The sequence below is a fragment of the Schistocerca gregaria genome, chromosome 1, assembly GCF_023897955.1.
Source record: "Schistocerca gregaria isolate iqSchGreg1 chromosome 1, iqSchGreg1.2, whole genome shotgun sequence".
In the NCBI taxonomy this organism is placed as follows: Eukaryota; Metazoa; Arthropoda; class Insecta; order Orthoptera; family Acrididae; genus Schistocerca; species Schistocerca gregaria.
Genome location: NC_064920.1, coordinates 714,783,821 through 714,927,999, shown reverse-complemented (window position 1 = coordinate 714,927,999; position 144,179 = coordinate 714,783,821). Strand labels below are relative to the sequence as shown.

Below are 144,179 nucleotides of genomic sequence, written 5' to 3'. Positions count from 1 at the left end.
CCAGATTGTATACCGATTAGGTTCCTTTCAGATTACGCTGATACTATAGCTCCCTACTTAGCACTCATATACAACCGCTCGCTCACCGATAGATCTGTACTGGGGAAGACCTAGAACGACGAGGACACCTGCAATGGACGAGGCAATTTTTCGTGCAGTTGACGATAACCCTAATGTCAGCGTCAGAGAAGTTGCTGCTGTACAAGGTAACGTTGACCACGTCACTGTATGGAGAGTGCTACGGGAGAACCAGTTGTTTCCGTATCATGTACAGCATGTGCAGGGACTATCAGCAGCTGATTGGCCTCCACGAGTACACTTCTACGAATGGTTCATACAACAATGTGTCAATCCTCATTTCAGTGCAAATGTTCTCTTTACGGATGATGCTTCATTCCAACGTGATAAAATTGTAAATTTTCACAATCAACATGTGTGGGCTGACGAGAATCCGCACGCAATTGTGCAATCACGTCATCAACACAGATTACCTGTGAACGTTTGGGCAGGCATTGTTGGTGATGTCTTGATTGGGCCCCATGTTATCCACCTACGCTCAATGGAGCACGTTATTATGATTTCATACGGGATACTCTACCTGTGCTGCTAGAACATGTACCTTCACAAGTACGACACAACATGTGGTTCATGCTCGATGGAGCTCCTGCACATTTCAGTCGAAGTGTTCGTACGCTTCTCAACAACAGATCCGGTGACCCATGGATTGGTAGAGGCGGACCAATTCCATGGCCTCCATGCTCTCCTGACCACAACCCACTTGACTTTCATTTATGGGGGCATTTGAAAGCTCTTGTTTACGCAACCCCTGTACCAAATGTAGAGACTCTTCGTGCTCGTATTGTGGACGGCTGTGATACAATACGCCATTCTCCAGAGCTGCATCAGCGCATCAGGGATTCCATGCGACAGAGGGTGGATGCCTCCATCCTCGCTAACGGAGGACATTTTGAACACTTCCTCGTAACAAAGTGTTTGAAGCCACGCTGGTACGTTCTGCTGCTGTGTGTTACCATTCCATGATGAATGTGATTTGAAGAGAAGTAATAAAATGAGCTCTAACATGGAAAGTAAGCGTTTCCGGCCACATGTCCACATAACATCTTTTCTTTCTTTGTGTGTGAGGAATGTTTCCTGAAAGTTTGGCCGTACCTTTTTGTAACACTCTGTATAACTTGGACCGCTGCAAATATGTTGTACGTTCTTTTTATTTGTTCCTGTTGTTCTGCATTTGCTGCAAAGGATCTACACCAAGGTGACAGAAGTAACGCGGTACCTCCTAATATCATGTCGGACCTCCTTTTGCGCGTCTTACTGCAGCAACTCGACGTGGTATGGACTCAACATTCTTTGGAAGCCCCTGCAGAAATAATCAGCCGTGTTGTCTCTATGTTGTTGTGGTCTTCAGTCCTGAGACTGGTTTGATGCAGCTCTCCATGCTACCCTATCCTGTGCAAGCTGCTTCATCTCCCAGTACCTATTGCAACCTACATCCTTCTGAATCTGCTTAGTGTATTCATCTCTTGGTCTCCCTCTACGATTTTTAACCTCCATTTGATTTGCTTTACCCACATTATATGTATGATCGTTCCATCTTACGTTATTCGTAATGAAACGTCCTCTTAAAAAAATTAATGAAATGGCTGGGCTGATAAACCTCTTACATTATTTGATTTTGAAACAGCTGAGCAAAACGGAACGAACTCAGACATTTCTCTCTTTACTTATTCTGACCAACACTAAACTGACTCACAATATCTTTAGCGCAACGCAATCTCACTTTCAAAGATCCCTGCAAAAGAAAGGCTCTGACTAACAATAACCTATACCTTTCATGAATCACTTACCCCACAAAAATCTTCGTTACTCGAACTACTGCAATACAGTGAGAGCCACTACTGCCAGCTAAACAAAAGATTCTAACTACTGCACAGTTAGCAAATGAAACATTTTGATAAAGAACCAACAATGTATTTACCTTAACGGTGTTCAAAAGTCATTATATATATATATATATATATATATATATATATATATATATATATCGAGAAAGAAAACTGGCGTTCTACGGATCGGAGCGTGGAATGTCAGATCCCTTAATCGGGCAGGTAGGTTAGAAAATTTAAAAAGGGAAATGGATAGGTTAAAGTTAGATATAGTGGGAATTAGTGAAGTTCGGTGGCAGGAGGAACAAGACTTCTGGTCAGGTGACTACAGGGTTATAAACACAAAATCAAATAGGGGTAATGCAGGAGTATGTTTAATGAATAGGAAAATAGGAATGCAGGTAAGCTACTACAAACAGCATAGTGAACGCTTTATTGTGGCCAAGATAGATACGAAGCCCACACCTTCTAAAGTAGTACAAGTTTATATGCCAACTAGCTCTGCAGATGACGAAGAAATTGAAGAAATGTATGATGAAATAAAAGAAATTATTCAGATAGTGAAGGGAGACGAAAATTTAATAGTAATGGGTGACTGGAATTCGAGTGTAGGAAAAGGGAGAGAAGGAAACATAGTAGGTGAATATGGATTGGGGCTAAGAAATGAAAGAGGAAGCCGCCTAGTAGAATTTTGTACAGAGCACAACTTAATCATAGGTAACACTTGGTTTAAGAATCATGAAAGAAGGTTGTATACGTGGAAGAACCCTGGAGATACTAAAAGGTATCAGATAGATTATATAATGGTAAGACAGAGATTTAGGAACCAGGTTTTAAGTTGTAAGACATTTCCAGGGGCAGATGTGGACTCTGACCACAATCTATTGGTTATGACCTGTAGATTAAAACTGAAGAAACTGCAAAAATGTGGGAAATTAAGGAGATGGGACCTGGATAAACTGAAAGAACCAGAGGTTGTACAGAGTTTCAGGGAGAGCATAAGGGAACAATTGACAGGAATAGGGGAAAGAAATACAGTAGAAGAAGAATGGGTAGCTCTGAGGGATGAAGTAGTGAAGGCAGCAGAGGATAAAGTAGGTAAAATGACGAAGGCTGCTAGAAATCCTTGGGTAACAGAAGAAATATTGAATTTAATTGATGAAAGGAGAAAATATAAAAATGCAGTATATGAAGCAGGCAAAAAGGAATACAAACGTCTCAAAAATGAGCTCGACAGGAAGTGCAAAATGGCTAAACAGGGATGGCTAGAGGACAAATGTAAGGATGTAGAAGCTTATCTCACTAGGGGTAAGACAGATACAGGAAAATACAGGAAAATTAAAGAGACCTTTGGAGAGAAGAGAACCACGTGTATGAATATCAAGAGCTCAGATGGCAGCCCAGTTCTAAGCAAAGAAGGGAAGGCAGAAAGGTGGAAGGAGTATATAGAACGTTTATACAAGGGTGATGTACTTGAGGACAATATTATGGAAATGGAAGAGGATGTAGATGAAGACGAAATGGGAGATACGATACTGCGTGAAGAGTTTGACAGAGCACTGAAAGACCTAAATCGAAACCAGGACCCGGGAGTAGACAACATTCCATTAGAACAGCCTTGGAAGAGCCAGTCCTGACAAAACTCTACCACTTGGTGCGCAAGATGTATGAGACAGGCGAAATTCCCTCGAATTTCAAGAAGAGTATAATAATTTCAATTCCAAAGAAAGCAGGTGTTGACAGACGTGAAAATTACTGAAGTATCAGTTTAATAAATCACGGCTGCAAAATACTAACGCGAATTCTTTACAGACGAATGGAAAAACTGGTAGAAGCCGACCTCAGGGAAGATCAGTTTGGATTCCGTAGAAATGTTGGAACACGTGAGGCAATACTAACCCTACGACTTACCTTAGAAGAAAGATTAAGGAAAGGAAAACCTACGTTTCTAGCATTTGTAGACTTAGAGAAAGCTTTTGACAATGTTGACTGGAATACTCTTTTTCAAATTCTAAAGGTGGCAAGGGTAAAATACAGGGAGCGAAAGGCTATTTACAATTTGTACAGAAACCAGATGGCAGTCATAAGAGTCGAGGGGCATGAAAGGGAATCAGTGGTTGGGAAAGGAGTGAGACAGGGTTGTAGCCTCTCCCCGGTGTTATTCAATCTGTATATTGAGCAAGCAGTAAAGGAAACAAAAGAAAAATTTGGAGTAGGTATTAAAATTCATGGAGACAAAGTAAAAACTTTGAGGTTCGCCGATGACATTGTAATTCTGTCAGAGACGGCAAAGGACTTGGAAGAGCAGTTGAACGGAATGGACAGTGTCTTGAAAAGAGGATATAAGATGAACATCAACAAAAGCAAAACGAGGATAATGGAATGTAGTCAAATTAAATCGGGTGATGCTGAGGGAATTAGATTAGGAAATGAGACACTTAAAGTAGTAAAGTAGTTTTGCTATTTAGGAAGTAAAATAACTGATGATGGTCGAAGTAGAGAGGATATAAAATGTAGACTGGCAATGGCAAGGAAAGCGTTTCTGAAGAAGAGAAATTTGTTAACATCGAATATAGATTTAAGTGTCAGGAAGTCATTTCTGAAAATATTTGTTTGGAGTGTAGCCATGTATGGAAGTGAAACATGGACGATAACTAGTTTGGACAAGAAGAGAATAGAAGCTTTCGAAATGTGGTGCTACAGAAGAATACTGAAGATAAGGTGGATAGATCACGTAACTAATGAGGAGGTATTGAATAGGATTGGGGAGAAGACAAGTTTGTGGCACAACTTGACTAGAAGAAGGGATCGGTTGGTAGGACATGTTTTGAGGCATCAAGGGATCACAAATTTAGCATTGGAGGGCAGTGTGGAGGGTAAAAATCGTAGAGGGAGACCGAGAGATGAGTACACTAAGCAGATTCGGAAGGATGTGGGTTGCAGTAGGTACTGGGAGATGAAGAAGCTTGCACAGGATAGGGTAGCGTGGAGAGCTGCATCAAACCAGTCTCAGGACTGAAGACAACAACAACAACAATATATATATCAGTTCATGACATCCAGTCTTACAAATTTACTGTCTCTGATGGACACACATCCAAATCATCAGCTCTCAAAACTCCACCATCATTCCAGACTGAAGTGCCTAGAACCGCACAGCCACACCGGCCGGCCTATTTGAATACAGTATATGCTCCAAAACCCTACTCCAAACGGACGTCAATGATATAGGTCTGCAGTTTGATGGATTACTCCTACTACCCTTCTTAAACACTGGTGCGACCTGCGCAATTTTCCAATCTGTATGTACAGATCTATCGGTGAGCGAGTGGTTGTATATGATTGTTAAGTACGGAGCTATTGTATCAGTGTAATCAGTGTAATTATGCTCATAATGTCCATCATACGAAACCCAGTGAGGATGAAAAGCTTTGGTTTGTTTACCATTACAAACAAAATTAATTTTAAAACAAAATTTTAAATTCCCATCCCATAGAGCTGTCTCAAATTGGCCTAGTGCATTATTCGGTTTACCGATATGTATGAACAGTAAAACACGGAGAATAATGAGCTCTACAGCAGTAGCAGCTGGTGCGGGCCAGTGCGGTGCTGACGTTGGGGGAGTACTGATCTTTTTTTTGTGTTTTGCTGTCACTGCTAACACGCATCGATGTAAGGAACGCACTGTACTAATTTCGTCCTGCCTTTCGATGCAGTTAAAGTGTCCCGAGCAGGATATGATTTGTCCCGCACAAAGTATTTTAGACTTTTCTTCAATTTTTTCCGTGCATGTATTCAGATAATCAATCGATCGCCTTATGTTACTCCTCTCAGCTTTTCGATTGGTGGTTCAGTTGTATTTGTAGAACAAGGCAACAACTTCATTTTTTGCGCTAAATTCTGAAAACAACATTCATCAGGATAAAGTTACAGCTTATGACTTGATCAATGTATATCACTATGTTCTACACAACGTGCCTTTTCGTTATTATAATTATCACTAAAAGTTGGTGTCTATATTTTCAGATTCAGAAATTGCTAGGAACATTTCTATGGGAAGAGCAAAAGCAACATCAGTTGTTATTAGTGTGCTTGCACCTTCTCAGTAAGTCCACACAATAAAAGATCTTGTTGATAAAAATATGTTTTACTCAGTATCAAGTGATACCTCTAATAGTGGCCATACTAAGGTGTTTCCAGTTAGCTGCATGGAGTGGCCGCGTGGTTTGAGGCGCCATGTCATTGACTGCGCGGCCCCTCCTGCCGGAGTTTCGAGTCCTCCTCTGGCATGAGAGTGTGTGTTGTTCTTAGCAAGTTAGAGTAATCTGGCTTCAGCAATTTGTAAGTCTAGGGACCGTTGACCTCAACAGTTTGGTCCCTTGGGAACTCACACACATTTGAACATTTTGATTACAGTTATTACTAGATATTTCAGTTTTCTTGAAAATGAAGTACCTGTGCTGTTAGGCTAATATAGTTTCAGTCACAAGTCTGCAAACGCTAGTTTTGATCAAATTAAAGGCAGATTAACAATGCACAGTTTAAACCTGAATACCATTTCTTCACACAATGCCGACAGTGCATATGTCAATTTTGGGAATAAACATTCAGTATTTACTAACAAATGAAAATAATTTTTTAATCCTAGCAAGTTGCTCAGCGCATAAAATTCATAATGCAACTACACTCCTGGAAATTGAAATAAAAACACCGTGAATTCATTGTCCCAGGAAGGGGAAACTTTATTGACACATTCCTGGGGTCAGATACATCACATGATCACACTGACAGAACCACAGGCACATAGACACAGGCAACAGAGCATGCACAATGTCGGCACTAGTACAGTGTATATCCACCTTTCGCAGCAATGCAGGCTGCTATTCTCCCATGGAGACGATCGTAGAGATGCTGGATGTAGTCCTGTGGAACGGCTTGCCATGCCATTTCCACCTGGCGCCTCAGTTGGACCAGCGTTCGTGCTGGACGTGCAGACCGCGTGAGACGACGCTTCATCCAGTCCCAAACATGCTCAATGGGGGACAGATCCGGAGATCTTGCTGGCCAGGGTAGTTGACTTACACCTTCTAGAGCACGTTGGGTGGCACGGGATACATGCGGACGTGCATTGTCCTGTTGGAACAGCAAGTTCCCTTGCCGGTCTAGGAATGGTAGGACGATGGGTTCGATGACGGTTTGGATGTACCGTGTACTATTCAGTGTCCCCTCGACGATCACCAGAGGTGTACAGCCAGTGTAGGAGGTCGCTCCCCACACAATGATGCCGGGTGTTGGCCCTGTGTGCCTCGGTCGTATGCAGTCCTGATTGTGGCGCTCACCTGCACGGCGCCAAACATGCATACGAACATCATTGGCACCAAGGCAGAAGCGACTCTCATCGCTGAAGACGACACGTCTCCATTCGTCCCTCCATTCACGCCTGTCGCGACACCACTGGAGGCGGGCTGCACGATGTTGGGGCGTGAGCGGAAGACGGCCTAACGGTGTGCGGGACCGTAGCCCAGCTTCATGGAGACGGTTGCGAATGGTCCTCGCCGATACCCCAGGAGCAACAGTGACCCTAATTTGCTGGGAAGTGGCGGTGCGGTCCCCTACGGCACTGCGTAGGATCCTACGGTCTTGGCATGCATCCGTGCGTCGCTGCGGTCCGGTCCCAGGTCGACGGGCACGTGCACCTTCCGCCGACCGCTGGCGACAACATCGATGTACTGTGGAGACCTCACGCCCCACGTGTTGAGCAATTCGGCGGTGCGTCCACCCGGCCTCCCGCATGCCCACTATACGCCCTCGCTCAAAGTCCGTCAACTGCACATACGGTTCACGTCCACGCTGTCGCGGCATGCTACCAGTGTTAAAGACTGCGATGGAGCTCCGTATGCCACGGCAAACTGGCTGAGACTGACGGCGGCTGTGCACAAATGCTGCGCAGCTAGCGCCATTCGACGGCCAACACCGCGGTTCCTGGTGTGTCCGCTGTGCCGTGCATGTGATCATTGCTTGTACAGCCCTCTCGCAGTGTCCGGAGCAAGTATGGTGGGTCTGACACACTGGTGTCAATGTGTTCTTTTTTCCATTTCCAGGAGTGTATGTTTGCAACTGATAAATTACAAGTTTCTGATTTAGAAAATTTTGTTTCAAAAAGTATTACATTTTCTCCTGCTACTCAAAAAAAAGCATAGGGTTTGATGGAGGTATTTTTTTAAATTTTGTGGTACTGATTACATGGAAATTTTAAGACATTTCTGCCCAAGATGGCTGAGCATTTATTCAACTGTTGATAGACTACTATAATGCTTTATAGTCATAAGATGTTATTTTCTATCACAGGGGAGAGAACTGTCCAGTAGCCATACAAAATTTTTTCCCGAATGTCCAGAATGGTAATGAGGATGTATGTAGAACATTTTGCTATTTGTTGTTTTTGCTTAAGTGTCTAAAAATGTCATGTGACTGTGGAATCTTTAGAAAGGGATAATTTATTGACTGTTGAAGTGTTTCGTTTAATGAAATCTCTTAAATAACAATCAAAACAACGAATATCAGACAGTGCATTGATTGACTCTCCTGTCATTTCTTGGTAGAATATTTTATATGTTATGAACAATGGTGTAATATTCTACAATATTTATTATTTTTTCACAAACTAGGTTTTGGCTGTTATGCCATCATCAGCTACAAAGGAAAATGTGTGGAGCAGTGAAATTTTGTGGATTAAGGATTTTAAATTAGTGCACTTACAGAGTATCTCCATTTCCAGACTAGAAAATGTTAATGTCAGAATTTGGAATAAAATAAGTGGGATTATTTTAGTGTAAATATGATGTAAGATTATTTAACTAAGATTAAATATGTGACACTTTACCTAATGAACTACAGAAAAATTAAAACAATTGTACACAGAAGAACATAACTGAACAATAAACTTTCATGCCATATTCCAAGGATGTGGATGGACAAAATAATCTTGTCTTTAAAAGATCCTAAACAGCAAATACGTATAATAGTGATATTAAGCAGGTGAGTGAAGCAGCTGTGGTTATACAAAGTAAAAATATTTAACATAACAAAAGAAATTATATTAACTGAAATAAAAGAAACTGGGCATGTGAGTAAGAGGGGTGATTTACAACACGGCCTGGATGGGATTGTGAGTAGTATCCGCAGTTAGAAGCGGTGAGTGAATTGGAAATATCTAACTTCATGTCTAGTGCCCCACTAGCTAAGTAACAACCAATTTCAAGAACAGAATGATTGACAATAATGTTATAGCAATCTATTCAGAAAAAGGAAATGCTATTGTCTTTATGAATAATTGTGACTGTATTAATAAAGTGGAAGATTTTCTAAATGTTACCAGTTTCCAATAGATACAGCAAGACCCCATACAATCCTAGAATGACATAATTACAAGTGTTATCAAATCATGTAAAAGTATAATAAAGAGTTAGATGATGTGATCAAGATCAAAACGAAGTTCGAACCTAGTCATGGGATCCTTAATTCAGTGGACTCAGTGCTAACACAAAACTGTTTCCATCTCACTGATAGGATGTACAAACAGTTGTATGGTCTAGCTATGGAGGTCCCCCTGCTAGTGTAGCCCTTGCTGAACTTTTCATGGAAAATTTTGAAATACAGTTTTTAGAAAATAATCCACTCTCTTCGAAGGTTGGATACTGGTTTTGGTCTGTTGATGATGTATTGTGACTATGGACAGATACTACTAGATAACTTCAAAATCGCCTCAAGCAGAAAAATTCTAAATGCAGTAGTGTAAAATTCTCAATGGAGATTCAGGGTAACTGCATAGATTACTTAGATCCAACTACAGACATCAGTGACTGTGTTCATACTTTCAAGATTAATAGGAAACCTACCACGGGCCAATTCTCTACATCCAGTGATCCATAACCATGATACCTTTCATTCTGTGATACATCGACTAATATCCATTCCTATGAGTGAAGACAACTTCCAAATGTAATTAAATCCCATCAAAAAAATAGCGTCAAACAATGACTGTCCTCCTACTTTCGTGGGTTCCATAAAGCTCAGAAAGCAGAAACAATAGGTGTACTCTCTTCTTTGCCCTGTCCTTGACCCACTGCCTCAAGAATTCAATAAATAATGCACAATTCCATACTTAGGAAAAGTCTAACTGGATGGCCAGGAGTCTTAAATCAAGGAATGTGAAAACCTCATTTTATGTGCACAGTACTGTTGGATACTTTTTGCCCAAAGGCAGAGTCAGCACTCAAGATTTGGGAAAGAGTGGAATATATAAAGTTCATTGCAACTGTAGTAAATTCTATGTAGGTCACTCTGGTAGGGCAATATGTACCCACTTGAAGGAACACTGCAGAAGCTGGAAACTTAGAAAAGGAGACTCTACTTTTGCAGAACTCCTGCTTAAAGAAAGTCATTACAAGGTATTACATGTCATCCACAAAAAAGGAAGATGAACTATCTTGAAATAACGGAAATTAATAATGGCAATCAATTAAATATGCCGAGCTAGTATGCCGTGGTCGAATGGATTTCACGTTAAAACCCAGTGTTTGGCCCCAACTGTGGATGACCGACACACACCCTCACTACTGTCTACAGCAAAATTCCGCTTTTGCGAGCTTCCGCGCAGTAGCGTGGAGCCACATGTTTTGCATACGCGAACGCAATTGGCCGTTGTCGACTGCCGTCGTCCGCTTTTGTATCATCCCATGGTAGAAAACTGGTACACATCTTGTTCAACACTGTAATCCAAATTTCATTCAATTTCTCGCCCTCCTCCTATTGAAATTCCTGGGGCGTTTCACAATCTGTATTGCCTCTCTATATAGCCTTTCGTGGCATCCGCTTGTGGCTGCCAGTACTTGAGTCCCGTCAAAAAGAATGTGGTTCTGCCGCAGCTCATCTGTCAGTCTCTCCTCTTCTGCAACTGCCCTTGCGCTCTTCGAGTCGTTTTTTTTTTACACTTTTTTTGTAGTATCCACGTACACCTTCTGCGCCAAGCGGCTCTGGTTCATAGAATTTTTCTTGCTCTATCTGCCTACGATCTTATGATTCAACGCTTTTTTTGTGGGTGGTGGTTCGAATCTCGGTGTAGGCAAAGGTCTATGTGCATGAGTTTTCAGTAAACCACGTGGCCCAAGCTACCATCTTCTTTCTTGAAACCAAACAGGTCAAGAAAGTTTAATCTTCTATCTGTTCCTCCTCCTTGGTAAACTAAATCTTGAGATTGATCCCAGTTTCTCCCTGCGATGCCGCCACCACAAAACAAATGTATCATCCACGCACCAAATATTCAGTTTCTTGTTCGTAGTTTCCAATGCCTCCTCCTCCAATTTTTCCGTAAAGGAGTTCAGTATAACCGGACTTAAGGGGCTCCCCATAGCAACACCATCCGTCTGTTCACAGAACTCTTCGTTCCACTTTACATACGTGGTTGTGGGGTATATTTAAACAGTTCTGCAACAATGGGAGGAAAAATCCAAAACTCAAAATTAATAAACACATGTCCATAAACCCAAACTTAATACTGAATGACCAAACACTGTTACCTTACTCGCCACTTATAACTACAGATACTGTAAGTAGGCTGTTTAGGTTTTTATATTGGTAACGCCATGTAGTGCTCTGTTTGAAAATCACTGGCTGTGCTGTGTGCAGTCTGTCGCTGGTTTGCATTGTTATTGGCTATTGTAGTGTTGGGCAGAGGGATGTTAACAGCGCATAGCGTTGTGCAGTTGGAGGTGAGCCGCCAGCAGTGGTGGACCTGAGGAGAGAGATAGCGGAGTTTTAAAATTTGTAAGACTGGATGTCATGAACTGCTATATACGTTATGACTTTTGAACACTATTGAGGTAAATACATTGTTTGTTCTCTATCAAAATCTTTCATTTGCTAACTGTGCTTATCAGTAGTTATTGCCTTCAGTAGTTTGAATCATTTATTTAGCTGGCAGTAGTGTCGCTCACTGTAGTGCAGTAGTTCGAGTAACTAAGATTTTTGTGAGGTAAGTGATTTGTGAAACATATAAGTTAATGTTACTCAGGGCCATTCTTTTGTAGGGATTTTTGAAAGTCAAATTGAGTTGTGCTAAAAATATTGTGTGTCAGTTTAAAGCCCAGTCCTGTATAATAGTTCAAAGGGGACGTTTCATATGGCGACCCTGCCAGGATACCTCACTGGAAAATTCTGATTTTTTCCTTGTAGTTTGTGTAATTAGTGTAGATTTTGTTTATTGCTAGTGCGTAATTGTAGAGAGAATCTCCATTGTAGTCGTAGTCTTTCATTGTTGTACAGTAAAACAGGTGTGACACGCATGTAAATTTGCACCAAGTATTTCGCAGCTGTGCTTGCAATTAAGTAGATATTATTTTCAATGCTATGTTAATGTGTTCTCTTATTTTTGATCTTCAAATTGTGTTTTTCTGTGTTGTCGTGTGAAATATTGTGACAATAATGGCATGTGAAAAACGTAATACTAGGCTCCAAAGTAAACTGAGAAATGACAGTGAAGACGAAAGCAGTGTGTTAGCACCACCATTTAATGAATTAACTAATGTTCAAAGTAGTAATTTGGTAATTGTTTATAGGGAAATGGAGTGGGCTGCAAATAATGGTGTACACAGTGAAACAATTAGTGAACAGGGAAGCATTATCGATCGATCGGTCGGCAACAGCTCGTCTCAGGATTCCGAAATGACAGGACACAATCTTGTAAATACTGCAGAATCAGGTTTTGCATGCTCACCGTTTTCTCGAATAAATCAAGACACATTTTCTTCTTTTCAAAATGCGAATATTGCCGATTCTAATGCACTGCCGAATAGCACTTAGGAACATGTTTCAGACACCAGTCCACTGTTATTACAGTTAATGCAACAAATGGGAGAAAGGCTACAAAAGTTAGACACAACGCTTGAACAAAATCAGAAACAAATGGGACAAAATCTTCAAAAGTTAGACACAATGGAACAAAATCTTCGGAAGTTAGACACCACGCTCTATCAAACACGTGAAGATTTAACTAGTGAGTTACATAACATTGAATCGAAATGTCAAAAAGTCTGTACTGACGTAAAAACACAAATTTGTGAGCATTTCCAACCTATTTTTTCGCGTCATGAAAATGCGTTACAGAATCACGAAGAAGGCATAAAAGAACTGCAAACTATTGTTCATGAAAATCACGACACCTTGCAAGCTAAAATTGACTCAGTTGCATCTACCAATTTTGTTATGCAACTTGCAAAAACTCAGGAAAAGTTAAAGGACACAGTAGATACGATTTCAATACAAATGGACACTCTGAAACTTGGTTCAGAAAAACACGCAGAGGAAATAATTTCAATATCGGATAAAGTAGCCGAACTTTCAGATCAGTTCACTAACTTATCTACAAAGGTAGACGATGATCTGAATGACACAAGACCTGAAGCCTTCACGGACACTGAAGAGTATGAACAAATTAGAAAATTCAAACAAAATAAAAATCAAATCAATACACAGTACAAAAGAGAAATCCGGGAAGTACAAGATCAGTTGGCACAAGTAATACAAGAATTACGTATTTCAGAGGACACTCGCGCTCCAACTCGGGAAGAGGGACATAGAAATACGGAACAACCGCATAATAATCACACAGGACACTTCGGAAATTATGAAAGAAATTGATAAGGTGCACCGAATTTTGAGATGGAACCGCCTACATGACGTAACAATGACCGATATGCTACTCGCCGACGCGTTGATTTTGACTGTAAGCTGTTCATTACTACACGTAAATTCAAAACATTTAAGAATTCTGACAACGACATTCATCCACAAGCATGGCTTCATCAATTCTCTCATTGTTTTCCTCCCAACTGGTCATTGGAGCACAGGTTAGAATTTATGTGTGGCTACTTAGAGAATGAACCAGCTGTAAGAATGCGATCGGTCATTCACGATTGCCACAGTGAAGGAGAATTTTACCATGCCCTCCTCTCAGCATATTGGTCTCAAGCCACACAAGACCGAGTAAAACATGGCATCATAATGATGAAACATTTCGAACAATCTGAATTTTCCAGTCTTGTGAAATATTTTGAAGACATGTTGCACAAGAATCAGTACCTGTCAAACCCATACAGCCCCTCAGAACTCATCCGCATTTGCTTAATCAAATTACCTGTACATTTACGGCATATTATTTTGGCAGGACGTTCCAAAGACGACATTGAAGCTTTTCAGGGACTCTTACAAGAATTAGAAATTGACACTGACAATCTCTGGACGCGAAAACAGGAGCACAACAATTACAGCTCACATCCTTCACAATTCCGCGAAGAAAGAAATAATAACTGGACACGACAAGGCTGTTCTTTCAACGCAAATCGTGAACAAAAACGACACCACCCAGATGACAACCACTGGAAGAGTAATAGTTACAGAGAAAGATCGCATTTCCGTAGTAATCATAGAAACAGACAATATGGCAACCAGAAGTATTATTATCACGGGAGACTACAACTTCAGACGCAACGGTCCACCGTGCAGTGATAATTCAGGGAGAAATTCTCCACCACTTAACCGACAAGAAAGAAACTATAAGAACTACCGACATGACGACAGACGATATAATCGTAACGTCAGACCTGAATTTCATCAGAACTGGCGGGATTCAAACAGAGCAGGGCCTTCTCGACAAGGTGAATTCGTAAAGTTAGACCTTCAAATCCCAATAACGACGCGCGCCAACAAAGAGACAGACAATGACTGGCACCGCAGGCAGCCGCGTGCGCCGGCTGGCTCAGAGAAAAATAACATAGACGCTAACCTTGAGAAAAAATTTTGCATTCCTTACCGACGTATGCAACATGATAATTGCTTTGAAGTTGAAATTCTGCGTACTTGGAAGGGTAAAGGATTGCACCGCATTTCACATGTGAAACCGTTTATTGAGAGAATATCCGTTTTTTAACTTAGTCTTTGCTATAAAAATTTTCACTTCACGTTACTAGTACTCTTTGTTACAGTTAGAAATTGTTAACATGCAACTATGTTTTGAAGTTAACTATCCAGTCTAGAACCTAGGGAATATATTTAGACAGTATTTACGACTGCATTGTTATAGTGAACAGATGACATAGTGTTATTGTGCTTACATTCTTGCTTGTTAGTTGCACGATTACGTAACGACTATCAGGCTTACATTCTTAGAACATATAACAGTACTGCTACTGAGATTTTAATGCGACATTTTGGTTTACTCGAAAATACATTCTGGATTTAAAGTACTTTCTGAGAGGTACCAGATGACACAGTGGTTAGTTTATTTGACAGCTACACGATTATATCACGACGCTACTAATATGTGACACAATTTAGATTGTTGCTTTTGCGGTGTTTCTGTTTTATATCTGCACAGTTTTTCTGAATTATTCTGGAAAGTATAACATGTTTTAGTGGTAACTTTTGCGGTATAGCTACAATGAGACAGCCTTTTCCGTAGCACAACAATACGTTACAGCACAGTACTTTCTTCATCACGGCAATAAGCATAATAAGTAAGATATCTATGCGCAAAGCATTTCACTTTTGTTTATCATGAGCTAAGTACATAGACTTCTGCAGAACTTAGCTTTCGGAGGACGATAACTACAACATTTCCACAGAATTATCTTACAGCAAGACGCATATTTAGCGCTACAGGACACGCATTTGAGAGATTAATTTTGTACTTGAACCATTTATTTTTCAAGAATTTTGAATTACAAAGGTTTTCCGTGATACATTTCATTCCATTGCTGTAATATGTAACATCTGAGAGTATAATTACATTAATCCTCAAGGGGGTGCACGCCTACTTTGTGTATCATGTGTTTGGCAAGCACAAGGTCCCCTACCTAATATGGTATTTGCTTATACAACTTTACACATCGGCACCATATTTCTCTAACACATAATTACACAGCTATCTGATCATTTAACTGAGAGAGACAAACATGTTTTTTTTTTTTTTTTACTACATTAGTGATACATGTTTACACAATCACACAGTGGATAACTTCACACTTTTGAAATTGTATTTTGTCTGCACTGTGTGAACTGTTCATATTTTTTCAGAACCGTTGTGATACTATGAGAGCTTTGAATGATATATTTGGTATAGGATCATGATTTTTAAAGTACGTTTGAGGAAGATGACACTTTTGACATGAGCAGAGAATTTTTTTCATATTTTGAAATTATTGGAGGAAGCTACGACGATTTTGAGATTTGGCTGAGGTTTTATGACGTTATGATGACAATGTGTAATAGGCTGTATGTTTATGATCAATAAGCTGATTTCATATGAGGAATTTGATTATGCCATGTCTTTATTACGATGAAATATTGAAGTGCCGTCGCAAGATTGACGTGTCAACGAATATGTACATGTGTAATAAGGTAAGGGGTAATGAGTAGTGGTTAGGGATTCAGACTTGTAAAAAAGGATGTTGGAAACCAAGAATCGTGCTTTAAGAGTTATGAAATGTGTGTAAATGCGTGAATGTATCACAATGCCGGCGAAATTTTTTTGGACACTGTTATATTTATAGGATTTTGATTCTACAGATTTGTAACGCAAATATTTCGACCTGTAAAATTTTCATATGAGACTGTCACTGTAGTGCAAACTGGTGTCGTAAATATTTCGGTGAGAAAGTTAAGTGACCACCTGCACGTAATTCGTTGTGGGCACCCAGCTGCGCGACAGTCGCCTGGAAAAAAGCCACTACGGAAAATATTACGGTTTCGCGAACTTATGCAAGGATTTACAAAGTCTTGTACGTCACGCGCCAGTTCAGAGTTAGCTTTCACAAAATCTACTACAGAAATCCAGAAGTACACAACGATGTTTTATAACTCTCTAGATCTGCGGACTATAATTTTCAAAGACTTTTAGAAGCTGTTGGCACACCGCACATCCTGATGGTTCCACTGGCTATCACAGGTCCTATCTCGTTGAGTGCAGACAACAGCCTTCTGCAAACGCTGTGGCCGCAGCGCTGATATAGCCGCCAATCTGTCATTGGAACAAATCACAAAAATGCGTTTATTGTAAATACCGATACTCAAACTACACAAATACATCAGTTAATTCTCACTTCCGTACTGATTTCTAACTGAAATTACCTGGAAAATCCAGACCGGAGTGGTACCTGTAGAGAAGCCACTCTAACATGTGGTTCCTGAGGAGGGGCAGAACTATTTCAATAGTTGCAGAGGCAAGAATCTAGATGATTTGATCTGGCCTCGCAACAGAAGCCAACATAGCCTTGATATAAGTCTGCAGGCTTTCGTGGCCGTTGTCACTGAAGTTAAAATCTTCTGGGTTATTAGGCCGCGTCATGTCTCTTCTAAAATTGTCAACGTTTCGACCCCTCTGCTGGGATCTTCCTCAGGATCTTTTGGTGTTCACTACTGCTAGAACAGTGTCAGAGACGAGTGTTGCGTCCACTTATAAAGGGGAAATTTTCTGGCGTTCGTACTGGAGAAGTGATAGTATTGATTAAAATAGATGTGGCTACCATTGGTGGGCCATATTCATAGGCTAATACAGAAGAAGGGGCGTTCGTGGATCATTTCCTGTGGATACCATTGGCGGTCATCGTCATTGGATAGAAAGGCACTGTTCCACACTTATGCTGGAGAAGGGTTATTGGTTGAAATGCCTGCTACCGCTATTGGTTGGTCGTCATCAGTGGCTAGATTCGGAACGGACAGAGCAAGAGAGAGGGTATGTTTACCCAAAATATTATTGTCCGCCGAGGTAACTTGCAGCGCGTTGTTTATGCTGCTCACACACCGCGGCCGCGTATTTACTTCCTTGATGGCGGAGAGCCGCGATGCCGGAAGCCTATAGCTGTCCTCTCTATTGAAATTAGATGAATTATTAGAAATTTCAACCGCTTCTCGGACCTTTCTTCTATAAATGTTTGTTTCTTTAGCCAGTACACGTACGTTATTAAAATCGGTCTCAAACCACAGTCTCGTGATGTTCCTCGAATGCCGATTTTGCGCTCTGATTTAGCCGCATGTGCCGTTCGTGTTCCTTAATGCGTTCTTTAATAGCTCTTCCCTTTTCGCCTATATACACTTTGCCGCAGTCACATGACACTTCATAGACGCCTGCACTATGGAGGTAATGAGGTGCATCCGTTTTCTGTCGGAAAAAGTCTTTCATTTTGTTTTGACTAAAGAAAGATGTCTGAATGCCATTTTTCTTTAAAATTCTGCTTATGCGGTCAGTGACCCCAGAAACGGACGGTAACCTGACGTAGTGAGAAGGCGGTTCCTCGTCATTCTTATTAGCGGAATAAATATTCCGCCTAAAACCCCTGTCGATTGAATAACTATCATACGCATTTACCTTCAGTGTCCTCTTTAAAAAATTCAATTCCGATTCTAAGTTGTCGTCGTCGCTGATACGGAAGGCACGTGAAGACAGAGTGTTGAGTACTGCTTGGTTCTGGGCTGGGTGGTGGTGCGAAGTGGCATCTAAATACCTGTTTGTGTTAGTCGGCTTTGTGACCTAGAGTGTTATCAGGTCTTCTGTATACCAACACATCTAGGAAAAGGAGACAGACCTCACTCTCGACCTTCAAGTTGAATTTTATTTTGTGGTGAATTCCATTTAAGAAATTGTGGATTGCATGAAGCTCCTCTTTGCCGTGTGGCCATATAACAAACGCATCGTCCACGTAGCGGAGGCAACAAGAAGGCTTCAAAGGAGCACTACTTAACGCCTGTTGCCCAAAATGTTCCATGAAAACGTCAGCTGGCAATGGCGAAATGGGTGAACCCATAGCAAGACCGTCAGCCTGTTCATAGAATTCGAAATTGTACTTAAAATAGCTCGAGCGAAGACATAATTCAGTTAAGTCACAAACATCTGGAGCAACATTCTCTCTTACGATCTCCAGTGTATCTGATACTGATAGCCTTGATATGTTGGTACTGCAAAAGGCTGTAAAGAAGGGAAGACTAAGCCATTATATTTCCGTGGACATGCAACTCTTTTTTTTTTTTTGGCTTGGTGAAGATCGCATCCTCCTCTTGCATAAAACGTCAAAGTAGTCCCTCATTTGTAACTCACAGAAGGGACTGGTCAGGCTGATATTGTCATGAGGAAAAAGAAAGACACAACTTGACTGAAAGAGGTGATCGGTTGTCAGGACACTTCCTGAGAAATCATAGATTCGTCAGTTTGGTGATGGAGGTGTGTGTGTGTGTGTGTATGTGTGTGTGTGTGTGTGTGTGTGTGTGTGTGTGTGTGTGTGTGTGTGTGTGTGTGTGCGAGGTGTGCTGGCGTAAGCTGTCGCCAGTGCACTAGCTGGCAAAAAAAGGTTGCAAGAAGATCGATATGAGGCGCTGAATTAAGCGTGCCTATCAGGAGAAAGACCAAAGATAGTCTCGCAAACAACCCGCCATCAATGCCCTCTCGACCGCTAGTATTTAGAGCGCCACCGCGCACTGTAGGGCACAGTCAGTCACAGACAGTCAGCTCAGTCTCAAAATCAGTAGCAGTCACAGAGTCAGTCACTATTCTACACTCATGCTCATAAATTAAGGATAATGCTGATCCATGGTGAAACAACGCTCTGGTGGGTGGTTTGTGGGTTTAAATCACCATGCGGTGGGTGCATTTGGCCTGCGGACGTCGCACGGTGGCGCTAGCAGCGGTCCTCATACGCAGTGGTGTGTTGGTGCATGTCAGAGTACGGTGCAGCGAGTAAGTGTGCAGACGTTTTGAGATGAGCTAGATGGTGACTGTGTGTTGTAGATGCCTCAAAGAATACATATTGTTGACGTTATGAGGGATAAAATACTAGGGCGACTGGAGGCTGGTCAAACACAGCAGGTCGTAGCACGGCCCTCCGTGTGCCACAACGTGTGATCTCAAGATTATGGCAACGATTCCAGCTGACAGGAAACGTGTCCAGGCCCTACATTACAGGACGTCCAGTGTACAACACCACAAGAAGACCTATATCTCACCATCAGTGCCCACAGACGGCCACGGAGTACTGCAGGTAGCCTTGCTTGGACCTTACTACAGCCACTGGAACGGTTCTCTCCAGACACACAGTCTACAGACGGCTGAACACATTTGGTTTATTCGCCCGGAGACCTGCAAGGTGCATTCCACTGACTCCTGGTCACAGGAGAGCCCGTAAATCCTGGTCTCAAGAACACAGTACACGGTCATTGGAATAGTGGTCCCAGGTTATGTTCACGGACGAGTCCAGGTATAGTCTGAACAGTGATTTTCACCAGGTTTTAATCTGGCGTGAACCAGACACCAGATACCAACTCCTTAGTGTCGTTGAAAGGAATCTGTATGGAGGTCGTGGTTTGAAGGTGTGGGGTGGGATTATGATTGGTGCACGTATACCCCTGCATGTCTTTGACAGAGGAACTGTAACAGGTCAGGTGTTTCCGGACGTCATTTTGCACCAGTATGTCCGCCTTTTCAGGAGTGCAGTGGGTCCCACCTTCCTCCTGCTGGATGATAACGCACGAGCTGCCATCGTGGAGAAGTACCTTGAAACAAGATATCAGGCGCATGGAGTGGCCTGCCTATTCTCCAGCACTAAACCCCGTCGAGCACGTCTGGGATGCTCTCGGTCGACGTATCGCTGCACATCTTCAAACCCCCACGACACTTCACGAGCTCCGACATGCACTGGTGCAAGAATGGGAGGATATACCCCAGTAGCTGCTAGACCACTAGATCCAGAGTATGCCAACCCGTTGTACGGCCTGTGTACGTCTGCTTGGTGATAATATCCCGTACTTATGTCGGGGTACATGCGCAGGAAACAGTGGCGTTTTGTAGCACATGTATTTCGGGACGGTGTTCTCAACTTATAACCAATAACGTGGACTTACGTATCTGTGTCGTGTGTGTTCCCTATGTGCCTGTGTATTGGCGCCAGTTTTGTGTAGTGCCACGTTGTGTGGCACCACATTCCGCAATTATCCTTAATTTATGAGCATGAGCGTAGTTGGCGTCTGCCGGTTTACATTACCGGCTACGAGAGTGTAATTTTTATAGCGGGACTTGTACTTCACCAGCATTCAGGCTAAGATGGTCTATTACATTTGCTTTAAGATAATTAGCTGTCTTGTTCTTATGAATAAAAAAACCCTGTCAAATGTGCAGTTGTGTTGCAGAAAGAGGATATTGGCCACCAAACAACATCCTCTGCTTGCTTTCCATGATACAAGACTCGGCAGCGTCACCAGACGACACAAAACAGGGAGAACAAGGCTTAACTACAGTAAGCAGGTTGAAGTGGGTGTAAATTGCAACAGCTATGCAGAGTGGAAGAGGCTTGTACAGGATACAATAGCGTGGAGAGCTGTATGAAACTAGATCACAGCAACACACCTTTAGAATCTTGGATACAGTCTCTTGGCTGCATTAAAATATTGCTGTCAGTAATTATGTAAGATTTTGGATGAGAATTCCATCACAGTTTGCTTGGTTTATTTCGCTTTTTTCTGGAGCACTTAGTTTCGAATTTATTAGAGAATTATTGTGGTTACTCATTCATAACTACTTTTATTCAAATTAAATATTCAAATTTAAGTCAATTAACAAGATTATTCTGCTAAACAGCTCAATTCAAATATTTTGAGAACAGTTGACAATATTGTACCCCTGTTTTCACTCAAATGAATTGTGAAAAGTCCTCACTGAACGACATATGGTCCTTTTTGTACCTACATAAATTACAGAGATATCTGCATGAACTTTGCTTCTCAAATAGAACTCTAGTAAGCCCTGCCGCTACTATCGTAGTTCTAAAATTTAACGGCTTTCACTCTTCTAAGTACGAATACTATAGTCTGATTAAAATTACTTGATAGTTGACACTTCACGTGTTGGAGTTGGTTTCCTCCAATCAGAGCGCTCAACGCCACGACCGAACGAACCATTCGCCGTTTCCTAACTGCCATAACAATAGATCAATTCACTTCCAATTCCTTCTATGGTTTTCTTTCTCAGAGTGTTTGGATTCTAAATCCTGCATCCAGCCCTCTTACTTCGTATTTAATCACACATGATAATCATACCAAAAACTTAAACTCACACACACACACACACACACACACACACACACACACACACACACAATGATGCTAACGAAATATACTCGTCTCATACGCATCACTAACCAAACGCTAATGGATCCTTCTACATAAGGCACGAATCAGAGTCACATATGCAGTTATTTTAATCGCAGAAATCCGCTTACATAAATTAAGCTGCGCTCGACATTGCGTGAAACCGAATTTGTGAAGGCTGCAATTCATCATTGCGACCGGGTCAACAGAGTCATGAATTTAATAAATTTAAGCATTTTACTAGCGTACTGCAGTGGTTAGCTTGTAAGTCTTACGTGTAGGTGGGGGTTGATTCGAATCTTGCTACATGCAGCGAATTCTTTCTATTTCTAAATCTACTCTAAATACTCTAAATACTTCGATATTATTTTCAATCAAATAATTTTCTAATAACTTACCTCGTCTTTTCATCACGGTATTGACTTCTTTATTTTCTCTTATTTTTCTTACCATCATTCCTTTTCCTCTGTAATATGTCCGTGTCCCCTATAATCAGCAACCAAGTACCAAGGACTTCTCATGGGTCGGTAATGTGTTAACTAGCGTAGCCAGTGTCAGAATATTTTTCGGGCTAGAGTTTGTTCGTAGAGGTTACTATTAGTCGCAGTGAAGAAAGCAAGCGTGAAATAAATTCTGTCTTCGATTTCTTAGATCCATTGCGCATCACGAGACTGTGCTTAGGTTAGCTGCTGCAGTTTAGCCATTTGTCATATAAAATCAGCTGTCGACAGAGCATCGCATTTTCGACCTACCTCTCAGCGACCACTTACAACATCGTTCCTCGTTACACATTTGCAGCATTTATGAAGCGGGCTGCCATGATTGTGAGCGGTACCCGGTGGCCGATGTGCCAACGCTGTAGCGGCAAGTGACAAACTTCAACTGTAAGGTAATGTTTATAGGACTATGGTTATGCAGCTTTATCTGTTTTAGGATTAATCTGTTTGTACTTCAAACCGGTTACTGTCTTCTGTGGATGTTCATATTGTTATCACGTTGAACTGATGGCGAGCTCCATCTTGACACACCTAACAGTCAATTACAAAAGGGGAACAGTGGAGAATAGTTTAATTTAAAATTGATATTAATCACACGAATTACATGTGGTTGGAATGACACACGGACTGCGATGCAAAAGACGCGTCATTTTAAAAAAAATTGACTTATTTCTCTGAAATTAACCGTTTAAACAGTGAAGTCACCATGAAAAAAATGGATTATATCTTAATAGGCTTATATGCTCTATAATTCTCCTTGCACTTGATAAGAAAGAACTTTCTGGAAACTGTTTCTGTGAACTCTGAACTGAGACATGACTGTGCTTCATCCACTTACATCAAAACTGCTTTTGGTTCAGTTTCTAAAGAGTGAAAGCAAATGTATTTATCGGTTCGCAGATCAGAGAATTTTTTAGACATTAGGTTTCTGATAATGATAAAAAAAACAAGAAGAAAACAGCACGGCAAACTTTTGCGAATGTTTCGAATTGTTTACTGTAAAACTTTAAAGTGGGAAATTGCAAAAGAAAAAAGCTATTGGATGATCTGATTCGCTCGTACGGACATCTGCAGTGTCACTGGGAAATTCCGGTTTTTCGTTTCTTGCTTTTTTTCAGTTGCACTTCCCTGTCTTCCCGCCGAATTGTGTGATGTGAGCGATGAACTTGGTGTGAGTTTTCACCATGATGGTGAAAAGGATCGGTCCAGTAATAAAGTACTAGAGGCATCCTAAAAAGCAACGACACCCTCTTAATGTATATGATATTCATTTCTTTTCATATGTCCCTGTAATATACAAAAAACTAATATTTTATACAAAACATGAAACAAAAGCTAATAAATGAGAGATTTATTTTCAGATTCCGTGATCAAAAAACACAAAGATAGAGTATTCTGTTCACTACAACATGAAACTTTTCAGAATTTGCAGAAAAGTTTAAGAGTAGGAAAAATGCTTCACAAAAGAACTAATACCCTTTGATCACATCCTTATCACAGAAGATTTCATATTAAAATAAGTTAGGATTGAAATGATTCATATAACTGCATGGATGGACAGGACTTCGGAAACTGGAATTTCGGAAGAGTCATCCCAGCATTCTTCGTGTGAAGACACGGGCGTCAAACCTCCAGTGCTGCGCGACACCTGCATAGCTGAACACTGGAAGGATCGAATGCAGATGTTTACTGGTCTAGTATGCTCTGTTATAACATAAACACATTTTGTGCAACCGGGAAGTCGTCCGTTTTGTACTGGACAGATAACGCTAGCTGATAGCCTTGACGTTGGTCATGTTGTGAAAATGTATTGAGTGTATACGCATAAGCTGATAGCAAGACTCTCAGCTTCCGTGTGACATATCTCAACTTTTTCTCCAATTAATGCTGTTTTTCTATGATTTTTCTCTAAATTATTTGAGTCTTACCTTTCTGTCAATAATCACAGTTCAAGACTGTTTTTCTGTTGTCTACTTGTACATCTTTTACGACCTCTGTAGAGTAATTTCGAGTTGTCTGTATACCTAGGCTTAGTCACTTCTCTTTTCTGTGACAGGCCAGTCTCATTGTAAAGAACGAAATGAACACCACTTTTTTGCGGTGAAAATAACATTCTTCGTTGAACTGATGTTACTGCTTTATTTTCTCATGAAGCGCGTTTCGCGCAATAGAAGGCATCTTTAGATTTACTATTATAGTGTTGATAAGTGGGTTTCGGGTGCCACGATTAGGGTATCGGCAGATATAGACTGCTCTTGTCGTATATTGTAAAATAAAATGAAGGAAGTATGTGCTCGCGTCATATGTTAAAAGCATAACAGCCGATGACGTTGCAGGTCTGTGTAGTATAGACTAATGGATACAAGGCAGAATCAGGATAGTGAATCAAACCGGATAATGAAGAACGATGCCTACGGCTTATGTGCCATGTGACGGACTATGTACAGGTCTGATCCTGCCTTGTATCCACTGGTCTGTGCTACACAGACCTGCAAGGTTATTGGGTGTTACGCTTTTCACATATACGTGAGCAGACACTTGCTTCGATTTATTTTACTACATATGACGGGGGGGGGGGGGGGGGGGAGGCGGCTGGTTTTGGCGCTGCCCTAATCGTAGAACCCAAAACCCACCTACTAACACTGTACTGGTCAATAGGTGAAACGCGCAGCATGAATGAAGAAAGTAATAAAATCAATTCCGCAGCCAAAATTGTTGTTTCAACCACATTCTGCATGCTGTTTGCTATACCAACACGTCATGAAGTGAAAATCTTTTAGCACTTTTCTGAATTTACTTTCACAAATAGCAACAAAAATTTCGCACCAGCTGATGACGCTACTTAAACACACGATCTGTCGATGGTTTTCACCTGCGTATGAAGCATGTCACAATAACATATCTACAGGTAGGGCACAGTGAGAGCTGTAAAGGAACGTCACTCACAAACTTCTGAAGACTGGCAGAAACAAAATGAGCAAAATTTATCTCACACGGTCTGGCTTGCGGTAGTAAACACTGCGTGCTGGAAACTAAGCACGGGAACATTTTCTGCAAACGAAAGCCGTAAAAATTTGCATGTAGAATTGTTATATAGAGTATCACCATTCAAGGCGAGCACAGCACTGTTTAGCAGTGTTGGAAACGCGAACTTACCTGGAGTAGAAACTTTTAAGCGCCGCACAATCCTCGTATACTCATGTCGCCGCGCAGTTTGCTAACGCTATCTACATCGGTCTGCCAATACACACTTCATAGTCACAATGGATGAAATGTGGTGGGTACAGTTTCTAACACCAACTTCTCTGACGGAAAAATGTGCAGTAGTGTTGAGTAAATTTCCTGTTTCTTAATGACTGTTGCTACAGATTTAATTGAAATTAATTTCAAAAACTCTTTCAAAATCCTTGAAGCCGAAGTAATAATTCGTAGTCAGTGTCTCACTCTTGAGTGGCCCGTTGTGGTATGTTGTTGTTGTTGTGGTCTTCAGTCCTGAGACTGGTTTGATACAGCTCTCCATGCTACTCTATGCTGTGCAAGCTTCTTCATCTCCCAGCACCTACTGCAGCCTACATCCTTCTGAATCTGCTTAGTGTATTCATTTCTTGGTCTTCCTCTACGATTTTTACCCTCCACGCACCCCCGCCAGTACTAAATTGGTGATCTCTTGATACCTCAGAACATGTCCTACCAACCGCTCCCTTCTTCTAGTCAAGTTGTGCCACAAACTTCTCCCCAATTCTATTCAATACCTCCTCATCAGTTATGTGATTTACCCATCAAATCTTCAGGATTCTTCTGTAGCACCACTTTTCGAAAGCTTCTACTCTCTTCTCGTCTAAACTTCCATACATTGCTATACTCCGTACAAATACTTTCAGAAACGACTTCCTGACACTTAAATCAATACTCGATGTTAACAAATTTCTCTTCTTCAGAAACGCTTTCCTTACCATTGCCAGCCTACATTTTATTTCCTCTCTACTTCGACCATCAACAGTTATTTTGCTCCCCCAAATAGCAAAACTCCTTTACTACTTTAAGTGTCTCATTTCCTAATGTAATTCCCTCAGCATCACCCGACTTCATTCGACTACATTCCATTATCCTCGTTTTGCTTTTGTTTATGTTCGTCTTATACCCTCCTTTCAAGACAATGTCCATTCCGTTCAACTGCTCTTCCAAGTCCTTTGCTGTCTCTCACAGAATTACAATGTCACCGGCGAACCTCAAAGTTTTTATTTCTTCTCCATGGATTTTAGTTCCTACTCCGAACTTTTCTTTTGTTTCCTTTACTGCTTGCTCAATATACAGATTAAATAGCATCGGGGAGAGGCTACAACCCTGTCTCACTCTCTTCCCAACCACTGCTTCCCTTTCATGTCCCTCGACTCTTCTCGCATGTGGGAGGACGACGGTTCAATCCCGTCTCCGGCCATCCTGATTTAGGTTTTCCGCGGTTTCCCTAAATCGTTTCAGGCAAATGCCGGGATAGTTCCTTTGAAAGGGCACGGCCGATTTCCTTCCCAATCCTTCCCTAACCCGAGCGTGCACTCCGTCTCTACTGACCTCGTTGTCGACGGGACGTTAAACACTAACCAACATCTCCACTTCGACTTTTATAGCAGCCATCTGTTTTCTGTACAAATTGTAAATAGCCTTTCGCTCCCTGTATTTTACCCTTACCACCTTCAGAATTTGAAAGAGAGTATTCCAGTCAACTTTGTCAAAAGCTTTCTCTAAGTCTACAAATGCTAGAAATGTAGGTTTTCCTTTCCTTAATCTTTCTTCTAAGGTAAGTCGTAGGGTTAGTATTGCCTCACGTGTTCCAACATTTCTACGGAATCCAAACTGATCTTCCCTGAGGTCGGCTTCTACCAGTTTTTCCATTCGTCTGTAAAGAATTCGCGTTAGTATTTTGCAGCCGTGATTTATTAAACTGATACTTCAGTAATTTTCACGTCTGTCAACACCTGCTTTCTTTGGAATTGAAATTATTATACTCTTCTTGAAATTCGAGGGAATTTCGCCTGTCTCATACATCTTGCGCACCAAATGGTAGAGTTTTGTCAGGACTGGCTCTTCCAAGGCTGTTCTAATGGAATGTTGTCTACTCCCGGGTCCTGGTTTCGATTTAGGTCTTTCAGTGCTCTGTCAAACTGTTCACGCAGTATCATATCTCCTATTTCATCTTCAAGCACCTTCTCTTCCATTTCCATATTTTGTTGTGGTATATGCACCACCAAAACCACCTTGGACCTGTATATTACTGGAACTCAGTTTTTCCTCTATGCATTCTGTGATATCTTCTAGTTTGCAGGTAGCTCCTGGACAGATTTGTGGTATTTTATGTTCTGTTTATCTCCCTTCCTGCGAAGGAACACAATTTTACCATGTTGCTTTCTTAGCCTAATGACGCCCTCCAATTATCGCATGGTAACTGCCGTATTCTGTGACCACTTGTAGGTCTTCTGAGGACTATTCCCTCTACCTTCGTCTGTATTTGGACAGCTCTGGAGTTAGCCCCTACACTAGCCTGCAATGAGGTGTGTTCTAGATCCTGAGAGCGTTTCCGTGCGAGTCTTCATCAGTTCGAAGAATTCTCTCTACTGCTTCGGTAATACCTCCAACCTGACGAGCACTTCACCGAGCTCTCATGCATAATCCTTACACCTGGCACCACGAATCAGCTCCATTTCTTTATGCTCCATCCACTGTTGTAGCACGTCTCCGTTGTTTCCATTTTGCTCGTGGGATAGTTTTGTAATCTATTAGAAGGTTCAATGCAAGGCATCTTCATATTGACTAGCACAGTGCTGGTAAGTGCGCTTTGGATAAAACGATTAGGGCATCGGCAAATATAGATTGCTCTTGTGATATATGGTAAAATAAATTTAAGCAAGTATGTCCTAACGTCGTACACTGAAACGCCAAAAAGCTCGTATAGCCATGTGTATTCAAATACACAGGTACGTAAGCAGGCAGAATACGTTGGTGCGGTCGTCAGCGCCTACATAAGACAACATGTGTCTAGTACAGTTGTTAGATCGGCTACTGCTGATGCAATGGCAGGTTACAAAGCTTGAAGTGAGTATGGCGTTGTAGTCCCCGCACGAGCGGTGGAACGTAGCATCTCCAAGATGGCGATGAAGTGGGAAATACCTACAACCATAACCATTTCACGAGTGTACGTATCGAACCCATAATGTACAGAGCATTTTGATTTGTCAATACATATTCATATATTCATATCACTGCGAGTTAACATTTATAAATGCGTGTCTGATATCATTTCATTTGGTTTCATTGAAATCATCACTGATTCCGTTCTTGTTTTTAGTACATTTAATTCAGTTGTTGATATTTCGTTACAAACAAAGACGGAGTTTGGTTCAAAAAATGGCTCTGACACTATGGGACTTAACTTCTGAGTCATCAGTTCCCTAGAACTTAGAACTACTTAAACCTAACTAACCTGAGGACATCACACACATCCATGCCCGAAGCAGGATTCGAACCTGCGACCGTAGAGGTCTCGCGGTTCCGGACTGTAGCGCCTAGAACCGCTCGGCCACCCTGGCCGGCGACGGAGTTTGAATTTGCCTTGCCTCAAGGTACTATCACTGACCTTCTTACGGGGTAAACTATCAGTAGCTGATAAAATTTTCTGCAGTATTTGATGATTGGGATTCAATAATATTTTTGAGAATACATATATGAACGCTCGATGCACAGTCTGTCTGTGCATCCCTGTGTTACGATTGTTTTACCTGATGTTGATCGTAAGTATAAGAGAATCTCTCTTTTTTTTATAGTAAGTATGTAGCTCATTTTCCTAAAAGTGAACAGCATTATGTCCATCATCTTGAACAGGTGTTGAAAACCGGAAACTCTCCCACTGTTTCTGTGGTGTCACCGCCAGACACCACACTTGCTAGGTGGTAGCGTTTAAATCGGCCGCGGTCCGTTAGTATACGTCGGACCCGTGTGTCGCCACTATCAGTGCAGACCGAGCACTGCCACACGGCAGGTCTAGTCTAGAGAGACTCCCTAGCACTCGCCCAGTTGTACAGCCGACTTTGTTGGCTATGGTTCACTGCCTACATACGCTCTCAATCGCAGAGACGACAGTTTAGCATAGCCTTCAGCTACGTCATTTGCTACGACCTAGCGAGGCACCATATTCTTCAAGAATGTATTCTGAACCGATAATTTTGTGAATCATGTACCGTCAAGAGCGACGTGCATCATTAATGGATTAAAGTTAAGTATCAAACTAATTACGTCCGCTTTCTGAACTCTAATTCCTTGTCATGTTCCAGACCTCACGTCAGTAGAGTCATTCCCTCCTCACGCCAGGCTGCGTGAGCTAAAACGCGTGCATTTCGGCCTCAACTAGTAACACGGTGTTGGCTCTTCTGCCAACACAACAGTTTCCTATGTGATGACACAGACCTAGAACATTTCAGGTGGAAATCCCTGTGTGAAGGAAAGGAAGTGGATTCGGAAGTGAGGTAATTTCTATTTTGAATTTCCTTTCTAAAATGGGAGAAGAGAGAAGTATTGTAAGTAGGCTGTTTAGGTTTTTATGTTGGTAACGCCACGTAGCGCTCTGTATGAAAATCACTGACTACGCTATGTGAAGTCTGTGGCTGGTTGGCATTGTCGGAATATTCGGTATTTTAGTGTTGGGCAGTTGGTTGTTAACAGCGCGTAGCTTTGCGCAGCTGGAGGTGAGCCGCCAGCAGTGGTGGGTGTGGTGAGAGAGATGGCGGAGTTTTGAGAGCGGATGATCTGGACTTGTGTCCATCAGAGACAGTAAATTTTTAATATATATATATATATATATATATATATATATATATATATATATATATATATATATATATATATATATATTATGATTTTTGAAAACTATTAAGGTAAACACATTGTTTGTTCTCTATCAAAATCTTTCATTTGCTAATTATGCCTATCAGTAGTTTGTTCCTTCAGTAGTTAGAATCTTTTATTCAGCTGGCAGTATTGGCGCACGCTGTATTGCAGTAGTTTGAGTAACGAAGATTTTTGTGAGGTAAGTGATTCGTGAAAGTTATAGGTTATTGTTAGTCAGGGTCATTCTTATGTAGGGATCTTTGAAAGTCAGATTGCGTTGCGCAAAAAATATTGTGTGTCAGTTTAGTGTTGATCAGAACAGGTAAAGAGCGAAATGTCTGAGTACGTTCAGTTCTGCTCAGCCGTTTGAAAATCGAATAATGTAAGAGGTTCATCAGCACAGTCATTCATAAATTTTTCTAAGGGGAAGCTTCAGTATGAGCCACTATATACATGTATAGACATGTTACATAAGATCAGCTAATAGTAGCTCACAGGCTAGTTATTGTCTTCAGCCACGCCTAACCTTGATGTCGACGACAACCTGGGCTCAAACAGTTCTTCTACAAGGATAAAATCTTCTCGCTTTTCAAGTCAAGTCAGTTCGAATAAAATTCTCGAGCTTTCGACTGCTACCTCCGGCACGTCATCAGATGAAAATCCACTGACTGGCGGGGCTGGGACGGTTTTGCGCCTGTATAAGCACTACTGCAGCCTCTGGTAGCAGTCAGGAGGGCCGAGACGACGCATGCGCGGAAGGCGAGTTAGCCAGCTCATGGCAGCTCCCCATCTCACCTTGTGCGCAGACGTAGTGTCGGCCTTCTCTGGTTGGCACCAGAGGCTGCATGTATAAGCAGCACCTCTACTCCACCCCCCTCTTTTGTCCCAACAGGCACTTCTATCCTATCTCTGCACTAAAGTGCGCCTCATTTACGACGGAGGCCGAGTTTAGGGTCGTTCCGCGCATCTGACATCACAAAACACAGTCAGCCAATGAACAGAGAATGACGTTGCCAGAACTCTACTGCAGTGCAGAGCACGGACGAGTGTCTTCAGTGTTTGGAAAGGTTCAGTCATAAATAAAGTAACTGAACAAAAGCAATGTCTTGATAGCAGACTTTCTTTTGTAGAAAGTTTGGAAAAAGCATTCTTTATACCAATTGCTTCATATTCTATTAATTAATTAAAACAGACAAGCAATAAGCCTCCAATTCAAGCAATAGAAATGAAAGGTGTTGGTAACATTTTCACTAACCGCTTTTTCGCAATAAAGAACAGCGGTAATTGTTTATTTCCTATTGTACTTCGACGAAACGTGAGTAATTCATAGTCATACCAGCAGTGTTTGTCGGTATTTTCTGTGCTATTTTTAAGTCCTGCAGGAAATCTATAGAATGACGAGCTGCGTTATCCTAATGGTTAAAGCGTATGGCTGCTAAGCGAAAGGTTGTGAGTTCAAATTTTGTTAGATGCTTAATATTTTCCTTAACAAAAAACAATATCGAAGTGTCTTACTTCATGAATTTTATTCGTTTGAATGTAATTTTTTGATACTTCTAGTGGTAACTAAAATCGACAATATGGAAAGTATACGCAATGATTTTTACCTCTGCAAACTCTTCAAAATTTCGTGCAGTGGTTTACTACAACTAATACTGCACAATAACTGCGTTGATCATCCAAACAAAATTAAGTCATTTATGGGCGGAAGGTATCAGTCAATAAGATGTGTAAAAATCAAATTTTTGGCCAAATAGTCTTTGTGAAATCGAATGATAAAGTGTGTCAAAGCAGTCGAAACACCATGTGTCTGCACAGGCGAGCAGTGCAGTGATGACAAAATCGCGCACAGCCCGGAATGCGGGGAGCACGTCTCTGTAGCAGCGAAAGGGTTAATGCGGCCGTGGTGGCTATACTATGGCGCTGTTCTCTTGGCGCATACAACTGGCAATGCAGCAATCTCCCGCGTCTGGGTGGGCATGCGCGAACAGTCAAGATAAAAGAATTGAACTATAGTAGTCCACCTTATACCACAGTCCTATCTCTTCACCGACCAACCTTTCCCCCTTCAACAACTGACTTCCTATACCATGGCATGACCTACCAGTTTCTAGTGACAGCAAAGTATTTTCACATAGCAGTTTGCCAGCAACATGTTTAAATGTGCACTTATTTTATTTCATTGTACGTTTTATTATTACTGTTTTTAACCACCAGTGCGAAACGTCATCCATTGTATTTCTCCAATGATCCATTTCAGTTTTCGCCTTTAAGTTTTAAATTCAGTGTATATATCTCCGCTACCTGTTTCCTGGTTTTTCAACTACTTTACTTTTCTGTTTTCCATTGGCTGAAGACCCAGTTGCCTGTACCACCGACAGCCCACCACCTCGCCCATATAGGTCGCGAGGGGAGAGGGAGAAGGATAAAATAACAATAAAGAAGAAAAATCAGCCCCGGCAGTCAGTGGTTTTACTACTGACGAAGATGGCGGGGATAGCCATCGATAGCTCAAGAATTTCAGTCGAACTGATATGGCTTGGAAACCGAAAAGATTTTATTCAGTCGTGCCACCACAAAAGACTCCAAGCACACAGTTCTTATTTTACTCTCCACGTGTATTATCTATGCTGTAACTGTCATGTTGTAGTGTCAGTACATACTAACTGGAAATTTATTTGCAATGTGACCACAAGTTCGTAAGAATCCATCTTTACATCTTTTAGTTTCCTGTATCAAAGTACTCACCATTTCATCTCCGGTGGATTTATTTTTTTAATATGACATAAAATAGACAATTTCCCGAAATGAAATGCAAAAGAGAGCATCGGATCACTTCAGTGCACGAATGTATTTACAAAAATTAAACACAATCTGTCTTTTTAGCAGTGTTGGCTTCACAATATAAGCTTCGAATATGAAACACTGGTTTTAATTGCATAAGCAGTTTCGTAATATAAAAATACTCTCTTTAGAAATTAAACATTTTGTACTTGATAGTGACTGCATACAAATATTTTGTGTATATTGATGATGCTAATACAGATTCTGGCTGAGCGTAAATAACTAAAGATTTCGGAAATCTCTGTGGCTGCCACAAATATTTCTATACATTATTAAAATCGTTAGTATATGATCATTTACTACGATAGTTTCACCCTCGGTTTCTGTTTGCTTTATAGTAGCTTTAGAAAGGAAATTTTGACTGACGAATGGCTCACTAAGAATTTGCAAACAATAAATATTTATTAACGGCCATACAGTTGCAGTGTCATAAACACCAAATTCATGCGTTTCTGTAACAATAATTAATAAAAATTTTACATATTTTGTGTTATCACGAACACATCATTTGTCATACGTGCCAATATAAGCACCACAGTTAGGGCAGTAGTGTATCTTGCTTTTGCAGCTGTCCATACAGTAAGGAATCCACATGCAACACAGGCCTCTGAAACAGAAATGCACCATAATCAGTACATTAAGATATGTGAACAAAGATAATTGCAAAGTAGAGAAAGTTATTATATGAATGTACTGTATTTTTACAACAGAGAAGAGCACACAGATTTTTCAGAGGTACGAGTACAGGATCGGCATACTGAACCATTCATATTACATATGTATGTTATAAAAACTATGTTAGCGCAGAAGCAGCTTTAATGAACAATAAATCTGTAGGTTATGTCGAACGAAAGGAAATGCTCGCACAGCGACACTTACATGAAATCGCATAATGTAGTAGTGAACATGTAATCCAAAACACTTAACGACTGCTGTGGCTGTCAAGGTTCAAAGACAGCGGTAAACGTTATGCAACTTTAGTTTTTCTAGATGAAGTCTGCTGACATTTGCGTTAAGTTGAACCGCGACGTACACTGTGTGATCAAAAGTATCCGGACACCCCCAAAAACATACGTCTTTCATATTAGGTGCATTGTGCTGTCACCTACTGCCAGGCCAGGTACTCCATATCAGCGACCTCAATAGTCATTAGACATCGTGAGAGAGCAGAATGGGGCGCTACGCGAAACTCAGCGACTTCGAACGTGGTCAGGCGATTGGGTGTCACTTGTGTCATACGTCCGTACGCGAGATTTCCACACTCCTAAACATCCCTAGATCCGCTATTTCCGATGTGATAGTGAAGTGGACACGTACAGCACAAAAGCGTACAGGCCGACCTTGTCTGTTGACTGACAGAGACCACCGACAGTTGAAGAGGGCCGTAAAGTGTAACAGGCAAACGTCTACCCAGGACATCACATAGGAATTCGAGACTGCATCACGATCCAGTGCATGTACTATGACAGTTAGGCAGGAGGTGAGAAAACTTTGTCTTCATGGTCCAGCCGCTGCTCATAAGCCACACATCAAGCCGGTAAATGCCAAACGACGCCTCGCTTGGTGCAAAAAGCGTCAACATTGGACGATTGAACAGTAATAAAAACGTTGTGTGGAGTGACGAATCACGGTACACTAAGTGGCGATACGATGACAGAGTGTGCGCGCGGCAAATGCCGGGTGAACGTCATCTCCCAGAGTGTGTAGTGCCAACAGTAAAATTCGGGGACGGCGGTGTTATGATTTGGTGGTGTTTTTAGTGGAGGGGACATGCATCCCTTGTTGTTTTGGGTGACACTATCACAGCACAGGCCTACACTGATGTTTTAAGCACCTTCTTGCTTCCCACTGCTGAAGAGCATGTCGGGGATGGCGACTGCATCTTCCAATACGACCAAGCACCTGCTCATAACCCACGGCCTGTGGCGGTTACACGACAATAACATCCCTGTAGTGGACGGGATTGCACAGAGTCCTGGTCTGAATCCTATACAAGACCTTTTGGATGTTATGGAACGCTGACTTTATGCCAGGTTTCACCAAGCGACATTGATACCACTCCTCAGCGCAGCACTCCATGAAGCATGGCCTGCCATTCCCCAAGAAACCTTCCAGCACCTGACTGAACGTATGCGTCCGAGAGCGGACGCTGTCGTCAAGGCTAAGGGAGGGCCAATACCATATTGAACTCCAGAATTACCGATGGAGGGCTTCACGAACTTGTAAGTAATTTTCAGCCAGGTGTCCGGATACTTTTGATCACATAGCGTATCTCCATACGGAAATGAAAAGGGCTATTGATGTGTGGTTTTCACAAAATGGATTGGTAGTCAGGGGCTCGTATTGTTAGCCAATAAACAGAATGCAATAATATTTTGAAACTATATTTCTTGTGCAAACATACGCTTTTTTAAATGGAACAATGCCTATTGACATTAAAAAATTAAAATTAGTGGCGTTTGTTGCAACATTCTAGTGAAAGTTGTTTGTTTTGAAAAGTTTCCACACCAACACTTGTTTGTGCCGTTTAACCTGCGTAGTTGCTAGGTACGATGTTGTCTTGAGTGCCTACAGTGTTTTCGTGTGTTCCTCGGTGCACTGCAATTTGACAGTCCAAGCAGTAAATAGTGAGTGGATGATAGGATTTACCAGAGCAGAAAAAGCCGACATGCTTTGGAGAGGGAGGGGGGGGGGGGGGGTAGGAAGAAAGCAGTTGATTTTTGTATGGTGTATAAGGGAAGATATCCCAACAGACATCAACCGTCTAGGGAATTATTTATCAGCCTCTTCAACAGTTACGTGAAAGAGGTAGCGTAACACCTGCACAACGTAACAGTAAGTTGCTGCTGTTGCAGTTGATCTGCACTTTAGCTACTGTACAGTCGTACGAGGAAGTGGCGTATGTCAGCCAAGTGTACTACGCATTCTCCATTACTATCACATCTCTCTCCATCAAGAGCTGCTTGGAAACGATTATGAGAATCGTGTTAACGTCTGTACATGGGTGATAAGATAGGATACTCCAGATGTATCAAGTATCTTGTTTACTGATGAAGCCACATTTACCAATCATGGCCGGATAAACCACCGAGACTTACACTATGGGTCTGCTGACAATCTTCATTGGCAGGTGGAACGTCAGCGTCCACGGAATGTAAGCGTGTGGTGTGGGATATTGAACCATCAGTTCATAGGCCAGTTTTTCATAGACGGAAATCTCGATATTCACAAGTGTCGCAGCCTCATAACAGATTATCTTCCACGGACGCTAGAACATGTTCCCTCGTTGCCTAGGAGGAAACTACAGCACGTCATCACGAACAGTTTCCAAATCCAGAATGAGATTTTCACTCTGCAGCGGAGTGTGCGTTGATATTAAACTTCCTGGCAGGTTAAAACTGTGTGCCGGACCGAGACTCGAACTCAGGAGCTTTGCCTTTCGCGGGCAAGTGCTCTACCAGGTTCGCAGGAGAGCTTCTGTTAAGATTGGAATGAAGGAGACGAGGTACTGGCAGAAGTAAAGATGTGAGGACGGGGCGTGAGTCGTGCTTGGGTAGCTCAGTTGGTAGAGGTCTTGCCCGCGAAAGGCAAAGGCCCCTAGTTCGAGTCTCGGTCCGGCACACAGTTTTAATCTTGTTTCCAAATCGCTTGATTGGATACAGAGTACCTGGACCTTGCCCAGCTCCTTCCCCAGATTTGATGCAAGTAAATTTTTTTCTGTGGGTGAAGTTGAAAGATGCTTTCTGCATTGGGAATCCAACTACAACTGAAAATCCTATATTCACTTTTATCTGTGATTTACTGAATGCATTTTAAAAAGAGTTTCATACGCTAGACATGTTTTTTGATTTAACTGAGGCGTTTGACTGAGTCGATCACAAAATACGGTTCCAGAGGGTGGACCATTATAGAATACGGGGAGGAGTTCACAACTGGTTCACCTCTTACTTTAAGAACAGACAGCAAATGGTCATTCCTCACATTATTCAGAATGGCTATGATGTGGGGTTGGAGTAGAGTATGGTTAAATGAGGGGTGCTCCAGGGACAAATACTGGGTCCTTTTAGTGTTACAGGTGGATCTAAAATATTTCTGTTTGATCATGACACTAGCTTGGTAGTAGAGGATGTTGTATGCAACGCTGACATTGTTTCAAATAGTGCAGTTTAAGACATAAGTTCTTGGTCTGTATAAAATAAACTAACTTTAAATCACAGTAGACTCACTTTTTACAGTTTCTAACACACAATTCAGCAAAATCTGACGTTTTAGTCTCACAGAATGGCCACATGATTAGTGAGCCTGAAAAGTTCAAATTTCTAGGTGTTCAGATGTAGTAAACTGTCGTGGAAAGCCCATATTCAGGACCTTGTCCAAAGACTTAATGCTGCGATTTTTACCATTAGAACAGAATCTGAAGTAAGTAATAATTCGACACGAAAAGTAATCTACTTTGCCTATTTTCGTTCGCTTATGACGTATGGTATTATATTTTGGGGTCACTCTTCCCATTGTCAAAGAAGAAATATGGCTCAGAAACGGGCGGTACAGGCAGTAAGTGGTGTAAGTTCGCCAATCCCTTGTCGATCCCTGTTCATTACTCTGGGTATTCTGAGATTGGCCTCTTGGTATATGTATTCTTTAACGTGGTTTTTCACAACAATATCAGCTTATTCCCATGAATTAACAGCTTTCACCCAGTTAATATTAGGCAGAAATCCAATCAGAATTTGTACCGCACTTCGTTGACTCTTGTGCAGAAAGGCGTGCAGTATACTGCTGCATTAATTTTCAGCAATGTACTACAAGTATTCAAATATCTTGGCAGTAATCCACGCCCTTTCAAATTTAAACTGAAGAGTTTCCTCAGGGGCCACTCATTCTATTCTGGAGAAGGGTTCCCTGAAAAATTAAGCTGACTCTTGTGTGGTATATTGTTGATTGCGTTTATATAAACTTATAGCTTCTCTTTCTAGGATTCATAAGCATTTCATTCTATCTGTTATTATTTTTCTGTTGTAATTTCAGATACTAACGCGGTCCATGACCATGGCGATAAGCTCCTCCCTTTGGTCCTACGGAACTAGACTTCAGCTGATGACATGCAACTACATAGTACTGCAGCCTGCTCAGACATCTCTTCTGAACTGGTAGCACGTGTGCAGCAGACGTTCCAGACCAGGCTCGAGGTTTGTATAGGCGCAATAGGAGGTTATTTTGAACACAACCTTTGAGGGTCAGTTGTCTCGTTAGTAGTCAGAATCCACGTAACTAGTGTACGCACTTCAGTTGTTCTCTAGTGTGTGCTACCACGATATTTCGCAAACGACTCGCACTTGAGTCCTGCAACAGACACCACTGACATTCTAATATACTCCACTTTTAGTTTGTTAATGTCAATAAGCGTTGTCCCATTTAAAAAGTGTACTTTTGCACAAGAAATACTCTTTCTGAGTATTTTTACAATCTGGTTATTGGCTAACTACATGAACCTCTGACTACCAATCCATTCTCAATCCATTCTGTGAAAACTGTACATCAATAGTACAGATTCCCGTATGGAGGACATAGTGAAGCAGCTGAATGGGTTGAAAATAAATAAATCGCCAGGTCCTGATGGGATTCCAATTCGGTTTTACATAGAGTACTCTACTGCATTGGCTCCTTACTTAGCTTGCATGTATCGCGAATCTCTTGCCCAATGTAAAGTCCCGAGCGACTAGAGAAAAGCGCAGGTGACGCCTGTATATAAGAAGAGTAGATGGACGGATCCTCAAAATTACAGACCAATATCCTTAACATCAGTTTGTTACAGGATTCTCGAACATATTCTCAGTTCGAATATAATGAATTTCCTTGCGACAGAGAAGTTGCTGTCCATGCATCAGCACGGCTTTAGAAAGCATCGCTCCTGCGAAACGCAACTCTCCCTTTTTTCACATGATATCTTGCGAACCATGGATGAAGGATATCAGACGGATGTCTTATTCCTTGACTTCCAGAAAGCGTCTGACTCGGTGCCCCACTGCAGACTCTTAACTAAGGCACGAGCAAATGGGCTTGGTTCCCAAGTATGTGAGTGGCTCGAAGACTTCTGAAGTCATCGAACCCAGTACGTTGTCCTCGATGGTGAGTGTTTATCGGAGGTGAGGGTGTCATCTGGAGTGCCGCAGGGAAGTGTGGTAGGTCCGCTGTTGTTTTCTATCTACATAAATGATCTTTTGGATAGGGTGGATAGCAATGTGCGGCTGTTTGCTGATGATGCTGTGGTGTACGGGAAGGTGTCGTCGTTGAGTGACTGTAGGAGGATACAAGATGACTTGGACAGGATTTGTGATTGGTGTAAGGAATGGCAGCTAACTCTAAATATAGATAAATGTAAATTAATGCAGATGAATAGGAAAAAGACTCCTGTAATGTTTGAATACTGCATTAGTAGTGTAGCGCTTGACACAGTCACGTCGATTAAATATTTGGGCGTAACACTGCAGAGCGATATGAAGTGGGACAAGCATGTTGTGTCAGCTGTGGGGAAGGCGGATAGTCGTACCGATAGAAGTACCAAATTAAAAAATGCCGTAGAAATGTCCAAGCAAACACCACTTTCTGTTGCAAGCGAAACTTGAATATAAATTACATAAAGTAAAATCGCGCCTCAGTATCTTTTGAAAATAACTGTTTTTATATCTGTAAAGCAGACCAAGTTGTAAATATGTTTCATTACATACGACTGACAATATTTTGTATAAACATAAAAAATCTCGTATGGTGGCTTAAATATGTGATTTTGACAGAATAATTTTAAATACCTCCCCCCATGAACCATGGACCTTGCCGTTGGTGGGGAGGCTTGCGTGCCTCAGCGATACAGATGGCCGTACAGTAGGTGCAACCACAACGGAGGGGTATCTGTTGAGAGGCCAGACAAACGTGTGGTTCCTGAAGAGGGGCAGCAGCCTTTTCAGTAGTTGCAGGGGCAACAGTCTGGATGATTGACTGATCTGGCCTTGAAACATTAACCAAAACGGCCTTGCTGTGCTGGTACTGCGAACGGCTGAAAGCAAGGGGAAACTACAGCCGTAATTTTTCCCGAGGACATGCAGCTTTACTGTATGATTAAATGATGATGGCAACCTCTTGGGTAAAATATTCCGGAGGTAAAATAGTCCCCCATTCGGATCTCCGGGCGGGGACTACTCAGGAGGATGTCGTTATCAGGAGAAAGAAAACTGGCGTTCTACGGATCGGAGCGTGGAATGTCAGATCCCTTAATCGGGCAGGTAGGTTAGAAAATTTAAAAAGGGAAATGGATAGGTTAAAGTTAGATATAGTGGGAATTAGTGAAGTTCGGTGGCAGGAGGAACAAGACTTCTGGTCAGGTGACTACAGGGTTATAAACACAAAATCAAATAGGGGTAATGCAGGAGTAGGCTTAATAATGAATAGGAAAATAGGAATGCGGGTAAGCTACTACAAACAGCATAGTGAACGCATTATTGTGACCAAGATAGATACGAAGCCCACACCTACTACAGTAGTACAAGTTTATATGCCAACTAGCTCTGCAGATGATGAAGAAATTGAAGAAATGTACGATCAAATAAAAGAAATTATTCAGATAGTGAAGGGAGACGAAAATTTAATAGTAATGGGTGACTGGAATTCGAGTGTAGGAAAAGGGAGAGAAGGAAACATAATAGGTGAATATGGATTGGGGCTAAGAAATGAAAGAGGAAGCCGCCTAGTAGAATTTTGCACAGAGCACAACTTAATCATAGCTAACACTTGGTTTAAGAATCATGAAAGAAGGTTGTATACGTGGAAGAACCCTGGAGATACTAAAAGGTATCAGATAGATTATATAATGGTAAGACAGAGATTTAGGAACCAGGTTTTAAGTTGTAAGACATTTCCAGGGGCAGATGTGGACTCTGACCACAATCTATTGGTTATGACCTGTAGATTAAAACTGAAGAAACTGCAAAAATGTGGGAAATTAAGGAGATGGGACCTGGATAAACTGAAAGAACCAGAGGTTGTACAGAGTTTCAGGGAGAGCATAAGGGAACAATTGACAGGAATAGGGGAAAGAAATACAGTAGATGAAGAATGGGTAGCTCTGAGGGATGTAGTAGTGAAGGCAGCAGAGGATAAAGTAGGTACAAAGACGAGGGCTGCTAGAAATCCTTGGGTAACAGAAGAAATATTGAATTTAATTGATGAAAGGAGAAAATATAAAAATGCAGTAAATGAAGCAGGCAAAAAGGAATACAAACGTCTCAAAAATGAGATCGACAGGAAGTGCAAAATGGCTAAACAGGGATGGCTAGAGGACAAATGTAAGGATGTAGAAGCTTATCTCACTAGGGGTAAGATAGATACAGCCTACAGGAAAATTAAAGAGACCTTTGGAGAGAAGAGAACCATGTGTATGAATATCAAGAGCTCAGATGGCAGCCCAGTTCTAAGCAAAGAAGGGAAGGCAGAAAGGTGGAAGGAGTATATAGAAGGTTTATACAAGGGCGATGTACTTGAGGACAATATTATGGAAATAGAAGAGGATGTAGATGAAGACGAAATGGGAGATACGATACTGCGTGAAGAGTTTGACAGAGCACTGAAAGACCTGAGTCGAAACAAGGCCCCCGGAGTAGACAACATTCCATTAGAACTACTGACGGCCTTGGGACAACCAGTCCTGACAAAACTCTACCAGCTGGTGAGCAAGATGTATGAGACAGGCGAAATACCCTCAGACTTCAAGAAGAATATAATAATTCCAATCCCAAAGAAAGCAGGTGCTGACAGATGTGAAAATTACCGAACTATCAGTTTAATAAGCCACGGCTGCAAAATACTAACGCGAATTCTTTACAGACGAATGGAAAAACTGGTAGATGCAGACCTCGGGGAGGATCAGTTTGGATTCCGTCGAAATGTTGGAACACGTGAGGCAATACTGACCTTACGACTTATCTTAGAAGAAAGATTAAGAAAAGGCAAACCAGCGTTTCTAGCATTTGTAGACTTAGAGAAAGCTTTTGACAATGTTGACTGGAATGCTCTTTTTCAAATTCTAAAGGTGGCAGGGGTAAAATACAGGGAGCGAAAGGCTATTTATAATTTGTACAGAAACCAGATGGCAGTCATAAGAGTTGAGGGGCATGAAAGGGAAGCAGTGGTTGGGAAAGGAGTGAGACAGGGTTGTAGCCTCTCCCCGATGTTATTCAATCTGTATATTGAGCAAGCAGTAAAGGAAACAAAAGAAAAATTTGGAGTAGGTATTAAAATTCATGGAGACGAAGTAAAAACTTTGAGGTTCGCCGATGACATTGTAATTCTGTCACAGACGGCAAAGGACTTGGAAGAGCAGTTGAACGGAATGGACAGTGTCTTGAAAGGAGGATATAAGATGAACATTAACAAAAGCAAAACGAGGATAATGGAATGTAGTCAAATTAAATCGGGTGATGCTGAGGGAATTAGACTAGGAAATGAGACACTTAAAGTAGTAAAGGAGTTTTGCTATTTAGGAAGTAAAATAACTGATGATGGTCGAAGTAGAGAGGATATAAAATGTAGACTGGCAATGGCAAGGAAAGCGTTTCTGAAGAAGAGAAATTTGTTAACATCGAATATAGATTTATGTATCAGGAAGCGTTTCTGAAAGTATTTGTTTGGAGTGTAGCCATGTATGGAAGTGAAACATGGACGATAACTAGTTTGGACAAGAAGAGAATAGAAGCTTTCGAAATGTGGTGCTACAGAAGAATACTGAAGATAAGGTGGATAGAGCACGTAACTAATGAGGAGGTATTAAATAGGATTGGGGAGAAGAGAAGTTTGTGGCACAACTTGACTAGAAGAAGGGATCGGTTGGTAGGACATGTTTTGAGGCATCAAGGGATCACAAATTTAGCATTGGAGGGCAGCGTGGAGGGTAAAAATCGTAGAGGGAGACCGAGAAATGAGTACACTAAGCAGATTCAGAAGGATGTAGGTTGCAGTAGGTACTGGGAGATGAAGCAGCTTGCACAGGATAGAGTAGCATGGAGAGCTGCATCAAACCAGTCTCAGGACTGAAGACAACAACAACAACAACAATTTTAAATACCTTTAATACATTGTTCCATAAAAAACTTGCTTCAGTATCTCTTTTGGTAAAACAGTTAAGAGTATTAGCCATACAACAAACACGTGCCCCACCGCATGCTATCATTTGTCGAGGACATCGCTTCAGTACATTGAACCGTTGAGGAAATAAAAAGGGTGCAACTTTTAGCTAATTCACAAATTATGTCATCCTGATGCAGACAACTTGGAGTACTGGCCAGAGGTTGTTTTTGTAAGCAATACCATGATAAAGTTATATAACAGTGAAATTTCTGCTGGAGATTGACCTCTCTTGGGCGTGACGTATTCCTTCCAGCAGAACACAAATCTTTTATTTAAGAAGGAAAATTGCCAAACAGCCGTGCGATTTTAGAAGTTATTTTGTTTCATTTTCACAACCAGTTTCGGTAATTCAGTATGCCATCTTCAGTCCCCATATGCATCTCCTCTATATACATTAATACGTGTAGATATTGGCATATTGGAACCAGCATCATCTGGATGTCGTGAGTTCGTATTTCAAGTGCATCCTTCGAAGATTTGACAACAACTCTTGACGATGGCATATTGAACAGCTGAAACTGGTTAGAAAATAAAATAAAATAACTTTTCAAATCACATAGTAGTTTGCCGATTTTCCTTGCTACAATGTTTGTCCGCTGTCTCGCGTCCACAGTCGATCAGCAAGGTAAATCTTGTAGTTGACTCTTCCTTCGTCTTCGTCTAAGGCAGGCCGTTCCAACGCTGTCTCAAGGAGCACAGGCTCTCGTGCTGGTCCTCAGCACTCCTTTGGTCACGGGCAAGTAGTGTAGGCCACGTGGGGGACTTCCCGCAGTACGAACCTGGTTCACTGCCAGGCCACTTGGAGCGCTGCAAGTTAATCAATAGCTGTCTGTTTATTGTTCGTATTCTATATTATTTTTCTTCCATTTTTTGTCGCATAAAATGGATAACCATGTTAGCACTTTTAATAGAACTGGTATTTACCTTTATTACACCATGTCACGGAATGTATGTAATTCGTCTTTGAATGGTGTCGCTTCTCGCCACTGAGTACCATGTATTTAACTGTGGTTTGTAGAATATGGATGGCAACAAGTCCTCACCAATGAGAATTTTGAAGGGCACCGTTAAATGCGAGGAAATATGAAACACAAGCGCAAACAAAACTAAAGTAGTATATAAGCAAAATACATACAATGCTTTTTAATACAGCAGTTCACACACGGACACGTAAACAGTAACAAGTAAGTGAGAGTCTACAGAACACCATGCGACGAAATTAGGTTTTGCTTTGTATGAAACAAAAACAAATATGCTAACATTCACCCCACCTCACATTACGAAAGTAAGCGCAAATTGAGCAGAATAAAAATAACATCTTTACGATGCAACTTACAGAGTGCAGTACACACAAGAAGGCTGTAATTGGGAAGAAAATATAATGAAACAACCTCCTGTGATACGTCTTGTCAGATGATTTTTAAGCTTTGACATTTGCTAAAGTGCAATTATTTCCGCATAATAGTGGCCACACGGTCAAAACTGAAATATCCGTTTTTAAAAATAAATAATTTTAGAGTGGAAAGGCAGCCATGGTATCAATTGCAAAAATTTTACACGACTTTGACCCCCAACTACTAGAAGTTAATCTTAGTTTCCGATTGAGAGTTCTTGAATATCGGGTAACCAAAAAGTCAGTATAAATTTGAAAACTGAATAAATCACGGAATAATGTAGATAGAGAGGTACAAATTGACACACATGCTTGGAATGACATGGGGTTTTATTAGAACCAAAATAATACAAACTTCCAAAAAATAACCGCTTCATCTGATCAGAATAGCAATAATTAGCATAACAAAGTAAGACAAAGCAAAAACGATGTTCTTTAGAGGAAATGCTCAATATGTCCACCATCATTCCTCAACAATAGCTGTAGTCGAGAAATATTGTTGTGAACAACACTGTAAAGCATGTCCGGAGTTATGGTGAGGCATTGGCGTCGGATGTTGTCTTTCAGCATCCCTAGAGATGACGGTCGATCACGATACACTTGTGACGCAGGTAACACCAAAGCCAATAATCGCACGGACTGAGGTCTGGAGACCTGGGAGGCCAAGCATGACGAAAGTTGCGGCTCAGCACACGATCATCACCAAATGAAGTGAGCAAGAGATCTTTCACGCGCCTCGCAATACTTTGCTTTTTTTTTTTTTTTTTTGGTTCTACTAAACCCCATGTCATTCCAGGCACGTGTGTCAATTTTTACCTCTCTGTCTACATTATTCCGTGGTTTATTGAGTTTTCAAATTTATACTGACTTTTTGATCACCCCGTATATTAATTTGCAAGGTAACAGAAATGTTTCCAGTTATACAGTTAACCACCAGACTACCTGGTCCACCTACAAAGTATACATAAAAAGTACACTAATCAAAAAAAGTTCTTCTTCACCGCGGTTCCCAGAATTCCTGAAGATAGACGTTGACTGTGGATATTTTAACACAGACACAGTCCCTTTGACTATTCATAGATGTCACTATGTTGTTGTTGTTGTGGTCTTCAATCCTGACACTGGTCTGATGCAGTTCTCCATGCTACTCTATCCTGTGCAAGCTTCATCTTCCAGTACCTACTGCAACCTACATCCTTCTGAATCTGCTTGGTGTATTCATCTCTTTGTCTCCCTCTACGATTTTTACCCTCTACGCTGCCCTCCAATACTAAATTGGTGATCCCTTGATGCCTCAGAACATGTCCCACCAACCGATCCCTTCTTCTAGTCAAGTTGTGCCACAAACTTCTCTTCTCCCCAATCCTATTCAACAGCTCCAAATTAGTTATGTGATCTACCCATATAATCTTCAGCATTCTTCTGTAGCACCACATCTAGAAAGCTTCTATTCTCTTCTTGTCTAAACTATTTATCGTCCATGTTTCACTTCCATAAATGGCTACACTCCATACAAATACTTTCAGAAACGACTTCCTGACACTTAAATCTATACTCTGTGTAAACAAATTTCTCATCTCCAGAAACGCTTTCCTTACCACTGCCAGTCTACATTTTATATCCTCTCTACTTCGACCATCATCAGCTATTTTGCTCCCCAAATAGCAAAACTCATTTAGTACTTTAAGTGTCTCATTTCCTAATCTAATACCCTTAGCATCACCCGACTTAATTCGACTACACTCCATTATCCTCGTTATGCTTTTGTTGATGTTCATCTTATTTCCTCCTTTCAAGACACTATCCATTCCGTTCAACTGCTCTTCCAAGTCCTTTGCTGTCTCTGACTGAATTACAATGTCATCGGCGATCCTCAAAGTTTTTATTTCTTCTCCTTTGATTTTAATACCTACTCCGAATTTTTCTTTTCTTTCCTTCGCTGCTTGCTCAATATACAGATTGAATAACATTGGGAAGAGGCTACAACCCTGTCTCACTCCCTTCCCAACCACTGTTTCCCTTTCATGCCTCTCAACTCTTATAACTGCCATCTGGTTTCTATATAAATTGTAAATAGCCTTTTGCTCCCTGTATTTTACCCCTGTCACCTTTAGAATTCGAAAGAGAGTGTTCCAGTCAACATTGTCAAAAGCTTTCTCTAAGTCTACTAATGCTAGAAACGTAGGTTTGCCTTTCCTTAATATTTCTTCTAAGATAAGTCGTAAGGTCAGTATTGCCTCACGTGTCCCAGTATTTCTACGGAATCCAAGCTGATCTTCCCCGAGGTCGGCTTCTACTAGTTTTTTCCATTCGCCTGTAAAGAATTCGTGTTAGTATTTTGCAGCCGTGACTTATTAAACTGATAGTTCGGTAATTTTCACATCTGTCAACACCTGATTTCTTTGGGATTGGAATTATTATATTCTTCTTGAAGTCTGAGGGAACTTCGCCTGTCTCATACATCTTGCTCACCAGCTGGTAGAGTTTTGTCAGGACTGGCTCTCCCAAGGCCGTCAGTAGTTCCAATGGAATGTTGTCTACTCCCAGGGCCTTGTTTCGACTCAGGCCTTTCAGTGCTTTGTCAAACTTCACGCAGTATTGTATCTCCCATTTCATCTTCATCTACATCCTCTTCCATTTCCATAATACTGTCCCCAAGTACATCGCCCTTGTATAGACCTTCTATATACTCCTTCCACCTTTCTGCTTTCCCTTCTTTGCTTAGAACTGGGTTTCCATCTGAGCTCTTAATATTCATACAAGTGGTTCTCTTTTCTCCAAAGGTCTCTATAATTTTCCTGTAGGTAGTATCTATCTTACCCCTTGTGAGACAAGCCTCCACATCCTTACATTTATCCTCTTGCCATCCCTGCTTTGCCATTTTGCACGTCCTGTCGATCTCATTTTTGAGACGTTTGTATTGCTTGTTGCCTGCTTCATTTACTGCATTTTTATATTTTCTCCTTTCATCAATTAAATTCAATATTTCTTTTGTTACCCAAGGATTTCTACTAGCCCTCGTCTTTTTACCTACTTGATCCTCTGCTGCCTTCACTACTTCATCCCTTAAAGCTACCCATTCTTCTTCTACATATTTCTTTCCCCCATTCATGCCATTTGTTCCCTTACGCACTCCCTGAAACTCTGTACAACCTCTGGTTTAGTCAGTTTATCCATGACTAATCTCCTTAAATTTCCACCTTTTTGCAGTTTCTTCAGTTTTAATCTGCAGTTCATAACCAATAGATTGTGGTCAGAGTCCACATCTGCCCCTGGAAATGCCTTACACTTTAAAACCAGGTTCCTAAATCTCTGTCTTACCATTATACCTGCAGTTCATAACCAATAGATTGTGGTCAGAGTCCACATCTGCCCCTGGAAATGTCTTACAACTTAAAACCTGGTTCCTAAATCTCTGTCTTACCATTATATAATCTATCTGAAATCTGTCAGTATCTCCAGGCTTATTCCATGTGTAAAACTTTTTTTAATGATTCTTGAACCAATTGTTAGCTATGATTAAGTTGTGTTCTGTGCAAAATTCTACCAGGCGGCTTCCTCTTTCATTTCTTAGCCCCAATCCATATTCACCTACTACGTTTTCTTCTCTCCCTTTTCCTACTGATGAATTCCAGTCACCCATGACTATTAAATTTTCGTCTCCCTTCACCATCTGAATAATTGCTTTTATTTCGTAATACATTTCTTCAATTTCTTCGTCATCTGCTGAGCTAGTTGGCATATAAAATTGAACTACTGTAGTAGGCGTGGTCTTCGTGTCTATCTTGGCCACAATAAGGCGTTCACTATGATGTTTGTAGTAGCTTACCGGCATTCCTATTTTTTTATTCATTATAAAACCTACTCCTGCATTACCCCTATTTGACTTTGTATTTATAACCCTGTATTCGCCTGCCACCGAACTTCACTAATTCCCACTATATCTAACTTTAATCTATCCATTTCCCTTTTTAAATTTTCTAACCTACCTGCCCGATTGAGGGATCTGACATTCCACGCTCCGATCCGTAGAACACCAGTTTTCTTTCTCCTGATAACGACTTCCTCCTGAGTAGTCCCCGCCTGGAGATCCGAATGGGGGACTACTTTACCTCCGAAATATTTTACCCAAGAGGACGCCATCATCATTTAATCACACAGTAAAGCTGCATGCCCTGAGGAAAAATTACAGCTGTAGTTTCCCTTGCTTTCAACAGTTTGCAGTACCAGCACAGCGAGGCTGTTTCGGTTAGTGTTACAAGGCCAGATCAGTCAATCATCCAGACTGTTGCCCGTGCAACTACTGAAAAGGCTGCTGCCCCTCTTCAGGAACCACGCATTTGTCTGGCCTCTCAACAGATACCCCTCCGTTGTGGTTGCACCTACTGTACGGCTATCTGTATCGCTGAGGCACGCAAGCCTCCCCCCACCGGCAAGGTCCATGGTTCATTGTGAGGGGGGGGGGGGGGGGGGGGGAGATGTCACTAAACTCGCGCAAAGATGTAAACAACCATGCACGAGCAGCACCTATTAGACGGAGGGGGTCCAACAGCCGATCAATTCCAGTAATTCTACAAGGAAGGAGGTACAGGGTACGTGTTGTCTGTCGTTCAACCATGCCTAGACGTTCAATACCGCGGTTCGATAGCGTCCGCATTGTTACTTTGTGCCAGGAAAGGCCCTCAATAAAGAAAGTGTCCAGGCGTCTCGGAGTGAACCAAAGCTATGTTGTTCGGTTATGGAAGAGGTACAGAGACAGGAACTGTCGATGACATGCCTCGCTCAGGCCCCCCAAGGGCTACTACTGCAGTGCATGACCGCTACCTACGGACTGTGGCTCGGAGGAACCCTGACGGCAATGCCACATGTTGAATAATGCTCTTTGTGCAGCCACAGGACGTCGTGTTACAACCTAAACTGCCCGCAATAGGCTGCATGATGCGCAATCTCACTCCCGACGTCCATGGCGAGATCCATGTTTGTAACCACGACACCATGCAGCGCGTACAGATGGGTCCAACAACATGCCGAATGGACCCCTCAGGATTGGCATCACGTTATCTTCACCGAGGAGCGTCGCATTTGCCTTCAACCAGACTATCGTCGGAGACGTGTTTGGAGCCAATCCGGTCAGACTGAATGCCTTAAACACACATTCGAGCGAGTGCAGCAAGGTGGAAGTTCCCTGCTGTTTTGGAGTGTCATTATGTGAGGCCGACGTACGCCGCTGGTGGTCATGGAAGGAGCCGTATTGGATGTACGATACGTGAATGCCATCCTCCAACCGATAGTGCAACCATATCGGCAGCGTATTGGCGAGGCACTCGTCTTCATGGACGACAATTCGCGCCCCCATCGGGCACATCTTGTACTGACTTGCTTCTGGATAACAACATCGGTCCACTAGAGTGGCTGGCATGTTCTCTAGACATGAACCCTATCGAACATGCCTCGAATAGACTGAAAAGGGCTGTTTTTGGACGACGTGACCCACCAACCACTCTGAGGGATCGCCGCCGTATCGCCGTTGAGGAGTGGGACGATCTGGACCAACAGTGCCTTGATCAAATTGAGAATAGTGCGCCACGACGAATACAGCATGCATCAATGCGAGAGGATGTACTACTGGGCATTAGAGACGTGGCTTTCATGAGCAATAAAAAGGGCGGATATGATGATTACGTTGATCTCTAATCCAATTTTCTGTACCGGTTCCAGAACTCTAGGGACCGAGGTCATGCAAAACTTTTTTTATGTGTGTATATGACGTAGTTTTCGTAGTGGAAGAGTTTTTCCGAACTGCTTTGTAATTCACCATCCTGTACTATATTCTCAAATTCATAACGTAAGCAATTTCCTAGAGAATCCTCCGTTGACCATCCTAATTTGGTATATACAACAATTACCACTATATAGGCCTAATTCAATTGTTTTGTGTTAAAAAACTACTTGAAAAATTGCATCAGAGGTTTGCTTTTCTGTAGCCTACACAACGGCGAAGTGGAATCATAAACAGTGCACACTAACGCCTTGTGGCTGATTCATGAAGCTCTGTAAGCATCATAAAAATGGGGAATATTGTCAAATGGTCAATACTTGAGCTCACACGTTCAGTATGTATTGATCTACATCTACATCTACATCCATACTCCGCAAGCCACCTGACGGTGTGTGGCGGAGGATACCTTGAATACCTCTTTCGGTTCTCCCTTCTCTTCCAGTCTTGTATTGTTCGTGGAAAGAAGGATTGTCGGTATGCTTCTGTGTGGGCTCTAATCTCTCTGATTTTATGCTCCTGGTCTCTTCGCGAGACATACGTAGGAGGGAGCAATATACTGCTTGACTCTTCGGTGAAGGTATGTTCTCGAAACTTTAACAAAACCCCGTACCGAGCTTCTGGGCGTTTCTACTGCAATCTTCCACTGGAGTTTATCTATCATCTCCGTAACGCTTTCGCGATTACTAAATTATCCTGTAACGAAGCACGCTGCTCTCCGTTGGATCTTCTCTATCTCTTCTATCTACCCTATCTGGTACGGATGCCAAACTGCTGAGCAGTATTCAAGCAGTGGGCGAACAAGCGTACTGTAACCTACTTCCTCTATTTTCTGATTGCATTTCCTTAGGATTCTTCCACTGAACCTTAGTCTGGCATCTGCTTTACCAACGATCAACTTTATATGATCATTCCATTTTAAATCACTCCTAATGCGTACTCCGAGATAATTTATGGAATTAACTGCTTCCAGTTGCTGACCTGCTATTTTGTAGCTAAATGATAAGGGGTCTTTCTTTCTATGTATTCGCAGCACGTAACACATGTCTACGTTGAGATTCAATTGCCATTCCCTGCACCATGCGTTAATTCGCTGCAGATCCTCCTGCATTTCAGTACAATTTTCCATTGTTACAACATCTCGATACACCACAGCATCATCTGCAAAAAGCCTCAGTTAACTTCCGATGTCATACACAGGGTCATTTATGTATTTTGTGAATAGCAACGGTCCTATGACACTCCCCTGCGGCACACCTGAAATCACTCTTACTTCGGAAGACTTCTTTACATTGAGAATGACACGCTGCGTTCTGTTATCTAGGAACTCTTCAATCCAATCACACAATTGGTATGATAGTCCATATGCTCTTACTTTGTTCATTAAACGACTGTGGGGAACTGCATCGGACGCCTTGCGGAAGTCAAGAAACACGGCATCTACCTGTGAACCCGTGTCTCGTGGACGAATAGCGCGAGCTGGATTTCACACGATCGTCTTTTTCGAAACCCATGCTGATTCCTTCAGAGTAGATTTCTAGTCTCCAGAAAAGTCATTATACTAGAACATAATACGTGTTCCAAAATTCTACAACTGATCGACGTTAGAGATATAGGTCTATAGTTCTGCAATGCTGAGAACACATTGAAGACCATCAATATTTCTAATACCGACAATAGGTCAATACGCGCTCACAGACGGTTAATACAGGGTGGTACAAAAATGTAGGGTCAAACTTTCAGGAAACATTCCTCACGCACAAAGAAAGAAAATATGTTATGTGGACATGAGTCCGGAAACGCTTACTTTCCATGTTAGAGCTCATTTTATTACTTCTCTTCAACTCACGTTAATAATGGAATGGAATGGAATTTCTTCTTTTCAAATCACATTAATCATGGAATTGAGTCACACAGCAACAGAACGTACCAGCGTTACTTCAAACATTTTGTAACAGGAAATGTTCAAAATGTCCTCCGTTAGCGAGGATACATGCATCCACCCTCCGTCACATGGAATCCCTAATGCGCTGATGCAACCCTGGAGAATGGCGTATTGTATCACAGCCGTCCACAATACGAGCACGAAGATCCTCTACATTCGGTATCGGGGTTGCGTAGACAAGAGCTTTGAAATGCTCCCATAAATAGAAGTCAAGAGGGTTGAGGTCAGGAGAGTGTGGAGGCCATGGAATTGGTCCGCCTCTACCAACCCATCGGTCACCGAATCTGTGTTGAGAAGCGTACGAACACTTCGACTGAAATGTGCAGGAGCTCCATCCTGCATGAACCACATGTGGTGTCGTACTTGTAAAGGCACATGTTCTAGCAGCACAGGTAGAGTATCCCGTATGAAATCATGATAACGTGTACCATTGAGCATAGGTGGAAGAACATGGAGCCCAATCAAGACATCACCAACAATGCCTGCGCAAACGTTCACAGAAAATCTGTGTTGATGACGTGATTGCACAATTGCGTGCGGATTCTCGTCAGCCCACACATGTTGATTGTGAAATTTTACAGTTTAATCACGTTGGAATGAAGCCTCATCCGTAAAGAGAACATTTGCACTGAAACGAGGATTGACACATTGTTGGATGAGCCATTCGCAGAAGTGTACTCGTGGAGGTCAATCAGTTGCTGATAGTGCCTGCACACGCTGTACATGGTACGGAAACAACTGGTTCTCCCGTAGCACTCTCCATACAGTGACGTGGTCAACGTTACCTTGTACAGCAGCAACTTCTCTGACGCTGACATTAGAGTTATCGTCAACTGCACGAAGAATTGCCTCGTCTATTGTAGTGTCCTCGTCGTTCTAGGTCTTCCCCTGTCACGAGTCATAGGCTGGAGTGTTCCGTGCTCCCTAAGACGCCGATCAGTTGCTTCGAACGTCTTCCTGTCTGGACACCTTCGTTCTGGAAATCTGTCTCGATACAAACGTACCGCGCCACGGCTATTGCCCCGTGCTAATCCATACATAATATGGGCATCTGCCAACTCCGCATTTGTAAACATTGCACTGACTGCAAAACCTCGTTCGTGATGAATACTAACCTGTTGATGCTACGTACTGATGTGCTTGATGCGAGTACTGTACAGCAATGAGTCGCATGTCAACACAAGCACCGAACTCAACATTACCTTCCTTCAATTGGGCTAACTGGCGGTGAATCGAGGAAGTACAGTAAATACTGTCGAAACTAAAATGAGCTCTAACATTGAAATTAAGCGTTTCCGGACACATGTCCACATAACATCTTTTCTTTATTTGTGCGTGAGGAATGTTTCCTGAAAGGTTGGCCGTACCTTTTTGTAACACCCTGTATATTGATGGTCTGACAGTATTACTGAGCGTGTGAAGGCCTGTTAATATGTTACTTCCGAAGTTTAAACGTCGTTTGCGTTTAGAAAACAGCACTATCAGAAAAAAGCAGATCGATAACTGCGAAATGCTAGAGTAAGGAAAGCAAGATAAAGCAGCGAGCGGCAACAGATGTAAGAGCGCCTTACCCCACCAGACACAAGACGCAGGCGATGCAGTGTGTCCTGCTGTTGCTGACGGCGTCCACCCGGGTCTTCACGGAAGCGTGGCAGAAGGGGCACACCAGGGAGCACGACTCAGGCCCGATCAGCACCTCAGTCGCCACCACTGCACAAGACACCAAACACACGACCTCACCAACTGCAAGCGATCAGAAGCTTTTGAAATGGCAGACCATAAGATTCTGCTGTCGACGCTTGTGAAGTCTGCGGTCTACCCAACGGCTGGATCAGTTCCTTAATGAGTAATCTTTTGGGAGAATTGAGCATCAAGCACACTAATATAAATGTTGAAATTACACTCCTGGAAATGGAAAAAAGAACACATTGACACCGGTGTGTCAGACCCACCATTCTTGCTCCGGACACTGCGAGAGGGCTGTACAAGCAATGATCACACGCACGGCACAGTGGACACACCAGGAACCGCGGTGTTGGCCGTCGAATGGCGCTAGGTGCGCAGCATTTGTGCACCGCCGCCGTCAGTGTCAGCCAGTTTGCCGTGGCATACGGAGCTCCATCGCAGTCTTCAACACTGGTAGCATGCCGCGAAGCGTGGACGTGAACCGTATGTGCAGTTGACGGACTTTGAGCGAGGGCGTATAGTGGGCATGCGGGAGGCCTGGTGGACGTACTGCCGAATTGCTCAACACGTGGGGCGTGAGGTCTCCACAGTACATCGATGTTGTCGCCAGTGGTCGGCGGAAGGTGTACGTGCCCGTCGACCTGGGACCGGACCACAGCGACGCACGGATGCACGCCAAGACCGTAGGATCCTACGCAGTGCCGTACGGGACCGCACCGCCACTTCCCAGCAAATTAGGGACACTGTTGCTCCTGCGGTATCGGCGAGGAACATTCGCAACCGTCTCCATGAAGCTGGGCTACGGTCCCGCACACCGTTAGGCCGTCTTCCGCTCACGCCCCAACATCGTGCAGCCCGCTTCCAGTGGTGTCGCGAAGGCGTGAATGGAGGGACGAATGGAGACGTGTCGTCTTCAGCGATGAGAGTCGCTTCTGCCTTGGTGCCAATGATGGTCGTATGCGTGTTTGGCGCCGTGCAGATGAGCGCCACAATCAGGACTGCATACGACCGAGGCACACAGGGCCAACACCCGGCATCATGGTGTGGGGAGCAATCTCCTACACTGGCCGTACACCTCTGGTGATCGTCGAGGGGACACTGAATAGCGCACGGTACATCCAAACCGTCATCGAACCCATCGTTCTACCATTCCTAGACCGGCAAGGGAACTTGTTGTTCCAACAGGACAATGCACGTCCGCATGTATCCCGTGCCACCCAACGTGCTCTAGAAGGTGTAAGTCAACTACCCTGGCCAGCAAGATCTCCGGATCTGTCCCCCATTGAGCATGTTTGGGACTGGATGAAGCGTCGTCTCACGCGGTCTGCACGTCCAGCACGAACGCTGGTCCAACTGAGGCGCCAGGTGGAAATGGCATGGCAAGCCGTTCCACAGGACTACATCCAGCATCTCTATGATCGTCTCCATGGGAGAATAGCAGCCTGCATTGCTGCGAAAGGTGGATATACACTGTACTGGTGCCGACATTGTGCATGCTCTGTTGCCTGTGTCTATGTGCCTGTGATTCTGTCAGTCTGATCATGTGATGTATCTGACCCCAGGGATGTGTCAATAAAGTTTCCCCTTCCTGGGACAATGAATTCACGGTGTTCTTATTTCAATTTCCAGGAGTGTATTTCTGAACACATATCAGAGTAAACTCTAATTAAATTTGGTGTAGCTGTGGTTGGGCAGGGAGTGAGACAGGGTTGGAGCCCCTCCCCGATGTTATTAAATCTATATATTGAGCAAGCAGTGAAGGAAACAAAAGAAAAATTCGGATTAGGTATTAAAATCCATGGAGAAGAAATAAAAACTTTGAGGTTTGCCGATGACATTGTAATCCTGTCAGCGACAGCAAAGGACTTGGAAGAGCAGTGGAACGGAATGGATAGTGTCTTGAAAGGAGGACATAAGATGAACATCAACAAAAGCAAAACGAGGATAATGGAATGTAGTCGAATTAAATCGGGTGATGCTGAGGGAATAGGATTAGGAAATGAGACACTTAAAGTAGTAAAGGAGTTTTGCTATTTGGGGAGCAAAATAACTGATGATGGTCGAAGTAGAGAGGATATAAAAGGTAGACTGTCAATGGCAAGGAAAGCTTTTCTGAAGAAGAGAAATTTGTTAACATCGAGTATAGATTGTCAGGAAGTCATTTCTGAAAGTGTTTGTAAGGAGTGTAGCCATGTATGGAAGTGAAACATGGACGATAAATAGTTCGGACAAGAAGAGAATAGAAGCTTTCGAAATGTGGTACTACAGAAGAATGATGAAGATTAGATGGGTAGATCACATAACTAATGAGGAGGTATTGAATAGGTTTGGGGAGAAGAGGAGTTTGTGGCACAACTTGACTAGAAGAAAGGATCAGCTGGTAGGACATGTTCTGAGGCATCGAGGGATCACCAATTTAGTATTGGAGGGCAACGTGGAGGGTAAAAATCGTAGAGGGAGACCAAGAGATGAATACACTAAGCAGATTCAAAAGGATGTAGGTTGCAGTAGGTACCGAGAGATGAAGAAGCTTGCACAGGTTAGAGTAGCATGGGGAGCTGCTTCAAACCAGGGCTGAAGACCATAACAACAACAACAACAACCTGAAAGCTCGGAAACGTACCACTTCTGTTCCTTTACGCATCAATAATCTGAGCTTAAATGTGGACGCCCATAAAGCTGTCACATTAGCAGAAAACACACATAGTTCTATTAAAATGGGGAAACAAGAAAGAGTTACAGGTACTAGTAAACACTGTCACAAAGCAACTTAACTACTGGGCGCAGAATAACCACCTTAAAGCAAACAAAGAAATCTCGCGATGCTTCGGACAAGCATACGTACATGCTTCGGACAAGGAAATCCTGAAATTGAGAAAAGCAGAAAACAGTAAAGGGTGCATATCACACCTACTTTAATTCTCGCCTTAAATTATGGGTCACATTTTGGGAAACTATGAAGCAGCTATCTGCAAGTTCAGGCTGCAACAAATTGTCGTTAGGATAGTGTTCGGATATAAACATAGAGATTCATCTAGAGCAATGTTTAAGAACTTACGTACTACTCCTTTACCGTGTATCTACGTAAAGGAAACCTTTTGTTTATTTCTTTACCGAGCGAGGTAGAGAATTGGTTAGCATACTGGGATCGCATTCGGGAAGACAACGTTTCATATCCGCGTTGGCCATCTGGACTTAGGTTTTACGTGATTTCCCTAAATCGCTCCTTTCTTTAAAAGGGCACGACCGATTTCTGCACCATCCTTGAAACAATCTGAGCTCCTACACCGTCTCTAATGACCTCGATGTCGACGGGACGTTGAATCCTAATCTTCCTTTCTTCTCTATTGCTTCCTTTAAAATAAATGTAACAGGTGAGGACAGCAGACAGCAAAAACAGTGTTGTATTCATGATCACTATGCCAAACAAAACGGGAACTTAAATTTGAGCGAAGTCAGCGCACCCACGTAGCAAAAAGATATTGTCCACATGGGAGTTTAATTTTATTACAGACTTACCAAGCACATACAAACGAGTACTGATGTCAAAAACTATGCAAAATTTTTAAAGTCATATTTAACGCATGAATGATGTTGCTCCATTGGAGAATGTTTAAATATATGAAGTGTATTATATAAATATTTAAATGTGTGAACTATCTGCAATTTTAAATATGTATAGTAATCACTTTCATCTGTATGCTTATGAATTAAGTTGTGCAATTTTGTAGGCATATGCTGTTTTTGTGTACAATATGTCCAACAAAACTACAGAATATTTAAATGCAGCGCAGTACTCTCAGCCAGCGAGGAACGCGGGAGAACGGCACTATTGTTAGAGAAACACGTGTTGTGTGACATGGTGGCGACAAATGCTCTAAGGTGTTTCTCTGAAACTTGTTTTCAGGGTACCGAGGAAGGTGACCTGTGGATTTCTATTCGGAAGGACGGCGGTTGAAACATCTGTAGGGCCACCCAGATTCAGTTTTATCCTGATTTCCTCCCACCGCTTTAGATGAATACGAAGCTGCTTACTGTGTAATGGAATGGCCGATGTCGATCCCTCTCCTTGTTCAGCCCGGCTTTGTATCCCGTCTCTAATGACCTCGTCGTCGACTAGAACCGAAATAGGCACTTCTCAGAGTCAACTGCGAAGACTGTAAATCTAAAGCTCGAGGTAATGACAAGAACCAAAGAAGTCATGTTGTCGACACACTGTCAAACACATAAATGGGTCGTTCAAGAAACTCACAAAGGCGGCGAAGCAAAAACGCAAGAAATACAGGGAATGCGACTACTGTGGAAGCACCAGACCCCAAACACGGCAGTGCCAAATTCACTCTACCAGACGTAATAGTGACCTCTGTCGATAAAATCACAAATAATGGCACTGAAATACGAAAACTAGAAAGTGGAGAACTTCACAGTTACAGCTGCGTACAAACTTCCAGGAAAAGAAATCACTTTCTTACCGCTAAAAACTTTAACAACCAAAATGCCAAATCCGCAGTAGGAGATTTCAACTGCCACAACATGAACTGGGGCTACAACGGAACAAATGAGAACGGTCACCTGCTGGAGGTGTGAGCGTGACCCAAAACTTCTCTACTCCTTTACATGTAAAATATGGTTCAAATGGCTCTGAGCACTATGGGACTTAACATCTGAGGTCATCATTCCCCTAGAACTTACAACTAGTTAAACCTAACTAACCTAAGGACATCACACACATCCATGCCCGAGTCAAGATTCGAACCTGCGACCGTAGTGGTCGCACGGTTCCAGACTGAAGCCCCTAGAACCGCTCGGTCACAGCGGCCGGCTGTGTAAAATACGGTAGCGTGGCTACAACGCTGCTATATTAAAATGGTATAGCAGCCCATTCCTCGAACCCAGCACATATCAATTGGGATACAGGTGTATGCCACAGTTAAGGCCACTGCAGTGCCCTTCTGCAGAAGATTTAAGTTAAGGAAGACCAAATGAATATTACTAGGCATTTGTAAAAATATTGCAAACAATCTCAAGACAACATATACCACGCGGTTGCATACAGCAGTTCACTCCAGGACTCTCACATGGATCTAAGAAGCTCCTTGCTAAGTATGATAAATTATATCAGAAGAAGCCTTTCCATGAAGAAACAGTAATATGCAGTACAGCACTGCTGGAAATCCTAAGTGAAGCGAGGCTCAGTAGATGAATTGAGACTCCGCAAAAGATGGACATGACAAACAGGAGCAAAATAGCCTGGAATGTTATTAAAAAGCTCAGCGGTGATCCAGAAAGGCTCCAGACTGCTTTTGGCCCTCCAACTGCCCTCGAATGAAAAGTTCAATGCAAAACGGCAAAAACTAAAAATCAACTGGATCATGTAAATGGAAAACCCACACTTTCTCTGTGCCTTTCACTACGAAAGAACTCAACCAGGGCTTCAGTACTATGAAAAACGGTAAAGCGGCTGGGGTGGATCATATGTGCACGGAGCAGATAAAACACTTTTTGACCTGGGCGCCAAAATGTGTATCCTGCAGCTCTTCAACCATTGTCACAAAACTAACAATATCCACAAGACGTGGGGAAAGGCAAGGATAGAGGCGTTGCTGAAGCATCGAAAGAAAGCATGGTCTTGTCTCATTTCTTTGTCACCTGCACAAATTGCGTGAGAGGCTCATTTTCAACAGCATGGCAGACTCTATCGAACTTAAATGTATCCCTCAAGAAGCTGCTTTTAGGCCCGGCAAACTATGCACTATCCGATTTCTGTACCTGACAGAACACACAGAAGAAATGTGCGAAAGTAAACAGATTTTTGGGCTAGCATTGATCGACCTTACCTCTGCATACAGTGTAGTGAGCCGTCGGTTGCTCTTCCATACAATCAACAAAGAACTGAAAGATTGCCATTTTGTCGAGATCATTGAGACTCCATTCTAAATTCTCGATGGAAAGAAGACCTGATAGGAAAACCAAGGAGATGGGCTGTCCCAGGGAAGCGTTCTGGTGCCCTTCATTTTTAACCTTTACACTAATGGCGAGCAGCAGGCCGAGGTGGCCGAGCGGTTCTAGGCGCTACAGTCGGGAACCGCGCGACCGCTACGGCCGCAGGTTCGAATCCTGCCTCGGGCATGGATGTGTGTGATGTCCTTAGGTTAGTTAGGTTTAAGTAGTTCTAAGTTCTAGGGGACTGATGACCTCAGAAGTTAAGTACCATAGTGCTCAGAGCCATTTGAACCATTTTGAACCAATTGTCAACCGGTACCAAATCATACTAAGAATTTTCTATATGCGGATGACTTGTCAATCACAGCTCAGGGGAAGACTTCCGAGGAGGTAGCGCAGAAAATGGAGAAAGCACAGAGTCTTATCAGAATACTATCAAAGTAACTCCCTTAAACCGAATCAAATGGTTCAAATAGCTCTTAGCACTATGGGACTTCCCTCCGCTGATCGACTCGCTGCGGCTCGCACCGTTGACCGTTAACGCCACTAGCCCATCGCCATGCCGAGAAGTAGGAATGGAGGAAGAGGCAAGATTGCTGCTGCTGTTGAGCTCCTGCTAAACACAATCGGGAGCAACGGTTGCGGCAACAAGAAGAAAAAGCGGAAGCCTGTGGCACAATTACAGTGCTATAAGTGTCAAAAGCTTGGACACATAGCCAAAGAATGCGGCGGCGTGGTTGCGTGTATCAAGTGCGGGAAACCGCACGACACGCGCAACTGCACAAAACCAAGAGGTACTGCAGCGCTGTGCGTAAACTGCGGTGGCTCGCACGCCGCAAACGCGCGCAGCTGCAGTTACCTGAAGACGTGGAAGCAGCGGAAGTCGGCCACCACGCACGAAGAGGTGGCCCAAGAAGAAGAAATGGTGGTCACCCCGCCCCCCTGCCTTAGTAAGGGAAGTGGGCCGCGCCACCAAGACGACGTTGACGCCTTCCGCCAAGCAATGCGGGAAGCCAACGAGGACGCAATCACCGCGCTCAAATCCGCCATGGCGGAGGAGAGAGCGGCCATCAGAGCGCAACTCGAAGAGATTCGCGAGGAGCTATCTCATCTAAGGTGCACCGTGTACCCCGCGGCCTGCATGAAGACGGGCATTTCGGGGGTAGACGCGGCAACACAAACGACCGCCTCCCTGGCCGACGCGGCAACGCAGGTTGCTAGGGAGGTGGTCACACAGTCGGCGAAGACCACCGACAACAAGAAGACGGCCCTCTCGGGAGCAGTCGTCACTCCTGTCTCTGCGGAAACGCAGACGACACGGGAAGTGCCGATGGAGACCGAGGGAGAAGAAGAAGACGAGCCGTTCGAGTGCCTCCCCCTCCCCAACGAGAACTGTGTGAGGGAGGTGCTCACCAAGATCGCCGATTCCCTGCGAGACGGTAGCTACCACCATCATGATCATCCGAACCCTTTCACGGTAGATAACATCCCTCCCCTTCCCCACAAACCTTATGATTTCCAGTGGGGATGCGAACACTTAAACCAGAGGCTGCACGGGAGGGAAATCGTCAGGCGTGGAGATCTGGAGCTCATAAACAAGCACCCAATCTTCACGGACGAGGACTGCTGTAAATACATGACTGAAGAAGCAGTCAAGTACATCCGGACGCAGACGCCGCCAGTGGACTTCTCTCGCCTGAAGAGAATAGAATTCGAGCAGCCAGGAAGCAGTAAGAAGAAGAAGAAGAAGAAGCCGCCGGAATCAGCCGGCAGGTAAGCTGTTACATCCACAGAAACCTGAGGACAGACCAACAGCTTAAACTCCGCTACCTCGGGCCAAGACAGGTCCGTCATTATAGTGAGTGAGTGAGTGAGTGAGAGAGTGGGACTTAACTTCTGAGATCATCAGTCCTCTAGAACTTAGAACTACTTAAACCTAACTAACCTATGGACATCACACACATCCATGCCCGAGGCAGGATTCGAACCTGTGGGCGTACCGGTCGCGCGGTTCCAGAGTGAAGCGCCTAGAACCGCTCGGCCACTCCAGATGGCTAATCCGAATCCTTCGAAGTCTCAAGTAAGCGCTTTCCACCTTCGATCTCGGCAAACAAAGCGGAAGCACAATGCTTTCTTGAATAATACCATACTGGAACATACAGACAACCTAATTTATCTGGGTGTGGCGTTATAAAGTTCCCTGACACGTAGATGATACCACTGTGAAAATAAACATTAGAATATGGCTTCCAGTAACAATAATTTGCGGAAACTCGTAAACAGCAAATGGGGAGCAAAACCTACTATCGAGAAACCACTTCCCAAGCGCTATCCTTCCCTACCGCTGGATATGCCTGCCCTGCATGGACTGGATCTACCCATGCGAAGAAAGTCGACATAAACCTTACTAAAGCATGTCTAATCACAACAGGATGTATGAAAAGCGGACCCGCACCAAAGCTTTGCTAAGCTTCTGGTCTTGCGAGTCTCAGCTGCTGAAGAACACCTCAAGAAATCACAGAGAGGCTCAGACGAACCATCGATGATCTACATCCTGCTCTTTGGCACTGAGAGCGAGCCTGTACGACTAAGCTCTCGTAAAACCGTATAGTGCCTGGCGTCTCCCACACCAACTGGGAAACTTGGAGGACGCTGAACCGCATAAGAAAAGGCGTGGCTCCGGTGAAAACAAAAGTGATCAAATGGTGTCATGGTAACGTGGATGACGACAAGTGTGATTATGACGCTGTGCAAGACATGGAAGAACACCTCCCCCCCCCCCCCCTCCCCTCCCTGACCTGTCCCTAAAGGTGCAATTGTAACGGATTGGACAAGAAGCCCTGAACATGGCCTAACACTGGGTTGAAAAACTATTATTGGGTTCCGGGTGGAAAAAGGAAAGTAAACATTAAGCAGTATCTTTCTTTTACCGCAGGATACTTGCAACGTATACGTACACACTGGCTGTTGAACGTTGGCAATACTGGGCGGAGGTGCAGGCTGAGGCTGTGGCTCGGCGTATGGCGGCGGCTGGTCGGAAGGAGTCTTCTTCTGCTCTTCTTCTCCGTCGTCCCGCCTGAAACAGACGGCAGTTGACGTAACTGCATTTCGCTCTATCTACGTCCTGTACAGTTTTCGGTTCTCAAATGCGACCTCTTCTATCGCAAGTTGTCGGCAGTCGTCCACTGGCAGAACAGTCAAACTTTTTCTGTTCGTTGTTTCGTGTTGGAGACCGACAGTCTGATCAACAGGGACAGTGGCTTCGCTCTCAGTGATACATGGGACAAAGAGCTCAGCCACCTGGCTGGACACCCCAGTGGAATAATAACTGTTGTTTCGCTGGAAGAGCTTAAGATCTCAACAAAGATTACGATTCACATACCGGTATTAAACCTACACATAGTTTCAGTCCGGTATACACCTTCATCAATCTCTACATGGTGATCCATTGATAGGGACTGGGCCAAATGTTACACGAAATGAGCATCAAACGAGAAAACTACAAAGAACGAAACCTGTCTAGCTTCAAGGGGGAAACCAGATGGCGCTATGGTTGGCCCGCTAGATGGCGCTGCCATAGGTCAAAATGATATCAACTGCGTTTTTTAAAAAAATAGAAACCCCCATTTTTATAATATATTCGTGTAGTACGTAAATAAATATGAATGTTTTAGTTGGACCACTTTTCTCGCTTTGTGATAGATGCCCCTGTAATAGTCACAAACGTATAAGTACATGTTATCACGTAACATTCCGACAGTGCGGACGGTATTGCTTCGTGATACATTACCCGTGTTAAAATGGACCGTTTACCAATTCCGGAAAAGGTCGATATCGTATTGTTGTAAGGCTATTGTGATCAAAATGCCCGACGGGCGTGTGCTATGTATGCTGCTCGGTATCCTGGACGACATCATCCAAATTCTCGGACCGTTCGCCGGATAGTTACGTTATTTAAGGAAACAGAAGTGTTCAGCCACATGTGAAATGTCAACCACGACGTGCAACAAATGATGATGCCCAAGTAGGTGTTTTAGCTGCTGTCGCGGCTAATCCTCACATCAGTAGCAGACAAATTGCTCGATAATCAGGAATCTCAAAAACATCGGTGTTGAGAATGTTGCATCAACATCGATTGCACCCGCACCATATTTCTATGCACCAGGAATTGCATAGCGACGACTTTGAATGTCGTTTACCGTTCTGCCACTGGGCACAAGATAAGTTAGGAGACGATAACAGATTTTTTGCACGCCTTCTATTTATCAGCGAAGCGTCATTCACGAACAGCGGTAACGTAAACCGGCATAATATGCACTGCTGGGCAACGGAAAATCCTCGATGGCTGCGACAAGTGGAACATCAGCGACCTTGACGGGTTAATGTATGTTGCGACATTATGGGAGAAAGGACAATTGGCCCCCATTTTATCGATGGCAATCTAAATGGTGCCTTGCATGCTGATTTCCTACGTAATGGTCTACCGATGGTACTACAAGATGTTTCACTGCATGACAGAATGACGATGTACTTCCAACATGATGGATGTGCGGCACATAGCTCGCGTTCGGTTGAAGCGGTATTGAACAGCATATTTCATGACAGGTGGATTGGTCGTCGATTTCTTTCTGTGAAGAAAGTTGAAGGATATTTGCTATCGTGATCCACCGACAACGCCTGACAACATGCGTCAGCGCATTGTCAATGCATATGCTAACATTACGGAAGGCGAACTACTCGTTGTTGAGAGGAATGTCGTTACACGTATTGCCAAATGCATTGAGGTTGACAGAAATGATTTTGAGCATGTATTGCATTAATGTGGTATTTACAGGTAATCACGTTGTAACAGGATGCGTCCTCAGAAATGATAAGCTCACAAAGATACTTTATCACATGGGAACAACCGAAATAAAATGTTCGAACGTACCTACTTTCTGTATTTTAATTTAAAAATCCTACGTTAGCAACTGTTTGTTTAAAATTGTGAGCCATATGTTTGTGACTATTACAGCGCCATCTATTGCAAAGCGAAAAAAGTGGTCCAACTAAAACATTCATATTTCTTTACGTACTACACGAATATGTAATAAAAAACGGGGGTTCTTATTTTTTAAAAAATGCAGTTGATATCCGTTTGAGCTATGACAGCGCCATCTAGCGGTCCTACCAAAACGCCCTCTGGTTTCCCCCTTCAAGCTAGACAAGTTTCGTTCTGTGTAGTGTTTCCGTTTGACGCTTATTTCGTGAGATATTTGGCCCGGTCGCGATCAATGGACCACCCTGTATATTCCTCAAGTCGCTTTTTCTCTGGGAAAGAAGGTACTTCGTGTAGCATTATCATCTTACGTTCACGGGCATTTCGGGAGATATATATAGGACGAAGCAATATATTGGCTGACTCTTCCAGAAAACTTGCTCTCGGAATTTTAACAGAAAATTACACCGCGATGCACAACGCCTCTCCTGGAGCGTCTGCCACTAGAGTTGGGCGAGCACTTCCTTCCTGCTTAACACGAATCTGTGAGGAAACGCACTGCTCTTCTTTCGATCTTCTCTATTTCCTCTATCAGTTCTCTCTGGTACAGATCCCAGACTGATGAGCAATACTCAAGTTTCGCGGAAACAAGGGATTTTGTGAGCTACCTCTTTCGATCTTGGACTACACTATATGTGTACTGTCATCCGCCTTTCCTACGATTAGTTTTAGGTGGCCGAAGCACTTCAGATCGCACCGGACGCGTACTTCTTGATATTTAATGTATGTGACTGCTACGAGTGATTGTTAGAAATTGTGTAATCAAACAATAACCAGTCTTCCTACGTATTTATGCGCAAGACGTTCAAATGGTCCAAATGGCTCTGAGCTCTATGGGACTTAACATCTGAGGTCATCAGTCCCCTATAACTTACAACTAGTTAAACCTAACTAACCTAAGGACATCACACACATCCATGCCCGAGACAGGATCCGAACCTGCGACCGTAGCAGTCGCGCGGTTCCGGACTGAGCGCCTAGAACCGCTAGACCACCGCGGCCGGCACGCGCAATACGTTACATTTGTTATAGTAATGAAGATTAAATGCCTATTCCTGTTGCAAGAATTCCACTGATAGTGTTCCTGCGTTTCGCTACAGCTTTTTATCTTAGCGAAAACATCATACGGGAACAGTCTCAAGAAGCTTCCGTCTTCATCCGCTAGTCGATTTGTAAATTATATATTATGAACAGTGACGACCCTTTAACGCTCTTTTGGGATACGCCTCAGGTAACTTGTTAAGTCAGAAGACTTTCCTCCGTTACAGAATGAAATGCTGCATCCTATTTGCTACGAGTTGTTCAGTCAAAAACGCGTTTAGCTATTCCTCATGCTAGCAGTTTGTTCACATGGCGTCAATGCTGAACTGCATCAAGCACCTTCCGGAAGTCAAGGAACACACCATCGAACTGAACGCCAGTATTTACTGCCTTGTCTGTCTCGTGAACGAATAGAGCGAGGCGGGTTTCAAACAGTCATTGTTTACATAATCTATCTTGATTCCACAGACGAAAGTTTTGTCTTCCTGATACACTCCTGGAAATTGAAATAAGAACACCGTGAAATCATTGTCCCAGGAAGGGGAACCTTTATTGACACATTCCTGGGGTCAGATACATCACATGATCACACTGACAGAACCACAGGCACATAGACACAGGCAACAGAGCATGCACAATGTCGGCACCAGTACAGTGTATATCCACCTTTCGCAGCAATGCAGGCTGCTATTCTCCCATGGAGAAGATCGTAGAGATGCTCGATGTAGTCCTGTGGAACGGCTTGCCATGCCATTTCCACCTGGCGCCTCAGTTGGACCAGCGTTCGTGCTGGACGTGCAGACCGCGTGAGACGACGCTTCATCCAGTCCCAAACATGCTCAATGGGGGACAGATCCGGAGATCTTGCTGGCCAGGGTAGTTGACTTACACCTTCTAGAGCACGTTGGGTGGCACGGGATACATGCGGACGTGAATTGTCCTGCTGGAACAGCAAGTTCCCTTGCCGGTCTAGGAATGGTAGAACGATGGGTTCGATGACGGTTTGGATGTACCGTGCACTATTCAGTGTCCCCTCGACGATCACCAGAGGTGTACGGCCAGTGTAGGAGATCGCTCCCCACACCATGATGCCGGGTGTTGGCCCTGTGTGCCTCGGTCGTATGCAGTCCTGATTGTGGCGCTCATCTGCACGGCGCCAAACACGCATACGACCATCATTGGCACCAAGGAAGAAGCGACTCTCATCGCTGAAGACGACACGTCTCCATTCGTCCCTCCATTCACCCCTGTCGCGACACCACTGGAGGCGGGCTGCACGATGTTGGGGCGTGAGCGGAAGACGGCCTAACGGTGTGCGGGACCGTAGCCCAGCTTCATGGAGACGGTTGCGAATGGTCCTCGCCGATACCCCAGGAGCAACAGTGTCCCTAATTTGCTGGGAAGTGGCGGTGCGGTCCCCTACAGCACTGCGTAGGATCCTACGGTCTTGGCGTGCATCTGTGCGTCTCTGCGGTCCGGTCCCAGGTCGACGGGCACGTGCACCTTCCGCCGACCACTGGCGACAACATCGATGTACTGTGGAGACCTCGCGCCCCACGTGTTGAGCAATTCGGCGGTACGTCCACCCGGCCTCCCGCATGCCCACTATACGCCCTCGCTCAAAGTCCGTCAACTGCACATACGGTTCACGTCCACGCTTCGCGGCATGCTACCAGTGTTGAAGACTGCGATGGAGCTCCGTATGCCACGGCAAACTGGCTGACACTGACGGCGGCGGTGCACAAATGCTGCGCACCTAGCGCCATTCGACGGCCAACACCGCGGTTCCTGGTGTGTCCGCTGTGCCGTGCGTGTGATCATTGCTTGTACAGCCCTCTCGCAGTGTCCGGAGCAAGAATGGTGGGTCTGACACACCGGTGTCAATGTGTTCTTTTTTCCATTTCCAGGAGTGTATGTCACACCATGCGAGCACAACAATTCTACAACAGACCTCTCTCAGAGCTATAGGCTTGAAATCGTGTGCGTCTTTATGACGATCCTCCCTGGAAACGGGAATGACCTAGGGGTGCTTCGTTCCTCCAGAGAACTATCGTATCGATGCGAGCAGAGGAGTGCGTTCCTTCGCCTACTCTATTTAGAATCAATAGGTATCCCATAAAGTGTAATGGCGTTAACTGTAGCGAGCGATTTTAACTGATTATCTAAACAAGGCCCCGGGAGTAGACAACATTCCATTAGAACAGCCTTGGAAGAGCCAGTCCTGACAAAACTCTACCATCTGGTGAGCAATATGTATGAGACAGGCGAAATACTCTCAGACTTCAAGAACAATATAATAATTCCGATCCCAAAGAAAGCAGGTGTTGACAGACGTGAAAATTACCGAACTATCACTTTAATAAGCCACAGCTGCAAAATACTAATGCGAATTCTTTACAGACGAATGGTAAAACTGGTAGAAGCCGACCTCGGGGAAGATCAGTTTGGATTCCGTAGAAATATTGGAACACGTGAGGCAATACAGACCTTACGACTTATCTGAGAAGAAAGATTAAACTACATTTCTAGCATTTGTAGACTTAGAGAAAGCTTTTGACAATGTTGCCTGGAATACTCTCTTTCAAATTCTAAAGGTGGCAGGGGTAAAATACAGGGAGCGAAAGGCTATCTACACTTTGTACAGAAACCACATGGCAGTTATAAGAGTCGAGGGGCATGAAAGGGAAGCAGTGGTTGGGAAGGGAGTGAGACAGGGTTGTAGCCTCTCCCTGATGTTATTCAATCTGTATGTTGAGCAACCAGTAAAGGAAACAAAAAAATCGGAGTAGGTATTAAAATCCATGGAGATGAAATAAAAACTTTGAGGTTCGCCAATGACTTTGTAATTCTATCAGAGACAGCAAAGGGCTTGGAAGAGCAGTTGAACGGAATGGACAGTGTCTTGAAAGGAGGATATAAGATGAACATCAACAAAAGCAAAACGAGGATAATGAAATGTAGTCGAATTAAGTTGGGTGATGCTGAGGGAATTAGATTAGGAAATGAGGCACTTAAAGTAGTAAATGAGTTTTGCTAGTTGGGGAGCAAAATAACTGATGATGGTCTAAGTAGAGAAGATATAATATGCAGACTGGCAATGGCAAGGAAAGCGTTACCGAAGAAGAGAAATTTGTTAACATCGAGTATAGATTTAAGTTTAAGGAAGTCTTTTCTGGACGTATTTGTATGGAAGTGAAAAATGGACGATAAATAGTTTGAACAAGAAGAGACTAGAAGCTTTCGAAATGTGGTGCTACAGAAGAATGCTGAAGATTAGATGGGTAGATCACGTAACTAATGAGGAAGTATTGAATAGAATTGGGGAGAACAGGAGTATGTGGAACAACTTGACAAAAAGAAAGGACCTGTTAGTAGGACATGTTCTGAGGCATCATGGGATCAAAAATTAAGTGTTGGAGGGCAGCGTGGAGGGGAAAAAATCGTAAAGGGAGACCAAGGGATGAATACACTAAGCAAATTCAGAAGGATGTGGGTTGCAGTAAGTACTGGGAGATGAAGAAGGTTGCACAGGTAAGGGTAGCATGAAGAACTGCATCAAACCAGTCTCAGGACTGAAGACCACAACAACAAGACCACAACAACAACAACATTTACCGCGTTGTCGCTTATCTCAAGAAATGTCATTTTGGCGTTCATGAGACGACTGAAAGATGGAATAGCCGACCAGGGTGGCCGAGTGGTTCTAGGCGCTACGATCTGGAACCGCGCGACAGCTACGGTCGCAGTTTCGAATCCTGCCTCGGGCATGGATGTGTGTGGTGTCCTTAGGTTAGTTAGGTTTAAGCAGTTCTAAGTTCTAAGTTCTAAGGGACTGATGACCTTAGATGTGCAGTCCCATAGTGCTCAGAGCCATTTGAGCCAAGCCAACTAACAAGACGTAAACAGATTCTTCAGTTGGTATTATTCGGCCAGACACAGACACATCTTGGAATCGATTTTTTTCTGTAGCAGATAATTCTATGTAGAAGTTGTAAATAGCAAAAATACATTTCACATATGTAGAGATGCGCAAAACTCTAACTTGAACTGAAAAACACATTAGGTTCACATGGTGTGGAAGTAGAACAAGTTTTGATGGCAACAAACTTGGTCATTTATCTTATTTGTAAAAATAACTGACTCCCCATAATTTCACGTCCAGTAGGCCTTGGACTTGAATCCTGCAGGAACAGTTTTACACATTTTCCTCTTTACATCATTTTTCGGCATTTTCCGTTGTTTCTGCGGTTAGAGATCACTGCATAAGCATCTGGTATTCGAGTTTGGCGTCCGGGTACGTTCATCAGCCAGAAAAGGCGATTTTGGACGTTTTCTGACGCATTAGTCGTTTATAGACTTTTTAATAATGGAAGTGCTTTGTTATTTCTGCTTTCAGAAACTGCGCCCAAGGTCCGCAAGTTGAAGCTCATTTATAAGACCTCTCAATTTTAGTCATTTTCTTATCTTCACTTTAATTATTTATTGAAGCTGACGCAATATACGTGACTGTCATTTTTTTTCTCTAGAGGACCAGCAACTAGAAAGAGGTTACTTTAATTGACATATCTGCACACGATACGCCACGTCTTTTACGCACAGATAGAGAACCGCAAGCAGAATCTAGATCTCGTGAACAAACTCATTTATTCTGCTACGCACAGGCAACCTTCCATCATAACAACTATTCACATTCTCAAACCATGAGAATCATGTACCTAGTCATACACTGAAGGGCCAAATAAAGTGGTATAAGGATGCGTATTCAAATGCACAGATATGTAAACAGACAGAATACGACGCTGCGGTCAGCAACGCCTGTATGAGACAAGTGTCTGGCGCAGTTGTTAGATCGGTTACTGCTGCTAAAATGGCAGGATCTTTTTCCGGCCGCAGTGCTGTCGGAGATTTGATGTTTTACCTGATTCCTGATATTCAAGGTACACTCCTGAAATGATCGTAAGGGAAAATCCATAATTCATCGCTACTTCGGAGATACTGTGTCCCATCGCTCGTGTGCCGACTATAACACCACGCTCAAACTCATCAAGATTTAAGTGAGTTTGAACGTGGTGTTATAGTCGGCGCACGAGCGATGGGACACAGTATCTCCGAAGTAGCGATGAAGTATGAATTTTCCCTTACGATCATTTCAGGAGTGTACCTTGAATATCAGGAATCAGGTAAAACATCAAACCTCCGACATCACTACGGCCGGAAAAAGATCCTGCAAGAACGCAACCAACGACGATTGAAGAGAATCTTTCAACGTGATAGAAGTGGAACCCTTACGCAAATTGCTGCAGATTTCAATGCTGGGCCATCAGCAAGTGTCAGCGTGCGAACCATTCACCGAAACATAATCGATGTGGGCTTTCGGAGCCGAAGGTCCACTCGTGTACCACTGAAGACTGCATGACACAAAGCTTTACGCCTAGCCTGGGCTCGCCAACGCCGACACTGGACTGTTGATGAGTAGAACTAATGTTGCCTCGTCGGACGAGTATCGTTTCTAATTGTGGCGAGTGAATGGACGTGCACGGGTATGGAGACCTCATGAAACCATGACCCTGCATGTCAAAAAAGAAAAAAAAAGGTTAAAATGTCTCTGAGCACTATGGGAGCTCATCAGTCCCCTAGAACTTAGAAGTACTTAAACCTAACCAACCTAAGGACATCACACACATGCATGCCCGAGGCAGGATGCGAACCTGCTACCGTAGCAGTCGCGTGGTTCCGGACTGAAGCGCCTGCATGTCAGCAGCAGAAGCTGGTAGAGGTTTTTGTGATGATGTGGGGCATGTGCATTTGGAGTGATATGGGACCCCTGTTACGTCTAGATGCGACTCTGACAAGTGACACGCACATAAGCATCCTGCCTGATGAACTGCAGCCACTCAGGTCCATTGTGCATTCCGGCGAATTTGGGAAATTACAGCAGGACAATGCGACACCCCACACGTCCAGAATTGCTACAGAGTGGCTCCATGAATACTGTCCTGAGTTTAAACACTTCCGCTGGCCACCAGACTCCCCAAACATGAACATTATTGAGCATATCTGGGATGCCTTGCAACGTACTGTTCAGAAGAACGTCCCCCTCCCCCCCCCCCCCCCCCCCCCCCCCCCCCGAGCAGACCCACATTCTCAGCTTTCTCGACGCAACACGAAAGGAGTGCTGCCTGCCCATTAATCACAATGTTGAGGGCAAGGCCTATTCCCTCATGTGTTCGAGCGTATGTGTGCATTCGCGCAGAAATGAACCTTGGCTTTGAACATCAGTGCTTTCTATTACCTATATGTGTATTGTGTTGCCCTAAGCCACCGAGAACATATGAATGAGTGCGGCTGCGCAGACTTATCCTAAGCACGTCCCCGTCATACACTCGTAATTTCGGCGATCACAAGCCAACCATCATTTCCCACACGACCTCGTGCGCGAATAGTCCTTGCTATGAGCACTGAGGTCTGTGGGTAAGCAACATTACTTTCGTAGTGTGTGGAGTAAGCTGAGATTGTGGGTCTGCTGCGGGGCGGGCTTAGGGTAAGTCCGAGCAGCCGTACTAATTCCTGTGTACGCATGGCTTAGGGGTCAGAGCGCGTGCCTGGTAAGCAGACATCCCGGTCGGGCACACATTTTCAACTCCACCTGTTGATTTGCATCAACGTCCCATACACAGCTGATGTTTGTAATTCATTGAAATTTCATTCTTCACGGCTGTCACAATCCACCATGGTGTTTGTTCCTTCGGTCATACCCGAAAGAACATACCCATATGGTGAATAGAATGCACTGATGCTTAAACCGTTATATGCACTGAAAGCTGGCTAAACCCGCAGGTGAAATTTTTGCGAAGAACCTAACATTGTTTCAGAAGGATAGTCTAAACACAGTTGGCGGTGGCGTGTTTGTTGCTGCTAGAAGTAGTTTATGGTTCAAATGGCCTTGAGCACTATGGGACTTAACATCTATGCTCGTCAGTCCCCTAGAAATTAGAACTACTTAAACCTAACTAACCTAAGGACATCGCACAACACCCAGTCATCACGAGGCAGAGAAAATAGTTTATCTTGCACCGAAATGGAAGTATATAGTTCCTGTGAGTTAGTATGGGCAGAGATCATTTTTCGAAATAAAATAATAACTGTTTCCTCTTATCGAGCTTCCAACTCAAAGCTTCAAAGATAACTTGAGTTTAATTTCAAACATGTACCCAACTCATGCAGTTATATTTCGTGGTGAGTTTGATTTACGCTCGATATATTCGCGAAAATACGTGTTTAAATCAGACGGTACGCATCAACATCAGCCGAAAATGTAATAGACGCATTCTCTGAAAATTATTTCGAGCTGTTAGTTCATGATCCCACGCGAACAGTAAACAGTTGTGAAAACACACTTAACCTCTTAGCAACAAATAATCTTCAGCTAATAACGAACATCAAGAAGGAAACAGGGATTAGTGAACACAGGGTCAGTGTAGCGAGACTGAATGTTTTAACTCCTAAATCCTCCAAAAAATAAACGAAAAGTACGCCTGTGCAAAAAAGCAGATAAACTGTCTTCCTGTGAGACAATCTCCACTCCTTCCAAATTAACAACGTCAGTGTGGAACAGATGAGGGTTGAATTCAAAGAAATAGTATCGACAGCAATTGAGATATTTATACCAAGTAAATTAACAAACGATGGAGCTAATCCCTCTTGGTACACGAAACGGTTCAGGGCACTGTTGCAGAAACAACGAAAAAAATGCCAAATTTAAAAAATGCAAAATCTCCAAGAGTGGCGTTCTTTTACAGAGGCCCGAAATTTAGCGCGGACTTCGAGATGCATATAATAGTTTCCACAATGAAACTTTTTCTCGAAACCTGACGGAAAATGCAAAGAGATTATAGTCGTGTGTAAAGTATGCTAGCGGCAAGACACAATCAATGCCTTCTCTGCGCGATAGCAATGGAAATACTATAGACGACAATACTGCGAAAGCAGTATGGATTGTGTCTTGAAAGGATATAAGATGAACAGCAACAACAGCAAAACGAGGATAATGCCATATAGTCGAAATAAAACAGATGATGCTGAGGGAATTAGCTTAAGAAATGAGACACTTAAAGTAGGTGAGTTTTAATATTTCGGCGGGAAATTAACTGATGATGATCAAAATAGAGAGGATATAAAATGTAGACTGGCTATAGTAAGGAAAGCGTTTCTGAAGGAGGGAAATTTGTTAATATCGAGTATAGATTTAAGAGTCAGGGAGTCCTTTTTGAAAGTATTTGTATGGAGTGTAGCCATGTATAGAAGTGCAACGTGGACTATAAATAGTAATAGACCTTAAAAGAGAATAGAAGCTTTCGAAATGTGGTCCTACAAAACAATGCTGAAGATTAGATGGGTAAATCACACAACTAATGAGGAGGTATTGAACAGAACTGGAGAGAAGAGGAATTTGTGGCTCAGCTCGACTAGAAGAAACGATCGGTTGGTAGGACACGTTCTGAGGCATCAATAGAATACCGATTTAGTATTGGAGGGAAGCGTAGAACACCGATTTAGTATTGGAGGGAAGCGTGGAGGGTAAAAATCGTAGAGGGAGACCAAGAGATGAATACACTAAGCAGATCCAGAAGGATGTAGGTTGCAGAAGTTACTCGAAGGTGAAGAGGTTTGCACAGGATAGAGTAACATTGAGAGCTACTTTAAATCAGTCTTTGGACTGAATAACACAACAACAAAATTTTGTTTGAACATTATGAATTACCTCGAAGAGAACAGTCATTGACACCCAGTCAACACGGATTTAAAAAACATCATTCTTGTGAAACTCAACTAGCTCTTTACACACACGAAGTCTTGAGTGCTGCTAAAATTAAAATATTACAAAGTGCATAATCAGATGCCGTTTTAAATGTTATTTTTAATGAAGATACTCTAGTTTCGTTGTCATTTCCGGATTATTGTGCCGACTTCAATGTTAACGTATACGTATACATCTTGAGCGCTGTTGTACCACACAAGAGGCCTGAAATTAGGTGCTGATAGGAATATCGTCTCATTTATGTAGCTGGATTCGTGATTTCCCGTCAGAGAGGGCACGGTTCGTAGTAACTGACGTTAAGTCACTGGAAAAAATAGAAGTGATTTCTGGCGTTTCCCAACGTAGTGTTATAGGCCCTCTGCTATTCCTTATCTATATAAACGATCCAGGAGATAATGTGAGCAGCCGTCTTAGTTGTTTGGAAATGGTGCTGTCATTTATCGTCTAGTATAGTCATCACAAGATCAAAACAAATTGCAAAACGATTTAGAAAAGCTATCTGTATGATGCGAAAGTTGGCTGCACCTCTCATCTCGAAGTCTGAATTAAGCGCTCCGCCTCTCTACAGCGGACGGTAGAAAAGCCTCGATCTGTTCGATAGGCTTTATGTAGGACTGTTTCGGTTCTTGTTATTGGACGAGAAAAGCAGTATGAAAATAACAAGCATGTTTTCCTTTCAGTTTTATCATATAAAACTGCTAATCAGCAGAAAAGTCTTATCAGTGACATTTAAGTCGGCCTAAAGTGGTCCGTGATGTGATAATCCCTAATATTATCACTTACGGCTTCAAAAACGTGTTTTTCTATAATCCAGAGTGTATCTGGTGATGATAAGAGTAGCGGAAGCTAATGGGAAAAATTAAACAAACCGAATGCAATGATCAGATAACGGAATTCTTACAAAAAACAGCTTTCAGAGCTTTTTTTTGTATGAACTGTGCAATACTAAACAGCGATCACTCCAAGAATTGCAGAAATAATGGTTACTTTTAATAAATAGTACAAAAATATGAGAAAAGCAGAAATACAAAGAAATTGTTAGTTACCTCAGAAAGTTTACAGCTAAGAAGTAACAGTAACATTCATCTTAACATAGAAAACATTATAAAAAATGAGGAAGAGGAGACTGATATTCTTTGTAGATATTTACACAGTGTATGAAACAGCTTAACCAAAAGAATTTTCAAATATATTTTGTAAAATGAGTCAAGATTCACTTGGATTTAGAAAGAAACGTCAAATAGAAGATTAATACAAAGAGGAATACTTAGGAGGAATGTCTGAAAAAATTGAAACTTTACGGGAGGAGGAAAGAAAAAAGAAAAGATACTAAATGGTCTGAAGATAAGTAAAAGAAACACAAAATACCAATGAAGAAATACAGGAACAAAAGGAAGGAACAATGAAAGGTTAAGAATTGAAATTTCTACATGTTCTCTAGAAGACGATAACTCAGAAAGAAAGAAGAAATAATTAGCCATCCATATTGTAATTGAAATTATTGTTTGTTAACTCATGTATACTGAAACGTTTTCTCAGCTTCAGGATTTTACATACATTGTTGAACAAATACATTGTACAGCAAGCAATTACAGTTAGGTTTATCTGTAACTGCGTGGTCTCTTCGGTATCAATGACTGTTAATGACTTTTCGCTATTGTAACAGTCATGAACGTCGGTACTAGAGAAACTGCATTATATTGAGTGGACCTAACTGTAGGGTGCAGTAAATGTATAGGTGTACGTTAACACCGAGGGCGGCACAATAATCCGGAAACGACAACGAAACTAGAGTATCTTCATTAAAAATAACATTTAAAACAAGATCGGATTATGCACTTTGTCATATTTAGCATATTCAACCATATTTTAGTTTTAAATTTGATATGCAATATAGTAGAACTTAGGTATATCTATAAATAAGACAAAGATAATGGCTTTCAGTGGAAGGAATCCCGTCAGGGCGGAAATAATAAATGAGAAAATTTTGGAATGTGATATTAGTTTTAACTACGACTAAGACATTGAAAAGAAGGTTGATGAACATCAAGCTAGCGACGGAACAATTGGAAAAAATTTGGGAAAAAAAAGAAAAGAACACAAATGAAAGTCTATAACTTATGGGTGTACCTAGTCTTGTATACGGTTTAGAATCATAGAGAGTAACAAAAAAAAATCACATGTACAAGTTGCAGAAATAAAGTTCATGTGAGTCTGCAATAAAATGGATAAAATAAGGAATGAAACAATAAAGTCATATTTTCAAATATTTTCAGTTAATGACAAGACAGATGAGAATAGTATGAAATGAGAGGATCATGTTGACAGAATGACAAAAAAAATAGATCGCCAAAAAGATAGTGAATTATTGAACGACTGGAAAAGAGAACCATATAGACCTTGTAAGGGATGGATGGACGGATGGATGAATGAATGATAGGGACTGGACCAGATGATTACAACACCTAATCCTTGGGAGGACATGATGATGATGATGATAACTGGTATACCACCAACACGGTTGCACACGGTTTAGCGTCAATATTTTTCACTGCGATGTTAACCATTCTGTCGTACTCTCGTATTCACGTGTAACCACCATTGATGGTAACTCATTTTGGACGCTGCCGGTGACACATTTTAGTTAATACGGTGAATCTACCTGTAATTCCTTTCATTTATTTCTTTTACTAAATTTTCTTCTTTTTCCGTTATTTCACGCGTAGATCTAAATATGATATAATTCTGACGAAGCCAGTAACATAATAAAATGTGTGATGCAGACTGTCTTGTTCAGGAAATATGTAATAACGCTTATAGTACATCCTCGATTATAAAGAAGCAAAGTCGAGATGAGGTTCACTCAGACCTAGCTGGGTTTTGGTGAGGAGAACCTATTATTGTTCAACAAGTGGTGTTAGACATGGTGCTGAGCTGTTCCATTCTGTTTCACTGGTCTTAGCGCATTTCCTCTTTACGATAACTACATGGACTTAGGAAGAACATTCTACAATTAACTGAGGTAGATTGACAATTTTCGATACCTGTCAGTTCCCCTGAAGGATTCAACAAATATTTTAAAATTACAATGATGATTAAATAAATACCTTATCATTGTTCAGAATAGGCAGAAGGTAGTAGGTAGCCCGCAGTCCAGGTTAGTATTGCGCTTAATTATTTCTGGAATCGTATGATGGAGCCTCACACTATAAAATGCACTGAGGTGGAAAAAGTCATGAGCTATCTCCTAATACCGTGGCGGACCACCTTTTGTCCGGCATTGTGCAGCAACTCGACGTGGCAAGGAGTCCACAAGTCGTCCACCCCGACAGCTGAATGGTCAGCGTGACGGACTGCCGTCCTAAGGAGCCCGGTTTCGATTCCCGGCTGGATCTGGGATGTTCTCCGCTCAGGGACTGAGTGTTTTGTCGTCTCCATCATCATTTCATCCCCATCCGGCGCACAGGTCGCCCAATGTGGCGTCGAATGTAATAAGACCTGCACCAAGGATGCCAGATCAGCCCCTTAAGGGGCCTCCCAACCAATGACGCCAAAAGCTCATTTCCATTGGAAGTCGCCTCTCTAGCCGTCCATAATTGCAAAAGTTTTTCCGCTGCAGGATTTTGTCCACGAACTGACCTCTCGATTATATCCCATAAATTTTTGATGGGATTATTGTCTGGCGACCTTGTTGGTCTCATCATGCTCTCGGATTGTCCAGGACGTTCTTCAAACAATTCGTGGAACAATTGTGCCCCGGCGACATGGCACACTGTCGTCACAAATATTCAATCATTGTTTCAGATCATGAAGTTCAGGAATGGCTGAACTTCGTCTCATTTGGTTCAACTGGACCAGAGGGCTCAATCCATTCCAAATAAACGAACCCCACAGCATTATGGAGCCACCATCAACTTGCAGAGTGCCTTATCGACAATTTGAGTCCATGACATCGTGACGTCTGCACCACATTCGATCTGTGCCGTCGCCTCTTAGCAACTGATATGGGAACTCATGTGAAGAGGCCACGGTTTTCCAGTCTTTTATTGTCCAACCGATATGGTGACGAGCCCAGGAGAGGTAATGCAGGCGATGTCCTGCTTTTGGCAGAGATAATTGCGTTGGTCGTCTGCTGCCATACACCATTAACGTCACATTTTGCCATACTGTCCTAACGGATACGTTCGTCTGATATTCCACATTGATTTTTTCGATTATCTCATGTGGTTTTTGTTTGTCTGTTAGCACTGACAATCCTACTCAAACGCCTCTGCTAACGGTTGTTAAGTGAGGACAGTAAGCCACTGCGTCGCTCATGGTGAGAGGTAAAACCCAAAATTTGGTATTCTCGACACACTTTTGACTCTGTGGATCTCAAAATATCCAATTTCTCGAAGATTTCCGAAACTCGTCTAGCTGCAACTACCATTGCGCTTTCAAAGTCTGTTAGTTCTCGTTGTGCGGTCATATTCACGACGGAAACGTTTTCAAATCACCTAAATACAAATAACAGCTTCGCCAGTGCACTACCCTTGCATACTTTGTGAACGCAATACTACCATCATCTGTACATGTGCATATCGCTATCCCATGACCTCTGTCGCCTCAGTGTACATGATTATGGAATAATGTATTGCAGATTTAATAGCAACTATCTCATTACATTCTTCATATTACGAAGAGCTCTAGGTAGGGGGAGGGAAGGGGCTCATGTTAAAAGAGAGAGCATCGTCGGATCTACCTCAAGCAAGTATAAAGTGATCATTATTATCAATAGTAAACTTTGACCAAAACCATGGCCATGTCCAAATGTCCTCGTTGAAAGGGGCAGAGTTATGGGTAGAGGTTTACGACACGCTCTTGCCCTTGAAGAGCATTGATATCCCTAAAATCTGAAGACGCAGCAGTGATCAACGGCATACGTATGCAGAAGGCAACGGGAAGCGCTGTACTATAAAAACAAAATGGTTCAAATGGCTCTGAGGACTATGGGACTTAACATCTGAGGTCATCAGTCCCCTAGAAATTAGAACTACTTAAACGTAACTAACCTAAGGACATCGCACACATCCATGCCCGAGGCAGGATTCGAACCTGAGACCGAAGCGGCCGCACGGTTCCAGACTGAAGCGCCTAGAACCGCTCGGCCACATCGGCCGGCACTGTATCATATACACAAAAATTGTATTGTCGACGAGCGCAGTGTTCTAAAAAATATTCTTAGTTACTTGAAAGAAGATGAACTTCTCATCCAATATCGCTTGTAAACAACCTTTATTGTTGAGTAATGTTTCGGTAAGTACGGTTACTATCTTCAGACTTAGATAAATGATTATGCTTACCGAAACAGGTAGTCGACGATTAAAGTTGTTTACAAACGATTTCGGGTAATAAGTTCAACTTTATTCAAGTTTTTAAACCAGATCGCCCCTTAACGCTCAAGATGAGTAAACTAATGAATATTGTTATGATTACGACCTCTTCGAAAATAATTTTGAAAGTTGGCTAGTCATCGATTCTGATTTCTTTGACGAGATGGTCAAAGTGTGAAGCAGGAAGCTGTAACTAGCACTCAAAAATTAAGCTAATGTTTTATGAAGTGCAATATCGAAAGCTATAAATGTGAACGTTGCACTGCAAACTGGAAAGAGAGATGAGTGTAATTAGGTATTGTTGCAACGAAACGCAAATACGACTATTTATGTCCAGATGATTGTAGCAATGGTATGAATGGCGAAACTTATACTTGAGATGAGTATGAGTAGCAAGAACGAAGGTGAATTAATGTGAAAAACTCAGAGACAGAGTTGTTCTTCTCAGAACTGATTAAGAACTGACGTCAACAATTGTTTTCACGTTCATGTGCACACATCGGGATCTAATATCACCAAATTTGAGTGAATGATGCAACTGAGCAATTCACAAAATAAATAAGACTATTTGAAGGTAACTTGATGGTGCTACGTCACTGAAATATTGTGATGCAACTGTGCAATTCACAAAATAAATAGGAAGGTATGAATATAAATTGTTGGTACTAGTTCACTGAAATACTCTAGTAAGGGAGACAATGGAAGGAATTATTGGAGGTCTGAGGGGAAAAAGAGACAGTTTTGCAATAAATTTGGCCTTGTTGTGGCTAACACTATCTCCCAAAATCGTAATAACGGTTCATCTGCAAAAACTGGGGATATTTAATGAAGTATCAGCAGTACTAATCTTGTTTGGACAAATATTTAGAAATCATATAGTAGAGTATAAAGGAAACTCAAGTTTAAGCAGATGATGCTCCACCACCCATGAACGATGAAATGTGCATAATTATGGCGAGACGACCGGTCATCTCTTCAGTGCAGATGCATACCAGGCTCAAACTCTTCCGGAAATCGGCTGAATGCCACGAGTAATAGGGTAAGGGCAAGGCGCACAACATAAGTAGTGAGTGGATAAGCTGCAAATTTAGATCTGATGGGAGGCGTGCTAGGGTAGTCCATGGAGTTGCTCTGACCACTGTGTCTAGCTAGCAAGCAGGAGACTCAGATTAGAACCTCGGTCCGCCACAAATTTTCAACTTTGCCAGATGATTTCTATCAATGTTCACTCGTAACCAATGTCTGTAACTCCTTTGTCTCTTAAAGAAAAAGGATTACACAATGAAATGGAATATTGAAAATTTGAGACAGAATAAAGTAAAACGTACACTACTGGCCATTAAAATTGCTACACCAAGAAGAAATGCAGATGATAAAGGGCTTTTCAATGAACAAATATATTATACTAGAACTGACATGTGTTTACATTTTCACGCAATTTGGGCGCATAGATCCTGAGACGTCAGTACCCAGAACAACCACCTCTGGCCGTAATAACGGCCTTGATACGCCTGGGCATTGAGTCTAACAGAGCTTGGATGGCGTGTACAGATACAGTTGCCCATGCAGCTTCAACACGATACCACAGTTCATCAAGAGTAGTGACTGGCGTATTGTGACGAGCCAGTTGCTCGGCCACCATTGACGAGACGTTTTCAATTAGTGAGAGACCTGGAGAATGTGCTCGCCAGGGCAGCAGTTGAACATTTTCTGTACCCAGAAAGGCCCGTACAGGACCTGCAACATGTTGTCGTGCATTATCCTGCTGAAATGTAGGGTTTCGCAGGGATCGAATGAAGAGTAGAGCCACGGGTCGTAGCACATCTGAAATGTAACGTCCATTGTTCAAAGTGCCGCCAATGCGAACAAGAGGTGACCGAGACGTGTAACTAGTATCACCATTACGCCGAGTGATACGCCAGTATGGCGATGTCGAATACACGCTACCAATGTGCTTTCACCGCGATGTCGCCAAACACGGATTCAACCATCATGATGCTGTAAACAGAACCTGGATTCATCCGAAAAAATGACGTTTTGTCATTCGTGCACCGAGGTTCCTTTTGAGTACACCATCGCAGGCGCTCCTGTCTGTGATGCAGCGTCAAGGGTAACCGCAGCCACGGTCTCCGAGCTGATAGTCCATGCTGCTGCAAACGTCGTCGAACTATTCGTGCAGATGGTTGTTGTCTTGCAAACATCCCCATCTGTTGACTCAGGGATCGAGACGTGGCTGCACGATCCGTTACAGCCATGGGGATAGGATGCCTGTCATCTCGACTGCTAGTGATGCGAGGCCTTTGGGATCCAGCACGGCGTTCTGAGCCCACCGATTCCATATTCTGCCAACGGTCATTGGATCTCGACCAGCGTTAGTAGCAGTTTCGCGATACGATAAACCGTAATCGCGATAGGCTACAATCCGACCTTTATCAAAGTCGGAAACGTGATGGTACGCATTTCTCCTCCTTACACGAGGCATCACAACAACGTTTCACAAGGCAACGCCGGTCAACTGCTGTTTGTTTATGAGAAATCGTTTGGAAACTTTCCTCATGTCAGCACGTTGTAGGTGACGCCACCGGTGCCAACCTTGTGTGAATGCTCTGAAAAGCTAATAATTTTCATATCACAGCATCTTTTTCCTGTCGGTTAAATTTCGCGTCTGTAGCACGTCATCTTTGTGGTGTAGCAATTTTAATGGCCAGTAGTGTAGATCAACAACAAGAGAGTGACAATGCGCTAAGTGAAAAGATGAGAGGAACGTAATGACGACGAAATAATCGTGCCGCAACAACACATCACGGTTACAGTGAAATCGGTGGCACAAAAAACAAGGAGAGTTCAGGGTGTATTCCAATTCATCGGACCTTGAAGTTGTTGTAAGTGTGCTACGAAAAGGCGCTAACAAAAAGAAACAAAGGTGAAATCTCTGATAAGTGCGTGAAAAAGGAGAAACTTACAGGAGATGGGGAAGAATATGCCGAAGACTCACACGATGGATTAGAACTGTGTCGAAGTGTAATGGATCTGAGTTGATGTGGAAGAAACAGATGATGCAATAATGAGATCTGAGGTTGACGGATTACAGAACAATCTAAGATCAGGCAATTCGGCAAGAGTTGATGTTATGACTTGGGGCCTGCTAATATCGCTAAGAGGAACGAAATTAAAATTTCATCTGACCTGGTGTCAAAAATCAATAGAATGTGTGACATACCATCAGTTTTCCGAAAGTGTTACCATCATTTTATGTCAGTACACTAGAGAATAAATATTAAATGTAACAGATTATCAGTCTATTAGGCCACATTTATAAGGTGCTGTCCAGAGATCTGTAAGCTTAATTGCAAAGAAAAGTTGAGGCGTTACTGAACGAAGATACGTTTTGCTTCCGGAAAGGAAAATGGTATTAGAGAAGCAGTTCAGATTTTGCGCTTAGTAACGTAAAGAATAAATAAAATTCAGGGTTTGCTAACATTTTCAGAGGATGTAGTCATTCCGAGAAGGTGAGGTAGACATCAAAGACCTTCCCTATGGACTGGACTGGATACTTCGCACCGAGTATTAGATAAGTGAAAGCGTTGTTGAAAACTAAAATGAATAGAACTGTGACTTGCTTAGCTTCAAAACTGAGAATGAAACAGCTGTAAGAAGATGTGAACCGGGTAGTTGTTAAAGAAAAGAAGATATCTAGTCCTTCTCAGGGGAACAGAGCGTTCTCGCTGAAAAATCTCGATTGGTATGAAATATTGATTTGGGATTCAGAAAAAGCTTCCCGAGAGTGTATGTGTGGGATATGTCACTGTATGGAAGTGAATGGTGGACCACGGGGAAGAGTACACTGAAGGCCCTATGAGGGGGAAGAATTGTCTGATGTGACAGAAGAGACAGTAGTAGATTTAGAAGAGATAGGGGATCCATTGTTAGAATCATAATTTAAAAGAGCTTTGGAAGATTTAAGACTAAATAAGGCAGAAAGTATAGATAAAATTCCATCAGAATTTCTAAAATTGTTGAGGAAAGTGGCAACAAACAAACGAATGAGGCTGCTGGCGGTATAGCAGCTGACTTTCGGAAAAATACCAGCCACACAATTCCAAAGACTGCAAGAGCTGAAAAGTGTGAGAATTATTGTACAATCAGCTTGACAGATCATGCACCCAAGTTGCTGACAAGAATAATACATAGAAGACTGGAAAATAAAATTGAAGAGGTGGTAGATGACGATAAGATTGGCTTTAGGAAAAGTAAGACACCAGAGAGGCAATTCAGACGTTGCAGTTGATAATGGAAGCAAGACTAAAGAAAAGGAAATCAATGATAGCTCTCTGCTAGGAACGCACCTCCACTGCAGAAGCCATTTTCAAGGGGAATACGGCGCCGCTGGCTATTGGAACGTTAGGAAACTATAGGGGCTGAAGCAGGAATATTCCACGATGCGCCACATAAATTCCGAATTTTTTCAACCGAAATTGGTCGAGAAAAAGTGTGTTGCATTACTTATTGAACGCCCCTCGTAAAATAGTGGAAAATGATGACAAGCTGGCCTCCAAGAGAGAAAGACTGAGTCGATTTTCAAGGTATTGTTATTCAGAAACGTTCAGGATGACAATTATTGAACTACATGAAATAAAATCTAATGATTATAAATAATCCGCCTCGATTGCAAATGGAAATCGGGTGTTGACCTAGGTTTTGACGTGGATAACCACGCCTTCTTCGGAACATACTAAGCTACAAATTTCCTAAAGAGGCGTGGCCTGATATTAATGCAAAATGGCCAAAAGGGCAAAAGACTAGCGTAAAATGTAAAATAAACGGTACATGCGTACCATGTCAACAGCTGTACTTAGCTCAAACGTGAGAAGCGTGGTTCATCACCCCAGCCAACGTTCGGTGGGCCGCTGGCTCTTAGGTACCTGGGGCTATATTAAAGACAATGTGTACAGCAATAACCCCAAAATCATTTCTGAGCTGAAACCGCCTTTCAAAAGGTCATCGAGAGTATCAATGTTTCGACACTTGAGTGGGTCATGCAGGTTTTCGCTCTTCGTCTACGCTACATCATCACCAATGATGGCAGGCAATCGAACATTTCATAACCTAAATCTGGATATTTTTATTGACGTTTACTAGTTGAATAAAAGGTGCGGACGCCGTAGTCTGTAACTAATTCAAGTTTTTTTCGTGTAGTTCAATAACTGTTACCCTGTATGTAGTCGTATCTTACTCGCTAATTAATCTTGGCACATCTTCCCCTGTAGTCCCGTTCGAGCGATGTCCATACTCCTCAGTGACGGCTAGTTGGCATGGTCTTCTTCTCCTGCACACGCCTTCTGTATGGTACGAAGACATCTGCTCTCCAGAGCAACATTCTCGCTCGTTGCCTGTAAGACGTGATCGATAGAGCACTGCGCGTAACCATCAAGTGTACTTGTCTAACACGCCTCCGTTGTCACTGGTGAGATAAAACTCTGATACGAATTAAAATCATGGCATTAAAGGAAATTCTCACCAATATTCGATCGTAATATGGAAGAGAGGCAGCGCCTTACCTGCCAAAATCATCAAGTAATACATCAGTATCCCTGATTAAGCACGAAAGCTTTGTGCATTTTCTCCTGGAATAAGGTGACATGAGCCAGTTGATTGAGCTCTGCAATCACCTTCGTCCCATTTTAGAGAAATTTTTTTGAGTTTGATTCTCTTCCTCCTATACTAACTTCACAAAATAGCGCGGCACTGCACTGTGTATACTGTATATACTGTCCTTGATGCCCAACAAGAACACTTTGCGAAGAAATCGTCCCAAAGCACAGGAAGAAAGCATACTTTTCCGTCTAGCCACTCCCTGTCAACACCATACGACTTTATTTTTTTCTGTTGGCACGAGCCTTAAATTTAGGTACGTTAATAATTAAGACTTTTGCTGAAACACTTCCCCTAACTGCTAGAGAATCATAGAACTTGTATAACGTTGAAAACTTGCCTTTGTTCGACATTTGCGTCCATTTTGCACTAAAGCTCCCGTTCTTGTACTGACCACAGTTTCCTTGTTTCCTTCCTTAAATAGGCTAGCGGCAATTGGGAGGAAAGGGCACATAATTCTGTTTCCAGTGCTGCGACAAACACCTGCTATCATCAAAGATACCAATAATGTGTCTTTTCCTTCACGTCCCCCCCCCCCCCCCACCACCACCACCACCACCCATCCGCCCCCCCCCCCCCCCAACCGCTCTGTACGTTCCAGATTCCCGTTACTATTACGACAGGTGCCCGCGTGACGTCAAAATTGCACCATCAGTTATCATTAGCGGTACTGTATCACTCATCACAAGGAATGAAGTAAGACCGAGATAAGCTGCGACAGTGTGGGCGTTAGCGAAAAAACGGAAACATGAGAAAAAGAAAACAACCTCCTCAGTACAGCACTACAAGTGAATACCTTATTCATTCAACATTTCCTGTTGTAAGCGGACTGATTTGATTAACATGTCACAGGAGACCCGCGCATCTGTTTTCACAGTTACGTTGAGACAGCTGTTAAACGTAATCACTGTTCGTTAAGGAAAGAATAGAAATCACAAAGTGCCAAGACAGAGCTGCCTATGAACTTAGAACTTTAGCTAACTTTCAGAGTTCCTAGTAGTGGTTAAAGGTGCTTTTATCCCACGTCTTGAGCGACTTGCGCTCACCTGTAGATGTACTACAAGATCTGATGACATTCTGTCAGAACATGAAAGAAATAAAAGAAAAATCAGTGATATCTGGAAAGAAACTTGTAACACATGAGGCACGGGTGCATAAATTACTACCTTTGCTAAAGAAAGAATAAGACTGATACCCGATACGCAGAAGAGGACGTGTCCACTACCTCAGAGGCCACAGTCACAATTCTGTGTATTAACTGCGGATAATCAGAAGATCGATCACAGACACCAGTTGTGGAGCTTCATAATGAACACCAAAACACATAGCATTCGATTGTTCAACACACGCACATGTTGTCTCAGTCACTTACAACCAATAATGTTAGCACAATGGCACGGGCTTCTGAAATAGTATTTACATCTACAAAAATGTTTATCTATACATCGATGTATGTTAAGTAAAAATATAAACGAGCACCGAAATAGTATGGAAAGAAAGCAAAGAATAGCACCGTCTACTACAAAGAAAACTGATGTGATGGAGACGATTTGTCTTACGTCTCCTAATGTTGATTTCAAATGGTTGACCGCGGCGGCCGATGTCAGCAAGCAACCAAGGGCTTTACTGTAAGATGAGATGACACTACACACTGTATGCCAGTAAAGTGAAGACACGACGGACAGTAGTGATCGAAACCCCCTACCTACTGCGAAACGGCTTAATGGAAGTCGCGGAGTAGAAATAGACCCTGGTTCCCTCCACAGCTTCTGCAACTCATTAAATACTGCTGACCATAAAAACAGCGAAAGCGTCAATCCAGCATATCAGTAAATTAAAGTCAGGGTTCATGGAAGTTGTCTGTAATATAAAATGAAATACTGCCTGGATTTATTTTCCTCTTCTAGTCACCTTTCTTAGGACAGAATAGTTTAACTGTGGATACGAACTCCCTCTTATTCAAAACATTAATGATACATGACATTTTTTGTATGCCTTCTGCCATTCCGTATTTTGGCACCACGCGGCTCTGTGCCATCTTGTTACGATCGATCACGCGCTAGGCAGAGAGGACTGGTCTAAATGGTTCTTCGTGCAACAAAAAGAGTAACTACAACAGTTTTTAAAAAATGCTTCCGCCTTGTCAGCTAAAATTTTGATAGTGCATTTCTTTCGTTGTGCGTAAAAAATTCAAGGTGGGTTTCGGATTGAACTATTCCCTCTTCAGTGTTCATGCTTTACATTTTTATTTGCAACTTGTAGTTTGCAGTAAGTAGCAGTGCGCTAAAGGAGTATGAAAATCCTTAAACGAACATTTCCAATACCATCGTCGTTCCTCAAAAAGGAACCGGCGTACGAAACGTTGTGAGGTAGCGTGCAACCGTCGGTCGCAGTATTATGCAAGCTGAAAATTGAAGCGAAAATACTTCCCTACTTAGAGTACTGACAGTGACTTGCTGCGCTCCATCACTACAGACTCTGTAAAGTGGAAAGTGGACTAGAATAACCTAATACAAAGCTGCCGTTTCATGTACCGAATTACACAGACAAAATCACATAGATTTTCACTACTACATCGGCATATTGCGTATGTGTACGCAGTTTTCTTTGTGGCTTTCCGTGTCTGGATACGTAAATATCTCGAGGATGTATACTGAATTACGCGCCAGTCTTAATCGCGATTAGTTTGTATTCAGTAAAACCTCTAAGACAAGTTTTACGATCATCCATTTTAATTAAATCACCGAATATGCGCATAGTTAATGATTAAGTTTAGTGACTATTTATTAGGCTTTCAGTTATATAAAATACGTAAAAGTTTTCATTTAAATATCGAACGAGTTAATGACATATAGGTTCTTTGGGCAAGTTGATAAGGAGCCTAGTGAGACCTACTGTAGATACTGGTGTTGTATTTTGGGTCGTTATGAAGCAGACAAGACGATGAGGCATAGAATGAAACCCGAGCATTCTGCTAGGCCCGTAACAGATCAACATAGCCCACACCGAAGTGTGACACAGATGCTCCAAGAACTGAAATTGGACTCTCTCAAAGAAAGAAGATAACGTTACTCGTCTTGGACAAATTTAGGGACCAGAGTTCTAGGAAAACTGTGTGCAGATCTACTACCTCCATCACGTATATCGCTTAGGATTTTATAAATCCGGTGATTATTAGATAGCAGCAACAATTCAGAATTGCCAGCGCCTGTTAATGGATGTGGAACGATTCTCCACAGAAACGGGACTGTAAGAAGATAAGATAGCTTATAATGTGTATTTAAGTATACGGACAATAAAGCTTTCCTCGGCTCATACGGGAAAACTGTTGGAAAGCAAACGTAGGTAAGACACAAAATATGAAGCCATCACCTGTAGAGTTTAACATCGCTTCCTCTGGCAGTCGGCTGAAAATCTGTTCGGTGTCTTCGTACACTGTGAACACAGGAGCAATGATTTCTGTGCCAGTTCAGTGCATAAGTTTCGAAAACCCCTTGATGTTCTTTCCAGCGCCAATAAACTAAAGTGCACCGAATTTCCTTTCATTGTCATAATTTTTTTACTGTATCCTATTAAAACATCTTATACTATAATATGATTCAGTAACGTTACGCGATGACAATGGCTCCCTCGAGCAAGGCATTGTAACTTTCCACAAGAAATTCTCACTCTCCAGCGGATTGTGAGCTGATACGCATCTCCCTGGAAAATTAAAACTACGTGCCGGACTGGCACTCGAACCTGGAACCTTTGGTTTTCGCTGGAATGTTCTCTACCAACTGACCTACCCCAACATGACTCACGACTCGCCCTCACAGCTTTTCCATGGCCAGTACCTCGCCTCCTGCCAACCGAATTTCACAGAATTTCTATTGGAAGAAAGCATATTGCGGGGACACGGCGCAGTCACGACCTGGAGGATTGTTTCCAGAATGAATTATACCTCTGAATCTGAAAGTTCCTGGAAAATAGCTTTATTACGTCGACCATATGACAGTATTATTGAAAATATCGTCAGCAGTAAAAGTGATACTGCAGCTTCTTCACTACCATGTCTTCTCATTTCAAAAATGGTGTGTACACTTCGGGTACCGTGTTGGATACACACAGGGTGAAGCAGCTGAGACAGGCAAGGACGTAGCCAAAGTGGGGGCCAGGAGGTTAGGACACCCCCCCCCCCCCCCCCAACCTCTTCCCTGCTCCTATCACCTACATGAAATTATACACAAGCTATTTGCCATGTAGTGAAACTGAAAGATTTCTTTGATTTTCAGTAATACAACGAAAAAGGGTTATAAACAGTCTATAGTCAGCAAGGCCAACGATAAATTTAAACCATCTATACATCCATAGCACTCTACCAGCTATGGCCCATACCTATTTTAACCAAGGCCAAGAGCTCAATTATTTGTTAATTAAGTCAGTTTTTACCTGAATTTAATGTAAGTGCTACCGTTTATTCTTTCTGTGCTGTGTACAGTTATGATAGTTTCTAATTATGGATAAGTTTGTAATAAGAAAGAAGAGGAAAACCGATTCTGATTCGTGTAAATTAAAAATATGTACGCACTACTATAATAGCCTAAGTATCTGTCTACAGTAGTTTAATGTTAGCACTAGATTTGTTATTTGGAGGCTACAAGAACTTTGGAGTTGCAATATGTCAGTATTTCACACGGTAAGGGAGTAGTAAATATCATTACAAAACCTAAATTAAAATCAGTGCATCAAAATACACTTGAATCTATGTGGCACCGAAACCGCGTTGTTCAACAAAAATGTCGGCCGAAAGGCGATGGTTGCCCTTTTTTTTTAATTTGTTCAATATTCTGTAGTTAATAGGCCAAATGGCAAAATATCGCCCAGTCTGGTCCCCTGGGTGGTATTCGGTTATAAAAGCCAGTACCGATAGGGAAGCCAACAGCCTTGCTGCAGTGCTCGCCTGTTCCCTTCAGATTACCGAAGTTAAGTGTTGTCGGGCGTGGCTAGCACTTCGATAGGTGAACACTCGGTCTGCTGAGCGCTGTTGACAAGCGGCGTGCTCTCAGCCCTTGTGAGGCAAACTGAGGAGCTCCTTGACTAGGGAGGAACGGCACCGGTCACGAAAACTGACAACGGCCGGGATAGCGGTGTGCTGACCACGTGACCCTCCGTATCCACATCCAGTGACGCCAGTGGCCTGAGGATGACACGACGGTCGGTCGGCGCTGTTGAGACTTCAACGCCTGTTCGGACAGCGTTCCGTTTCGTTTAGTTTAGTTCCGATACGAAAGGGAACGATGGGGAGGAGTTTGTGGAGGGTGGAAGGAGTATTTGCTGACAGCACATTATATAGTTCGTTCGTTTGTGAAAGATATTTTCAGCGGACTGCTTGAATTCGTCCCAGCCGACTGCGCCCTGCATCCCTCTCTCGTCCAAAATCTATTTAGGCTCTTGTAGTACTATAATAACTGAAGCCAGCAGTTCCATGCACAATTAAATCTTAAAATACAGGTGCACTAATGCACTATCAAATAATTAAATATACACGCTTAAAGGAAAAAAAACATACACTTTCAGAATTCAGACTTTTGTTGTGATTCATTTCATTTTAAAATAATGTACAACAACCAGTTTTTCCGAATTCTCCACCTACTCGGGTATCTCTGCGTACTGAGCCGCTGAAGTAGCAGTCTCTTGATTTGGGAGGCAATGTGGATTGAGTCCATTTGGTGGCAACCTTGAAAATGGTTTTGTGTGGTTTCTCATGCCGGGATTTGTTCCTCTCAGTGGACCTCAGCCAATTCTTTCCGCATACCTTTCTTTCCTGGCAGATTCCAGTTCCCTTAAAGAGGCAGCTCCTCTACTTAAATGAAAAAGAGCTTTATCGAAGGTGAGCCGAGCACCTCTTCAGAGACTCCCGGCACTATAAGCTATACGATAAATACATAATAACAGGAATTCTCCCGGTTTAGGCTCATACATTCGTCTGATGGGGCGTTCTTCAATACAGAAAATGATCTTTCTTACAATGCAAGAAGTGGCAGATGCATATTTAAATGAGGAAATGGGAGTGTGTAAGGTTGAATAATTCCGGATCCTATGCATTTTCGCACCAAAAATTGTTCTAGCTTGTCCGTCGAATCGAGATCTCTTTACAAAAAAAACCCTGTCTCTAGTGATCATAGTGTCTCAAGAAGTCTGCGCTCGTCCATTCTTGATCACTTCCTCAGCTCAAATCCAGACTGAAAGAAGGAGGATGTAAAATGACGTGCAGGTTGAACGAAAACTAGGGCATGAGTACTTCTTAGTGGTTTCCCAAAATACAGCCCTCCTAACCAAATCAGGTGACGAAAGCCAAAGCATATCTCCTAACATACTGTCTGACCTTTTTCCCGCCGTAGGGCACCAGTTCGATCTGGCATGGACTCAACAAGTCGTTGGAAATTCCCTGCAGAAGTACTGAGTCATGTTGCCTCTACAGCTGTCCATAACTGCGAAAGTGTTCTTGGTCCAGGATTTTATATATCCTCTAAATTATGTTCCGAAAATGTTCGATGGAATTCATGCTGGGCGATTTGGTTGGCCAAATCATTCGCTGGAAAGTTCTTCAGACCGATTGAACAATTGCAGCCCAGAGTCAGGGCCTATTGTCATCCATAAAAATTCAATCTTTGTTTGGGAACATGAGGTCCATGAATGGCTGCAAATAGTCTCAGAACTACAGAGGTTGAAAATACCGCTTCAGTTGTAAAGTTCCTTTATCACACGACCGGTTTCGGACTGTCATAAGCTCATTTTCAGGTGTCGAACTTGATGTTATGGCCATCCAAGGCCGAGGTGGACGTTTACTAGGCGCTGGTGCTACCTATGAGCGCAGAGCCACAGCAGCATGTTCGACACTTGAAGTTGAGCTAATGAAAGCCCGAAACCGGTCGTGTGATAACAAAAGAACTTTACAACTGAAGCAGTATTTTCAACCTCCGGTGCCGCGCGGGATTAGCCGAGCGGTCTGAGGCGGTGCACTCATGGACTCTGCGGCTGGTTCTGGCGGAGGTTCGAGTCCTCCCTCGGGCATGGCTGTGTGTTTTTGTCCTTGGGATAATTTAGGTTAAGTAGAGTGTAAGCTTAGGGACTGATGACCTTAGCAGTTTAGTCCCATAATATTTCACACGCATTTGAACATTTGAACAACCTCCGGTATAATACTCCGTTGCGGATGTTCCCCCAACAGGATTGTTTGTAGTCTCAGAAAAGCAAAACTTAACCATTTACAGTCAATGATAGTCAACTGCACCAAAGGACCCAGTGTCAACACATCGCACACCATAATGGATCTACCACCATCTTGCACAGCGCGCAGTTGACAAGTTGCGTCCATGGCTTCGTGCGGTCTGCGCCACACTCGTACGCTACCATCAGCTCTTACCGACTGAAATCTGGACTCATCTGATCAGGTCGTCTAGGGCCCAGCCGACACGAGCACAAGTCCAGAAAACGCGCCTCAGACGATGTCGTTGTGTTGCCAAAGGCATTCCCATCGGTCGTATGCTGCCACAGGCCATTAAATCAAAATTTCGCCGCACTATCCTAACAAATACGTTCGTCGTACGTTCCACATTAATTTCTGCGCAACCTTCACGCAGTGATTGCTTGCCTGATAGCATTGACAACTCAACTCAAACGTTGCTTCTCTCGTCGTTAAGTGAAGGCCGTCGGCCACCGCGTCGTCCGTGGTGACCTGGTAATACCTCCAATTTAGTATTGTCGGCTAACTCTTGACTCTATTGATCTCTGAATACTGAATTCCCTAACGATTTCCGAAATGGAGTGTCCCTTGCGTCTAGCTCCAATTACTATTCACGTCCAAAGTCTGTTAACTGCCGTCGTGCGGCCGTGACAGCTCGCCCAATGCACTACCCTTTTGTACCTTGTGTACGAGATACACAAATGGTTCAAATAGCTCTGAGCACTATGGGACTCAAAATCGAAGGTCATCCCCTCGACTTAGAACAACTTAAACCTAACTAACCGAAGGACATCACACACATCCATGCCCGAGGTAGGATTCGAACCTGCTACGTGGTAATACCGCCAGCTGTATATGCGCATATCGGTGTCTCATGACTTTGTCACCTCAGCGTATCTATGTTTGGTGAAAACTTCGAAATCACCACCGAGAAAAATGGTTTATCGACCGTCGTGAACACTTTCAGAATAAATGAAAAAGGTCATCCTTTACAAATGGGACCCACCCTTTGACAAAAACCTGGTTACGTCCTTGAGACAGGCAACCCCAATATATCCATAAAGAATAAATATATGAAGGTGCGGTTTTCTCCAAGTTATGGCAGACAATATGGCGGATTTCCTGACGTTCGCAACTTATTTTTATCGTTTAAATTCACCGAATAACGACACCGACTTTGTTTCTTCTAACGGGACTGCCATTTGAAAGAAGCTCTTAAGATAGCTTCAGTGACATAACATATATGAGACTTGATCAAAAGTATCAAGATAACAACGCCGCAGACCACTATCCCTCCGACAGTAGAAAAGGTTACAGATACACTATATGATCAAAAGTATCCGGACACCCTCAAAAACATACGTTTTTCGTATTAGGTGCAGTGTGTTGCCACCTACCGTCAGGTATTCCATATCAGCGACCTCAGTAGTCATTAGACATCGTGAGAGAGCAGAATGGGGCGCTCCGGGGAACTCACGGATTTCGAACGTGGTCAGGTGACTGGGTGTCACTTGTGTCATACGTCTGCACCTGAGATTTCCACACTCCTAAACATCCAAAGGTCCGCTGTTTCCGATGTGATAGTCAAGCGGAAACGTGAAGGGACACGTACAGCACAAAACCGTATAGGCCGACCTCGTCTATCGACTGACACAGACCACCTACAGTTGAAGAGGGTCGTAATGTGTAATAGGTAGACATCTGTCCAGACCATCACACAGGAATTCCAAAGTGCATCAAGATCCACTGAAAGTACTATGACAGTTAGGTGGGAGGTGAGAAAACTTGGATTTCATGGTCGCGCCGTTGCTCCTAAGCCACACATCACGCAGATAAATGACAAACGTAGCCTCACTTGGTGTAAGGAGCGTATATGTTGGACGATTGAACAATGGAAAAACGTGGACTGAAGAATCACGGTACACAATGTGGCGACCCGATGACAGGGTGTGGGTATGGCGAATTCCCGGTGTGTATAGTGTGTATAGAGAGAACAGTAAAATTCGGAAGCGGTGATGTAATGGTGTGGTCGTTTTTTCATGGAGGGGCTTGCGCCCCTTCTTGTTTTGCATAGCACTATCACAGCACAGTCATACATAAATGCCGGCCGAGGTGGCCGAGCGGTTCTAGGCGCTATAGTCTCGAACTGCGCGACCGCTACTGTCGCAGGTTCAAATCCTGTCTCGGGCATGGATATGTGTGATGTCTGTAGGTTAGTTAGGTTTAAGTAGTTCTAAGTTACAGGGGACTGATGGCCTCAGAAGTTGAGTCCCATAGCGCTCAGAGCCATTTGAACCAACCATACATAGATGTTATAAGCATCTTCTTGCTTCCCACTGTTGAAGAGCAGTTCGGGGATGGCGACTGCATCTTTGAACATGATCGGGCACCTGTTCATAATGCACGGCCTGTGGCGGAGTGGTTACGCACAGTAACATACCTGTAATGGACTGGCTTGCACAGAGTCCTGATCTGAATCCTATAGGTGTTTGGGATGTTTTGGAACGCAGAATTCGTGCCAGGCCTCACCAACCGACATCGATACATCTCCTCAGTGCAGCACTCCGTGAAGAATGGGCTGCCATTCCCCAAGAAACCTCGAAGCACCTGATTGAGCGTATGCCTGCGAGAGTGGGAGCTGTCATCAAGGCTAAGGGTGGGCCAACCCTGTATTGAATTCCATCATTACCCATGGAGGGCGCCACGAACTTTTAAGTCATTTCTAGCCAGGTGACCGGATACTTTTGATCACATAGTGTACGTCTGCTCTATTAAACAAAAATCAAGCGAACACGTAACTCGGGAATGGTTCTTCTACTTATCGGTGCGCTTAAAGTTCACGAGACTGTGTTCTGCTCTTCTAACAGTCAGATGACTTGCTCGTAAACCTTTTGAGAGATTCACAAAGTATCCGACAGTCGAAAAAGTGAATATCGCTTACGGTGAATGCCTCGAAACTATTATGCCAGCTATTCGATCTGTAAGCTAAAGAGTATCCAAAGTGTGCCAAACGCTCACGATTGGTCTTTGCAAACATTATAAAAATGTTTCAGAAATTGTTACGCCAAAAAAGGAGAAGAACTTGTAAGGTGTCAGGCAAATCCAACACCTTCCATGAAAACCCTGACATGATCAGCAAATCCAGTAGTATGTCACATAGCTCCGAATAAATCGTGAGATTAAATTAACCAAAGTAATACGAGTAACGAGTGAGCAAGTGGAATACCACATACTAACACAAGAATGCCTAAATGCATGTCGTACCTTCCCACTGTGAGACTGACTCAGTTCCGAGGAGAGAAACGATAACAGAAGCCGAGAGCAGAACCGTGTTAAGCTAGAAGGCCCTACGATAAGGGACGGAGTGGACACCCACGTCGCCACCTAATCACTAGGACCACACCACCCGCATCTTTTAGCGTGAGACTTTTTTGCGTCTCTGTTACTTCAAGGACCACCCCCCAGAATGTTTAGAAACTGATGAAAAAAAAAGAAACCAATATTTTAGCAGCAGTAACTCACAATGCAAGTGTCACTAAGAGCACCTTGGAAGTAAGAGACGGATCAACCAAATGAGTGTTCTGCGAACACTACACTCGACAGCATTTCGTCCTCTTCACATATTGCTGCATCTGCAGCTTGATGGACATGACTCCCAAATAATTGGTTACTGTTATTCGAACGTAATCTACGAAGAGAGCACAGCAATGCGGTATATCTAAACCAAACTTTGTTTAATCTTCGCACTATACACTGATCATCAGCCGAAAATTCACAATGAGTACAGAGAAATGGGTAATAAAAAAATTGTTCCAATGGCTCTGAGCACTATGGGACTTAACTTCTGAGGTCATCAGTCCCCTTGAACTTAGAACTACTTAAACCTAACTAACCTAAGGACATCACATACATCCATGCCCGAGGCAGGATTCTAACCTGCGACCGTAGCGGTCGCTCGGTTCCAGACTGTAGCGCCTAGAACCGCTCGGCTACTCCGGCCGGCAAGTGGGTAATAACATCGTTCTTGTTCTATCAACGTTTTGTGCGTGTTTTTCAAGATCTGCATCTTGTTGAAATTCAATGTGCACTATTGTTTCTCCAGATTCACTTTAGAGCGTTTAATAATGCCCAAAGTGAACATTTCGAGCACTCGGTATGACATCCATGATAATGCATGTGGTGTAACAGGGCAGGAGTTTGTGGAGCCTTATCCCCTAACGGCGGGACACTGGTTTGCGGCTCTCTTATTTTGATACTTTTTAATCAAATCACACACATGTTATGTCGTTGAAGTTCTCTTAGAAGCTTCTTTCAACTGGCACACAAAATGTATATAGTTCTTTTAGAAAAAACAAAAAACAAATCAGTGTCGTAATTCGGCTAGTATAAGTGATAAAAATTACTTGCGAATGTCACTAAATTTGCCATATTGTCCCTATAACTTGACGAAAACGGCAACCTTGATGTATTGAGTCATTCTGGATTCATCTGGTATGACCCTTGTTATTTGGTACACATTAGTCTGTCGCATAACCAACGCTCTAGTTCATCCGGAAGAGTTACAATGGGTTTGAGCAACGCCGTTCGGAAAATACATCCAATTTTATTGACACCACGACGCAGTTGCCCTTGCTTTGTAGACTCGTGCGTTGACATGTTAAAATAAATAAGATCTTATTCGGAATGTTGCAGTAATACTGGTAGCTACCACGAAGCGTATTTTATCGTAAATAACTGCACTCCTTTCCATATGTACCAAAACTAATGGTCCAAGACCGAACTTGTCAACATAGCCTCAGACTTCCCTTCCCCTCTGTGACCCCTCCGTCACTCTCCTCACAGTTTCGTCTCCCACAGTCAACCATTCACCTGTTATCATATTTTTTTCGTGTGCACTACTCTGCAAACGACTGTGAAGGATGAGGCAATGGGTGCTTTATTTTGTATTACGTGTTGCACTTCCATTCATGTAAGGAGAATCAAAAAATACTGCTTACTGCACAATCCTCTATATGCACTGTAATTACTCTAATATCGTCTTCTCGATCCCTATGGGCAGTAGTGCTCTCCTAAACTCCGCACTCAATACTGGTTCTTGAAAGTAGGCTTGCGCATGATAGGTGATTTCTGGCTTCATGAAGTCCGCCAATGCACGTTCCTGTTTAGCGCAGTTTCCCTACATCAGTACGAGCGAATGTCTTAATCGTCCCTTCTCCACCCTTGCCCAGAAGGGAATACGCTCCAGCTTCAGTGAACTCGAAGTCTACGGAGCGTCACGCTCTTCCTTTCTTTTCAAAATTGGATTTCAGAGGGCAGCGCCATAGGGTTAACAGATGCATCAAAAGCAATTGGTGCATTAGCACGTCAAATGTTATGTAGTGTGAAGCCAAAAGTATCATACGAATATAAACAGCGTAGTAAAATGTGTGTAAACAATAACATTTTTCTTAATCTTGGGTCTTAAACTTGGAAACATCTACGTGTGGATTCTTGGTGAGCTGCAGCCAAATATGAGCTAGACAAATATTCTTACGTGTAAGGTACGGAAAATAAATTACGCAGTTGCTGTTTCCTTGTACCTTTCTCAGTATCTACTATCTCCAGCCGATACAATTTCACTGCCCAGCTTAACGGCTGATAAGGAAACGGTCGTATCGTTTTCAAAGGCAATTTCCCGTAAATTCCAAGCGGTCGTGTAATGTTTATCTTGCACATAAGATAAAAGGAAATAAAGATCCTCATATTAACGCTCTAGAACTGTCTCTTTACCTCTTTGGCCAAGAGTATCTGCAACTTACAGGGATATCTGGAAAGGAAACACTTAAGTCTGCTAAAAACTGCAGGCAATCACTTGAGACGAAGGATTCCTTTTGCCTGCAGGGGACAGTGGAGACAATCCTGCTATCCTGGTGTGATAAATATTTATGTGGGATAAAGTGGAACAGTCGTGAGTGACTGCAACCCTCATATCGACAACAAAGTGAGCTCCTGGAAGATTACAACTACTGAAATACTCAGAGTTCAGTAAGACGGGCAACCAGTCCACACTCTTGGATTCTTTTAGTAACTTAAATAAACATTTATGGCCATACTTTTGCATTGCCTCAGAATTCCTACATGTCTCATTTCCAGTGACGAGTTAGTTCGAAATCGGACCTTGATGCTATTAAGAAACTCATAACCGTGTCTGCATCTACATCTACATGGATACTCTGAAAATCACACATAAGTGGCTGGCAGAGGGTTCATCGAACTACCTTCACGATAGTTCTATATTATACCACTCTGCAACAGCGCGGAAAAAAACGAACCGCTATATCTTTCCTTGCGAGCTTTGATTTCCCTTATCTTATTATTATGATCGTTTCTCCATATTTAGGTCGGCGACAGTAAAATATTTTGGCATTTGGAGGAAAAGGTGGGTGACTGATGTTTCGTAAGAATATTCCGCTGCAACGGAAAACATCTTTGTTTCAGTGATGTCCATGTCCGTGAGACTCTCTTCCCTATTTCGCATAACACAAAACGTGCTGCTCTTCTTCGAACTTTGTCGATGTACTCCGTTAATCCTATCGGGTAGAGATCCCAGACCACGCAGCAGTACTCCAAAAGAGGACGGACAATCGTAATGTAGGCAGTCTCTTTAGAGGATCTGTTTTAGTTTCTAAGTGTTCTGCCAATAAAACGCAGTCCTTGGTGTGCCTTCCCCACATCATTTTCTGTGAGTCCTTTCCAATTCAAATTTTTCTAACTGTAGTCCCTAGATATTTAGCTGAATTTACGACCTTTAGATTAGACTGATTTTTAGTGTAACCGAAGTCTAACGGATTCCTTTTAGCACACACGTGACATCACACTTTTCTTATTCGGGGTCAATTGCCGATTTTCGCACCATTCAGATATATTTTATGAATCGCCTTGCAATTTGATCTTGTGATGGCTTTATTAGACAGTGAACGACAACATCATCTGCAAACAACCTGTCACGGCTGCTCAGGTTGTCCCCTAAGTCGTTTACATAGATAAGGAACAGCAAAGGGCCTTGGGGAACGCCAGATATCACTTCTGTTTTACTCGATGACTTTTCATCAATTACTGTGAACTGTGACCTCTCTGACAGGAAATTAAGAATCGAGTCACATAACTGAGACGACATTCCATATGCACGCGACTTCATTACAGGCCACTTGTGTGGTACAGTGTCAAAAGCCTTTTGGAAACCTCGAAATACGGACTCAATTTGAAACCCCTTGGCATTTTCACTCAACACTTCGTCTGTGTAAAAAGCCAGTCGTGTTTCACAAAAACGATGTTTTCTAAATCCCTGTTAACCGTGTATCGATAGACAGTTCTCTTCGAGGTAATGTTCCAAAATCGACGTTAATGGTATGGGCCTGTGATTTAGGGTATTACTCCTATTACCTTTCTTGAATATTGGTGTGACTTGTGCAATTTTCCAGTCTTTGGCTACTGATCGTTCCTCGAGCGAGCTGTTGTATATGATTGTTGAGTACGTAGCTATTTCATCAGCATACTCTGAAAGGAACGTAATTAGTACACAGTCTGGACCAGAAGACTTGCTTTTATTAAGTGATTTAAGTTGCTCCACTACTCCGAGGATATCTACTTCTAAGTTACTCATGCTGGTAGGTGCTTTTGATTCGAATTATGAAATACTTCTTCTTCTTTGAGTAAGGAATTTCGAAAGGCTGTGTTTAGTAACTCTGCTTGCGCAGCAGTGTCGTCGATAATATTTCCGTTTCTATCGCGCAGACAAGGCATTGACTATGTCTTGCAGCTAGCATGCTTTGCATACGAAAAGAATCTCTTTAGATTTTCTGCCAGATTCAAAGATATAGTTTCGTTGTAGGAACTATTATAAGCGTCTCCCATTGACGTCTGCGCTAAATTTCGAGCTCCTGTAAGAGATTGCCAGTCTTGGTGATTTTGCGTTCGCTTACACTTGGCTTGCTTTTTGCTTGTTTCTTCAACGGTGATCTGACCTCCGTCGTTTGTTAATTTATTTGGTACAGATCTCTCAATCGCTGTCGATACTGTTTCTTTGAATTCAAGTCACATCTGGTCTACACTTACATTGTTAACTTGGAAAGAATGGAGATTGTCTCTCAGGTCAGGAAGGCATCAAGTGAATTTTTGTCTGCATTTTTAATAGGTATATTTTTTGTTTATTTTTGGAAGATATGTAGGTTACAATATTCAGTCTCGCTACGACAACGCCGTGTTCACTAATCCCCGAATCCGTTTCGATATTCGTTGTTAGCTCAGGATTATGTGAACCTGAAACTGCTAGTGCGCATAGGATAAAAACGGCGTCTCGACAGAATTCTCCAGAAGCAACTTCAAAAAAATGGCTCTAAGCGCTATGGGACTTAACATCTGAGGTCATCAGTCCCCTAGACTTAGAACTATTTAAACCTATCTAACCTAAGGACATCACACTCATCCATGCCCGAGGTACGATTCGAACCTGCGACAGTAACAGCTGCGCGGTTCCGGACTGAAGCGCCTAGAACCGCTCGGCCACAGTGGAGTGTTGGAGATCAGTAAGGAAGGATTAGACAGTACGAAGCTGAAACTAAGAAACTTGACTACCAGGTAGGTATGCTCTGATTTCTCTGTTGGACGGAGTGGTAGCGTGTAAGGTAAACATCTGGGTTGGAAACTCGATCCGTATCATAATTTCAGTCTGCGAGATTTTCACTTGAGGTATCGTTTCTAACCATGTAATATGTCTCACTTACATACTCTCCAGTGTTTCCCCGTAGGTATTGTCAAATAATTGAATTTCCAAAGCAGCTTAACGTGCGTAGAATCTGAAAATCTCTAGGACAAAGATAAAAATTAAGGCGTTCAAGGAGGGCGAGCTAAGCCGGAATATGGCTGTCAACACGAAAACAAAACTGATCCATACACAGTCTTGCATTGCTTACAAGTGTAACTTTGACATAAACATTCCAGAATCTGCATGACTGTCATGAGCAGCCTCAGAAAGAGCATGCAGTGATAACGCTCAAACTCTCTGATGTAGCATCAGCGCTTTTATTGCGGTATGATTAAGAAAGCTGAACACTCACGAAACAATAAGACTGGAGGAACACAGTGGGCGGGGATTTAAGTCCTGTGGAGCGTGGTAGGATCTTCACTACTGCTTAGCCAGAGGAAAATACTAAAGGAATTTAATTAGAGCTCGGTGGAAGCGATGTCGCGGTAAGAGTTTAAAACGCTGGAAGAGTAATTTAGCTCAGTCACAGCACCAAACACTGCTGAGCTGCAATTCGATCGAAGAATCAATCGTTGGATCAAGAAACTCATGGACAAAAGAAACAAGAAATGTTTTAACCCAACAATGTCCATGAAAATAGCTCTACAGAGGCAATGGCCATCTGCCGTTTGAGCCATTCTAATACACGTCATTGGGAGACCTGATTCAGCAGCCAGTCGCCGCCACCTGGAGTACTTTGCAACTGAGTTGGTCAAAGATATTTCCGTACAGTTGTAGATATGCTGTTACGCACGTACCGTCTTTAGATAATTGCTTATTACTTCTTTCTACGTGACTTGCCGATATCATTGTACAAAAATATCAAAGGGCGGATAAATATTTTTATAAATATTGTTATTACTATTGTAATTACTATTACTATGTAATAACTATTACTATTACTATTACGCGTACGGAGATTTATTCCAGAAATTATTTCATTGTGCAGTCAAGAATTACATGAGGGTTATTCCACTTGAAGAAGCTTTCCATTATAAAATACAGAACAACTGGTTTATTTCAGCAACATGTATTCGAAACCGTTTCGATAATCATAAAAACAGAATTTTAAGGGCAAACGATCGGAATTTGGCCGGAAAGACATTAGAAACTACACATCAATTGTTATGTCGGGCCGGCCGCGGTGGCCGAGCGGTTCTAGCCGCTTCAGTACGGAACCGCGTGACTGCTTCCGTCGCAGGTTCGAATCCTGCCTCGGGCATAGGTGTGTGTGATGTCCTTAGGTTAGTTAGGTTTAAGTAGTTTTAAGTTCTAGGGGACTGATGACCTCAGATATTAAGTCCCATACTGCTCAGAGCCATTTGAACCATTATGTGGGGCAACCACAGCCGTAGTAACGCATTTCAACTAATAAACCCGCAAAAGGTGTTAGATATTGATTTATTAGTAATTCAGCCACTACTGGTTTCTTGAACATGAAGTCTCATCTTCAATTGAAAAACTAATCACAAAATAAGTTCACCTGTTTTTCACTAAGTTGTGACTTTATGGTCACGAATTTAGTTGTGATTGGACGATTGAGTTCTGGCAGATGTTGAGGTTTTATTAGTTGAAGTACATTAGGAACTATCTCTAAATGCAGGGCTTTTGTTTTTTTAATAATCTGGTGAAGAAATAATTCACTGGCTGTCCTAACAGGCGAGTGTCTAAAATTGGAGATCGACGTAATTAATAAATGCGCCATTAGATTTATACCCGAATGATTCGATCAATATGTGAATGTTGCGTTGTAGTGTTCAATATACGGAATCCACAGCAAGAAATACAATTCATTTTCGTAAAACGCTGATGTCAAAACCGAAAAAACGAGAACTTGAGACAGGCTATGACGAAGTTATACCGCTCCCATCGTACATCAGGAGTAAGGCCTTTTTTTCCTGTCTTCTGATTTGATGCAACCTGCCACGACTTCTTCTTCCGTGCGAACCTCTTCATCTCAGAGTAGCACGCAGACCAGAAGTTCTCAATAATTATTTGGATACATTCCAATCAGAGTAAAGAATGCTCCTATCGTATAACACAAAAGAGGCAAATATGTTCAGGGCAGAACTAGGAATGAAACAGAAGGGAACTAGCTTTTCGACTTATCTGACAGCTTCAAAGACATTTACATCAAAACATACTGACATATCCGAATTTTTTCACTCGTTCGTACCTATGTCATGTAACATAATCCATCATGTCAAGTAAAATATGTAAATGTCGTGTGACTAGGGCCTCCCGTCGGGTAGACCGATCGCCTGGTACACGTCTTTCGATTTGACACCACTTCGGTGACTTGCGCGTCGATGATGATGAAATGATGATGATTAGGACAACACAACACCTAGTCCCTGAGCAGAAAAAATCTCTGACCCAGCCGGTAATCGCACCCGGGCCTTTAGGATTGACATTCTGTCGCGCTGACCACTCAGCTTCCGGGGGTGGACACCATCTCAAGTCAAGTAACACGATACGCGGTGTCGCGTTGTATAAAATGACACATGCCATCATGCCATCCAATATGTCATTTGTTATGTTCGGTAATACGAAATAAAGTGTCATTTTAGGATACATGCATCCACACACTGGTATACTTCTTACTACAGGTGCACCTCCACTCTTTAATACTTTCTACTGCAGATGCTTCCCACTTTCTAGAAGCGCATAAATTTATGTCTGTTTGTTCTTACACCTCCTACTGTACATGGGATGGATCTGAGAGAACCCATTGCGCTTTGGAATCAGGGTTAACTCGTAAAAAAGCGTGAATACGTCTAGATGTTTTGATTTAAAGTTCTTTGAAGCTGCCAGAAAAGTCGGAAAGACTTTTCTCCGTTTACGTCACTAACTTCTATGTGTTACGATAGCAGCATGTTTTATTCTGGTTCCCAACTTTCACACTACCATAACTTTGACTTGAGACCGGCATAACTTGGAAACCGATATAGATTTTTGTTGACACGGGTGAGGACTGATGTGGTAAAGGTTTTTTTTTTATTGTCTTTATAACCACGATGCATATATCGTGACAATGGATAAAGCTTTCACCAAACACAGGATGACCATTTTGCCTACCTTCTTACAAAGTTTGAACCTATTCGCACAATCATAAAACATAGAATTGGTGGGCATAAAAAGACTCACAAAAAACTAGTTTTTTGCGTTTAAAATCAGGTGAAACCACATTTTTGAAAGCGCGTATTCAATTTTATCGTAAGAATGCTTTTTTTATTCACTCTAAACCGTTTCCATGCATTCATTTCACGTAAGAACGAATTTTACGTGCTATATTTAACTCGACTTTAAACAATCGTATCTCCATAACTGATGAAGATTATTAGATAAAAATGTTTCATTTTGACTTTATCCATTTATCTACCTTCGCACAAAGTTTGAACCGTTTCGTATAAGTTAGGTTAAAACATCGTATGTCAACAGATAAAAATTATTTAATAAAAAAGACTGACCTATTCCTACAAGTTTGAAGTGCAATAGTGGCGCGCCTGAAGTGTAGAAGAGGCGAGAAACTTTTCCTTTCTTTTTTTTTCAAGAATAATTCAAATGAAGCAATTTTTTTCAAACGGTTAAAAGTTATCTTAGACCAAGGCTCGACACACCGATGGACCGAATTTGAACCATCAGTCTCGCTCCAGTCCGAGTTATTTAAGGGTGAGTGTTTCTGTACGTGAAGTCCGAATGTTGTTCACGCAAATAGTACTCCTAGCTGACCATTAATTTCAGCCCAATTAAAATCTATTGCAAAAGGAGTTAATCGATTCGCACAATCTGCCTGGACGCCAGTTCCGGATCAACATTCAAACCTTTCTTAATATACTGTAACATACAGGGTGTTTCAAAAATGACCGGTATATTTGAAACGGCAATAAAAACTAAACGAGCAGCGATAGAAATACACCGTTTGTTGCAATATGCTTGGGACAACAGTACATTTTCAGGCGGACAAACTTTCGAAGTTACAGTAGTTACAATTTTCAACAACAGATGGCGCTGCAAGTGATGTGAGAGATATAGAAGACAACGCAGTCTGTGGGTGCGCCATTCTGTACATCCTCTTTCTGCTGTAAGCGTGTGCTGTTCACAACGTGCAAGTGTGCTGTGGACAACATGGTTTATTCCTTAGAACAGAGGATTTTTCTGGTGTTGGAATTCCACCGCCTAGAACACAGTGTTGTTGCAACAAGACGAAGTTTTCAACGGAGGTTTAATGTAACCAAAGGACCGAAAAGCGATACAATAAAGGAACTGTTTGAAAAATTTCAACGGACTGGGAACGTGACGGATGAACGTGCTGGAAAGGTAGGGCGACTGCGTACGACAACCACAGAGGGCAACGCGCAGCTAGTGCAGAAGATGATCCAACAGCGGCCTCGGGTTTCCGTTCGCCGTGTTGCAGCTGCGGTCCAAATGACGCCAACGTCCATGCGCCAGAGTTTACACCTCTATCCATACAAAATTCAAACGCGGCAACCCCTCAGCGCCGCTACCATTGCTGCACGAGAGACATTCGCTAAGGATATAGTGCACAGGATTGCTGACGGCGATATGCATGTGGGCAGCATTTGGTTTACTGACGAAGCTTATTTTTACCTGGACGGCTTCGTCAATAAACAGAACTGGCGAATATGGGGAACCGAAAAGCCCCATGTTGCAGTCCCATCGTCCCTGCATCCTCAAAAAGTACTGGTCTGGGCCGCCATTTCTTCCAAAGGAATCATTGGCCCATTTTCAGATCCGAAACGATTACTGCATCACGCTATCTGGACATTCTTTATGAATTTGTGGCGGTACAAACTGCCTTAGACGACACTGCGAACACCTCGTGGTTTATGCAAGATGGTGCCCGGCAACATCGCACGGCCGACGTCTTTAATTTCCTGAATGAATATTTCGATGATCATGTGATTGCTTTGGGCTATCCGAAACATACAGGAGGCGGCGTGGATTAGCCTCCCTATTCGCCAGACATGAACCCCTGTGACCGCTTTCTGTGGGGACACTTGAAAGACCAGGTGTACCTCCAGAATCCAGAAACAATTGAACAGCTGAAGCAGTACATCTCATCTGCATGTGAAGCCATTCCGCCAGACACGTTGTCAAAGGTTTCGGGTAATTTCATTCAGAGACTACGCCATCTTATTGATACGCATGGTGGATATGTGGAAAATATCGTACTATAGAGTTTCCCAGACCGCAGCGCCATCTGTTGTTGACAATTGTAACTACTGTAATTTCGAAAGTTTTTCTGCCTGAAAATGTACTGTTGTCCGAAGCCTATTGCAACAAACGGTGTATTTCTATCGCTGCTCGTTTCGTTTGTATTGCCGTTTCAAATATACCGGTCATTTTTGAAACACCCTGTAGCTCAGTAACACATGTGTTCGAATGGCTTTACAAATGGCCCTTGGTCCGGGCCAAACAAGGCCTTTATCACCCCATGTTCATAGGTCAAATAGGAACTGCACACCAATCCCCTTCCTTTTCCAAATCGCGATTAACGCGCTGTAACGTTTTCTGTCTTTCTGTATAGTTCCTACAGCTACCTCTACACCCATGGAAGTTGGTCCCTGCTGTCTTAACATATGTCCATTCATCCTGTATGTTTTCATGTCAGTGTTTTCAATGTATTCCTTTACTCATCAAAAAATCTTGAAATGTGTGTGAATTCCTAAGGGACCAAACTGCAGAAGTCATAGGTGCCTAGACCTACTCACTACTTAAACTAACTTATGTTAAGAACAACTCACACATCTATGCCCGAGGAAGGACTCTAACCTCCGGCGGGAGGGGCCGCTCAATCAGTGACATGGCGGCTCAAATGGCTGTGGCCACTATGCGCGGCCCTTTCCTCATCCATTCTGAAGAAAATCTGTTCATTTCTTATCAGCCACCCAATCTTCAATGTCGTTCTGTAGCACTTCATCTGAAACGCTTCGATTCGCTTGTCTTGTGGTTTTCCCTCTGCGTATTATTCACGTAAGTCTTGCTTCAATTGCAAACGAAACGTCCGAACTGCCTCTCTGATGTCCTAAGCTTTCCGAAAGTCAAACTGATAGTCGTCTAACAGGCACTAAATTTTCTTTTTCATTCGTCCGCAGCTCGTGGTCTGTCGGTCGCGTAGTGGTGTTACCGGCAGGCAAGGGGAACTCTCGTACTAAAGAAGACCGACTATGACCAGAAGATCAGTCAGCTTTTAGAGGACCCTGCATACAGTCCACTAGAGAACGGCCCAACCGATAGAGCTCTGCTCTAGGAAACAGGATGGCCTGAGAAGGGTGTCAAGCAACTGAAAGCTAAGGCACCCTTACCACCTAGATTATATTGATTGCCCAGGTCCATAAAGAAGGTATACCGTTGCGTCCTATCATAAGCAGTATTGGTGCAGCCACCTATCCTACAGCCAGCCACCTTAAGAAGATGTTAGCACCGCATGTGAGAAAGTGCGTCCACCACATCCCAACTCATCAGACTTCGTGGAACGTCTCAAAAACCTACGAATCTCTAACAAAGACATCACGGTCAGCTTCGATATTGTGTCTTCACTACGATACCGCTTCAGCACACACTCGATTTAATGTGAAAAATTTGGTGGAGTTTGTAACAACAACAACGCTGTACTATTGTACATATAAGTAAATTTTTTTTCCATCTGATTTTTCGATAAACTAGTGTAATTGATGTTCTGATTTCATTTGTTTTTTGTTTCATGCCATTGTGTTAAGAAAACTGTAAACAAGTTTCAATGTGAAGATTAATGTTTATGTCAAATGTCAAGCAATAGTGTAACAGAATTGAAACGTAACAAATGTTGAAACTGTTGTAAGATGTTTAAAATTGTAACTGTGCGTCTGGTCCATATGTAGGCAATGTCGGGTGATTACCCTGTCTGTAAGGGAGCGGTAAAAGGTGGACGGCAGGCGAGCGCGGGAAAATGCACGCGGGTACTGCACGGCACAACGGACACACTAGTAGTTGGAGGTTGGCATTGGTCTGAGCAACACCTTCTGGAGCGAGGAGGCTCTCCTGGAAGACGTAGTTTCACTGAGCCTCTGGTATGCCGTTCCAACGCCAACACAGCATGGCAAAACTCCATAGGCACTAAATGGAAAAGTATTGCGACGCTAAGAAGAATTAAAGTGCCGATACGTCAAGAGCCATAGTTGTGGTTGTACGTGTGCTCTGTGCCTCGCCATCTCGCCGCTCCCCAAACGCCGCATCGATACAAGCAGGTTGAAACTTTTAGTACTGTTTCGTATGGACCACTGAGTGAACTGTTGAATAATAAACTAAATTTTACCAGAACTTTCCCCTCATTTAATTATCCTTACAACTAACCTAGACAGGTCCTTTCAAATATTGTGCAATCCGAGTGTCCCGAAATGAAAAATTAAATTTTGTGTTAATAATAATTACTTGCAGACCTAGTTATGTCAGAATAGTGTTTAAAAGAACTGTTTTGTTAATGAACCAGTAAATGAATAACGAAGGTCTAACGAAGTTGAAAGATAACTTTAATATTGATATAGTAATGAAGTTTAATTATATCGAGACAGATATAAAGGTATTTAAATGAGAAGTAAATAAGATAAGAAGAGTAGTAACCCATATACTGGAAATCTTTACTGCATGATAATTTCAGTAATCAATTTTTTTATATAGTAATCATAACAGTTTCAGGGTCCCCCCTCCCCCCCCCCCCCCTTATCTCATTTTAATTCTGAAGTGTTCCACATTGGTTTGAGGAGCAAAAGTTAAAGTTTTGTGTGTGGCTCGAAAGTACTATATCTAGGGTAACCTATGCCCGACTTTAATCAGGTCAATAGACAGTACGAAGTTTTATAGTATACATTATAGTGTATTGTTACGTATTCATGGTTTTTCCATATCAGTACAGAACGTGAAACTATCAGTTCAATAGATTTTCTGGTTCTAAAATTATACTATATCACACAGTGTTACTACGTGTTGTTTTGCATGAATATACTCCAATTTGTACAGGGAAGAAACTCAGATAATGCCTCATTAGGCTGGCGACCGTATTATTATCAAATTGGTAGCATCTTCAGTGTCGCTTTTGGTCCATCTTGACGTGTAATTGCATTTTGAACTTACTTGACGGATCATTGTTATTACAGAGTGGGTGTAAGTCTGATTTGCCACCATTCAGGCACACGCGGTCGATGGGTTGTTGTTGTTGTTGTCTTCAGTCCTGAGACTGGTTTGATGCAGCTCTCCATGCTACTCTATCCTGTGCAAGCTTCTTCATCTCCCAGTACCTACTGCAACCTACATCCTTCTGAATCTGCTTAGTGTATTCATCTCTCGGTCTCCCTCTACGATTTTTACCCTCCACGCTGCCCTCCAACGCTAGATTTGTGATCCCTTGATGCCTCAAAACATGTCCTACCAACGGATCCCTTCTTCTAGTCAAGTTTTGCCACAAACTTCTCTTCTCCCCAATCCTGTTCAATGCCTCCTCATTAGTTACGTGATCTATCCACCTTATCTTCAGTATTCTTCTGTAGCACCACATTTCGAAAGCTTCTATTCTCTTCTTGTCCAAAGTAGTTATTGTCCATGTTTCACTTCCATACATGGCTACACTCCGAACAAATACTGTCAGAAACGACTTCCTGATACATAAATCTATATTCGATCTTAACAAATTTCTCTTCTTCAGAAACGCTTTCCTTGCCATTGCCAGTCTACATTTTATATCCTCTCTACTTCGACCATCATCAGTTATTTTACTTCCTAAATAGCAAAACTCCCTTACTACTTGAAGTGTCTCATTTCCTAATCTAATTCCCTCAGCATCACCCGATTTAATTTGACTACATTCCATTATCCTCGTTTTGCTTTTGTTGATGTTCATCTTATATCCTCCTTTCAAGACACTCTCCATTCCGTTCAACTGCTCTTCCAAGTCCTTAGCCATCTCTGACAGAATTACAATGTCATCGGCGAACCTCAAAGTTTTTACTTCGTCTCCATGAATTTTAATACCTACTCCAAATTTTTCTTTTGTTTCCTTTACTGCTTGCTCAATATACAGATTGAATAACATCGGGGAGAGGCTACAACCCTGTCTCACTCCTTTCCCAACCACTGCTTCCCTTTCATGCCCCTCGACTTTTATGACTGCCGTCTGGTTTCTGTACAAATTGTAAATAGCCTTTCGCTCCCTGTATTTTACCCCTGCCACCTTTAGAATTTGAAAAAGAGTATTCCAGTCAACATTGTCAAAAGCTTTCTCTAAGTCTACAAATGCTAGAAACGTAGGTTTGCCTTTCCTTAATCTTTCTTCTAAGATAAGTCGTAAGGTCAGTATTGCCTCACGTGTTCCAACATTTCGACGGAATCCAAACTGATCCTCCCCGAGGTCCGCATCTACCAGTTTTTCCATTCGTCTGTAAAGAATTCGCGTTAGTATTTTGCAGCTGTGACTTATTAAACTGATAGTTCGGTAATTTTCAAATCTGTCAGCACCTGCTTTCTTTGGGATTGGAATTATTATATTCTTCTTGATCTCTGAGGGTATTTCGCCTGTCTCGTACATCTTGCTCACCAGCTGGTAGAGTTTTGTCATGACTGGCTCTCCCAAGGCCGTCAGTAGTTCTAATGGAATGTTGTCTACTCCGGTGGCCTTGTTTCGACTCAGGTCTTTCAGTGCTACGCGGCCGATATCTATACGAAAATCCTTTCTCGTAAGGTGAAGCCCGTTCACGTACCATAGGACAGGCTTTAAGGAGTACTGTGTGCCCCCATGTGCACGTTACAAGTTGTGTTGGAGTTTTTCAATCATATCTTAACATCCACCTATTTCGTATGTGGAGGCCAATTTTATAAACAGACTGAAAGAATGGCGATGGTTAGCCCCTCATCTCTCTTAGTGGCAAATCTGTTTATGGAGTGATTCGAGGATGAGGCAATTACAACCGCTGCCTACAATCCGACCTGTTTCTTTGGGTACGTTGATGACACATTTGTCATCTGGCCACATGGTCGGGAAAAAGTGCACGAGTTTCCTGGCCATCTGAACTCGAGACAATCCAGCATTACGTTCAGAATGGAACTAGAAAATAATGAACAACTTTCTTTCCTGGGTGTCCTGGTGAAAATGAAGACGACGGATCATTAGGTCATAGAATGTATAGAAAACCTATACACACCATCTTATACCTACAGGCTGACAGCTGCAAACAGCACAAAAGAATGTGGTCCTGAGGACACTTCTTCACCGAGCCAAAACACTGTCCGACTCAGACAGCTTGGCAGGAGAGTTACTCAAGTTACCCTCCGCCACACACCGTCAGGTGGCTTGCGGAGTATGGATGTATATATAGATGTAGAACACCTACAGCAAGTGTTCGCAGACAGCGGATACTCAACAAGGGACATCCGCAAGGCGCTACATCCGCCAGATGACCTTATACTGAGGGAGAAGAACAAGAAGAAGAGACCAGGAGGGTAGCCATTCTACCGTATGCAGGATTTATATCTGCTAAGATCAACAGAACACTGAAAAAACACAATATCAAGAGTGTGTTCTGCCCACCGAACAAGATCAGGGCGCTTCTTGGAACGGTTAAGGATGACCTGAACATGGTATCTACCATACTCCATGTGAAAGCGGTATGTCTTACCTTGACCAGACCACAAGCACCATTGACATAAGATGTAAAGAGCACCAAAGGCATACTAGGCTACGACAAGCCACTAAATCGGCAAAAGCAGAACATTGCTTGGAACTTGAGCACACAATGAATTAAAGTAAAACCAGGTTCTTATCTCAGACCCCCAAAATTTTGGGATAGAGTTATCACTGAATCGATCGAAATCAAGATGACAGAGAACTTGATAAACCGGGAAGCTGGATACCAACTCAGCACGGCGAGGAACCCGGCTTTGGACCTATTACAAAAACAATGGAAGAAAACAGGACCTGGAGAATGACAGGGGCTCTGGAGAAGGAACGCTCAGCAACTGCAAACTCAGCCTATCGACAGTGCGAGGAACGCGCGGGCTTAGTAAGGAAGGCCATGAAACGGCCGCCACCGGGGAAAACAGCGGAAGCGCGCGCAGACGGAAGGCGGAACGCCTGGCGACCAACCGACAAAGTCACAGAGGGAACGGACGGCGTAGGGGACGCCAGACACCGTCCAGACATAAGTGGCAATGAAGGGCAGTGAGTGGCAGTGAAGAGTCGAGCATCGCTCCTCTTACTAGCGCACCGTCAGCCATGGGCCCCCGCTTGTATGGGTGACGCTCTAGGAATATCTTCGGCTTTGCTTTTATCAAAGCATAGGCAGGAACTCAGTTGAGGTCTGCAGTAAGGAATTACGGCGGGCAGTATATTTTTTGGCGACGCCCGACAGCAGAATTGTCGTGTTTCTTCTTCAAATTGCGGGATGTCGAGCTCCAGTGGTCCCTTGGTGGTCGAAGCAGTCCACCGCTGTCGACAAGAGGCGCGTCTTTTTGTTGCCGCGTGCCCCGTCCTCGAGCAAGACCTGGACCTGGATGCCGACGGCGGAACCACAGATAAGGTTTCCACCGCCGCCGTTCAGACCTCAGCGGCCACCAGGGAAATAGGGTCAGAAATGCAGCCGGGCCACCTAACGGAGTCAACAATGGCTGTAACTGGCACCCACTTGGCAGCAGCCCCCCTTTCCGCTCCCAACATGACGAGAAATACACCGAATGCAGTAATACATAATATGACCACAACAAAATACATCGTCAGTACTTGCAATCCCACCCCTCCTCCCCTCGTCCTAAGTCCGCTCCTGCTTGCCAACGCCCAAAACTAACTCCCAGATTTCATAGCGTCCCTCAGTAAAGGCAAGCAGAAGTCCCGGCTGCCGATCGAAATTTTCCCAAAACCTACCGCCTCAACCCAGCCCTCAGCCTGATCCTAATTCCTAAAATCCCCCCCCCCCCACAATACACACACACACACACACACACACACACACACACAAATCCACTTTCTCTAGGAGGAAAGACCGGAAAGATAGTCCAAGAGTAAGAAAACGTCCACCATCCCTAACCCAACCACTCCCACACCCTCTGAGGAGCCTGCGCCCCCGACAGCACCTGTTGTCGCCCAGGGAGGGAAACAGGAAACCATTACCCTAGACGGGAACTGTGTAACCGGGCAGGCCTTTCGCCAGCTGAGACCTCTGGCGGCCCGGGAAGTAGAACCCACCCCAAACAGATTTCAGGGGTTGGCTGATGAGCCAGAGACAATACAAAACAACACAACAGAAGCACAAACATAGAAACAAGTCAACCACCACCTCCCCCCGATTGTCGCTGAGTTTTCTCAGAATTACGAAGAGCTCTTCGAGTTACTGAAAACAGAAATCGGGGGAGGCAGCTTCCAGTCAAAACCAGCCGGTGGAGACAAAATAAAAATTACAATACACACACTAGAAAACTACAACACAGTAAAGACACTTTTTAACAACAAAAACATACCCCACTACACGTTCCTCACAACAAAAACACGCAACAAAAACATAGTAATGAGAGACCTCCCGAGACGACTGTCCCCCCAGGCAACCAAAACAGACTTGGCTCCCCAGGGGTTCGTCGTCAAGGCGGTCCAGCAGATGGGCAACATAAACAGCAAGTGGCCACTATACCAGGCCACACTCCCTGACATCCCCCAAGACAAGAGGGACATAGAAATGGTCCTGGCTGTGCCTGTCACCACTTAACCACTGTGCCATAAAAACAAGACGGTGCAGTGCTTCAGGTGTCAGGGCCTAAACCACATCGCCGCACACTGCACCATGCCAGTAAGATGCAGCAAGTGCGCCGAGGCCAACGACACAAGGACATATACCCTGAAACACACCCACAAATAACATTCGCGCTATGTGACAAAAACCACACAGTAGGTTACCAAGGTTGTGAGGTGCATAAAAGACACACACAGCAGGCAAAGGGCGCAAAGGCCGCCCCCACACCAGCAAATAAAACGCCACTAACCCATCCAGCCACACAAAAAAACAAAACATGACAACACAGACAGACAAGGCCTGGGTGAAACCAAGACCAGACACACCAAGGGCAACTTACGCGGAAGTGGTTTCTCCACCGAGAAACCATGAAAGCGTGGCCCTATCACCACAACATCAGACACCATCACAAGAACAACACCGGGAAACACACAGCAACTACGACCAGGTCCACCATAACAGAGAAAGCTCCAGGGAACCCCACACACAGTCTCCCCCCCCCCCCCCCCCCCCCCGTGGATCAGTTGTAGGCGTTGTGGTGCAGACCATGAACCTCGTCATGGAAATGATGGAGGAATTCAAGGAAGCCCAAGATCCTCGTTGCCCTTCAGGCAGCAGCCCAGCAGTCGCTCCCCTCTGCGACTTCCTCAGTAGTTTCAAAACCCCATCATGAATAGATGACCAAATATCCAGGGCCTGGCAATGTGGATCTTTAACGCAGACGGCATTGTCAATCAAGAGGTCGAGTTCAGAGAACTCATGAAGGAGTTCTCCATCGACATATGCATGATGGGGGAAACTAACCTACAACCTGGAATAAAAGCGACAGCTCCCAACTACGTTAGCTACCGTAAAGACAGGCCAACCCAAGGCAGAGGAGTGGCCATATACATAAAAAGAGGGATCCCCCACCACCAGGTATTCTTACCAGCTACCAACAAAATCGAAGAAGTGGCCATGGAAGTAACCACTGCCACCAGACCCCTAACAATTGTTGCAATTTACCAACCCCCACAAGACCAGATAGATGAGGGAGACATAGCTGTTCTAGGCAAATTGAAGGTAAGGTAGGGGGCGACTTCAATGCCAAACACCCTGATTGCAATTCAAGAGTAACCTCCAGAGCAGGCGGCAAATTACAACTAGCGCGCATCGACCACTTCGAAACATGGGATCCGGTCGAGCCCACACATTTTCCAAAAAATGGAGCCAGGCCCGATGTGTTAGATATAGCTCTCACTAGGAGGATCGCAGAGTTTGTGGCCGCAAGGACAATCAATAGAATGTCATCCGACCACAATCCAGTGACTCTAGAGGTCGATGTGGGAGAATGGGTAGCACTCCCACGGTACCAGACGTCTTACAAACTTACAGACTGGGAGCGATACCGAGAAGCTGTCGCCTCTGATATCGCTCGCGCTCCGCCACCTATTGCCGAAACAGTAGAACAAGCTCTAAAAGACTTAACAGGCAACATTTTGCAGGCACCGGAAGAGACCACCTCTGCACAAACGGATGGCCCACCGCCGCAAAAACAACTCCTAGAACACTTCCTAGCTCAAATTCGACATAAGAACAGAGTGCCAAAAGAGTGGAAGATCACCGAAAATCAGACCACCAGGAGGCTGCTCAATCGTCTACAGAGAGAACTGAAGGTAGCGGTAAATGAGCACAGAAACCAACAATGGCGCAACCGCCTCACAGCTATCAAAGTAGACGATCATACACTATTGCAATCAGCCAAACAGTTCACAAAAAGACGCGCTAGAATGCAACAACTGCACGGCGAGTGGGGTCTGGTCTACAGCCGTGCTGAGAAGACCAACGCCGTCGCCGACTCCTTCGAGAAACAGTTTCTAGCGGCAGAACCCCAGGATGAAGAGCATGAAGAGGTAGTCAATCGTCAACTGGCTGTCTTCCTCAATGCCCCGAGGATGTAGCAAAAGTAATTAGGTCCTTTCCCACAAACAAGGCGCCAGGACACGACAGTGCCACCAATCAGTTAGTCAAAAATCTCCCACCCACGGCGATCACACACCTCGCGAACGTCCTCAACGAGATTACTCGATCCCGCGAGTTCCCAGATTGCTGGAAACATGAGGAAGTGGTCGCAATACACAAACCAGCCAAAGACTCTCTATTCCAGCAGCACTACAGGCCGATTAACCTCCTGCCAACTCTCTGCAAGATCTATGAGCGCCTCCTGCTATGACCCAAACAGGAACATATTACCAGAGAGCAACTTCTGCCAGATTTCCAATCCGGGTTCCAGTAGAACCACTCTGCCCCACAACAGGTCATGGGAGTGGTTGAAGCAGCCGCAGAGGGCTTCAACCACAGAGGCTACTGCTCGATAGTGCTGCTAGATGTAGCCAAAGCCATTGACTCAGTTTGGCACAGAGGTCTACTCTACAAGAGGTATACACAAAGGTTTCCCGAGAACATAGTTAAGCTGATGAAAAACGAATAGAACTTTCTCCATCAAAGTAGAAACTGCCACCTCCACCAAAAGGCGGATTCGTGCTGGGGTACCACAGAGATCAGTCCTGGGGCCCGTTTTGTACAGTCTGTACACTGCAGACACACCAACGGCCCCCCTGGTGCATACTGCACAGTACGCAGACAACACAGCCTTCTACACGAGAAATGCGAACAAGGACCTGGACATCCATAAGCTACAAAGGGCTCTAGATGACACTGAAACTTGTGCCGTCGTTGGCGTATCACCATCAACTCTGAAAAGACACGGGCTATGCTGATTACCCGAAGGCTCAGAAGGCGCGAACCTCCTCAACGCCCCCCCACCCTCCATCTTCACCTAAATGGAACCCAACTCCCCTGTCGCAGAACCGCCACGTACCTTGACGTAACCTTGGACCTCGTCTTATGTGGGACCCACATAGATGAGATCCACAGGAAGGTCTGCGCCAGAATGTCCATCCTATACCCAGTCCTGAACTCAGCCAGCTCTCTTCCCTGCCCAGTAGCAGTAAATGTGTGCCAGGCCCTGATCCAGCTAGTAATGGAATATGCGTGCCCTGTCTGGGGATATGCGGTGAAGCAGCACATGGACAAACTCCAGAGGCTGCAGAACCGCGCCCTCAAGAGGGCATTGCATTTACCTCTCGGATTCCCCATAGATGATCTGCACGCCACAGCTGAAATCCCACTCCTGAGAGAGCGTTTCCAATATATGGCAAGGGCCTTCTATGACGGTTCTTCCAAATCAGAAAACGCCCTCATCCACTCCCTAGGTCGGTATGACATGTCCCGCCACAAGCACAAGCGCCCCGTGACTACCTTCGACGATTAAGTCGAAGAGAAAATACCGATACCCAATCTCTAGTCCTGCTCCTTCCCATATAACACCAGTCATCTCGCCAACCTCAGGCAAGTACCAGGCACAAACATAACAATCATCACATTTCACAGACACCAAAACACTACAGAAATAATCACACACACACGTACACAGGAGAGTAAAAGCCGAAAGGCTACAAACTCCCCCTCACACTTCCTCAAAGAGGGTAAAGCAACAGATGAGAGCAGCAGCAGCCTGTAGTTCAGTCACAGGAGGCACCTGATAAAGACGCCGAGCTCCGACGTCGAAATATTGTGTTAGAAAAACGCAGACCACCGGCAGTACACCCGATTCAGCGAGATGTCGAGAGAATTTGAATTTTACACTTTTACCATGCCCTTTAAAAACCGTATCATTCAATGACTCTGTAAAGATATGCGTAGGTTGCTGCAATCACACACATTACAACACATTGCACAGCACTTTACGGCAGAACAAGGTATAGCATGCGGAAACTGAGTTTCTTAAATCAGTAGATCTGAAATCACACAATGTCGTCATTCGATATAACTAACCCAATGGAATTTGATGAACGTATTATACACCACGAACAGTTCTCGCAGAAACTTTATGCATCAACCACATTTAACAATAGCAATGAAATTAGGATTTTCATCCAACACTAAGACGCTTTAACCCTCCCACACAGGAGTTTCACGTATCTTGAGGGATCATTTACGAGAAGGGATGGTACTGCCACAATGCCATCAAACTCTACATGTAATGCTTCAGCGGTCCTGTTTCATGAGATATTATTTGAACTTAACAAGGTAGAGACTGAGTGTACGTACAATGTAGGCTTAAAATCAACTCTTAAAATGTATGTCTGCTTCTTCCTCGGATTTGAACGATTTCGAAAATTCTGGATGGTTCATAGACGACCCAATGGATAGAAGAGATTTACTGCATGTATATCTCAAACTGCTTATGAAATGCTTTGAGGACATGCACTGAATGTTCTAAATGCTAAATAGGAACTTATTCTGGTACGAAGTGCAAATTATAACTAGTACATTCAATGAACTCAAGAGGAGAACGAGATCACCATCAATAAAATATGGAAAATGCCACACATCACTGCATCTGTTGACTGGCGTTTGAAGCTTTTGAAAGTTCTGATTGCCAGTGATTTCTAACGCTGTCTTTTCGTTCATGGGAGTTTTCGAGAATCCACTGCTAGCGACTGCAGGCCAACAGACATGGTCTATTGAAACTTCTGCTCAATTTAAGACGGCCATGTTCATTATATCTGCATTCAGACCAATAGAAGAGGTAATCTAGCAAATGATTCTACCAGATTTGGCAGCTACAGGTTCATGAATGCCAGAATGTACATGAACTCCGAATTGTGCCTGTGATAATTTACATCTGCAGTGGCATGAAAATGTAATAGTCTGGCATATGACATGCATGTGAAGCTCCATGCTTCACAAAATGAAGAGGAATGATGCCTACTCAGCCCACAGAAATGCAAGGAGGTGACGTCAATCATTGTAATAGCTCACTCGAAACTGAACGAGATAATCAAATCTGTACCTATAGATATATGAATTGAATTTGAATCCTTGGCAAATTTCCCGGAACATACTGTACCGTAAGCTCTTGCTCTGTATGACCATATGATTAATTACTGCCTACTCACTGGTGTTGTGCAATGAGCTGAGCAAGTGAAGACCCATACCCAGAGCATTTCACAGTGGCATCTCAGGATGTGAACATCATTGCAGGCACTTAGTGTTTCTATGATTATTAGCACAGACAGTTCATATTAAAAGATGATGCGGAAGATGACAAACATTGCATCACTGAGGTCTTGAAAGGATGTGAACTATGCTAAAAATGAAGTGCAAATTGGTTAACACGTTTCTACCATGGAACTCAATGGGATGGTCCTAGTACGAACTATAAAGATATGGTGACGTCGCTTCGGTTATTCAACCACACTGATACCATCATCTATGTCAAAGGCGAGGAGAAGATCACAGGGATGTGTCGAATCTTCAAGTTTGCTGCTATTCAAGACATGGAATTCTACATGTGTCCTGCTCTACACCGAGTCGAGAAGAGAAAGACGTGTGAAAATAGCGTTGCGTCTGCCTATGAAAATGTGAAATTACTTTTAAGTTGGATGAGAAAAAAATGAATTTTTACCTCATAATCTCTGTATGGTTTCTTTTTGCCTTGCACTTACCTTAATAGTGTACAACTTTGTCCAGATACTACATCTGTGGTTTTCTTCAAGAACCAGTGATATAATTTTAAAAATGTTTGCTATACATCTTTGGAAGCACACACAGTCACTTACCTTCTGATCCCATAAGCCAACTCATAATGCACGATAAGTGTAATCCCATGAAACATTTCTGTCTATTTGGTTATCTTCTATGTTAAACATCACCTTCATGTTCGAAACAAATGTCATTTGTGTCTTGAACATCCTTTATATATACACGCAGGACAGGTTTTTTTGTGAATACCAAAGATGTAGGGTAACGAGTTTTTTTTTCATTTATTCAATTCCTGCAGATACAGTTTGATTCTTGAGATACAATTTGGCTTTTGAGGTACAATTTGGTTGTGCTATTCAATGCAGAGACACTTTCGTTTACACAAGAACAAAAAAATTCACTGATTGAAATATTTAGTTTTCATATATATAAATCTAAATTAATGAGATACTTCTGTTCTTACACTACAACAGTTCTAGTACTAGTAGTTATATGGTTGTAATACAACAATTCTCAAAGACTGTTAACTACGTATGTAGACATACACATAAAAAATAGTCAGATGTGGATGGCTAGCGGCAGGTGAAACTTAAACTATTGTATTTACGTGACAAGCAAGGTCGGTATATATATTTCTGGTGTACAGTTTCTTTCTTGACACATATGGTACACAGATATTTTACAAGCCCAAGTTTTTGACGACGAACATGGTGTATAGATTATTCACCAGATATATGTGTTTACAGGCGTATCTAGTACATATTTCTCACCCACATGAAGCGCATAAACGAATATTTACATCACACACACACACAAATACACACACACTCACACACACACACACACACACACACATACACACACACACACACACACACACACACACACATACAGAGAGAGAGAGAGAGGGGGGGAGAGAGAGAGACAGACAGACAGAGAGAGAGAGAGAGAAGACTTTTACGATAATAAAAGTGTCTTACTATTCTGCAAAATTTACCCCTCACAGAGTCCCACCACTCATCCCTCCTTTGACTCCCTCTCTCTCTCTCTCTCTCTCTCTCTCTCTCAACAAATGAATAGTGTGGATACAGGAGTGTTTCATCCCATCATCACAAATGACCCTTTATCATCATAAGGTACCAGGTCAGCTTTAAATTGCAGCACAGCATACACCTTATGTTCTCTAGATCAAATACTACTTTGCCACACCATACGATGTGTCTGTGGTGGAACACTGCAAACGCCACTGTAAAGACACTGCAAATAGCTTCAATCAAGAGGACTCTCGATGCTGCATGCCCTTAGCCCACCTCTGAGTGACATATTCCAATGTGTGATACACATACATTTTTGTTCGCAGATCTAAAAACTCTACAATTGGTGACACATTCGACTAGTGTTTCATTAGGATGATGACTTTCGTGTTCTGTGGAACAAAATCATAAGGGTTATTGGCCATGTATGAAGATGTGTCAAATTCTTCATGATGACACCCCACTACTTCATATGGGCTGCAATAGATGAAGCTATCTACACCCATATAAAGTAACCTAGGATCAGCTAAATGGGCAAATTCATAATGCAAGTGGTACATGTGGAATTTAGAATGTCTAGTATGCATATGCCCAGATAGACTGGATTCATGAACTCTGCTGCAGCCTTCAGCATCTCCACTACAACAAATATCTCATTGAATATTGTGACCCAGCTAAGATTTGGTCTGGTGATGCACTTTCTTACTCCATAACGCCAGTGGGAAGTGGAGGAGGGGATGGGAGGACTGGGGTCTCTACCACAAGAGGGAAAGGCGTCTCTGAACTGAATTGGGGACGGGTGACAAGAAAGTGTCCCATCTACATCTACATAAGTACTTCACAAACCCCCATGTGGTGTGTGGCAGAGTTTACCCTCCAACACTACTTGTCATCCCTTTCCCTGTTCCACTCACAAATATAGCAAGGGAAAAACGACTGTCTATATGCCTCTGTATGAGCCATAATTTCTCGTATCTTACCTTTGTGGTTTTTAAGTGCAGTGTATTCTGGTGGCAGTAGAATCGTTCAGCAGTTAGATTCAAATGCCAGTTTTCTAAATTTTCTCAATATTTTGTCTCGAAAACAATGTTGCCTTCCCTCCAAGGATTCCCATTTGATTTCCCAAAGCGTCTCTAACATTTATGTGATGTTTGAACCTACCAGTATCAAATCTTGCAGCCTGCCTTTGAATTGTTTTGATGCCTTCCTTCAGTCTGACATGGTACAGGTCCCAAACACACTAGCAGTAGTCAAGAATAGGTCTCACCAGCATCCTATATATGGTCTGTTTTAAAGGTGAAACCCTCTTTCCTAAAACTCTTCCAATAAATTAAAGTCGACCATTGTCCTTTCCTACCACAGTTCTTGCATGCTCATTCCAAATCACATCGCTTTGCAACGTTATTCCCGGAGATTCACAATAAATGCAAGCTATGTAAGGGCCAAATGCCCTTTTCCCAGGGAAGGAGGAGGGGGACAGGGGGAGAGATGGGTGGGTGGTTTCTCAGAAGGAGGGGAGGGTTGTGAATTAACCCTCAGGAGATCATAAATCAATTAGCATAACAACAGGTTAAAGGAAGAGCAGGAAGCGATAATTTTCTGCTGAATGCATGCTTGCCCTTGCATGTATGTTGCCCACACAAACAGAGTGCACCAAAAACAGCTTTTCTCCACTACCTTATACAAGTGTGTGCATCTGAGAGGAGATAACAAAACGTTGGACTGTTCATCCTCATCCATCCTACAGCCCTTATCTTGCACCTTCCAATTTCTATATCTTTGGCCTAATGAAGAATGCACTCTGTGGGAAGCAATACATAGATGATGGGGAGGTTATGGATGCAGCAAGATGTAGGCTCCAATGTCTACCACTAGAGTGGTACCATAGGAGCAAATAGACCCTCTCAGCAAGATGGCACAAGGCCATCGAATTGAATGAAGACTATGTTGAAGCATAGGGTTTTGTAGCCAAGAGTGGAGAAGAATAAGGTGAATTGAAATCCAGGATAAAACCAAACAGTATTAAAAAAAAATGTGTTGCATTATTTAATGAGCAGTCCAGAAATATGCTGTATCTTTATAGAAGAAACCATTCCCACAACCACCTGGCTGTGTCAAGAAGAACTGCAGCATGATTACTGGACACAGACTTGTACCCCGCTTCTTCTGTATGTTACGTGCAGTAACAGGTTGAGGGATACGAAGTGCTGGTTGAGTTTATCATTGTTCTTCTGAAAAGCCTTGGGTACTGTTTAACACAGGCTTTTAATGAATCAAGTATGTTACATTGAGAGGTGGCAGAAGCCCCCTCTCATATTTCTATCTTACTCTGAGTAATTCGATTTTCCTCTCTAATTGCATGCGGTGAAAAGTTGCTATTCCTTCACACGTGGAATTTCCACGCAGCGTCTTTCGTCACCCGGGTGGTCTGGTGACAGGCAGGCTCTGCTGATCTTGAAAGGGCTAAGCTGACGGGTGTGAGGGAGTCGAGTGAATGCTATCCAGACGCCGACATTGTCATCATAGCAGCGGAGACCCGCCCACAGGAGCCTGAAGGAGCTGCTGGGCTAGAGTTTCCGTTACTTCGCAGAAACTTAGTGAAAACACTTTCTGGTGGGCTACCAGAGAGGCATGGGAATGACTTGTGTACCCAGGCAGGCTTGGCGGGCAAATTCCCGCGTTTTCTGCAAAATCGTAACTGCGATTGGCTTGCTCAGGGCATAGCTCCGTGACGTAGCAAAATCGGCGCAGGAATTGGCGCCAAGAATCTCCATTGGTGGAATGGTAGTGCTTCGGCAATAGAGTGGAATTTTCCGCCGGTTATCGAGTTGCTGATTGGAACGTTTAAATACGACCACTGTCGTGGGGGCGGGAATGTTCTGTGTTCGGTTTGTACGGGTGTTCTTGTAGTTGTCGGCTCTCGCCTTTACAGGTTACAAGACTGAGCTCTCGCTGCTCTGGACAGCCTGCGTTGCGTTGGCTGTCTAATATACTTTTATTTGATTGTAACTGACGAAGTTGCTGAAGTTTCAACTTCAACGTAACTTTCCGAGTCCAGTTGGCAATAGAGCGTTCTGCGTACAAGTGGCCTATGTTGTCTGTCTTGGGCAGTTTTGGCTCAAGTTGACTGTATCGGAGTTACTGTATGACTTCGCTTGTGAAAATCAATCACTGTACCGTCAGTGATTGTGTGGCAAGCCTTCTTCGTCTCCCTCAGAGGCGCATTTGTATTGATAGAAAGTCTTTAGTCTGGAACAACCAGACCAGGACAATTTGTTTCGGGATATACTCGAGACATTATCATCACCACTACGGGACGTCGAAGCAACCAGCCATCGCCTCCAGTACTCCAGATCGTGTCCTTGCAGCTAAGATGACAGCTTGGTAATGTACGTCCGCAGCACCGGCAAAGCAGGCATATTTGCTAGGCGATAATCAGAGCTCAGCAGAGCGCGTCTGTTCGTCTTTTCTAACTTTGTTCTGTCTCGGACGTTCATTGTCTGAGTTCTAACTACTGTAGCAGCAATTAATGTTGGGTTGGCTGTGTGTTTCTCTTAAGATTTGAGTTGCAAGGAAATGGCTCCACATACCACTTCGTCATAAATGTCACAATCTAGTTTAGGGACAACTTCACCTTCACAGCATTTATTTGAGTATACAATTTGAGCCAGTTTGATGTATTGTAAATGTTTCATGTGTTTTGTTTATTATTTTGAGTTTAGTAATAATAAATCATATTGTCATTTTGGACAGAACTTTCATTCTGTTAATCGGTAGAGCAACCCTTTCATTTCTCACTACGTTAATGAAACTTTCCTTTATTTAACTTATTTATCAAATTAAATTATTGCTGGTGCCAAACTCTTTTCTGCTCCAATTGCAGGGTCGATTACAGTCAGTTCGCGTTTCTTTTTAATCCATGTGCAACAGCAAAAGTCGGAGTTAGAATAGGGGGGGGGGGGCTTAGAGCATCATTTATTTATGAAGATTCTCGAAGAAGTTAGTGTTAAATACACTACTAGCCCCGGCACCTCGCAATATTTCCTCCCTATCACTCATTAAAGAAACTTCGTCCTTGTTGAGTCAATAGGCTCACGTAGTTTACCGTCCACCTGTTACCGGCCATGCCCTTACCACAATTTTTAAATAACTTTCCCAGGCCAACGGGGAAGCTAACATTGACACTCCACTGGGATTTAAACTACACTTTAAGAACAAAAACAAAACGCAGTGCAAAAATGTATCCGAATGGGGCTGAAATCGGTAGATGTGGTGTACATTTACAGACAAAGGAAGATGACAGTTTCCAAAGAATTCTACGATCTATTCAAGAGAAAGTGCTTCCCAAAATGAGCAAGTCAATAACGCGCTGGTTCACCTGTGGCACTTTTCCTAGGAGTTATTTGGCATGGCACTGAGAGTTGATGGATGTCCCAACAGTTATCTCGCCAAACGCTGTCCAGTTGGCGTGTTATATCATCAAAATTCCCACAATGCCAAGCCGAATAACTGCTTGCTCAATTTGTGAACATCTTTCTCTTCAAATGTATCACCCAGTTTTTCTAAAATTGTAATCATTTGTTTGTTTCTGTATATCGTTCACATCTACCGATTTCCGTCCAACTCGGATAAAAAAGCGGTTAATGGTTAACAATGTGATGTATTTTGAGAATACAGCTACAGTCACCGAGGCAAGGGCAGCCTCAGCATAATATCATTTAACCCAGGGAATATCATTTAACCAAAGTTACTTTGATGGGGACCTGAACCAAAGATAGTCAATACATCAAAATATTACTGAGATTGCCTAAACTTAACGTACAATATTACTGTCCGAGAGATAGACAGATAGATAGAGAGCGCGCGAACAGTTGCCACGATGACTGAGTGAGACTACTGAACCACTGATTTCGTGATCAAAGTGACAAAGGGAGTGGCTCCGGTGATTTCTTACCACAAAGCTGGAGCTGTCAGATTTCGGCTGAGGCGCGACTTAGTCGTAAATGCCGGCCGCTGTGGCCGCGCGGTTCTAGGCGCTTCAGTCTGGAACAGCGTTGCTGCTACGGCCGCAGGGTCGAATCCTGCCTCGGGCATGGATGTGTGTGATGTCCTTAGGTTAGTTAGGTTTACGTAGTTCTACGTCTAGGGGACTGATGACCTCAGATGTTACGTCCCATGGTGCTTCGAGCCATTTGAACCATTTATTTTTTTAGTCGTACTTGCCGTGTGAAAATAACGGTAGAGTGTGAATGGCATGATGACGTTCTGCTCCAAGATACAGTGTTGCACCAAGGTCGCAAATGCTAGGAGCAGATCGTGTTCACGTTGGACGATCTGGATACAAGTTAGTGATTGAGAGAGTGAAACTTAACAGCAGCACTCCAGACTTCGACGTACTGAGACGAACTTCAGGAACTTCAGTACGCTTCATATCTTAAAAAAAAAAATAGCGCCGTTGACAACCAAGGTGAGGAGTGGAGATCACGGGCTACCTCCTGTGGTATGGAGACTTTTACAGCTAGAGGTTAATGACTATATCTCAGCTCCAACAATCGAAAATTGTTGCTTACATCTTCGCATTTGCACTAGCTAGAGAAGAAAGTGTTTGAAACTTTACGTACGTTTTAACGGTTGCTGCCATCTCGTGCAAATTACCAACCTCATTCTATATCGAATTTCAGTTGTAGTCATTCAGTTCCTCAGTACCCCTGGATTCTTAATTCTGGTCTCTCTCCACCTGGAATTTTCACTAGGGTGTAATATGCAACAAAAATATTAAGAAGCTAGAAATAAAATTAATAGCTCCAAATTCACCGTGGGTTGGTGATGGGGAGAGGATCCCGAATGTAAGTATATGGACAGATTACTGATTAATAATTGTCTCATCTTCGTTGGAAGCGTTGCACTGATAAGTACAAGGTTTGATAAGTGACAATCCTGGGCAGAGCAGTTGTGAATAGCGGTAGAAGAAAATTTTGTTTATTGTGCGGCTCCAGGAATGTAACAGTACCGTCATTTTTAACGAGATAAATATAAATTGCGTGGCACATTTGGCTGATAGCTACCTGTCAGATTGTCCCCTAGTGACACATGGTTGCAGAAAGATGGGAACTATTTCTAAACACCGTAACACCTGCCGGTGATGATAACTTGGTGCAGAATTTGGAAACTCACTCTTTACACGTAAATCTAATCTCGTTGGTGAAATCCCTAGACACATGGTGGGATAGGACCTAGAAAGTATAGAAGGGTGAACCCAGAATAACAGCGTCATTTGCCGTTTGTTTACATTTAACCACCACGAATACATTGATACAATAACCACAAATAATTATGAGTGACAGGGTAAAGCTAATTTGTTGGTTATATCAAAAATCTGCTTTAGCAAACGATTTTAGCTTAACAAGGCCGAAAACTCAGTGGCAGACTAAATACAAAAGAGGAAAAAATTTTTAAAACTTGTTTTCTTATAAAAATGGAACCAGTCAAAGTTCAGCAGCAACAGTCTGTTAGAATAATTTAAGGAAAGTTGATGAAGTCTTCGAAGGATTTTCGAGAAACTGGTTGAATTTTTTAATAAAGAGGCTCTTAGCACACAGGGCAGCAACTACAGCGATAAGAATCGAGTACCAAACTAGCAAAATGGATTAAGGTTGTCCACCCGTGAGACAGGTACATTATCAAGTTAGGCTCGAACAGTAATCGTGGTTAAATGATTTGGAAACATTCGCGGAACATAATAATACAGACAGTGCTTTAAGAAAAACTTAGCTACCCGGAATTCACAAAATGTGCAATACAAGCTTCTTCCAAAGGAAATGTAAAAATTTGAATACGGTTCCATTAATTAGTGATACAGCCATTACACGGTAGTCCTGAACTCGCTCGCTCAGCTCAGCAGACAAAATGCGTTTCTAAATCTGTTCACTCGCAGCTGGGCGCCTGCGTACTAAGAGTTGCGTATTTTACTGGAATCTGCTATTATCAAGCCTTACTACAACAAAATTTAATTTAATACTCGATAAAATGGTATAACGGCTTGCTTATAGCATTTAGTCTCTTCTGCTTAACAGTGCTCATTTCATACAGGAAGTGGTGCCTTATGCAACTGATAGGATGTAGAGGCTTATCTCACGAGGGGTAAGATAGATACTGCCTACAGGTAAATTAAGCAGACCTTTGGAGACAAGAGAACCACTTGTATGAATATCAAGAGCTCAGATGGAAACCCAGTTCTAAGCAAAGAAGGGAAAGCAGAAAGGTGGAAGGAGTATATAGAGGGTCTATACAAGGGCGATGTACTTGAGGACAATATTATGGAAATAGAAGAGGATGTAGAAGAAGGTGAAATGCGAAATACGATACTGCGTGAAGAGTTTGACAGAGCGCTGAAAGACCTGAGTTGATACAAGGCCCCCAGAGTAGACAACATTCCATTGGAACTACTGACGGCCTTGGGAGAGCCAGTCCTGATAAAACTCTACCATCTGGTGAGCAAGATGTATGAAACAGGCGAAATACCCTCAGACTTCAAGAACAATATAATAATTCCAATCCCAAAGAAAGCAGGTGTTGACAGATATGAAAATTACCGAACAATCAGTTTAATAAGCCACAGCTGTAAAATACTAACACGAATTCTTTACAGACGAATGGAAAAACTAGTAGAAGCCGACCTAGGGGAAGATCAGCTTGGATTCCGTAGAAAAACTGGAACACGTGAGGCAATACTGACCTTACGACTTATCTTAGAAGAAAGATTAAGGAAAGGCAAACCTACGTTTGTAGCATTTGTAGACTTAGAGAAAGCTTTTGACAATGTTGACTGCAATACTCTCTTTCGAATTATAAAGGTGGCAGGGGAAAAATACAGGGAGCGAAAGGCTATTTACAATTTGTACAGGAACGAGATGGCAGTTATAAGAGTCGAGGGACATGAAAGGGAAGCAGTGGTTGGGAAGGGAGTGAGACAGGGTTGTAGCCTCTCCCCGATGCTACTCAATCTGTATATTAAGCAAGCAGTAAAGGGAACAAAAGAAAAATTCGAAGTAGGTATTACATCCATGGAGAAGAAATAAAAACTTTGAGGTTCGCCGATGACATTGTAATTCTGTCAGAGACAGCAAAGGACTTGGAAGAGCAGTTGAATGGAATGGACAGAGTCTTGAAAGGAGGATATAAGATGAACATCAACAAAAACAAAACGAGGATCATGGAATGTAGTCGGATTAAGTCGGGTGAAACTGAGGGAATTAGATTAGGAAATGAGACACTTAAAGTAGTAAAGGAGTTTTGCAATTTGGGGAGCAAAATAACTGATGATGGTCGAAGTAGAGAGGATATAAAATGTAGACTGGCAATGGCAAGGAAAGTGTTTCTGAAGAAGAGAAATTTGTTAACATCGAGTATTGATTTAAGTGTCAGGAAGTCATTTCTGAAAGTGTTTGTATGGAGCGTAGCCACGTATGGAAGTGAAACATGGACGATAAATAGTTTGGACAAGAAGAGAATAGAAGCTTTGGAAATGTGGTGCTACAGAAGAATGCTGAAGATTAGATGGGTAGATCACATAACTAATGAGGAGGTATTGAATAGGATTGGGGAGAAGAGGAGTTTGTGGCACAATTTGACTAGAAGAAGGGATCGGTTGGTAGGACATGTTCTGAGGCATCAAGGGATCACCAACTTAGTATTGGAGGGCAGCGTGGAGGGTAAAAATCGTAGAGGGAGACCAAGAGATGAATACACTAAGCAGATTCAGAAGGATGTAGGTTGCAATAGGTACTGGGAGATGAAGAAGCTTGCACAGGATAAAGTAGCATGGAGAGCTGCATCAAACCAGTCTCAGGACTGAAGGCCACAACAACAACAACAATCATGTTTGCATGATTTTAATTTTGTTATACCCCAGTGCAGCCGTAACAAATTATACGTAGGCCTATGGACTTTCCATCATTGTAGGACTAATAACAGTAAGACTCCATAATAGCGGATTCCAGTAATAGATGCAATTCTCGTTTTGTTAAGAGGCGTAGAAATGTAGTTTGCCTGCTGAGTTGGGCGATCGAGCGCAGGCCTACCTTCCTGACGTATGCACCGCGGCCTGTCTTTCTCGTAGGTCTCGGTTAAACGCACCTTAGGCGAAACATAGGCCAAACAAACAAGTTAGGCAAATATTAATGTCCACCATCTCGAGAAATTCTCAGCATAAGGGCTTCTAATACGCCACAGAACTTCAAAAATTTATCCTTAATCATATTTCATACTATCAAAAAGCGGAATAGGGGCGAAGGTAATGGCTCTTGAATGATTTAGCAGATTAAAATTTGATACAGGGGAACTTAATGAATGCTCAAAATAAGATCTGACAAATTTAGGCAAACCACACGGCAAAGAACCTTGCGTGAAGCAAGCAGTTATATAAGAAAAATAACAAGCTTACAACTGAGAGGCGGTACCTCCAGTTCCTACAAAGAATGCCTCCTTCTTGGTACTGTGGTATGTAAACCTACAACACAATTTTAATACATGTATTAAATACAGGAAAATTTTTGTTAATATGAAAGACTAAACGCAAAATGCTTAAAAACACTGAAAATACAGGTACAATTGCATACACAGACAAATTCCACTAATCACAAATACGAATAATCTGAAACAACAGCGCCTTGACTTGAGTAATTACACTCAAATAAATCAGCAAGCCACCAAGAGCAAGCAGAACATGTGGGCTTATCGTAGTATGAGAAATACTGACGAAAAACGCACGATGTGGCAGATATTTGATTGTTGTCGTTGTGGTCTTCAGTCCTGAGACTGGTTTGATGCAGCTCTCCATGCTACACTATCCTGTGCAAGCTTCTTCATCTCCCAGTACCTGTTGCAAACCTACATCCTTCTTAATTTGCGTAATGTATTCATCTCTTGGTCTCCCTCTACGATTTTTACCCTCCACGCTGCCCTCCAATACTAAATTGGTGATCCCTTGATGCCTCAGAACATGTCATACCAACCGATCCCTTCTTCTAGTCAAATTGTGCCACAAACTCCTCTTCTCCCCAATCCTATTCAATACCTCCTCATTAGTTATGTGATCTACCCATCTAACCTTCAGCATTCTTCTGTAGCACCACATTTCCAAAGCTTCTATTCTCTTCTTGTCCAAACTATTTATCGTCCATGTTTCACTTCCATACATAGCTACACTCCATACAAATACTGTCAGAAACGACTTCCTGACACTAAAATCTATACCTAATGTTAACAAATTCCTCTCCTTCAAAAACGCTTTCCTTGCCATTGCCAGTCTACATTTGATATCCTCTCTACTTCGACCTCATCAGTTATTTTGCTCCCCAAATTTAAAAACTCCTTTACTTAATACGACTACATTCCATGATCCTCGTTTTGTTTTGGTTGATGTTCATCTTATATCCTCCTTTCAAGACACTGTCCATTCCGTTCAACTGCTCCTCCAAGCCCTTTGCTGTCTCTGACAGAATTACAATGTCATCGGCGAACCTCAATTTTTTTTATTTCTTCTCCACGGATTTTAATACCTACTCCGAAATTTTCTTTTGTTTCCTTTACTGCTTTCTCAATATACAGATTGAATAACATCGGGGAGAGGCTACAACCCTGTCTCACTCCCTTCCCAGCCACTGCTTCCGTTTCGTGCCCTTGATTATCCTGTAAATATCTAGTGCGGGTCCCAGTATTCAGTCCCACACAGCATGGAATATCAAAGCCGGACAAATCAGCAACCATGGACAAAAGGACGCCGTATCCAGTTCAATGTCTTAGCTCCAACTTCACCAATTTCACCAAGTCTTAACATGTACAGAGCTAATTGGCAACTGACCCACAGTGTCCTAAATTCGGTACGTGACGCCCTCTTTCCCGCTGTGACTCGCTGCCCGGATCGTATTGCCTTCCCAACGCTGCAGAAGGCGTACGTTAGGACTCGCTCTGCCAGAGACAGTCAGCGACAAGCTACAATCGATTCGCAATGCCAATAGTGGCGCCACTGAAAAATGCTCGAGATCCAGGCACTTGAAATCGATTGCGAGCCCGCCACGGCCTAGTTCAGATAGAAAATACAAATATGTTTGATTGAGTACACAATATTTTGATCCTTCGTCAGACATAGTAGTTATGTACTTAGGCCCTTACAATCGGCGAAGATTTAAGAAACACAACAACACGTCTCAGATGCTAAAAATCGCAGAGTTTTACGTTGCGTCTAGATCTAAATCATTAGATACAGAACACAAACTCAAAAAAAAAAAAAGGAATCGTTTAGAAGAGATCAGCGCGTTTCATCACAAGTTCTATTAGATACGTGTAACACATAAGCTCGAAAACTTCCCGTGAAAAATGATGACACGGGAAAGATGACTCCGGACAATTCAGAGAAACGGCTTTCAGAGAGGAGTCGATGAACATTTTGTTACCGCCCACAGGGACATTGTGCAACGTGTAACGACGTGAAAACAGATAAGCTTTCGCTAACACACAGTCGTTCAAGCACTGGAGATTTTGCGAACTATACGGGACTGCGATAGAAAGGCGATTTCTTGTAGATGTACCGCGTCGTTAAAAATACACTTCAGCTACTATAGGATACGGAAAGTTATTTACCGTAAAGGTGTCTGATTTCATAGGAATGTTGTTCAGTGCTCTTCAGGACTTGCATTGTTAGTAGTGTATGTGTAATGACTCGCCTTTAGGCTATGCCACTGGTGCGTTACTGTTGCAGTCAACATGGACGGTTCCGGACAAGGTGAGCAGGGCTTTGCTCCTAAAGCTGTTGTATCAAAACAGGAGCAACAGTGGCGCTGCTTTTCGCGAGCATCGATGCATTAGAGAACTGCGGAAAGGTCTTTTTTTGCACCGATTTTGTAGAAAGTTCGAATTAACTAGCGATTTGGGAACTGCTCGTGAGATGCTAACGCCATACACAACTTCTAGAAGAAGGTACTGTTGCCACGGCTAAGAACGCTGGGCGCAATGTGCAGTGCATGAGTTGACTCGCGTTCAAAGATTACCGTCAAACCTCCTTGCCTATGGACGCCAGATGAAAGTTGATGTCGTCAAGCCCTGAACGAAAGTTGCTCAACGGATAACTGGGGAGGGAAGCTTGAGAGCGCTACCTAGAGAGAGTGCCCTTTCTGTACGACACTAAGCAAGGGGCTGGAAGGCTCACACGCTGATGTGTGGGTTCCTGCATTCTATATCTTTTATCTTAAATGAATTCCTTTAACTTGTCTTCTTTGTGGTTTTTAAGGTATGTTAAAGATTGATGACAATTGATTACCTATTTATTTTAAACATTATCACTCGATTTCACAGCGATTGCAGCAATTGTTCCAGTTTACAGGTATTACCATTTTACAACTTACAGCTCGGGTATATTATATACTAATCTGCACGCACATTTCTACGGGCAAGACGTAATTGCATTGGCCAAATGTATACCACCAAAGTCTCCCAATATTTTTCATAGGACATCCACTATGTGAGGAGGATAACGGGCAAACTGGGGACCAGATACATTAACACAGGGGGTCAAACTTCCGAAATTAAACGAGAACATTCATTTCCTTACACAATCCAAAGCTGGAAATAAAAGAATTAGTACAAATATTCAAAAACCTCTCCTCCATGCGCGAACATTGAGACAGACGCACTGAGGGCACGTCTCCTCACTTACCCGTCTTCTGTAACACTCCCCGAATATGGCGGGCACCCGGAGGTCTTCCTGGGCCCCGGTGGAGGGGATGGTCGAACCACTTGACCGTGTCCAACCTGTCCACCCCAAATCTTGTGACACTGGAACGTCTTTGACTTTTACCTGCCTGTGCTGTCTCTCTGATCCCCTACCCAGGAGTGAGGTTGACGGTACTATACTACAGAACTACTTCCCAACTAAGATTTGGCCACGCTTTACAGAAAGGTGTGAGGAGGATTAGGAAAGTTCATATGCAGATTCACATTCACGTACAAGAAATGCATAATACACGACACATATAAATACGTGTTATGAAGCCTGACACATTTCTTTCCACCCGTCCACATGGGTTCAGTTGCACCCGCGGCCGGCCGCGTCGTGCAATAAAATTGGCTGCGGAGCCGCCTCTGTTTGTATTTTCCGGTGCGAGCGAGCAGCGAAACCTGCTGCTTATAGAGCGGAAACTACTGTACCGTTTCAGCGTCACTGAACATTCCATGGTCGAACGTTCTGAAAATGTTGCGAACAATTGAGAAATGATATCCTAACAAACTTCACATTACACACCGGCTTTTGCCACATGACGGAAACATTCGAGTAGGCTTTGCTCTTATGTTTCTCACAACAGCTGAAGTCGACGACTTGTGGCCTTGGAACATCTTGTGCAGTGATGGATCACACTTTACAGTCACTTGCTGACTGAGGCAGTGAACACTCACAATTCCTGCATTTGGGTATCAGCACCGCCACCGAACGTTCATGAGTATCCATGCATACTGAACGCATCACTGTGTGGTGTGGCTCCAAGGCACAGTCCACGATTTTTTTTCTTTTTTTGCTCAGACCACAAGGACCAAGAACATGCAGAGCGTGCACGGTGAATGGCACACGTTACTGTGATCTGCTTCATATTGTGATCTACAGGAGAGTGGCACTCTGCACTCATCTGTTTCGATGCACGATGGAGCTCCACCTCACATTGTTCGTGAGATAACTCGACTACTCCATATCATGCGCTGACGGAAAAAAAAGTCGCAACAACAGAAAATAATTAATGAAGTACCAGGAAAACATTTGTGTAGGGAACATATTTAAGTGATTAACACTGCAAGACCACAGCTCAGTGGCGAGATAAGCCACTGCAAACTCAAAGGTACGCTAATAACCGACTTAAGCGCCACAATGTTGACAGCGTGCACACGTATATGTATTGTCTTGTATAGATGCCAGATGTCAGTTTGAGGGTTGGAGTTCGATGCATGTTTCACTTGGTCGGTCAGTAGAGGGAGGATTAATGCTCTTTGTGCTGGAATACGGGAGACAGATCTGATAATGGAATAGACCAAGCCAACATGTCGACGCTGTAGGGCAAGTTGGCTTACAATAGCTGTATGTGCGCGAGAGCTATCCCCTTGGAAAACACCTCCTGGAATGTTGTTCGTGAATGGCAGCACAACAGGACGAATCACAAATTAACGTATACATTAGCAGCAATGATGCGTGAGACAACAACGAACGTGCTCCTGCTGCCATACGAAATCACATTCCAGACCACAACTCCAAGTGTAGTTCCAGTGTGTCTGGCACGCAGACAGGTTAGTTTCAGGCCGTCAACTACCCGCCCTCTAACCAACAAACGGCCATCAGCGGCACGGAGGCAGACCAGCTTTCATCAGAAATTACAATACACGCAAGCAACTTTCTGGTGAGGGCAGACACAGCTCAGAGACATTATGATTAACAATAATAAAACTCAACATGCGATAGCCATTAAAATTATCTTAAAAATTTAAAAGTCAAGAATGATTAGGTATTTGCAAAAACCACACAGCTTTATAAAGGTACTTTAACTCAACTATCGATCTCACGTCAGTATAGACGCATCTGGTTTGTAATGGTTATATTTCCGTAATGTACACTACTGGCCATTAAAGTTGCTACACCAAGAAGAAATGCATATGATAAACGCGTATTCATTGGACAAATATATTATACTATAACTGACATGTGATTACATTTTCACGCAATTTGGGTGCATAGATCCTGAGAAATCAGTACCCAAAACAGCCACCTCTGGCCGTAATAAAGGCCTTGATACGCCTGGACATTGAGTCAAACAGGGCTTGGATGGCCCGAACAGGACCTCCAACATGCGGTCGTGCATTATCCTGCTGAAATGTAGGGTTTCGCAGGGATCGAATGAAGGGTAGAGCCACGGGTCGTAACACAGCTGAAATGTAACGTCCAATGTTCAAAGAGCCGTCAATGCGAACAAGAGGTGACCGAGACGTGTAACCAATGGCACCCCATACCAGCACGCCATCACGCTTCCAATGTGCGTTCACCGCGATGTCGCCAAACACGGATATGATCATCAAGATGCTGTAGACAGAACCTGGATTCATCCGGAAAAATGACGTTTTGCGATTCGTGCACCCAGGTTTCGTTGGGTACACCATCGCAGGCGCTCCTGTCTGTGATGCAGCGTCAAGTGTAACCGCAGCCATGGTCTCTGAGCTAATAGCTCATGCTGCTGCAAACTTAGACGAAGCCATGCGGGTAAGATGCCTGTCATCTCGACTGCTAGTGATACGAGGCTGTTGCGACCCAGGACGGCGTTCCGTATTACCCTCCCGAACCCACCGATTCCATATTCTGCTAACAGTCATTGGATCTCGACCAACGCGAGCAGCAATGTCGCGATACGATAAACCGCAAACGCGATAGACTACACTACTGGCCATTAAAATTGCTACACCAAGAAGAAATGCAGATGATAAACGGGTATTGATTTGACAAATATATTATACTATAACTGACATGTGATTACATTTTCACGCAATTTGCGTGCATAGATCCTGAGAAATCAGTACCCAAAACAGCCACCTCTGGCCGTAATAAAGGCCTTGATACGCCTGGACATTGAGTCAAACAGGGCTTGGATGGGGTGTACACATACAGCTGCCCACGCAGCTTCAACACGATACCACAGTTCATCAAGAGTAGTGACTGGCGTATTGTGACGAGCCAGTTGCTCGGCCACCATTGACCAGACGTTTTCAATTGGTGAGAGATCCGGAGAATGTGCTGGCCAGGGCAGCAGCCGAACATTTTCTGTATCCATAATGGCCCGAACAGGCCCGCCAACATGCGGTCGTGCATTATCCTGCTGAAATGTAGGGTTTCGCAGGGATCGAATGAAGGGTAGAGCCACGGGTCGTAACACAGCTGAAATGTAACGTCCAATGTTCAAAGAGCCGTCAATGCGAACAAGAGGTGACCGAGACGTGTAACCAATGGCACCCCATACCATCACTCCGGGTGATACGCCAGTATGGCGAATACACGCTTCCAATGCAGCAAGAAGACCGCATTCTACGAGTGTTGTTTGTAACCTGCCCCTTCCTAATCGGCCTTCTGGATTGCGGTATAACTGACCGTGATCGCATATGCCAATGAAATTTTGTAATTTGTAAGGGTTTAGTTACCGAAGTAAGATAACGCCGGCTAGTCGGGGGAAACTAGACTCTTCTGGCGGCAAAATCTATTCTAAACTTAAGCTAAACACTGATGATAATTTTGAGATGGGTGAAATATGGTGCAATAGCTTACGAACCGCACAGGGTCTAGTATGACAAAAGAAAAAAAAACAAATAAGTTAAATACATTTAATTGTTTTTCAATTTTATTGTGCTTCATACTAGAATGTCGTGTTCCCAGTTTGGCACAGCTTTGCCACAGGAAACACGAAAGTGGTCGAAGACGTCCGTCTTCTGGTCGGCTCCTGATCGTTGTCAGAAGGAGGCTAGTTTTTGATTACGCAAAGACTTCTATTATTTGGAAAAGAACAACCCCGTTTTCTTGACGTAATCAGTATGGAATTTAAAATCACCTAAGGGACCTTTAACAATGACAAAAAATTGCATTTGCAATGAAATCATTAGTAAATGGGGGAGCTATGAGTTGTATAGAAGACAAGGAGCGGCCTTCTGTCTACGCCCAGAATGCCCCAGTATTCTCTGTTGTAGTAAAGGCTGTTTGATGTTTACAAAAGTAATATGACATGGAGGTAGAAAAAATATAAAGGAAAAGAATATAATAAGAAATCTGGTAAACACTAAATATATTCTAACAATTCTCACAAGCAATTGGGGCTTATTTACAAATAGTATAACTTACATAAGTGCTTTTCTGACTGGGATCAGATTACAGCCTGTCCTGTGCTAGCTCCTTGGTTCCCGTTTTGTCACAAATTACAGTCATTACTTTTCTCCTTCCTTCAAGACAATTCTTGCACCGTTCAACACCTTTATAACAATAACTTGCCGGTTTACAGTATTGAACATAAATTACTCGAATTTGATTAATTAATAATGTTGTCTGCACGCTGGCAAGACCGCTCACTTTTATGGCTTAAAGGCGATCTTCTTTACGCTTTCACATTACAAGCAGCAGTACGATAAAATCTGAAGAGCTACAAAAGTTTTTACTATCATCTTTTATTTAGATCGAAGCGGAATGTTCAGTTCAGCTTCTGTTGAAATGTTTCTTTGACTGCTCAATCGATGTATTTGCGTCCGCGCTAGATTCGCATCTTTACAGTTACGTAAATTATATAAAACAAATGTCTTTCATAGAACAGGTCTCATCTCATAAGTTGATCATTTAATACACAGATAGGTGAATGCCTTTCCAAGGGTGCTCACAGCTTTCATAATACGGAAATACCAATAATATTACAAGTGGAGAAAAAGAGTACCACGTAATATTTACTACTAAAATCACTGATAACACAAAGAAAACACTGATTAGCTAAAAAGGAGATAAACGGTTGCCAGCCCGCTGTGGCAATACATTTTTAGAATCTTGAGAAAGGTATTGGCAAAAAATTTCAAGCAAATAATCACTGATGCGGCAGCAGAAGGTTGTCACGCTTTTCCACAACACAACAGTTCACGAGAAAATAAATCAATCAGGAAACACTGACTTTGCAGTTACTCATTCTGAAATACTAAATTTTGAAGATAAAATTAAATGGATTTACTGGTTAAATGAACGACTGGCTTAACTTAAACTCTGTTATGTAACAAAAAAAGAAAAAGTGCTTTCAGTAACCTCAGTATAACGTTATGCAAAATTTAGAAAGAGGTAAGCAATTTACTTTTGATCATTGAAAGACTGAAGTGAATTTACTTTAAGCAAATGAGCAATTGATTTTACTTTTAAATTAACAACAATAAAATACATACCAAGTTAGCAGAAGTCACTCGCTAAGCTAAATACAGAATAAATCAATTTGCGTTCTCTTTGTTTTGCCAGTCAAATTTTAATTTACTGTAAGTAACCTCTGTCATGCTATACAAGAATGGACAGTTACTGGGGCAGAAAATTTAGGCTGAAACTAATCAGTACCAAATACACAAAACTGGCAGTAAATTTTAATCAGTTTCTATATTCTTACGACACTCGGTAATTGCATGGAAAGGAAAGGGACACTGCTCGGTAATACTGTCTGAGGACAATGACAACACAGGTGTCCTATAAGTTTTAACTGTTGCAAGTAATTATTCAAGTTATTCATACTTTGTGAAAGAAACGTTGCTGAGCAAAGCCTCTACTTTACCATGTTTGTCAGTTAACACTTTTATAACGTTGTTTATCTTTGCATATGGAGAGCCTCTGTCGCGTTGCGAGCAGAGAGGAAGCAGAGTAGCTTGAGTCATGAAAGAGTGCGAAGTGTTTGTTGGGCCCCAACGCCGACGCGGTGTGCAGCTATGCTCGCGCCAGTGTAGACGCGCCTGATTCGTTAAGACAACGCTGAGCTGCCGTTGTTGTTGTCGTTGTTGCTGCTGCTGCTGCTCGATGAGAAGAACCCCGAGCCATCTCCAGAGCCACGGATAATTGTGGGACAGCCAACAGTTGGAATTTCAGCTGCCCCCCCCCCCCCCCCCCCCTGTCCACCGCTACCGTGCTCTCACTACTCGCATCTTAACGAATCAGGCGCGTCTACACCGGCGCGAGCATAGCTGCACACCGCGTCGGCGTTGGGGCCCAACAAACACTTCGCACTCTTTCATGACTCAAGCTACTCTGCTTCCTCTCTGCTCGCAACGCGACAGAGACTCTCCATATGCAAAGATAAACAATGGCACCGATACATTTCAATAAACTTCCCTTGGCTGTCACCCAGCAATTTACAATATTTTCATCATAATTACAATCAATTATACAGCGTGTTCCAAAATAATGTATACACTCTTTGAAACTGAACATCTCTTTAATGAAAGGGATTACAAATACAATTTTAGTGGTGTCAGGTGCCTCATGGTCTGACTTAAGGTGTGCAAATTGTATCCGTCCATCGCAATACACCATCGACGAAGACTCAAGACTGAGCGACATGCCAACTTTGTTTCCAACAGAATAGGATCACAGACTTGCTCAATTTGCTCTCTAAGATCATCAATGGTGTGTGGTCTTTCAGTGCAACCTGTATTCTTGAGTGTACCCCACAGAAAGATGTCTAGAAGAGCTAAATCTGGAGATCGAGTGGGATACTCCACACTCCCTCTGGCAGGGAATGTAAGATAGAGAAATGCCCTCACATCCAGGTGAAAGTGAGGTGGCGCCCCACCCTGTTGAAAGTAATAATCTTCATTTCCAAACACCAATACTAAGACCAGGAGTTATCATTTCCAAGTAGGAGTTGCCCATGAAAATGTTGTCAAAGGAGTGCGGTCCGATTAACCCTCTAGAAGACCACACCAGACTGTTGCTCCTGGCAGATTAACATCCCTTTGCTCAGTTACGCATGGATTCTTCCTGGTCCAGTACATGCAATTATGGCAGTTAATTGATCCATCGAGTTTAAACGTCGCTTCATGTGACCAAAGAATTCGATCTTGGAAACATTGCTCTTCTTCACATATGTTGATGAACCACTTACAAAATTCGCTTTGCCTATCAGGATCATCCTCGTTAAGAGCATGGAGAAGTCTTGGAATGTAAGGCTGAAAGTTCTGGAACCGCAGAATTCTACGAACGCTGCTTCTGCAGATCTAAGTCACACGAGAACATTGCCTCACAGATTTCTTCAGGGATCGTGTGTATACCTGGATTACTGCATCAACACCCTCATTATCTGTTGACCTTCTCTTTCGTCCGCTATGTCCCTTATCCGTATTGTGAACCGTTCCTTCGACTTCAAACTTATCTCTGATCCTTGTAATTGTTACTCTTGTCGGTGGTGGTGTTCCAGATTCAACTCTCCAACGTCGTCGTGCCGCACTCACTCTCTCTGTTTTCCAGTAACACTTTAGCATCCATTTCCATTCTTCAAACGATAATGGCATGTTTGCTGACAATCCTGAAATGAAAGAAAACATTATATTTTTCATTGTCTTCTAAATTATTATCCATAAAAATTGTATTTCTGTCTCCTTTAATTAGAGATATTCTGTTTCAAAGAGTGAACATTATTTTGGGACACCCTGTATATACAGTCAAAATTAAATACGCTAGTACATCGATTACATATTAAACACAATTCCTGTAATATAGCTTACAACTTCAGAATCAAACGTATAGTGCAAGTTATCAACGGATAATAAACGTCGAATATTTGGGATGGTGCAGAAGGTATTTTATCTGCATTTTCGGTGTTACAAGTTTTGTGAATGGCTTTTGCGCAAGTGGAAGATAATGAGCATTTCATAAATAACGTGATCTGGAGTGACGAATCTAACTTCACTCGTGAAGGTGTTTTCAACCTCCCCATCAGCAGTTATTGCTCAATTCACATGTCACCTGTGACTGTGGCTTTCAAGAACGCTGTGGCATAAGCCTGTGGGTTGTTATCATGGGGGGAGTGCTTTTGAGGCCTTACCTATTTCGGGACAAGTTCAGTGCATCCCTGTACTGGTCGTTTTTCACAATAATTTGTCTGACGCATTAGAGAGCGATCCACTTGGTGTTTGGTGACAGCTATGGTTTCAGCCTGATGGTGCACCGCCACACTTCGTAATTAATGTGCGTAACAACTTAAATGAAGGGTTCCTGGGAAATGGATATACCGTGAAGGTCCAATGTTCTCTCCTCTGCATTCCCAGGACCTTAATCCACTAGATTTTTATTTTTGCGTACTCTTAAAGGAACAGTGTATAGTACTCAACCCATTGACGTACACGACCTAATAGCTCACGTGCTTGCCACTGCGGCAGTGGTGGATGCAGCTGTGTTGCATAAGGTCCATAAAAGTATGTTCCAGCGCATGACGAAGTGTTTGCAAATGCAAGATGGTGACTTTGAACATCTTCTCTAAACTGAACGCTGCTCGTGTGTATACGTACCTCCTCTGTGAAGATAAGTCTGGACATTAAATGTACAGAATGGAATTATTGTGAACAGCATACTGTCCAATCTCGTGTAGACTCTTATTGTGGTTTTTGTACCTCACTGGATGTTACCGTATCCACTATTATTTTCTATTGGCTTTGTTTGTGTCATGAACGAAACAAAGTGGTCGTTTATATCTGTGAGAAGGTCATGTTATATTTTAATGCTTAAATAAAGGTAACAGTAACAGAAAGAAATACATAAGATACCGCATTGTAGTGGTGTAAATTGCATACAATTTAACTAAAAGAACTGTTTGGCGCGAACGCTACTCGAACATCGGCGAATCTACGTATCCGTTCCAAATTGCCTCGTCTCACTGAGATAATGGAAGAGCTCCAGCACAGTAGTGTTCATGCTACCTGTTCTTGGCCACACTGCACGCAGTTACGGCCTTGTCAGAGCATTTCTATTAAATCCAATGGCGGGACCAGGTTTTGCTACACACACACTTTTGTCTTGAACTGAGATGAAGAAGCGCATGCCGCCTGCCAAGTGCGACGTTTTCTCTTCACCCTGAATGTATGACGTTAAAATGCCTGCAAGCCCACGCCCACGACGCGGAAAAATATACAATCGCACTGTACCATTAGATAATCTGCTCAACCAACTTTTCCAGCGTCTTATAGACACAGGTTCTCTGTTGTTGTTGTGGTCTTCAGTCCTGAGACTGGTTTGATGCAGCTCTCCATGCTACTCTATCCTGTGCAAGCTTCTTCATCTCCCTGTACCTACTGCAACCTACATCCTTCTGAATCTGCTTAGTGTATTCATCTCTTGGTCTCCCTCTACGATTTTTACCCTCCACGCTGCCCTCCAATACTAAATTGGTGATCCCTTGATGCCTCACAACATGTCCTACCAACCGATCTCTTCTTCTGGTCAAGTTCTGCCACAAACTTCTCTTCTCGCCAATCCTATTCAATACTTCCTCATTAGTTATGTGATCTACCCATCTAACCTTCAGCATTCTTCTGTAGCACCACATTTCGAAAGCTTCTATTCTCTTCTTGTCCAAACTATTTATCGTCCATGTTTCACTTCCATACATGGCTACACTCCATACAAATGCTTTCAGGAATGACTTCCTGACACTTAAAACTATCCTCGATGATAACAAATTTCTCTTCTTCAGAAACGCTTTCCTTGCCATTGCCACTCTACATTTTATATCCTCTCTACTTCGACCATCATCAGTTATTTGCTCCCCAAATAGCAAAACTCCTTTACTACTTTAAGTGTCTCATTTCCTAATCTAATTCCTTCAGCATCACCCGACTTAATACGACTACATTCCATTATCCTCGTTTTGCTTTTGTTGATGTTAATCTTATAACCTCCTTTCAAGACACTGTCCATTCCGTTCAACTGCTCTTCCAAGCCCTTTGCTGTCTCTGATAGAATTACAATGTCTCTCTTCTAAGATAAGTCATAAGGTTAGTATTCCCTCACGTGTTCCAGTATTTCTACGGAATCCAAACTGATCTTCCCCGAGGTCGGCTTCCACTAGT

At 42.9% G+C, this 144,179-nt stretch overlaps 1 protein-coding gene across 1 annotated transcript; it reads right to left on the bottom strand.

Moving 5' to 3' along the window:
- Nucleotides 1-33,687: 33,687 nt before the first annotated feature.
- Nucleotides 33,688-86,565, bottom strand: LOC126365976 (lipopolysaccharide-induced tumor necrosis factor-alpha factor homolog). The gene is made up of 4 exons (XM_050008784.1): nt 86,485-86,565; nt 63,181-63,299; nt 54,166-54,304; nt 33,688-33,911 (listed from the first exon to the last, which is right to left on the bottom strand). The coding sequence occupies exons 1-4, from the start codon at nt 86,505-86,507 to the stop codon at nt 33,809-33,811; spliced, it is 384 nt and encodes a 127-aa protein (XP_049864741.1). The 5' UTR covers nt 86,508-86,565; the 3' UTR covers nt 33,688-33,808.
- Nucleotides 86,566-144,179: the final 57,614 nt, after the last annotated feature.

Coding starts and splice junctions, on each gene's coding strand:
- LOC126365976 (XM_050008784.1), bottom strand. CDS start 86,507: ATGGACGCAAATGTCGAACAAAG. Junction 54,305..63,180: donor CAACGTTCAACAGCCAGTGT/GTACGTATACGT, acceptor TGTCTTGTGCAG/TGGTGGCGACTGAGGTGCTG. Junction 33,912..54,165: donor TGCGTCTTGTGTCTGGTGGG/GTAAGGCGCTCT, acceptor TTTCTGTTTCAG/AGGCCTGTGTTGCATGTGGA.